Raw genomic sequence first — 144179 nt, 5'->3', positions numbered from 1 at the left:
AAACAATAAAACTCTTAGAAGAAAATATGGGACAAAAGCTTTCCAACATTGGACTTGGCAATGATTTCTTGGCTATGACACCAAAAGTGTAGGTAACACGGAAAAATGGACAAAGTAGATTTCATAAAAAATTTAAAATTCTGTGCATTACAAGACACTATTAACAGAGTAAAAAGGTAACCCACAGGATAGGAGAACATATTTGCAACTTTGATTACCTGATAAGTGATTCATATCCAAAATATATACAGAACTCCTACACTCAGCAAAAACCAAAAACCAGCCTGTTTCAAAAATGAGCAAAGGACTCAAATAACCATTTCTCCAACCCAAAGAAGATGTAAAAATGGTCAATGGACCCATGATAAGATGCTCGACATTACTAACACCATGATGTGAATGGGAAGTCATGAGGGTGGAGCCCTGTGGATGGAATTATTGCCCTTATGAAAGAGGCTCTAGAGCGCTCCCTCACTTCTTGGGCCGTGTGATGGCACAGCGAGAAGACTGTGGCCTAGAGAAGAGCCCTCACCACACTGGGCTGGCACCCTAGCATCTGACTTCCAGCCTCCAGAATGTGAGAAATAAATTCCTGTTGTTTATAAACTGCCCAGTCTGAGGTGTTTTGTTATGGCAACCTGAATGAACCAAGACACTGAACATTAGGGAAATGTAAATCAAAATTAGATACCACCTCATGCTCACTAGAATGACAACTATTAAAAAAAAAAAAAACCCTCAAAACAACAACAACAAAAAAAACAAAATAAAACAAAACAAAAAAAACAAGACCCCAGAGAACAAGTGTTGGTGAGGAAGTAGAGCTATTGGAACCTTTGTGCACTGTTGGTAGAAATGTAAAGTGGTGCAGCTGCTGTGGAAAACAGTATGGCGGTTCCTCAAAAAATTAAAAATAGAAGTACCATATGATCTGACAATTCCTCTTCTGGGTACATACCCAAAGAAATTGAAAACAGGGTCTTAAAGAGATATTTGACTACCCATGTTCACAGCAGCATTTTTCACAATAGCTAAAATGTGGAAGCACCCCGAGTGTTCATTGATAGATGAATAGATAAGCAAAATGTGGTATATACATACAATGGAATATGATTCAATTCTAGAAAGGAAGGAAATTCAGTAATATGGGTGGTAACATGGGTGAAACTGGAGGACATTATGCTAAGTGAAGTAAGCCAGCCACAGAAACACAAATACTATATGATCTCGCTTATCATGAGGTACTTAAAGTCGTCAAAATCCTAGTGACAGAAAGGAGAATGCTGGTTGCCAGAGGGTGGGACGAATAGGGAGTTGTTGGACGTGTATAGAGCTTCAGTTTTTATAAATGAAAAGAATTGTGAAGATGGAGGATAGTGATAGTTGCACAACATTAGCAATGCATTTAATACACTTAAAAATGGCTAAGGTGGTAAATTTAAATTAAATTCTATTTTTTTAAGATTTTATTTATTTATTAAGGAAAGAGAGACAGAGGGAGAGACACAGGCAGAGGGAGAAGCAGGCTTCATGCAGGGAGCCCGATGTGGGACTCAATCCCGGGACTCCAGGATCACGCCCTGAGCCAAAGGCAGACGCTCAACTGCTGAGCCACCCAGGTGTCCCAAATTAAATTCTATTTTTAACTGAAATTTAATGTTATGTGTATTTTTACCACAAAAATTTTTTTTCAAAAGAAAAAATACAAGACCATGTTCCTTCTGTGACCAAAACCCCCAATGACCTCTCCTTTCACTCAGTATAAAAGGGAAGTCCTTACAGAGGCCTTCAGGGCCCCCATAATGTGGCACTGCCATCTCAGTGACCTTAACTCCTATGCCCCTCCCACTGGTTCACTGTGCTTCAGCCTCTCTGGCTTTTCTGTAGTTCTTTGAACATGGTTAGCGGGCCTCTGCTCCAGGGCCTTTGAACTTGCACTCCCTGCCCAGAACCCTCTTCCTGCTGATATCTCTGCCGTGTGCTCCCTCCATTTTGTCAACTCTCTACTCATGGGTCATCTTATCAATGAGGACTTTCTGCCTCCTTTATAAGGATAACACCTCTCCACCAATTGCCTACCTCCCCATACACCCTTTACCTTGCCGTTTTTTTTTCTCCGTAACAACTACTACCGCTTGACAAGCTGTATATCTCACTTATTAATCTTGTTCATTGTTAATATTTCCCCTGAACTGTCAGCTCTAGGAAGGCAGGGTTCCTGCCTGACTCCTGCACTGCTGTCTTCCCAGAGCCCATCTCAAGCAGACATAGGTCTATAGGTCTAGTAAATATGTGTCCAATGAATGAATAAATGGGTTCAGTATACTCATCTGTAAAGAGGCAGGGACCTACAAGGGTTCTTGGAAACTGTAAGAGTCTATGAATGGTTGAGATTCACTGCACTGTGTCTTTCCTAGAAGAAAAAGCATTGCTGTCTTAACTACCTCAAAAACAACTGCTTGGGGTAAGCTTACTGGGTAATCCCATGGCCCCAACCCAAACTGGAGAATGAGACTTCCCGGGTCTTTCCCCCACTTCTGCATTGACGGACTCAAGTCCCTGCCTCCTAGCCAGCCCCTTCACCTGGTGCCTTAAACAGGAATGCTGTTTGTCCATGGTACCAGGGTGGACTCCTGGATCATCTGGGAAGAGGGCAGTAGGAATGCAAATGCTCATCTCCAGGAGGCTGGCTTTGCTGGTCACATGCAGCAGAATGAACGGCAAATTCTTTACAAGCAGAGCACAACCCCCCCTACCCCTTCCCCACTGAGGCTGGGATCCTTCCTTCCTGTGCACTGTGGCAAAGCTGCCCTAGCCATGGCATCTGGCAGCATTTCCCCGATTCCCTGGCTTTCTCTCTCCGTTGCCACAGAAATGGGCCCCTGGCACTCCAGAAAGACATATTTCAGGAGTGTTCACTCACACACCCGATTTCTCTCACAGAGGGCTGAAAATACACATGCATACACACGTATGCGTGCACACACACACACACATACATACACTGGCCTCTGTGCAGTCACAAAACTACCCCGTGACACCACAGGCATGGGGATGACTGTCACATGGCAGGTACTTAAGGCTCACGTGGACTGCTTATGTGGCTCATGTGCCAAGATGAAGGGGATAGAACCTCGATTCACAAATGTGATAATCTTTGCAAAAATCTCTCCCCCTCACCCCCTTGACTTCAGCTAAGAGGCAAAACCAGGGGAGGGGCCTTTTGCTTTAAAGCAAATCAAATCATTGTTCTCAGTCTTTTCAGTGGGAAGAAGACCAATACCTCGCTCTACTTAAGCACGGCTGTGATCACTTTTCCCTCACAGCGCCTGCACTTCATCATGCAGCTGTAAGGAGGGTATGTCATGCTTTCCAGGCTGTGAGGGCCCGCTTTGGACTCAGGTTCTTTTTGCTTCTCTTGATGTACCAGAGGGGCCTTCAAAGTTCTGGAAGGAGTGTTGTGTACTGGAGCAAGTGGAGCCATGGGGAAAATGGACAGTTTGGCATTTACAGATGAGATCTGTACATGTACGGACATATCCAATGTACAAGCGTCTATAGGCACATACAATGCATATATCTACAGAGATCAGTTTCACAAGTCACACACATATATACGTATATGTGTACCTATATGTATACATCCAGATACGTATACCCCAGCCCCACATATACTCCCCAGGCACAAATGGGCCCGTTTACAACTACCTTCTTCCGTGATACTTAACAAGCACCCATCTGCATATGTAGCACATCTACCTAACAGCATAGCCAAATGAGACCCTTCCTGTGATGATTTTACAGAGATCCCCCAAAATTGAAAATAAACAATAGGTGGCACTTCCCCACCCATTGCAAAGTGAAAAGGCACTCCACCTATGCAGAACTTACTAAGGTAGCAGGGTGGAGGGAACCTAGCTTTTCAACCCTGAGCCCCAAACCACTCAAGGGTGTAACGGCATTGATGTTGAAGAGATTGAGGGGAAAGGCATTCCTAGGAAAAATTGCTGGAATGCTCTGACATTTTCTCTTGGCCTCATGTATAGACAGGAGACGGGATTGCTTCCTTGTCATTTCAAGCCTATGGCTAGAGACCCAAGGAGAGCTTGGCCTATCTCTGGAGTTTGGGGGAATCCACTGGGCTGCTGTTTGCCCTTCATCTGAGTGGTCTACAGGCAAGAGGACTCTAGACTGAGAAGAAAGAGGAAAGAAAGGTTCTGAGCTGGGAATGGCCAGCACTCCAGTGTTTGCCAGGGCAGAGAATGCTTGAGTATTTTTCGTAGATATGTGGACCATGCAGGAGGGCGGCTGGAGACTTTACCTAAAAAGGCCACCTAGATGCAATGACCCCAATGATGAGTCTACAGTGGGTGAGGGAGCTGGTATTCCAGTCAACAGAAATAGTCCCTGCCTTACAGGAATTGCAGTTGGGAGACCTTCCCAATGACAAGGGTTTCTAAGAACCTACAGAGTACCCAGGAGAGAAAGAATCAGGTTTAAACCTCTGCCAAGGCCAGAGGAAACCAAAGCCAAGAACCGTGGGGGCCAAGGAGATCAGCTCTCCCCTGCCTTGCCCTCTATTTCACCTGAAGGAGCAAGAGGAAGCCTAGGCAGTGGCCTCCCCATCCCTAAGGAGGCCCCGATTGGGTGGGGAGACATGCCTTTACTTTAAATAAAATTTGGAGTTTCTTCAATTACCCAGCCTGGAAATTTTAATTATGGAAATGAGAGTATTCTTGGGACTATAAGTGTCTGGGGAGGATCTGTTATTATGTAAGATGAGTGACCAAAGAAATTATGGCCGAGTTTCCACCCCTCAAAGATTTCATCCAAAGTGGCAGAGAGAAAGGAGTCTAGCCAGCAGTTTATAAGGGCAGTCATAAGAAAAAATGAGATTCTCTGGCTGGTGTCTGAAACCTAAGGTATTATACTTTTCTACCAAGGGCTATACTTGCTACAGAGTCAACCTGATGAGGTTGACTGGCAATGAGCCTCTGTCCCAACCCACTCTCCCATTAACATGCATACCCTCTTTGTGACTCTGGGCAATACACTAACTTAATTTCTTTACCTAAACCATAACACACACACACACACACACACACACACACACACACACACACACAGACTCACAGGCCATTAACACCATGGATTTGCTGCAAATAAGCCATAGCCAAACTGGGAAAGAGGGCTTCAGCAACTACTACAAAAATACATACTCTTTTTCCTTTTAGACTCGTGGATAACATGTGAAAAAATAGCATGTTTGAGACCCCAGATGATGATGTCTTATTTTTCAACATTTTTAATCTTTGGCTAAAAAAGTTGCAGTGTGACCTTAGACCGTATGTTGGATTGAACCAGTAGAAATTGCAATGACCTACAAAACTATTTCATAAGCTTTGACCTAATATCATATCTTGTTGAGATTCTATATATAAAATGAGGATAATATCTCATACCCAGCAGGACTGTTGTGGAGATTAAATAAAGAACAAATACCAGGACCTAACCCCGTAGGTAAATCCACCAGTTTCCAGTTGTATCTTGGCCACAGATCAACAGGAATGAGGTACCCGGCTGCCTATAGCTTGTTGCTTGGTTTCCAGTGTGTCACCCTCCCTAGACTCTGGGGGGCCAAAGCCTTTTGAGCCCTTTGGTCCCATTCTCTCTTTCTACAAGGGCTCTTTCTCATTCTCTGAATTTTCATTTTTATAGCCTCAGTGTTTGAGATGTAACTCCTCTCTTTCTGAGAAAATCATTACTATTGTTTTTCTTGTTGTTCCTTGGCAGTTTTCCATGGCAGACGATGCTCCCATATTGTCTCTGTTACCCTTCGGTCCCCTCTTTTTTATTTGGTTTGTCCCAGGGGCTTTGTTTGGTTGTCTAGTAGCTTTGCTAGTGTTTGTATTTAATGGCTGGAAAGCTGTTTGGAAGCTCATCAGTAGAGGTTTGTTATTGGTGGGTTTCACTATTATGTGAAGAAGTAGTTAATTGGTTTTGTTCTTAGGGTCATCATCTTCCCTAGAATGGAGTCCTTCAATCTCCTGCCTGAGGGTTATTACTCTGGCACCTAGTACAGATCTCTGTATTCAGTGTGGAGACTTTCATTTAATATCCCTCTGTAAAATGAAGTCTTTGGCCCTATTCTTAGATGTGATCATGTCTCTCCAGCTCCACTTCAAAAAGGAATCCAGGCTTTGTTGTGTTAGAGGAGAGATATTTTTCTGGATTTAGTGGTTGAGGGAGAGAGTGGTAGTAATTCTGGTGGTATTGGTGATGACGGTGATGGTGGTGGTGACGATGGGTGATAATGGTGGTGGTGGTGGTGATGGTGATAATGATAATGATGTTAGTGGTGGTGATGATGATGTTGTTGGTGGTGGTGGTGATGATGGTGATGCTGGTGGGGGTAGAAGTGATAGTGGTGGTATTAATGGTTCTTGCTGTTTCCTGCTACTTCACTCATCCCTACTATTTTCAGCTCTACTCCTCATCCAACCTCCAAGCTACCCAGTGTCTCCAATTCCTGAGATGTTCTGGAGGCCTCTGGCTTTTCTCGTGTAGGCTTAGGTTAAAGCTTTCTCTAGTTGGCAAAGCCGGTTACTATTCATCCATCTGCTTTCATAAAATTAATTGACATATCTAAGCTTCTGTTCTTTTTGTTTTTGTAAACTTACATTTTTATATTCCTCTGTCATTTTAATGGCATTTGAGAAAGAAGCAGATATAAGTGGACAGATTTGATTTCCACTGCCCTTTTAAACACCTAAATTTTGCTTTTTTTTATCTTATTTTCTGCTTTTTTCCCCATTTTTAAAAATTGTCGACATGAAGAATTGAAAGCACATTGAACATTCCAAAATAGCTAAGAGCTATGAGCTTATCTCTACCCCATATAAGCTCAGACACCAGGGTCCTGGATTTCTCAGGGAATGAAAGAGACCTGAGCCACTTCAATTTTTCTTTTTTTTTGTATTTCTGAGTACATTTTTAAAAATGAAGACATGATGAAACAAAAGTTAGGAAAACAGATATTTTTTTAAATCATTGCATTTATCAAATTTATGGTTTCAATACTGAAAAAATTATAAAGCAACATAATTATGCTATTCACAAGATAATTACAGGATTTATTAAAATATTAATTCATAACACAGAGACAGAGTGGTACAGTAATGAGATTTGAGCTTAAAACAGTGTGATGAATATCTTCTTTGAATTCTACCTCAACTCAGAGAGAACATTACCCAACCAAATCTTACGGCCCCCACGGATATGGTGCCATGAGTATGCTGCCACTCTCCATGTGTCCCTGCCTCCCCCCAGCACACACACACCCCTGTGATGAGATGCATCCCAGAACATCAACTGTGCAGCCTTCCACTGGAGGCAGTAAGCAGAGTGGCAAAAGTTTTCCCTGCACAATGAGCCAGGTGGGTCAGGTGTGGGTAGCAGCACATCACATTGCAGTAGCCGCTTTGCTTTGACCATTAGGCACTGGCCCAGGACTTGCACATGACTGTCTCTCTGAAACTGAATGTCTCTTGGGCCTTGGTTGGTAACCAGGAAGAAATTAAGTGACCAACATGGCTTGTCTCCCTTTAAGATATTCAGGCTACTGAAACTCAGCTCTAGAGGGACTTGGAACCTCGGTGAATTCTTCTCTTTTCATCCAACCCTAACAGTTAAAGAAATTATATACAGAACAAGAAAAAAATTACCCACCATCTGACTACTCACCAGCCAAGCAGATCACCCATTTTCATTTTTCCTGTTTTCTTCCTATTTATCTACCTAGTCATAGGTTGATACACATGTATACACGCACATATCTTGAAATAAACAGACCACTGGGCTGAAAGTCAGGCAGAGCTAGGTTCAAATCCTGTCTCGCCTCCCGCTTCTTTACCAAATGCATGGCCTTGGGTGTGTGACCACCTCCCTGAGCTCATCTGTCATCTGTACAAATGGAATAACAATAGTATCAACACCATAAGATCACTTAAGGATAAAATCATGTGAAATAATATATGAGAAATGCCAGTCACAATGCCTGCTACATAGTAGGTGCTCAATAAACAGAAGCTAAGGTTATTGTCATTGATTCTTTAAGAATGTTGTTCAACAAACATTTATTAAGCATTTACTACGTGTCAGGCAGCAGGGAGAGAGAAAACAGAGAGCCTGCCCTCCAAAACTACATCATCCAGATCTAGATACGAACATGCCGACAGATAGTGAGTGTCCTGTGCCAGCACGTGAGCTAGCGAGGAGGCCAGACTGGAGCTGGACTAGGGAGATGGGAAGGAGACACCAGGCTAGGCAGGGCTTGGTTCATGCAGACTGTGGGGCTGCAGGGAAAACCTGCAGAGAGACAGGCTGGGGTTCTGCCTTTTTATACTGAACAGCAAATCACAAGCACTTTGGATGTTGCGACGTAATCTTCCCATCATTTGTAATGACTGCATAATATTACACTGCTTTGGGGGTCCTGTACTTTCCCTTCACCTCTCCCGTCATCTGGGCTTAAGGTCACCAATTTGGAGCTATTAGTGATATCACCACAATGAACACACACGTGACAGTTTTTCCTTTTGAGAATGACTTTCGTAGGATAAATTCTAGGTCAAAGGGTATGAACATTTTTTTTTTTTGAACATTTTTTAATAGCTCTCAGAACTCACTGCCAAGTTCTTGTCAAAGAGTTTGCACACTGGATATTAGCATAATTTTGTGCATTTTGTCAGAACAGACAAAATTGGTATACCACTGTTGTTTCCATTTTCATTTCTTTGCTGAGTTGTTTGGTGGAGGCAATTGAATTGAATGAATACCTAGGGCAGGCATAAGGGATGAGGAGTGCAGGAAATTGTGAGTGCAGGTTGGTTTTGGGACTCAGATTTGGGGGCTGGGATTTCTGCAAAGCCCAGCCTTGGTGAGGGGCAGGAGGAAAAGGAGGCTTCCAGCTGACACAATTGGATTTCTTAATTGCATTGTTTGTATTTCCCCTCTTTTCTGTGGCTGACTAAATGAATAATTAACATCATAATAATCACCACTGAATGTATGCAACAGGGAAAAAAAGTGTCATTTCTAATCCTGACTGCCTTTTCAGGAGGGTGGTAACTATTAGATAGGGACTCCTTATTCTTCTGAGCACTTCGAAAGGTTTGGAAAAGCAATCAAAACTAGGATAATATTTGTGGATCTTCCATTACTGATGGGAAAGGGGTTGCTGTTGTTGTCTGCCTGTACCTGTCTACCCCAATCCCAGGGAAGGGCAGGGTGAAGGCCACCTCATGGTAGAGAGGAGTAGACTTTTCTGAAGTCCTGGGCTGAAAGAGGTGAGGAAGGGGAGGCCAGTTCCTCCTGCTCCCTTGTGCGTGTTCTGCCGGAAAGAGAGGTGGTGGTGGCAGCAAGAGGCCAGAAGGACTGTGTGTCTGGTTTCTCCAGATCAAGAGGGTATGGTGGACATGTCCAGGTAGGACAGAGGATCCTGAGAACATGGGATGGGCAGAGGAGAAGGTGTGCTTGTGGCATGCTTCCCTGGACATGGTGAGCGGGCTGCACAGCAGGAGGAGCACTGCACAAGGCTGCGTCCAGCTGTGCAGCCCATGCAGGAGCGCATGGCTGGATAAGCGAGCCTGAGGCAGCAGGAGATGTGCCAGGTTTCTGTAAGTTCCCAGGGACCCCAGCAAGGAATGCTGACACACTGAGAAGGACTAGTGTGGGTGGACTTTGGAATCAGAGGTGAATGGCCAGGACCATTCACCCAGCAATGAGTGGGCACACAGTGCCCCAAAGGCCAGTTGAAGGCAGTCACCCACAGCAGGCAGCAGCCCAGGGACCAGACTAAACATCAGACAGCTCAGGCTGGTATAAGACTACCACTGATTGGGTGGCCTAAACAGCAGACATTTGTTTCCCACAGTTCTGGAGGCTGACACATCCAAGATCAGGGTGCCATTATGGTTGTGGTCTGATACACCCTGGTTTGCTATCTCTTTACTGTGTCCTACAGTGGGGACCCGAGAGAAAGAAAGAGCAAGCTCCCTTCCTTTTCTTACAAGGACACTGACCATCAACCATGGGGCTCCATCCTCATGACCTAATCACCATCCCACTCCATCTGTTAATACCATTCCCTTCGGAATAAGGGTTTCAACCCATGAATTTTTTTTTGGGGGGGGGGGAACAAACATGCAAGCCATAACAGAAGAGACAACTTGAGAGCCAGCAAGATGCCAGAGGGTTGTGTACTTTGAGGTGATCTTCCTTCCTTTGACATTCAAATGTCCTAAAATCTACTCAGCTAACTTAACAGCTTGTTGTAAGTTGAAGTTTTGTGAAAACCATAATGAAGCTCAATTTCCAATCCAGGTGGATGTGGAATAGCATAAGGCTGGAATGCAGAAGCAGGAGACCCTAAGGGTGGTGAGGGTGGGGCCACACAGAAATCTGGAAAATGAATGGGGAGAGGCTGTGGATTTTCAAGCCTGTGACACTGGGTTGCTCCAGCGGCAACTGCACAGGCTATGCACAGAACAAGGGCATCCAGCTTCGGCTTCAAGGGCAAATGGAGCTGAAATCCCAGACAAGCTGCCTTTTCCTAATATGCTTATAGTCCGACCCTTAGCAGGGTTGGGCTGGGTGGGGGAGACTGGAATATCTGGCCTGTTGCCTCTGGCCTCGATCAGGCTCAACCATTTATCACAGGATACCATACAAGTATGACCATTTCCTATGCACCCAATTCAGTAGAAATGTGTGTCTAGTACAAATCGAGATGTGCTATAAGTGTAAAGTGCATCCCAGATTTCAGAAACTTAAAACAAAAATAAGAAACTCCCTAATAGGTTGTTTTATATTGATTATATGCTGCAATGTTAATTTTTTGAATAGATTAAATATGCTGCCAAAATTACTTGCATTACTTTTTACTTTTTTCAAGGCCACTACTAGAAAATTCAAAATTACATATGTGGCTCCCATTGTATGTACGGACTGTGCTGCCCTAGGAAGAAAGTTAACATTTTGCAGAAAGAATAAATGGTTTTGTCTGTCTGCAAGGGTATTATATACATGTATGTGTGTGTCTGTGTTTAAGAGTGCAAGTATGTGTGTGTGCGTGTGTGTCTGTGTACATGTGCATGTGTGTGAGCATATCCATGTGTGTGTGAGTGTGAGTGAGTGTGTGTGTGGCCGAGCCATTGAAGGGAGGCAGAGCAGGCCCAGTGGTAGGCCAGGATTCAGCAATCCAGCAGCTGTTGGAGGCCTACTGATGAGGAGACTGAAATAGCAACTAGAAGCAGAGTGAGGGAGACACTGGGGCTCTCAAGATTCCCCGAAGGAAGGCCCGAGAAGCAGCACAGTGGCATATGAAAGAGGAGCCCGCCAGCTGTTGAATGGCCCTTGCTCACACCCCGTGTTTCCAGGCACAGACTAGCCTAAAGGTGAGGAGGACAGGCTTTGAAGCCAGATTGCTCAGTTCAATTCCTGGCTTCTCCACTAACTACCCATGTGACCTTGAGGAAGTCACTTAACTTTGCTGGGTCTCGGTTTATTCAGCTGTAAAGAGGGCATCTATTTATCATTTGGAACTTACCATCGGGTCATTATGATGCATTAATGTGTTCGTGGGTGTAAAGTGCTTCAAACAGGTCAACTGGGTCCGGCTTAGCCACAGCCTCCTCTCTCATTTTGCCAGGAGAGTGTGGTCTTATGATTAGATGAGCCTGGATCTTGTGCCCAGCTCAGGTGGACAGGCAGTTGGGTCCATCACCCCAAGACAGGAGAGAGGCAGGGAAGTGGGCCAGCAGATACACATGGCAGCTGTCTGGTCTCCTTCATCGCTGGGCTCTGTGACCTTGGGCAAGTGGCTCAATGAATCAGTAGCCCAACTTCCACATTTGTAAAAACTTCCTAGGGAAGTTAGAAGGATTACAGAGTCTCTGCCCCACCAAAGGTGGCCAGCAAATACTTTAAGGCAATATTGCTGTCATTGGCAACAAGGAGCTGACTTTCGGTCTGGGCTAGACAATGACCCAAATTGGGGAGCCGTCCTTTCTGACGATCAGATCACACACACCTCAAACTCTCAACTCAGTGCCAACAGGAAGGTCAGCTGGGACTTTTGGGCTGAGACCTGCTGGGTGGGCCCTGGCCTGTGTCTGTTTAATAAACATCCCCTAGCCTCCTGGAAGGTTCCCTTCACTTGCTACACAGTTTTGGTCCAACCTGTTCTCCTTTTGTAGCTGGGATTTTGTAAGAGGCCAAATTCCAGGCTGGGGCAGGATAAACAAGATTGCATGGCTAATGATTGGTGAGTTGGTCTGGAATGCAATTTACCACAGGTTGCAATGGAGGGCAGTTGGTCACCCCCTGGACAGTGTACAGGGAGGTTGTTAAAACAGGAAGGAGAGTCCACGCTCTGTAGGATGGCTGCTTGGCATTTTTCTCTACCCCTTTTTTAAGAAATGGAGACACCTGCTACCAACTGGCAATTCCCTGCCTCAACCTGATTTACAAAGCAATAAAAGCCTTACATTTGTCTAACATTTTGTATCTTACTCAATTCTGCTACTACTCCGGTTTTACAGGTGGTGAAACGAGCTCAGAGAGGAGAAGTAACTCGCACAAGGACACACAGCCAGCAAATGGCACAGCCAAGACTCGAAAATTTTCCACAAACCAAATGAGGCAAAAATAGTATTTGTGCTTGGTCTTCTGGAGCCAAGGCTAGCCCTTCCCTCCCTCTGGGTAGGGACACTTGAATTGAATGAAATCGGAGTGAGGGGAATGGGATGGTCTCCTGTTCTAATGTAGCTATCATTATGATGGAGAAAGATTTTTCTTTTTTCCTAGCTCAGAATTTTAGAGATCTGCTTTCTTGACCTCACACTGTTCCTCTCTGCTCAAATGGAACTCCAGTCTCTCCAACACCACTCTGATGCGCACCCCACTTCTAAAGGGATTGCATGGTCGCACAGCCGAAGGAAGAGATCCGAGTTCAGTTCCTGTTGTCTGACCTCAAGCAAGTCACTCGGTCTCTCTGGACCTCAGTTTTCTTCTCTGAAAAAGGGGCATGTAAAGTTGAGATGAGCTCTGAAAGCTCACCCATGCTTCTAAAGCTTCGTGGTTCTCTGCCTGCAGCTCTGGCACAGAAGAGCCAGGCCCAGGGCAATTTCTGACCCTTCTCTGCACCTTGGTGCCCTGTCCTGCTGGGGACATGTGCAAGTCTCCCCAGGCCTCCGTGGATGGCCCCAGCTGCCCTCTCCAGTTAGCTCAGCACAGCATTCGTGAGAACTGATGGTGGAGATAAAGATAGACATGCTGAAATGAGGCATGCGCTCTCTCTCTCTCTCTCTCTCTCTCTCTCTCTCTCCTTTTCTCTCTCTCTGCCCCACGCAGCCTTCCTCCCTCAAGGCAGCTGTGGACTGGCCTGGGGGAGGACTGGTTACCATTCCAGAAGGAGCAACATTCGGGGCGGGCAGGTTCCATGAGCTCATTCTTCTAATTGTTCTGGCTGGTTATTGTTTCTTCTGATTTATTTCCAATTAGCACCAGGGAGCCCAGCTTGGGTTTGACTCTGCCAGTTTCCCAGAGCCAGTTCTCAGCTATTTCTGGCTTGGACAGGCCCAAAGCCTTCCTGCTTCCATGCTAGCTGCCACTCGGGGAGGGTCTCCTGGGCACTTACGCCACGTTGCCACCCTGGCAACAGCACTTGTGAAACTGGTCTCATTGTCACCATTTTACAGAAGTGGAAACTGAGGCTCAGTGAAGCAAAGGTACTTGCCCAGGTTTCCACTGGCAGGAAGTGCTGAAGGTGAATGCTGTCTTAGAGACTGCCAAATGCACGTGCATTTCAGTACTACCATGCTCGCCACACTCTTCTACTGTGCCTAACGCGCTGCCCTGCCATTGCATTGCTTGAACTGCTTAGAAACAATTAATCCACAAATAAACCCTAGGCCTTGTCTTCCAATCAGAAACCCAGATTCTGTGACATTCCGGCTGTTTCTGAGCTAGCCGGGAGATCTCCTGGTCATATTAGGAATAAGCAAAGCCATTTGGGTTTTAATAACATGGTGAGAAAATGGTGTGACTTTAAAGTCTTTATTAGCCCTGGAATGCATTTTCCAAAGCAGGAATTAGCTGACACAGGCAGAGTGTCAGCTGGAAAAACAAGGTCTGGGTTAGGTGGCCCAGAAAAAAAACCTGCTTTGGTGCCCAGAGCCTCCCATTGATTTCAATTGCTGGTTAGCACAGGCCAGCAGAATAATTGTCCCATCGGTGAATGTGCCATTAGAAATGACCCCACACAGCTAATGGGGGTTTAATACTGGCTTGCTTGGTCCTTGGTATGGTTCCTGCTCTCATTTTTAGTAAGAAAATTACCTGTCTGTCATTCCCTTTAAACTTGCACAGTAATAATTAGCCAGGCCCCAAAGAGAAGCTGGTTACCCTTAACCTTGGCTGGATGAAGGCTCAGTGACCCATTAAAGTCTGTGAAGTCATTTGACTCTGGCTGGCTAGGGAGGTAATGTAGCAGATATTTGATAGAAAATGGTTATAATAACAACTCACATTTGTTCATCATTTCACAATCTTCAGAGCTCAGGGCCACTTTGGGGTCATGAGCAAGGATTCTCACCAAGGGGTCAGCAAACCATGGCCTACTGGCCAATTCGGCCCACCTCAGATTTTTGCAAATAAAGTGTTATTGGCATACTCTGTGCCCATTGATTTACACTGTACATGGCTGCTTTTGCATCAGAGACTGTATGGTCTGCGAAGCCTAAAATATTTACTATCTGACCCTTGACAGAAAGAGTTTGTTGACCTCTGCTCTAATTCACAAAAGCCAAGTTTGAATCCCGAATCAAACACTCACCAGCTGTGTGATCTTGGGCATATTGCTTTATCTCCATCCTCTGCTTCAGTTTCTTTGTTAATTAAAGGTAATAATAGTATCTGTGTTGTAGATGCTACCAGCCCTCACTGACTCCTTCAGTAACACCCACTCCCTTAAGCTTGGGCATGACCAGGGCACTTGCCTTGAGCGATGAAATGTAAGTGGAAGTGGGTGTGCATCTCTTCTAGACAGAAGCATTTAGAGCTGGTATGGGCTTCCTATGCTCTTTCTCAGCCACATTGACTGAAGCAACCATGTGGCCTGGGTTTACAACTACAAGATGGTCAGCTGGTTTCTTTTTTTTTTTTTTTTTCAGCTGGTTTCTTAAATGATTAAAATGGTTAGAGATCCCCTCCACTCGCAAAGGATGTTTGAGTGAGAAACACATTTTTGATGTTTAAACCAAGATCTTTGCATCACTTGTCACTTCAACAAATTCTAGCTTATGATAACTGACCCACTTTACAGTGTTTTTCTTAAAATTAGATGAACTAGGTGTGTAAGATCTTTAGAATAGTGGTTGACATATAGTAAGTACTCAGTGGATGTTAGCCAAAATTACTAGTATCATGGTGTCAGTTGTTATTAATAAAAATGTATACTATTTTCATAAATTATCTCATTTTCAAGCTCACAATGACTATGAGGTAGTGACTATTATCTTCACTTTTCTCTAGTAAGCATCTAATGGATACCTGTTTTATGGTAAGTAATATGCTAGACTCTAGGGTAGAGAAATAAATCAGAGAAGCTTTTGGCTCATAGAGGGAAGATCTGTCTAACTCAGACTTTGGAGTGGAAGTGGTATTATAGGAAGGCGTCACAGAGCTGAATCTTGGAAGGTAAGTGGAGGTTTACCAGATGGAGAAGGGAAGGAAAGGCATTCCAGACAGAGAGAACCAGCATATGCAATGACACAGAAGCTGAAATTATATGCTCTTTTGGGGCAAACATTGAGTGGATTGGTGTGTTAGACAGACAAAACTTTGATTAGGAATATAGCAGACAATGTAGCTTGGCCATGCAATAGACATTTGCAATCCATTTCTCCCTCACCAACTATACCACATGGAGAGAAGCAAGATAGAGGCTTTATCAGAATTCACCTTGCTAGAGATTACCGTGTGACACTGTGTCAACCAAAAAGATGTCAAGAGAAGGACTCCAGGGCAGGGGTAGGGGGCTGCAGATTAAAGCAAAGAAACCAACGAAGAGATCTCACTGTTATGTGTGAGTGTAATGTTCTGGAGTTATGGCAGCCATCTTGTGACAATAAGAAGAAGGACAGGAGAACTGGAGAGATGGAACCAATGAAGTACTGCTAAAGCAATCCTGGAAGGCACGTACTCCCAGATTTCTTGACAAGTAAACAATATGTCTTTGTCATTTAAGTGACTACTCATCTGTTAAAGTCCAAGGGGAATTTTGAGAAATGAGGCTGGAGACGTTAGCAGGGCCTAGATTAGGCAAGATTCCTAAAAGCAAAAGGGGCACATGAAGAATTCTGCGTAGGGAAGGGAAATTCAGGCTTATAGAGGGAAGGAAGTCACTTCTCAGGATCCCACTGCTGATAGGTGTCAGAGCTAGAATTTGCACAAAGATCTTCCAAGCCATAGACCAAGCCTCTTCCTGCGGCTGTGTAGGGCATTTTCCTTTTCAACTTGCTTGTGGCTTGTTTTGGCTCATCGATTATTTCTAACTGCACACTGGATGAATTGAGACTTTTCCAAAGCTTATTCCTAATTTGAGACTAGATCTGTGAATTTCATAAATAAGGAGACTTGAGAAGGTAAGAGAAGAAATCGCAGAAGGTGAGAAGTTAAAATAACTTAGGGCCCAATTGGCTTGGAAAAAGACTTACAAAGACCAGGACATGGGGGAAACTAGAAACAGGAAGGATGGCAGCAATCCTTCCACCATCTTGGTCTCATTGGCCGAGAAGTAAGTTACAGCCACAGCATGCTCTCTCAACTCTCCTTGGTTTACATCTCTCTGGCATACGTTGTTCTGACAGGCACCTATGAGACCCTGAGCTACTCAGAGCCAGCACAGTGCCTGAATCATCTGTGTCTCTCAGAGCCTGGCTTCATGTATGTCCCAGAGTGGGCACTTACCAGTACCTGCCTCACGTAAACTGAAACTTAAGTCAAAAATTAGGGGTGTCCTCATCTCTAAGGTGGCAGTATCAAAAGACAGTGTCACAGGTCATCCCCATTTTTTTCTCCCTCAGCCTCCTTGAGCCAGATGGGCTCAACTCACACATCAGATCCCTCTCCCTGCACCCCCAAAATCCGGCACCAAAGACCAGCTGAAATTCATTCTAGTTTAAGATGTAAGAAGGCCAGTTCTGAGACCCAAATGACCTGGCACTGCCACTTATTAGCATGACTTTGGGCGAATAATTTACCTTCTCTTTGTCTCAGTTCTCTCATCTGTATTAAGAAATGATTGATTTTATATACTTGTGAGGATGGAGTGAATTAATACCAGGAAATGCTGACAATAAGCACCTGATACATGTTCTTATTGTTATATTATGATTTTATTAGTTGTCACTGGTATTATCATGCTTTGAGGCAGCCCTCAGGACCCTGATCCTACGTAGACTCCACTCCAGCTTATGGTACACAAATCAAATCTTGGCTAGGGTATTTCTAGCTGCTGGCATCCATCCTGCCATTACCCACTCTAGATTTGGAATTAATCAGAACTAAGAGACCAGCGTTCCTCTCTGGATCCTGGCTTAGTCAGGCCCTCAGGCCCAGTGTCCCCTGTTGCCCCAGGTAGGATCAGCCCTGACCCCAGTTCCTGTCCCCTCCACCCCCGCCTCAGCCCTGCCCCAGTCTTGCCCCCTCCCACCAGCTCTGCACTCTCGAGGGTGAGGAAGGGGAAATGTGCCCTGGCGGCCCTGCCCCCCTGAGCCTTGTCTGTGTTTTCCCACCTTCACGCTTCAGTCACTGTCGTCCCTGACTCATCAGTTAGTTAACAAGCTCCAGAACGATTCCTCTTCCCTGTGGCACCTCATCAAATAGAGTGAGAGTGCGGGCTCCGTGGGGATAGTTCTGTGGGATAACTTTGCTTGTCCGTTTTTCTATGTGCCTGTCCTCCCTTTCTCATTGCTCCCAGAGCATCTCAAGGGCAAAGGCTCTGTCTCTTCCTTCTTTTGCAGTTGGTACAATATGGAGAGTTTTTCTTTTCACAGTGGGGAATCATGGGCCATCTGGCTGGCTTATTAGTTTTAACAGTAATAATAGTGGCTCACATTTACTGAGCACTTACTATAAGCCAGGCAGTCTAAAAGGCACTTTATGCGAATTAACTTGTAGAATGTTTGCAATAACCTTGGGAGGACAGTTGGGTTTTTGTTTTGTTTTGTTTTAATCACTGTTTTACAGATAAGCACATTGCAGCTCAGAGAATGACTCGCCCACATCAGGCAGCTAGTAAGTGCAAGGTAAGATCTGATACCAGCCTGTCTGACTCCAAGACTGTGTCCTCAATCTGCGCTTCTCAAACTTTTTGGGACATGCAAATCACTTGGAGACCTTATTAAAATGCAGGTCTGGGTCAGGACCTATAAGGTTCAGCATTTCTAAGAAGCTCTCACATGACGATATGACTGATTGGAGCACACATTTTAAGTAAGGAAGATCTAGATTAAATTATATTTCTTCCTACTTTGCTGGGTTGACTATAGGATGCTCACTTAAGTTTTTTCCTGGAAAGAATTTCCTAAAATAAGTCATGGGAAAAGTTCACAGTAGGAGTCCTGGGTGTGAATTCTAGCAGTTACTTTTTACCATGACCTTGGGCAACATCTACTCTTAGAAACTCCAGTTTCCTCATCTGCAGAATGAGGCTAAGTACCACTTGTTGGATGATTATGAAGGCTCAGATGTGATAATGCCCCTGAAAAAAGGGCTCTGTGGATGCTGTAGAAAGTATGGGTGTTAAAGTAATTTGCTATTAAAGTACTAGGAACCAAAATAATATTATTACTGTTAACAACTCCCAACTGAATGGGCCGTGGGTAGAGTCCTATGTCACTGTCATTCAAGTTATCACTCATTCCCCAAAATCTTTTTTTTTTTTTTTGCCATCTGACGATCAAGAGTAAAGGGATTCATCAGTGTTTTATTGCAGTAACTCACTGCCTCAGCATGTGAGTTTTATAGAACTTTCTGTGAAGGGTTTTATACCCATAAATCAATTCTTGCAAGCCCCTTCCATCTTTGGAATCATGGGTGAAAGAGGAAGAAAGCTTTGGTCCAAAAAACAAAATGAGATCACAAGGAGGGCTTGACTAAGCAGGAAAGCAGAGCAAAGCTGATGCCCAACAATGAATTTCCAGCCATGAGGTCCAGTGTGGAGAGCAATAGATGGGTGCCACAGGCATCGCTAATGTGACCAACTGACAGATGAGCAGAATTTTGGATCTTTCTCATTAGGTCCCTTAATTTATCCACTATAATACACTGGAGATGGTGGGTTAATGATGGCTACAAATTCTCTGCTGCTTCTTCTATTAAGAGTTGAAATCTAGCTCCTGTCCCCTTGAGTCTGAGCTGGGTTAGAGACTTGGTTTATATCAATAGAATACAGTAAAATGATATTCTGAGGCTTCCAAGACCATACCTTAAAAGGAAAACTGACAGCTTCTGTGTTCTCTCTCTTGGAAGCCAGCTGCTTTCAAGAAGCTTAGGCCAGACTACTGAGAGGTGAGAAGCCATGGTATGGGAAGAAGCCTTAAGGATGAAAGGCCGTCTTGGGTGTAGTAGCACCAGCTTTCTGGAGCAAAAGAACCATCCAGCTGAGCCCAGTTAACATCCCAAATTGTGAGAAATAATACATTATTGTTGTTTTAAGATTGATTGATTGATTGATTGATAGTAGAGAGAGAGACAGAAAGAAGGAGAGTGTGTGCGCCTGCATGAGCAGGGGGAGAGGCAGCAGGAGAGGGATAGGAGAGAAGCTGACTCTCTGCTAAGCCTGGAGCCCTACCTGGGGCCCTCATGACCCTGAAGTTATAACCTGAGCCGAAATCAAGAGTTGGCCATAGCTGCCTGAGCAACACAGGCACCCCACATTATTGTTGTTTTAAATCCTTACCTACATTTGGGGATGGCAAGTTACACAATTGATAACTAAAACACCAGACATTTCTTGAATCTCTTTTTTTCTAATTTTCCTTCAATTTATTCCTTCAAGTATTTCCCATATGTGAAGCCAGTAGCCCTTAGTGTAGCCCTGACATGAGCAGTGTTGTCATGGCTCAGAAATTTGTTAGAAATGCAGATTCCCAGCCCCACCTCAGATCTACTGCATCAGGAATTCTGAGGTGGGACCCAGCCACCTGGATTAACAAACCTGTGAGTTATTCTGACACAACACTCAAGTTACAGAACCGCTGGGCTAAGGCAAATGGTTCTCTACCCTAACTGTGTATCTTAATCACCTGGGGACTGAATATACACTGGCTTCAGAGAGTGCCCTGGACCTCTTGAATGAGGTAAGGCTCAGAGGTGTGTGACATGTAAAGAGTTTCATGCTGACTCTGCCACACAGCCATGTACCACAGAGGAATTAAAAATGTCTCTCATGAAGTTGGCCCCCTTAGACCAGGGCCTAATGCATAAATGCACAAATGACTTACCTGAAGCTTCGGTAAGAGGCAGATTCTGATTCAGTAGATCTGGGGTTAGGTCTGAGATATGCGTTTTCCTCATAAATTCCCAGCTGACATTGATGCTGCAAACCTCACCTAGAGTAGCAAAGCTCAGGGGAGTCACCATCACTGTTTCCCTCAAAGGGTAAATGGCTTAAAAAGCAGTTTTATATTACACAGCCACACACAGAAACCCACTCACAGCCTTCTATAAAAGCTTCAATCTGAGGTAGCTATCCCCACCACTGTGGGGGCAGTCTACTGCACAGACTATGAGCCCCTACAGAAGATGCTGTTTGAGCTTCACCCCAAAAGATGACAGATGACATTCTTTTTTTTCCCCAATTCCTTTTTATTGTGATAAATATATATAAGAAAAAATTGCCCATCTGAACCATTTTTAAATATACAGCTCACTGGTATTAGCTACATTCATAGTGTTGTACAGTCATCACTACCATCCATCTCCGTAATTCTTTCATTTTTGAAAGCTGAAACTCTATACCCATTAAATAATAATTCTCCATTCCTCTCCTCCCTGCCTCCTCACCAACCCGGGTCCTGGCAACCACTATTTTACTTTCTGTCTCTGATTTTGACTACTCAAAGTACCTCCTAGAAGTACAGTATATGTTCTTTGGTGACAGGCTGATCTCACCATCATATCCTCAAGTTTCATCCCCGTTGTAGCATATGCCAGAATGTCCTCCTGGTTGAATAATAGTCCATTGTATGTATATACCTCATTCTGTCTATCCATTCATCCATTGACTGGACACTTGGGGTACTTCCATGTTTTTGCTATCATAAATAATGCTGCTGTGAACACGGTGTACAAATATCGCCTTGATACCCTGCTTTGAATTCTTTTGGGTATGTACCCAGAAGTGGAATTGCTAGATCATATGGTAATTCTATTTTTAATTTTTGGAGGAACTGCCATACCATGTTCCACAGCAGCTGTCCCATTTTACATTCCCACCAACAGCACACAAGGATTCCAATTTCTTCACAACCTCACCAACACTTGTTATTTTTCTGGTTTTTTGATAGTAGCCATCCTAATGGGTGTAAGGCTGGAGAAGAGCATTCTAAGGCCATGGGAAGAGCCTTGTTAAGGAACCTCAGAAGAGCCACTCAGTATAGCCAGGCAGCACAAGTAAAGGGAAATAAAGCCAGAAGTGGTTTGTGGCTGGATTATGAATGACTTTGAAAATTAGGCTAAAAAATCTGAATCTTATCTCATGGGCCATGGGGAGACATGGAAGTTTCTTTAGCGGGCAGGTGACATCTCTGTAATCACAACCAGGTTCCCACAGAAGGTGGAAGGGCTGCCCTGATTGCCACCACACCCACAAGACTCATATGATGAGACAGAGCGACACCAGAAAGACTTGAGGGCTTGGTGTCAAATGCAACAGACCAATATTTTGAAACTGTGGTGGCTTGCCTCTCTTCAAAGAGAACGCTTCTCCATCAATTTGAGGACTTGTCTTAAGGGCGAGAAACAGCAAGGTTTCCACTCCCAGAGAGCATAGCTCTGCTCACATGTTCCAGTAAGTAATGTTCTCCTTGCCACGATGAACAGAAAAATGTGCCTGAAGGAATGAAAATCCCCACTGCCCTGCTACCCGTGGGCAGCCTCGGTTACTATGGAAAATCCCTGATTAAAGTCAGCAGACAAGTTTCCTAGCGAGCGACTATTATTAATAGGAGCTTCAGCCTTGTGCTGACATTCCAGATTGGGTTCTTTAATATGCCATTCCACAAGTCAGGTGATTAAACCCCTATGTTTTTTAAAAGCGAAGAGAATGCACCCACCTTCGCCAGACTGACTACCCTCTTTAATAACCCACGCGCTCCTGCTCAGTTAGCATGAGAACAAAACTGCGACCATGAAATTATTTTAACAAGACCATAAAAAAAACAATTTGTTTGAGTGATGTTTGGGGAGCGGGGGGGGGGGGAGCAGATCCCACCCTCTCTCTAAACTAATTAAACTGTACTATATGTCCTTGTATAGTTCCTGACATTTTTCTGGTTCACTCAGTTTGAATGGTTGCACAAGGATCGGCGCCAAGCTCCCAAATGGCTAACTCAAAACAAAAGCAGGGTCTCCAGAGTATTCTTGAGCATCCAGCAAATTGAGGGAAAGTTATTTTGGGTTAATCAATGTACTTCAGTTGCAATCACATCTTGCCTCATAGAAAAGACCGGAACAAAGAATCACTGTTTGAAATCCAATTCAAGATGAACTGGAAAGTGACATTGACCTTACTGCATTCATTTTATTTTTTATATTTTATGTTATATTTGATTTTCTATTCTGTTCTATTCTTAAAATTATACTCTGCTCTGGATGAAACTATTGACAATGGTCCCTCATTTCCTGTTCACTCAACACCACCCCCTGATAATTTATGTCTTTTCTACTCACACCAGCTATTACCGGAAGCTACTGGCAGTTTCCTTGAACATCTTTACAGGCAAGTGGTCTATTCTCAGCCTGTCTTAGGGACTAGACATTGATTAATGGCTGGGAACTTTGGTTTCTGGCAAGACAAGTCTTAGTTTAAGCTAGAGAGGCCTTTGGGTATTGGTCAGGCTCTCATCAAAGTTAAATTGAAAAGCATAATAAGTGTCTTAGATGCAACACAATTGGGGATGTGTTAGATATGAAACCCCCTTCTGAGGAATGAGCCTGAATATCATGCCCTTATACTCTTTCAAACTAATGTTTATCAACCCCTTTGCAGTTTAAAGAAAATATTCCCCTTTGAATAGCTCTTTAACACTGACAAGGCAATAAAATTTGTGGAGTATCAGCTCCCTTTAAATTCCAAAGAACTGTGAAGCACAGATAAAACATAATTTAATTCATTTCCAGTTAAGCAACATACAGCAAACACCTGCCATGTGTGAGATACTGATGGGGACTATCCTTTGGGTGAACAGGATGAAACTGATAGAGATGTTTCCTCATTTCAAGGAAACTAGACTGTCCGAATTTAAGAGGAGAATTGGTATGGTAAATGGTAGAGCTGCTCATGATAAGCTATAACATTTTCATAAACCTCTACAATATGCAAAATACATGCACATATGTGTATGTGTACACACAGCTACAAGACTGTTTATCTCCTGGCAATAGATGCTGATGGTCTCTAACTGCTCTCCTACTGGTTCATCCAAACCAGTGGGGGGAAAAATCAGCTGGAGTCACGGAGTTGCTCTAGAGGTGAAAACAACCAGGTAATCAGTAAGAAACTAAGGGCCTTTGGAGTCCAACAGAGATGTGAGTCCTGGCTGTGCCACTTATAACTCTAAGCTTGTCAAATGAGAGACACAATGCTCACCTCTTAGGGTTGTTGAGAGCATCTCCAAGATAAAATATCTTAAGCCAATGCATGGTACATAGCTGGCTCTCAATGGCTGTCATGTCCCTTCTCCTCTTGTGCAAGACTTGCTTTATCTGTCCCAAGTGTGCCTTCCTTGTGCGAGGTGATGGGCCATCCAAAGCTCTGCCATGCTGACCTTCCCAGGGTCCTCTAATCAGTGCTCTGTCTCCTGCCCCAGAGCTCCAGAAAGGGTGTTGTCTCACTCAGTGGAATAGCTGCCTGGCCTGTTTTTCTGAAGGAGGGGCTGCATGGAAGGGAAACTGCCAGGGAGAACAGCAACCCACATCAGGCTACTTCCTGTTTTGAAACCTAAGGACCTGCCTGTAATCAAGGATGAGGAGTAGAGGCTGGGGGCAGACAGTACCAGTACCCCAGGCATGAAGGGCTGTCTGTCACCTGGGGCTGGTATAACTGGTGGTGTGCTCTTGAGCCTGGTTCTGGTTTCCCCATACACCCTTCCTCTGTGGCATGCATTTCTTAGAAATCCAAGACCCAAGAAGGGCATTATTTGGTGCCCTGACCTGGTATGGGAAAGATAGCCCATTATTTGGTTTCTTTCTTTTTTTTAAAAAAAGACTTTATTTATTTATTCATGAAAGACACAGAGAGAGGGGCAGAGGCGTATATACAGAGAGAAGCAAACTCCGCGTTGAGGAGCCCGATGTGGGATTCGATCCCAGGATGCCGGGATCATGACCTGAGCCAAAGGCTGATGCTCAACCACTGAGCCACCCAGGTGCCCCCATTATTTGGTTTATACATGAATCCATGTCATATGTTACTCCATCTTTGCTTGTCTGGTGTTCTCCTTCCCTATCCACAGGGACAAGGAGCAGAAGAGCTATTAGTACAGTTGAGCGCCCTCAGTTCTCATGGCCCACAGCTTGTCAGAAGCACAATGCCTAAACTTCAGCTCTCCTACGGCAGTCACCACCGTCTGGTCAACCGCCATCATCTCTTGCTCAGATACCTGCAGTGGTCCTCTAATCACTACTTCCCATGCCTTCACCTCGCCTTCCCACAAGCTCCAGTCCTTGCAGTGGTATCAACCCTCAGAACAGAACTCTGACCCAAGTCCCACCAAGTGGAGTATGACATCCCCCTGGCCAGTGTGACTTGTTCAGGGATGGGCTGTGATCCAAGCCAGTGAGTAATTAAAACTCTCATCTATTAAGCACTTGCTGTGTGCCAGACATGGGACAAAACCCCTAACCAGCAACATCTCCCTTCTTGACCCTCAAAATAATCTTGTGGGATCAGAGCTATTATTATCAGAGTGGGTGAGAAGCTTGCTAAAGGAACACAATGAGGACACATCCAAAGAATTGAACTCAATTCTTCCAGACTCCAGAACCCACCCTTGTGCTTGAGTGTAAGCATGGACACAGAACACTCTGTAGATGTTTTCTCCAAACAATAGAATTTGTCATTTTAAGACTTTGTCTTCTAGTGAGACCAGCATTATGGTGCAATGCAATCAAAATGAAGAATAGGGTCCTGCAGCTCAGCCTGCCTGCCCAGGGTATGCCCCCCTCTCCTAGGCTCCTACCAGCAATATGAGGACAACATATTTTCTGCCTTGATGATATGGGCATTTTATTTTTTTCTGAATAAAATATCACCATGTTATAGCAATCTGGTGGATCTTGGTACATTTTGGTGGATTGATCAGTTTCTCTCTCTGAAACTGATGTGGATATTTTAGTGCATTCATCCTGGGATGAAGCAAGATTCTTCCTTTTTGGTTTAATGTGAAACAACATTGGCTTTGTGACCATTACTCACCCTCAGCGCAGACTCTCCCGAGAGAAGAGTCTCGTGCTTCAGAGCAGGAATCTGAGGTCAGAAGGACCAGGGTTTAAGAGTTCTCTGATCTCCAGCAAGGTACAGGAACTAGCTAAACCCATCAGCCCATGGAATGATAATCCTACCACTCAGGTCTGGTGGGGAACTGAGCTCATTTAGGTCACCTGCTTAGCATAGTGTGCAGGCATAAAATACAGGCATATAATAAAGACTCAGTTGACTGTAGCTGTTTTTATTCATTTCTCTACTGAGAAGAAGAGTGGATTTTTTAAACTTATGATTATTTGATTAATTAATTTATAACCTGAAGTCCAAACACATGTTGCTGATGAATTAGCAGCCCCATCCTTCTTCCTTCTTATGTCTCCCTTGCTTAATCAAAAACCATTTCTCAGGCGCCTAGGTAGCTCAGTCAGTTAAGCATCCGACTCTTGATTTCGACTCTTGATCTCAGGGTCGTGAGACTGAGCCCCAAGTCAGGCTCTGTGCTGGGTGTGAAGCCTGCTTAAGATTCTCTCTCTCTCTCCTTCTCCCTCTAACCCTCCACCTCCTCTCTAAAATTTTTTTTAAAAAAATATTTCATAAAATGATTGCTGAAACAACTGATTCCTATATTTTTCAATGGAAACATGCCCACGACATCCCTTAGTTGCTCTCTCTAAAAAACCTACATGAGGTTCTTCTCTTCCAGTTAGATGCCAGGGAAAATGTTTCTCCTGACATATTAGTATGCTTATTCCTTATATAATGTAAATAATGTAGCTGGTCATGTTTCCTTTTTGTTCTGGCCACTAGGAAGCTCAAAGGCAAATTTGTGACTCAACTTTGATAAAATCCCAGAATCCTCTGCTCGTTTATGTTATAACTGCCTTCCTGGTCTTGATCTATTAAATCTACTTTTCCCTAATCTTTATTTGATCTCTATTTATAGTTTTCTACTGTTTACTATTATATTATATTATTATACATACATAATATTTAGAAAGGGGTCAGTTATATATAGTCATTAGGATGATGATTTTTCAAAATATTAAACATTTTTAATCTGCCATAATCACATAATCTGGCAAACCTAGATGGTAATGAAGCAGATTGTGGGGGGAGAAGAAGGCGTGTGTGTGTGTGTCTAAGAAACAGAGAGGGAGAGACAGAAGCTTCTACCACAGCATATAAAACTCTAGAGTGGGCTTGAGTCCCTGGTGAGTTTGTCACCTAAGATAGTTGGTGAGCTTTATCTGCTATCTTCTGAGAAACCTGGGTGAATCATTTCTTTCTGGTCAGTACATTTGTCCCAGCCCTCTGGCCACTCCATGGACTCCAGAATGGGCACCTTTAATCTACTTTCTACTGGATTCCTGAGAGTTTTCTTTTTGTTTTAATTTAATATGAGCATGTGACTCACCTACTTATGCCTCTCATTGTTACCCACAAAGTAAACCTTAAAACTTCTTCATCTCCTGCAATCCCCTCATTTTCTTATTGAGAAGAATGAAAGCCAGAGAAGCAAAGGGATTTTCCTGAGGTCACACAGCCAATGAATAGCAGAGTGGGAACAAGAACTGAGGTTTCATTCCCCTGTCCATTCATTGCTACATGCATACATCTATTTATTCAAAAAATATTTCTGAAGACAAAGAGGCATCAGACATATTGCAGGCTCCAGAGACACAGCAGTGGGTGAGATCGACACAGTGCCTGATGTCTCTGGGTTCACACTCTAGAGGGGTAGATTTACACAGAAATGGACAGGTTGGGATGCCTGGGTGGCTCAGTGGTTGAGCATCTGCCTTCGGCTCAGGTTGTGATCCTGGAATCCTGGGATCGAGTCCCACATCGGGCTCCCTGCATGGAGCCTGCTTCTCCCTCTGTCCATGTCTCTGCATCTCTCCTTGTGTGTCTCTCATGAATAAATAAATAAAATCTTCAAAAAAAAAAAAAACCCAACTGGAGAGGTTGTGCTAAGTGGTGTACAGGCCACAGAAGGGCACCTTGCTAGATAGCCAGTGGGCCACTGAGGGGAGGTGGTGTGGTCAATGAGGGCTGCTCCAATAGGGACATTTGAACCAGCAGCCGGCCCAGGGAAACTCTGGCTCTGGGCATGTACATGAGTTCCTGAAGAGGACACTGGGAGAGGGTCCGAAGAAGGCAGCTGGCGAAGAGGTTGAAGAGGATGCAGGGCCATGGCAAGGCCTCCTGCTCAGCCATCACGGTGCTGGTCACAGAAGTTCATCACAGGCTCAGGTGCATGTTCCACCCAGAGGCCTTTGAAAAATCATGGAGGAGCAGGAGCAGGCCTTTCCTTCTATACCAACCCAACCACAGCTCACTCCTTCTCACTGGATCAGATTTACACTCAGCGGTATTTTTAGCCTTCTCTCTCGAGCTCAGTGAATGCACCCCACATGAAAGAGGAGACAAATTTATCTCTGTGGTTGAGAAATACTCACATGTGAGAGGCACGTGATAGCAGGAAAGAGCACAGGCTTTGGAATGAAGGGAAGTTAGGTTTGAACCTTAGCTCGGTTAGTGACCTGTCCTTCAGCAAAAGGACCTCACTTCTCTGCACACTTCTCAACCACTTCTCTTGGTTTCCCACCTGTAAACAGCATTAATAGGAACTAGTGTTTGTAGGACACTGAGGCTGAGCCAGGCATCAGGCATCCTTTATAAAGAGTAACTTGCTTCATCTTCTTATGAACCCTCTTCTTGCACTATTATCATCAAGCCCATTATAGTGATGGGGAAACTGAGACCCAAAAAGGATGACCTAGTATTCAAATCCAAGCATTCCTGTGTCTCACGTGTGATGCTGTTGCTGGATAGCCAGTGCACAAAAACCAGAGCACAGCCTGGGCCCTCACCGTATTTAATCAGTCTTCTGTTTACTCTGAGGAAGCAGATGGATAGTGTCACAACCAGATGCTCAATGGTTGCAAATGGGAGGCAAACCTCGTTGGCCGTGTTGCTCACCAGCATGCCTGACCCAACAGCTAGATTCCCAGGATATTCCTCCTGCTTTTCTGCCATGGAAAAATAAATGGGTTTAACTTCTTCCCACTCAACTACTGTCCCTCAGCAATAACACTCTCCTCTGGATTGGAATATTGTTCAAAGAGCACTGTGTCCCAGGCTGGACGTGCGCCTCCTCTAGGCTCCCATGGCACCACGTGCATCCCATATTTCAGCCCTTATAAAACCATCCAGTAAAAAAAAAAAAAAAAAAAAAAAAAAAAAAACATCCGGTAATTACCTCACTTGCCCAGGGCAAGAGCACAAATAGAGGCCCACATATCATATGTCTAAATATTAGAAGTTATAAATCAACCTAACAAACTGCTAAATAAAATATGTTCTATCCACATACCTTGACAAATATATATGCCTAGCAATCTGGAAGGCCAAGATAGAATTAGGACTCTCAGATGCCTCAGGATTTTGTGACTAAATCTGGTGACATAGAAAGGCTGGTTCCAGCCTTGGTCTCTGTCCTATACTAAGATGCGCCTCGGGCAGGGTGTTCCAGCCTCACATTTATATCGCATCATCCAATGCCTCTCCCCACTGACAGCTGCCCTTTGGCCTCCACTGGGCTTTGGGGTTTGCATAAGGGAGGCTAGTGCTCAGGCTTTAGGAGGACAAACCTGGGAAAGAAGTCTATGCAGATTCCAGAAATGGGCTTTTAGCCATCTGAGTACAACATCCGCGGACCCCAGTATGTATGCATGGAGCATGATCCAGAACAGTGTTATGTAATAGCAATACAGTCTGAGCCACAAATGCTAGTAGCCACAGTGGAATTTAAATTTTACTCACACTAGAGAACAAAAAAGTAAAAAGAGGTAATATTACCTTTAGCAATGTATTCACCTAATATTTTCAAAATACCATCATTTTAACATGTAATCAGTTACAAACAATTATTATATGAGAAATCTGACATTGTAGTACTATTCTGCTTTGACAGCACATCTCCACTGGGTCTAGCCGGCATCTATCCCACCTGCAGCACAGTAAGCGCTCCCTCCTGACAGAGAGAACCAGCATTTAGCAAGATCCCCAAGTGGTGGAAATGGACATGAAAGTTAACAGGCTGGCTTCTATAGAAGGCTCCCTGGCCTGCTGACTCTAACCAGAGAGGGCCAGAGCTGGACTGGGAGCAGGGCAGGGGTGCTTCCTAAGGGCGGTTTTGCCTCTCAATAGGAACACTCTTCCTATTGAGCCACGCTGCCTTCCCTGAGGCCCTCTCAATTGAGCAGAAAGGCAGAATAGTGTGAACAAGGAAAATGTGGAGGGCTTGGAGAATAAGAAATGGACAGATAGGAAGTCGGAGTGGAGACGACATCTGTTTAAAGGGAAAAAGATGAGAAAGAGCATTGTCACGGGGGGACAGTAGGCAGGTCTGGGGAAGGATGCTCTGAGGAGATTGTCTCTGCTGGGAGATAGTGGTAAATGAATAGTTTGTACTGGTTTCAAAGCATGACTACACGGGTGTTTAGGAAATGAGAGAGGTCCGAGGTCACCACATGGGAGGCTTCTGGAAAGATTTGTACAGGGAAATTCTTCTTCTTTCTTCTTCTTCTTCTTCTTCTTCTTCTTCTTCTTCTTCTTCTTCTTCTTCTTCTTCTTCTTCTTCTTCTCTTTTTTTGAAAGAGAGAGTAAGCAAGGAGAAGAAAGAGGTGGGGGAGAGAGAGAATCTCAAGCAGACTCCCCACTGAGCACAGAACCTGACATGGGGCTAGATCCCATGACCCCAAGAGCATGACCTGAGCTGAAATCAAGAGTCAGACGCTTAATCAACTGAGCCACCCAAGTGCCGTTGTGCAGGGAAATATTTGATCCCAAGCCCTTATACTGCAAAATCAGAGCTATGTCTCAACAGCTTAAATTTGCCAATGGTTTGAATTGACATTTTGTCCCAAAGGTAGAAACCAGTCCCATCATGCACTTTTCATGAAGGTTTCTGAAACATGCTGGAGGTGAGCAGTTCCATTAGAAGTTGCATAGTGGAAATGTCATTGTCTTTGCTCTTAGTATAATGGATATTTCTTGGAGAAATGCCTCCTGGGTGCATTTCAGACTTAGTTCAAGCTGGGCTTGTATCAGGTTGGAGTGGGAGGATAATACCTGGAGATGAAAATGAAAGACAATGAAAGAAACAAAGGTTTACCAAGCACTATGGTTTTGCTGGATATATAGAGTATCTCCATGAATGGCCAATTGCTTCTCTCGAGTAAGTGTCATTATATCTGTTGAGGGTTTTCATCAACAAGTAATAGGATGTGGCCCTAACAGTGGCTTAAAGAGTAATTCTCAAGATGTAGTTCACCAGCATCATCAGCATCATGGGTACTTGTCAGAAATACACATTCTTGGGCCTACTCCAAACCTACTGAATCAGAAACACGGGTAGAGGGCCAGCAATTTGTGTTTTAACATGCCCTCCAGGTGATTCCGATGCATGTTCACATTTGAGAAAGAATGGCTTACACCATAAGGACATTTACTATTTCTTAACGAAATGTCTGGGAGCAGACTCCACACTGCTAGGACTGTGGAGCAACATTTCTAGGATTCTCTTTACCTTTCTCCCATGGTCATAAAAAGGCTGCCATAGCTTTGAGCATCATGTACTGTACTTACCTTGTAGTGTCCCAAACAGGGAGGACTAGGTGATGGCAGAAAGTGGGCTCCTCTTCCTCAATACCTTCTCTTTTATCGGGGAAGAAAACACATCTCAGGAACCTCCTCAGCAGACTTCCCTTCTCAATCCACTGCCCAAACCTGGGTCTCATGCCTGACCCTAGGCAAATTATTGGCCAAGTGGGATAGTCTGACAAAGACTTAAGCTAGCACAGCTCATCCCCTTGAGCTTGCTACTGCTCCTTCAGTGCCTGAACCAAATCATTCTCTATTAGCCAGAACAAATCAGGGGTGGGGGTAGGGGATGCCTGCTTTCGAGTAACCACTGGTGTTTGTTACAATTCTTGTGCCCATTTCACAGACATGGAAAGTAAAATCTCAGGGAGCCACATACCTAGGAAATAGCGGAGCTGAGATTCAAACTCACTTTTTTTCTGACTCCCCCAAATTTCCGTAGCCTCATTCCACCTAGGGCTTTTTTTGTTTTGTTTTTAAGATTTATTTATTTATTTATTCATGATAGACACACAGAGAGAGAGGCAGAGACACAGGCAGAGGGAGAAGCAGGCTCCATGCTGGGAGCCCAACGCGGGACTCGATCCCGGGACTCCAGGATCGCGCCCCGGGCCAAAGGCAGACGCCAAACCGCTGAGCAACCCAGGGATCCCCTACCTAGGGCTTTATAATTACCCAGAGCCGGTAAGGCAAAAAAGATAGATTCTGGGACTTTCTGTAATGGCAACATTCAGATATGGATTATAATTCGGAACATATGATATCAGTAGAAGAGAGGTCACCAGCTGGATATCTGTGGGCCTGTGCTTTATTTGGCAAGCTATTTTTTAAATTTTTATATTCATGTTCAGTATTTAATACTGGGACACTTCACATTAAAATTCCAACTTCTAAAAAAAAAAATTCCAACTTCTAGGTGCATCTGAAGAAACGTGAAAAGCTCTTGCTACAGACCCAACATCTCCTCATGGCAAGAATCACTAGGAGCTGTGTGGCCTAATTTTTCTCATCTCCCACCACTCTCTGCCATCTTGCCACCGACCCAGTTCACCTTTTTGTATCACTTAACTTGCCCCACTTCGAATTTTGCACACTCTCCCACCCAGACCTGCCTCCATGGGGCCAATGTCTGCAATGCTGATGGTGAGGTCCAGCAGCATCTCTTCTTCACCCCAACCTCCCAATCTGCAGCCAAGAGTCCTTGGGGAAGGGCAGGAATGGGGCAGTGGGAGCTTTTGGAGGGAAATCTGAGTTTTCCCATGGAACCACCAGCACTGGAACACCATAAGACTATTCTGTGGGCTCTTTGGGCTGAGACATGGCTCTTTGGGCTGAGACATGGTCCCAAGAGGGAGGCATGGAGGACTCCCTGTCCCCAAGTGTATAGTATGGGAGTGGACCCCAAGATAGCAAGCAGCTGGGACAAGGGGTCTGAAATCAGGGTGGTAGGGACTAGCAGGGCTGCCTTACCTCCCAGAAGCTGGTTCCTGTTGAAACTCCCCAGTGTTCCTATGCAATGTCCTACTCCTTAGGGTCACCGTATGTCCTCTAGGATTTGTTTTAGTTATAAACATTACCTGGGGACTAATTGTCCTCTCACTTAAACCACTACCAGAGGAAATCATATATAAAACTTGGAGTCTATTTCTTTATTTTGGTTTTCAACTCTGAAATACAGTTAGTTTGCTTTTCCTTCAGTACACTTAGGAATATTTTTGGATAGTGTTGACCCAGGAGCACTCTGTTACAAAAGGAGAAGCCACAGCAATAATAAAAATGTTGATGATAATAGTGTAGCTAAGAAATGAGGTAATGCATGGGAAAAGCCCTAGCTCAGCTCTGTGTCAGCTCCGAGGACACAAATACTCAGGGAATTCTCCATCTGTCCAGTGGGACAGACAGATGGATAAACAGGCCATTACAATGGAATCTGATCAGGGTGGCTTCAGAAGTACACAGAGAGTATTCTCAGATCTGGGACGATCAGCACCTACCCTGAGATGGGAAAGCTTCTGGAGGAGGTGACAATTGAATCTTAGCATAAGAATCAGCCAAGCAAAGAAGAGGAGAGGATGATTAGGCAAAAGGAGGCGTGGGAGTGAAGGTCTAGAAATAGGTAAGAACACGGTGCTTGGTGGCACCTGCCTGTTCCTGGAACTCACAGGGAAGGGAGACAGGGGAGGAGCCTGGAGGAGTAAGGAGCAAGTCATGAGGTCTGTGGATTTCTCCTGGAAGAATGGAGATGCATTAAGGGTCTTAAGTATAAATGTGACCAATCATGCTTGTTGGAACAGTCACCCAGGCTTCAGATGTCCTGAGAGTGGAAAACAGAGGGCAGCAGACTTGAATCCAGCAACTGCTCAGTACTATTTTCCACGAAGGAAAGAATGTTGATATTTGCTGTCTCCAAGGTTCTCCATCTCTGTATTCCAAAGGCATGAAAGTGGAAGTTGCAGATGTAACTTGGGGCAAGGGATCTGAAATCAGGGTGGTAAGGACTTGGGGGTGGTCCAGCCTTGGGGGTTACACAGCTCACTTCTACGAATTCTATTCAACAAAGCAAACCACAGGCCAATCCAGGTTCTAAATAGATTCCACCTCTTCATGAGGGGAGAGGCAAAAATTAGGAGCCGAGCCATCTTTGTATGCACCATCCCTTGCTTATATATCCTCTTAAATCATCTATTATAGAATAGGATACATGATAGGCACTTAATAAATATTTTTTAAAAATTGACTGATTGGGCAGCCTGGGTGGCTCAGCGGTTTAGCGCCGCCTTCAGCCCAGTATGTGATCCTGGAGTCCCGGGATCGAGTCTCATGTGGGGATCCCTGCATGGAGCCTGCTTCTCCCTCTGCTTGTGTCTCTGCCTCTCTCTCTTTCTCTCTCTCTGTCTCATGAATAAATAAATAAAATCTTTAAAAAAATTGATCAATTGACTAAATCATTTACTTTTATGTGGGAATCACTGACCATAAAATAGATCAGTGTTCTTCTTGGAATAAGGGAGAAGGCAGCTCCATGGATTGAAGAGAGCCAGCCAAACTGCAGTCAGTCCTCGTCTGTCCTATGACCTTCGGAAAAGTTACTCAGTCTTTCTGGAACTCAGTATGCTCATCAGGAAAATGAGGATAATTATACCTACATATGACAGTCCCAATACCCACCTTACAAGATATGTCCAGGTCTCACTGGTCATGGGTTCTAGCCTCCAGAATAGCCTTGAGGTGATAGGACCCAGTGAAAGAAAAGATGGGTTTATCACAGAGAAACAGGCTTTATTTTGAGGAGGAAGAAAATTCTTGAGTTATTTTAGAGCACTTTCATCTGGAATAAATAGAACACCACCAGCAAAGAAGACATTGACCTTTTGATTTACAAAGATAGTTAACTGAAGAAAACCCATAACAAAAGGTTGCCTCTGGGGACCAGGAATTAGAAATGGAAGGGAAAGAAATGTTTTGCTGTTTACTTTTTTGGCATCATCTGAATATTTTTCTCCCATGCATGTATTCTTTATCTAGTAAAATAATTCAAATATGAGAAATTAAAACATTGTTGAAACAATGTCTTCCCTGTCACTATTACTTTGAGCACATAGTTGGTCATTAATATAATTCACAGCTTTAGAAAGTGCTAATTCCATTTTTCCTATATTGGGAAGTCTTAAAAAGAACAGAGTAGAACTCCCAGGGTCTTTCTTCTCTCTCTACCCTGACTCAGTTTCTCCCTAGACCCTCTTACTCTTGGAATATTTTTGCATTTGTTCATTAAATGCCTGCTCAGCCTGGAGACAGTTCAGGTGACGTCCCATCTTTGCCGCCCATGATGCACACTACACTCTCACGGCCTCCTCCTCTCCACACAACCTCATCAGCTGCTCCTGCTGCTGCTTGGTTGGCTTAATCGTTTGATTTGTGATATCCAGGCAGCCTAATGTCTGTGCTTCTTTTTTAAGCAAGATCATGATATGGAGCCAGTCAAGGAGGAAGAAGAAGCCTGAAAGAGGATGAGACAGAAGAAAGGGAGGAAGGAAGGAAGGAAGGAAGGAAGGAAGGAAGGAAGGAAGGAAGGAAGGAAGGAAGGAAATGCTGATTCTTGCCGTTGTGTAGAATGCCTCTCCACAGCCTCTCTTCCTCCAGACCTTTCTCCACTTGCCCCAAGCTTCTCTTGTCCCTCCACCCTGGCAAGCTTGTGCTCTTGCATAGTGCACAGACTGGCACAGATCAATAAATAACGCTCTGAAAGACAAAAAGAAGGATTTGTTTTTTAAGTCTACCACATTTCCCAGTCACTGCACATATATGTACACATCGAAGGCACCTGCAGGTGCTGTTAGGTCTATGAGATTGGCGATTAGTCCCACCATCCACTTCTCGGAGTTTCCACCACTGCCATGCCTGTCAGTACAAATGGGACCATGAACTGATGTGAGCTGATGTGTGAAAATATCACCTATGGTCATATAAATAAATAAAGAAAGTGTGGTCGCTTCAGCAGCACACATATCAAAATTGGAACAATAAAGAGAAGATTAGCATGGACCTTGCGCAAGGATGACATGCAAATTCATGAGGCATTCCATTTTTTGAAATAGGGCAGAGGATCATAGGGTAAAGGAGGGAAAACTGAATGGGAAGTAATCAGAAAGGGAAAAAAACCACGAGAGACTCTTAACTATAGGAAACAAACTAAGGGTTGAAGGAGGGGAGGTGGGTGGGGGGGATAGGGTAACTGGGTGACAGGCATTAAGGAGGGCACATGATGTGATGAATGCTGGGCATTATACGCAATTGATAAACCACTGAGCACTACATCTGAAACTAAGTATATATTTTATGTTGGCTAATTGAATTTAAATTAAAAAAATAAAAAAGAAAGAGGGAAAGGAAGAACAGAAGGAAGGAAGAAGGGAGGAACAGAGGAAGGAAGGGCTGCCCTCCCATGTTTACTGTAGCTCTTGATCTTTTTCTTTCCTTAAATCATTTTTGCCAGTCTCCAAGTGTGATTCCCAGCAAGTCATCCCCAGACTTAAGTGATAGCTCTTGCTGTTGGTTAAATTGTGTCCCTCAAAAAGATATGTTGAAGTCTTGACCCCCAGTACCTTGGAAAGTGACCCTATTTGGAAATAGGGCTGTTGACAGTGCAAATAGTTGAGGTCAAGCTCGAGTGGGCTGGCCCTTAATCTAATAAGACTTGATGCCTTACAAGAAGAGGAGACACACAGACACACAGGGTGAATGCCTGGTGAGTAGAGGCAGAGGCTGGAGTGATGCGGCAACAAGCCAAGGAAGGCCAGAGATTACTGCCAGCACCTGAATCTGGGAAGAGGCAAAGAAGGATCCTACCCAGAGTCTCAGAAGGAACACAGCCCTGCTGACACTGTAACTTCAGACATCTGACCTCCAGAACTGGGGGAGAGCACCTATCTGTTGTTTTAAGCACCCCGGGTACATATTATGTTATGGCAGTCCTAAGGAACTTAATCAACAGGGCTCCCCACAGCTGTCTTTGGATCCTCAGTAGGATAGGAGTCTCAGAAGGAACCCCATGATCGATTTCAATTGGGTCAACCAGAATGGAATTTTCGAAGTAAAACACACACACTCTCACTGGATTCTAAAAGAGGCCCACTCCCTTTTATCAAAAATGCAGAGACATTTGAAGATACAATGTGGCTTTCTTTTTCTTGTCCTCAACAAACAAACAAACAAATGAAGGAACAAGTTCTCAGGATAACAGGGCCAGGAGGGTGGAATGATGGAGAGTGGACAGAGGGGGAATGTGGAATCTCAGAACTGCTTCTTTGTTGTCAGCTGCATGCTCCTGACAGGCGGATCAGTTAGGGCCCTGGAAGGATGGCCATGCCCTGAATGTGGTTCTGATGGAGATCCATGGGAAAGGGCCATGTTGGAGAGGTAGGGGACAAACCAGGGATGGTAAGGCAACAAAGTGAAGCTGGAACCAGCCATCAGGCCCCAGAGGAAATGTGTTATTGGGAATGAAAGTCATGGAGACCTATAGCTCCTGGTAGACACACATCTAAGTGGGTAGGGATGAGGACGAAAGACATCAACCTTCTCTTCATTCTTTTTTTTCCCGACCCCCTCTTCATTCTGAACTTAGTTTTTCTTTTGTTTTATTTTTGTTTTTTTTTTTTTTCTCTGCTAAATGGCAATAAGACCACTGACCTGATAGGCCTATGAGAAGTTAACCTGAATTATAAGAGACCCAGTGTAATACTGGGCACAGAAGTGTGTCCTCAATAAACATCCTGTGAATAAACAATGAGGGATGGAATGAATGCTTTTATAAAGCACACACAATAATTTTCTTTTAGCAAAAAAAAAAAAAAAAAAAAGCCTCAAATGATAGACTTGGATAAATTATGCCTCCGCTCCATGTCATAAAAGTTACAGAGGGAATTGTATAGCATATCAGAGATAATTAACTCCAAGTTGAAACAGGGCTGCCAGAATTCAGGAAGGATTCCTCTCGTCAATCTTGCCCTAAAAAGGCACCGAGGCACATGCACAGGAAGGAAAATAGAAGCCAATTAATTCAAAACATTTGGTACCTTGTAGCCTCAAGAGATTTAGACAGGAGCACTTAGTGACCGTGACTGAAATAGCAAGTGCTCAGGCCACACGGCAGGTAGGACGGAGCTGACTTGGCCACCATCCGGAAGAGTCCACTTCTAGGGACTGTTGAATCAAAGGCAAAACGCAAGGTGGGGTTTCCTTAGGGCCAGTGGGTTTGGAAGGGGATTTGAAACCAAAGGCCCTTTCTCTGGGGAAAGAGATTGGAGTCTTTTTCCGGTTGCAAGGGAGAAAGAAGGGCACTGTTGGGCCTCTCCTGACGTGCTGAGTGGTGGGCTAGAGGCTCCTGCACGTGGCCTCTGTGGGTCCTCACAGCACCCAGGGGAGGCAAAAGAGGAGGCAGGCACAGGGAGGGCAGGGATCTTGGCCCAGGCCCCGTCACCGCTGAGTGGCCCTGTGTGAATCTAGGCGGTTTTCATTCTACGTCGTATAAGTCAAATGTGTCGGCTCTGCTTTTAAGGACTGGCAGAGCAGTGACTTATGAAAGGACCCTGGGCCCTAATGACACAGTTGAGCACTGCTGTATCCTCCGCGACTTGAGAGTCCCTTCTCAAGGGAAGTCGGAAGTGTTCTTATCACATTAGCCACCTTGCATTTGGTTTTTCTGAGAGTCATGTTGGTAATAACATCACATAAATCCCAAGAATTCCTTGGAAGGTAGAAGTTGCAGCTCCCATGGCAAAAATGATCTGGTCATAGGCAGTGGATGGAAGACATGGCAAGAGAACTGACATTTCCTTTCTTTCTCCGTGTCCCAAGACCTTTTCAATAAGTGGTCACTTCTCTTAGATGGAGACAGAGAGAACCAGGATCAGATCCCAGAGTTGCCGTTACCTCCAGGGTAACTTAGAGCATGTCATTTAAATTCTGTAAGCTGCAGTTTACCCATCTGCAGATTGGGGTGCTCAACCAGCCTTCTCTGGGATGTGTGTGTGTGTGTGTGTGTGTGTCTAAGGTCATTCAAGGCCTGATATAAGGGTTATAAAAATGTTAAAGCAGCTTGTCCTCCAAGTCCAAATTTGAGGGACTACCTAAATTGGGAATTTAAAAATTTGACTACTTGGGACCCCTGGGTAGCTCAGCGGTTGAGCATCTACCTTCAGCTCAGGGCACGATTCTGGGGTCCTGGGACCGAATTCGACATCGGGTTCCCCACAGGGAGCCTGTTTCTCCCTCTGCCTGTGTCTCTGCCTCTTTCTGTGTGTCTCTCATGAATAAATAAATAAAATCTTAAAAAAATTTTTTTTGACCTCTTACAAGCATGTAGCCCTGTCCTTAGCAAGATGCTTAACCTGAAGCACCGTTGTCTGCTTGCCTTGTTTGATGGGCTATCTATCCCAGCCCCTAGACATCTGCTGCCTGTGGCTGATCTATTAGCTGCCTCACCTGCCCCCAGAGCAGAGTGATCTGTCCTCTGCCTCCATCCAGGCCACCATAAAATATTCAAGCAGCCTGACAGCAGATAACTTACTTTGACTAGATTCTCCTAAGGTCGTGGGTTGGGTTACAGATGAGAAGTCTGACCAAGTAAGAGAAGTCAGAGGTCTAGAGGTGGGCTGCTTTCAAAATGAGGAATGATCACAAAGAAAGTAAATCACAACTCAGGATGCTGCTTTTTAAACAAATGCAAACTTAGAGAGCTAAAACTCGCTACAGGCTCCCTAAAGGAGTAGTGAAGCCTGAGAACCGATTCCAGACAGTGGAGGATTACAGTTTTCAAAGTCATAAAGATCTAGGTTCAACTGCAGTGTGGCCACTTTCTAGCTATATTCCTTTGGTAAATTACTGAATTTCACTTCGACTCAACTTTTTTATACATAAGTGGGGGAAAATAAGTCCTACCTTCCTTGAATATGATCAAGTATTTGGAGGGACCTGGTATATGCTTACATTATGCAAGTTCCCTCCTCTTTTCCAATCAGGAGTTTCTTTTTATCTAGGTCAGCTTTAGGAAGGAGTGACAGCCAGGCATCATCTGATGGATAGAGGGTGACCCCATGAAGGGTCATCTGACACTGGAACAAAATTCACTCTATCCAGGCATTTAGAATATACCCTGATTCCTAGGATTTCTTTGCCATTCACCTCATTCTCCCCAGAAAGGATCTGAGGTTGTTTACTATAAAGTGCATTTATATATACTACCATTAATAAAACAAGAGTAGGAATGATAACAGCTAATGTTTACAGAGTGTGTGCTATATACCAGGTGCTGAGTTAAGTGACTTGCCCACATTAATATTTTTTCAAAGATAAGGAAAAAAAAGCAACATCCTGACAAAAAGGTGGAGGCATATGTACTAAGCCTTGATGGGCCTTTCTGGCTTTAACATCAGCCCAACCACGCATTCTGGGTCACAGTTATAAAAGAAATGGTTTCAGTGGGAGCAAAACAAAAAAGGGGCTTTGGACTAGAGATCTTTAGAGTCACAATAATAAAAATAATTTTTCCTACAAGAGTCCAAGCAGTAAAGTTGTTTCTGTAGCTGAGAGTTCATAGCTCTAAGATCTAAATATCAGTAGCTTCAGAACGGTCAGATTAAGTGCCACCCCCCCCCCCTTATGGCCACCAGCTCTGACTTCAGTGCAAAGCATCTTACATATTTTTTTAAATCTTGTTTATCCTCTTTTCCAACCAATGTTATGATAAAGTCTCAAAGCCAATGTTAAGACTTCAAAGCCTTTTACCTATGGCTCCTTTGGTGCCCCAGGGGACCCTGTGAAGCCAGGTGCATACTATAAATAATCCACTGGGTTATATCCAGTTTGCCTAATGGACACTCACACTGCAGGAGCAAAGTCTGCAGTTGAGGGTCTGAGGTGTCTCTGAGCTCCCTAGCAGTCCCTTCCAAAAGGGAAACTCAGTGAAGTCCAGAGGGAGTGCTCTCTCCCTAAAGGGAGAAAGCACACATTTGGGAGGATTGTTGCTTTGGCTTGGTTCCTTAGAAGTAGAATATCACTTAATAGGCTTTGGGCTATAAGGTTGCTTCTTGCTTCTCTGGCTGTAGCTTCTGTAGGATAAATAAATGCAGGATCTGTCTTTCCTGGTCAGTGCAAAATGCTCTTAGGATCTGGCAGGCCCTAGGTCGCCCCTTGTCTCTGCTGCACTCCCAGAACATGCCAGACTCTGTCTACATGGAGCGTGTACACTCCATCTCCACAATCTCCATTCACACATTCCACTGACAACTCTCCTGTGAGGTAGACACAGTACAATCTCCATTGGACCGCAGAGGAAAAGGAGGCTTAGAGAGATAAGGTAAGCTGCCTGAGCTCACAGTCCACAAGCGGCAGAGCTCCAGCTAGACCCCAGGTCTCCATACCTCTAGAGGTATGATGATGTGCTGAATCACACATGGTGAGCAGGTCACAGAGCAGGACTCAAACTCGGGACTCCAGACTCCACGTCTAGTGCTCACTCCACAACACTGCACAACTTCTCAGCTTCCAGTCATCCTTTTAAGAAATATTTACTGCCCACTTCCCAGGCACCAGGAGCTATTGGAAGGCCTAAGGATACAGCTGTAAGACAGAGAAGATCTGTGTCCATGTGGGCTCACCGTCTAGTGGAGGAGACAGACTATAAATAAGGAAACCAATAGGTTGACAACATCATTCTGGTTGATATGAGCCTCACGGTAGAAATATTCAGGGGCTGAAGAGGGAAGAAGGGTTGGGGGTGTGGGGTCATTGATTTAAACAATGAGGGTCAGGAGAGGCTTCTCAGAGGAGGTGATGTTATCTGAGAGCTGCATGATAAGTAGGAGGCAGACACGGAAGACAGAACAAGATGAGTGAGAGCCTGGAGCTGTGAAGTTTCAGTGACAGGGACTGATACAAGGGTGGGGTGGCAGAGAAGGTCATGGATGAAGACACGAAGAGCATCGGGTGACGTGGAACAGAGGCTAGCCACAAGCCTTAAGGACATATGGAGGGTTGATATTTTCCTAAGAGCATTACAGAAGCACTGAAGGGTTTAGGCACAGGGGTGACAGGACCTGAGTTTGCTTTTAGAAATCCAAGAAAGATTACTCTTAGCTGCTGTGTGTGTGTGTGCGTGCGCGCGTGCGCCTGCACTTGTGCATTTGCACACATGCCCTGGGGGTGATGGTGGGGTTGCAACTGGGGGTCAGGGAAGTCAGCAAGATGCTGTTGTGGGGGCCCCAGCAGGCCTGAACTAGGGTAGTGGTGATGAGAGTAGAAGAAGAAAGCAGATTTGGGTCATGTTTGAAAACAAAGGCATCAAGGCCTGTGAATGGCTTGAAAGTGAGCAGTGGTAGGGGTCGGTGTTCAGAATGACTTTCAGGATCCAGGCTCCCTCGAGCATATCAGGTGAAGAATATGGCCATCTCTCCTTGGGGCTGCTGGCATAGGACTGTGAGGGCAAGACTTGAGGGGCAGATGGAGGGCCCTGCAACTGAGGCCTAAGTGTCAAGTCCCACCCTGTAGCAGCAGGAGCCTTTCCAGCAACAAGCAGATCCCTCTGCCCACAAAACAGGCAGATAACAAACTTCACTGTGCCTGGAGCCTTCCCGGGGGCGGGGGGGTGGTGGTGGTAGCAGACAGCCAGGCCCTGCTGCAGCAAGGGCACTGCACTCTCTAGATTGGGTTCCTGGAAAAACTGCTCAATTATTGATAAGGAGCCCTCCTGACATCACTGAAAGACGACAAGGCTCTCTCCTTGCTTAAGTAATGCCTCTCTGCCCAGATCTGAGTCCTCCAGCTCAGCAATGGGGAGACGGGGGAGGTGAAGAAGAGGATGCAACAGTTGAAACACAGCCGTGAGGAAAATACTCAGCATGTGATAATGAAGATGCTAATACTGTAATAATGAACATTTTCTGAACACTTGCTATGTGCTAGGCAGAGTTCCCAGAGACGAGACTCTTCTTGAGAACTCTAGGAGGGAAGTCCTATAATTATGCCCCTTTTACAGGTGAGAACACCGAGGCAAAAGGAGGTTAATCCAACTCATCCAGGTCATCCAGCTTAGCAATGGCAAAGCCAGGTTTAAATGCCAACAGCCTGGCTCCAGACTCCATGGAAACTCCTACTACCCTGAAATGTCTCCATGTGCTCTCCCAGGTAGGATGTTGGAGCTGGTAGCAGAGAAGGCTACTTTCCTTTCTTCATTTAAAATGAATTAGTTAGGGATGCCTGGGTGGCTCAGTGGTTGAGCAGCTGTCTTCAGCTCAGGTCATGATCCTGGAGTCCTGGAATTGAGTCCCACATCGGGCTCCCCGTGGGGAGCCTGCTTCTCCCTCTGCCTATGTCTCTGCCTCTCTCTCTATGTCTCTCATGAATGAATGAATGAATGAATGAATGAATAAATAAATAAATAAATAAATAAATAAATCTTTTTAAAAAAGGAACTAGAACAATGTGGGGAATATTTAATTAAATCCCTGTTAGGGGCTTATATTTACTACTTTACTTAGATTTACTAACCCTCCGTGAAATGAGGACTCTTGTCAAGCCTATTTTACAAATGAGAAAATGGAGGTTAAGAGAGAGAAGAGGTTTTACTAAGGCTGGGCAGCTAAGGAAGGACAGGCCTAAAATTCGAACCTTGGTTGTTTAATTCCAAAGGCAGTGACTTCTCTAACTGCACTATGCACACTCATATATGTAAACTGTATGTATAAGTTGCTCAAGTTCATTTAAAAGAATAGTACTGTTTCAGCATAGAGCACACATGCTGTGTACAGTGCATCCTGGTGTGACCGAGCATTGCTATGTCCTTAGAAAGCCTGGTGAAAGATCCATCTGAAGCTAAAATTCCAGCTGCTCCCATGTTTCTTCCTCTGAACTCAGATGTGTGCCTTTCTTTTCATGACCTTAGAAGAAAGGAAGTTAGACCTTAGGCCCATTTCTTTAATCTTCCACCAATTTACTGCTTTGAAATAGTCTGTTGTTTCCCTTTTATTTTGCCATCTTTGAATTTTTTTCAATATTCCTCCTTCTTTTTCTCCCTCCCTCCCTTCCTTTGTCATTTAACCAACATCTATTGAGCACTTACTCAGTGGCTGCGATGTTGCAGAAAGATCACTGGCAGTGGGGCAAAACAGGCCAGTATTCACTGCCCTTGATTGATTAGCTCTGTGGCTTTGGGCTGGTTCTTTCACCCCTCCAGCCTCAGCATCCTCATCTCTAAAATGGGCTAATCCTACAATGTACTCCACTCCATTTTACAATGTAAAATGAGCACTCCTCAGCATCCTCATCTCTAAAATGGGCTAATCCACAATGTACAAAGTACTCCAATGTACTTTTGTACTCTAGTGGTCACAAAATGAAGCATAGTCACAGCTGTGAAAGTGTCCCACAGGGAACTTGGCATGGGATGGGTGCTCAGTACATGTTGATGGACACTGAGACTTCGGGTATGAGAAGATGCTGAGGAGGAGCCACAGACTCCACCCTTGAAGATTCTCTGCCTAGAGAAGGAGATAGGGCAGAAACAAGGCAGGGAAATAAAGTATCCTGAGGATTAGCAGGAAGGAGACAGGCTTGTCATGAAAATGCCTTAGGTTCTACAGAACAGCCTGGAAACACATTCCTCTCTCTCTTTCTCTATTTCTCTCCTTCTCTGAGGGGTCAGAATGATGTTTTTCTAGGCCAGATCCGAAACTGCCCTGAATCCTCAGTAAAATAGGGCAGAAGGTATCGAGGTGATCCTACCTGTGATTGAGGCCAGCGGGCTTAGAAGCTTGAGAAAGCTCCCTTGGGCTGCTTGCATCTATAGGCAAGAGCCAGAAGTCCAGGTCTGCCCTGAGCCTGGCTCTGCCACTTCCTAAACATGTGACTTTGGACAACTGCCTTTCCACCCTAAAGCTTCAGGCCCATCACCTGTAAAATATTATTAACAACAGTTCCTGTCTTTAGGGCTGTTAGGAAGACAGAGAGAACTATACCCAAATCCAGGGCATATGGAGTATGTATAAGGACCAGCTTTTAACTTTCTTTCTCTTCCGGATAAGTGGGGACATGTTGGGGGCTCTTCTGAGACAGGTGGATTTTATTGGCCAATTAGAATTTTGGCAGCTCTAGAATACCTAAAAGTAAGCACTTGACAATTTTATGTTTTCTATGTTCAACAAAGGCAACACTTAGAAATAGGTGTGTTTTGAATTAATGGAAGCAAGCTACTTAGGAGACAAGTCTCTTGCATCCATAAGCCAAGTTTAGGGGCAGCACCCATCAGACTTGCTCTTGTACTCATATTGCAGGGTAGGTTTAAGGTAGACTTGATGGGAAGGATATCCAGGAGCACTTTTTCGGCTGCAGCCATCAAATTGCGGTGAGCCCTGCATAAGGGCCAGTACCCTCAATGATGTTCAGAACTTCACAATGTATACACACACACACACACAGATGCTCCACTAGACTCATTCATGCAGTCATCTCATGCACATGCATGACCAATCAAGGGACATCTTCTGAGGAGGAAAGGAAAGAGCATTCGACCAGGGAAGCAGACCTCTATTTAAATCCAGGCTCTCTCGGTGTCCATCGAAAGATGAATGGATAAAGACGATGTGGTCTATGTATACAATGGAATTTTACTCAGCCATTAGAAACGACAAATACCCACCATTTGCCTCGACGTGGATGGAACTGGAGGGTATTATGCTGAGTGAAATACATCAATCGGAGAAGGACAAACATTATATGTTCTCATTCATTTGGGGAATATAAATAATAGTGAAAGGGAATAGAGGGGAAGGGAGAAGAAATGGGTAGGAAATATCAGAAAGGGAGACAGAACATGGAAGACTCCTAACTCTGGGAAACGAACTAGGGGTGGTGGAAGGGGAGGAGGGCGGGGGGTGGGGGTGACTGGGTGGCGGGCACTGAGGGGGGCACTTGACGGGATGAGCACTGGGTGTTATTCTGTATGTTGGCAAATTGAACACCAATAAAAAATAAATTTATTATTTAAAAAAAATAAAATAAATCCAGGCTCTGCCTCTTTCATCTCTCTGAGCCTCAGTTTCCTCATTTGTAAAGATGGGGGTAATAGCTGGGGCTCTTGGGAATATTAGATTAGAGAACTGATATGAAAATGAGCCAACACAGTGCTTGGAAAGTAGAAGGGGCTTAATAAATGCTGGTCAAATTGGAATCTGTTGAGGACTACAGGGACACAAAGATTGGGCAAATTTTGAGGGGATCCTAAGGGATGTCAGCCTTGTGTCAGGTTCTGGGCATACAGAGATGAATAAAACATACCATCGTGGGGTTTTTGTTTTAGACAATGGGATGGATATACGATATACACAAACATTAGAAAAGAAATCACAAAAGAAGTCAAATTTATGCCAGTTGTAAAGGACATAAATGGGTTTACAGTCAGAGACACTCCTGAGCTTGCAGGGTTCTCTTTGGCTATTTCTGACTTTGAAGAGCATAGCCATAAAGAAAAATGAAATTCAATACTCCATTCAATTCAAACTGGTGAAGAGACCTCATCCAAGGTATAAGGCACAGAGGGTGATGTCAGGCTCCTGGCTCAGCCAGCACAAGTCTAGCCAAGCATGTGTGCCAACCATCCCATCCCACAATCCCAGAAGCAGGCCACCACTGAGATCCCAAACTTCTCTTTGCCTGCAAATCTCCAGCTCCAGGGAGGCAATGGCCTCTCAGTGGTTCCATTTGAGAAGCAGTGTTCCGGAAATCTCCCCTTTGTACATCCAGTCCCACACTCTACCTTCTTCCACCTTGCTCTGTGTCCTGGGAAGGCTGATCTAGGTGGATTGAATCAATGGAGTCCCCTTGCCCTCTGGTTCCTGCTTGGGCCCAAACAATGGGGAGCCTGAGTAGGCAACAGGAAGGAGGGAGGAGAGAAAGGTTCTTATTTATTTATTCCCCTGCCTCCACCTTGCTGTGGGTTGGTTGTGTCCCTCTACCAAAAGCCACAGCTCCTGCCAGGTGGGCCTCTCCACATAGGTCACCACTCTGTCCCCTTTCCTTTCAGGCCTAAGGGAGGTGACAGCACTCAGCTATTACCAGCCCCAGGGAACTGCACTATCCCTGTGGTTTCCCCACATCTTTGTAAATGGCTCCTTTATTAAACTCTTCTTGAATCACTAATTTAAGTGTGCCATCTGTTTCCTGCCAGCCCCTGACTGACACCTCTAGGTTCTCAGCTTTACTCTGTGCATATATTTTTCTGGACCAGTGGAAAATAAGGCTGGAAATTTGGCCATGACAAGGTTGTCCTTCCAAACCTTTGCCCATCCTGTTTGCTGTTCACTTTGGGCCAGTCACAAGAGTCATTTTCCTCCCAGTTCTAAGAAAAGGTGGTTTTCAGGCCTAATCTGAGCTCGGGAATCTCAGGTATATATGGAGACAGAATTCACATGAACCATGGGGGCATATTCACCTACCATAAATGGTGCTTCTCAGGATTAATTTGCAATTACACCCACTACGCCCTCAGGAGGACCCTGATACACACATTACATACTTATTTGGTTATGATGTTGGCTTGACTTTATTCCCTAATGATTCACACAGATAGTGTCCCAAACATCCTCTGCTCTGTAGTCATGTCATATATATCTGCAATGTGAAAAAATGTAGTTCACATTTCTTTGAATTCCTATTGGGTGCCAGGCACTTTAGGCCAGGTAGTAGAGAGTGGGATTGACACAGTGAATGGACATGCTTTCTCTACCCACTTGCTACTTATCCATTGACTAGCTTCTAACCTTGAGCCAGTTACTTACCACCCCTGTTAATGCCTCAGCCTCCCCATTGGTAAAATCCATATAATTGTCTCTATCTCTTAGAGTTGCTATGAGGATTAAAGTAGTAAGATGTATAAAGCACTTATACATGTTTATTATGATTATGTGCATGATCTCATCTAATCTTCATAATGGTCCTAGAGTATGTGATTGTCATGACTTTGCAGGTCTGTCTGACCCCAGAGCCTGGTTCTAGCACACTGTGTCTATGGAGACGATGTGGGGTGGCCCACCAGTGTGTTGTGTCGTGACTTTGTGCCAGGAACCATGCTAAGCTCTTACATACATTAGCCCAATTCAAACTTAAAATTATGCAACGAGGAAACTCTTATCAACCTTATTTTACAAGAGGAAACCAGGGTATCAAGGGTTAAGTTACAGGCGTAGGGTCATGCGAAGGATTTAGCTCTGGCAGGATAGAATCCTGGTATCTTCAACCCAGACATTCATGCCCTTAACCATGAGGAGAAGACAAAATGCCACGCTTTTCAATTTGTAAAACTTGGGGATCCTACAGAAGCCCCTCCGGGGTGTGGGATGGGGGGTGGTTTCTGCACTGTGAGCTCCATCCCAGTATAAACCAGGTCGGTGTCCTTAGCTGCAGCAGTGAGAAGCTAGCTTAGCGCTGAGGCTGGCAAATGCAGGATCTGATGTAATCTATTCCATTACTGAGTGTGCAGTAGCTCATGTTTAAAAAAAAAAAAAAAAAGGAAAAAGGAAAGAAAGAAGGAAAATGGGGCCCAGAAGCAGTCCAATTGAAACGCAGCAGCTGGCAATACCGAAGCTGATCACAGTGGCCATCCAACAGGAAGCAGAGGAGGACCCTAACTGTCCAGATCATCATAATTCCCTCCTGCATGACAATGAAAGACGAGGACACTCTGACAAGGCCCCCATTTGGACAGGCTCCCACAGGCAGGCTCAATGGTACAAAGCAGTGTCACTGCCTCAGAGGAGACCATGTGAGGGGACGAGAGCCCCAGTATACAGTTCCTCCTCTGGATGTGCTATCATCTCCAGCTCTGCCTCCACTTACTGCCTGCACAAGGGCAGGGGGAGACTGCCCAGTTTCCCCCCCGAAAGGCATTCACTCAGGGAGGAGAGAAGAACAAAAAAGCAACGGGGAACTAAGATCTAGCTTCATCCAACACAAAAGGGAGTGGGATAAAGGATAACATGCGTCCAATCTGGCATAAAAGAGATAGGGGATGAGGCTGATCAAGTGGGGACCCTCCTGAGAAAGACGATCAGTAGGACCTAACAGTAGGCAGCTGCCTTTATGTAGGGCTGAAATCTTGCTAGAACCAGCTCATCTGTAGGTTGAAATCTGGCTCAGATGGCTTCAGGGACAGACAGCCGGGGATTCCACACCTAGCCCAGTCTCCTGGCGGGGCTTCCAGCCACTAGCCTGTACTCTGTGACCCCGCCCCGGGCAATTTGACGGGGCTGAGAGAAGGTCAGCTGACCCCAGATAGACCAATCAGAATCTCATTGGGGGACCCTCCCCTTCTTCCCCAGGACAGGGCTTGTTTTGATGTGTCTTGTTCCCTTTTTTTCTCCCTATTTTGTGCACTGCCATATCCCAAATGTCTAAGTTAATGCCTGGCATGTAGTAGGTAATACTGTGTGTATCTTTAACTGAAACTGTCTCCTCGCTTCGAATCAGGATTCAGCTGACTCGTCTCTGCAGAGCTGGCACTAGGTGCCGGCCCTAACTTGGGATCTGAGGCAGCTACATTCTGCAAAATGGAGTGAGGAAAGTGCAGAGGGAAAAGGAGGAGTAAGAAAAAGAAACGAGAGGGATGGAGGCAGAGAGAGTCAGGAGAAGCGATGGGAACAAATGCCTCTATCTTCTTGGTGATGATTCCTTTTTGTTTTAAGCTAGCGTGAGTGGGTCTTGATATTTAAAACTAAATCATTCTAACCAAAACAGCATGTCTCCTTGGAGTCCCTCCCTAAAGGGATTGCTGAGAATTCCTGTGCACTCTTGAAGTATTTTTAGCTGAGTGCACTTGGAGGCATGAAGGACAACTTTAATCCTTCACCAAATACCTTGTCTGATCTGCCTACGGAGACATGGAGATGGGAAGGTGGTAGGGTAACTCTAGAGCCTGACTACCTGGTTCCCAATACTGACTCCTTCCCACCCATCCTGCAACCTATGGCAGGTTATCTAACTTTTCTGAACCTCAGTTTAGTCCTTTGTAAATGGGCGTGTTCATAGTATCTACCTGCATGGGTTATTTGAAAATATAAAGTGTTTTGCACAGTGCTTAGCACATGGTTAGTGCTGGGTAAGTAATAATGCATCCAATATATTGAACAAGCAGGATTCCTATAAAAGCAATTTTATTTTTGTTTATCATTTCCCATTATACCTATTCATGATGTGCAATCTATCCTTGCTCCAGAATGAGAATATGGTCAATTTCATGAGTTTCCAAATTACTGTTAGGTAATAAAAAGTCCTGTGATCACTTTAACTCAGGGACACTGCCTCAATTCTTTACTTACATCTTCTCCCCTCTCCCCCATAGGGCCTGCTGCCAGCATTTCTGCTCCTCCATTAGCTTGCTAACCTATTTTCTGGATCCTCCAAGGATCATGTGGGGCTAAAGAAGGAAAGTAATGGAGATAGGAAAGTTCTCAATTGTTTGTATACCATCAAAGCCTATTTGCACTTTCTGCAAATGTTTTAGGTTGACAGTTTCACACTCAGATTTTCTGGACATGTCCCTGTCTGACAACTGCTCACCTGCCATCATAGGACCATGTCCCCACCTTCCCTCCTCTGCTGCCATCAGCCACTGTAGCTTCCTCGAACATGTGTCAGACCCAGACCCGCCACATCCCCCACTGCAGGGCACACGAAGCAAGCTCTCTGAGACTCCCTGATAGACCAAGTCTAAGGATGAAGCACAAACTCCTTTTCCAAAGAACATCTCGCAAACTCTTCCCTAAACTTCATCAACCCGATCCCATTCTATCCTCCAAAGTGGTGAAGAGCCTTGAGAAGTGTGTGACCGGTGTTGGGGTTTTTCTTTTGTAAGTTCTTTACTTGGTTGTCCCTGCCCTGTTGCAACAATGCAGCAGCTGTTGTACCTTGGTGCCTCTGTCAAAACTCCCATTTTGATCTCCTGTTAATAATAAACTGACATGTGCATTTAACCTTTCCGTTCACAAGATGCGATAGGGTGCGTTGTCTCACTTTCTCACCACAACTCTATCAAGGTGGCAATTCTGCTCTCTCCATCTTACTGATGAGGAAATGTGAAGCATAGAGAGGTAGAAAAGCCTATCTGAGGTCACACAGTCAAGTTGGGAGGCAGAATTGCACTGTCTGCCTGACTCCTTTCCATAGCGGCCCATAGCTCCCCGAATGAGGAAGGTATAGAAGGGCTCTGTGCCCTTGCTCTGTGCTGCCTGGAACTTGGGCTGTAAGCCCCCCATGGCCCAGGGCATTCCTGATTCAAGGGATGTCCTAGAGGCCATCTCTGCAAGGCAGCAGCCTCCTCAGTGCAGAACTCAAACACAGACCGAGACTTCCTTGATGCGGATTGAGGCGGCCAGCCCTGTGACTGGCAGCTGGGTTCAGAGAACCAGCCAAAGAAAAGCGTCGCTTCCTTTGCACATAAAGCGCCCATTCTCAGCCACACACACTGGCACAGACACTCACAGACCAGAGCCTCAAAGGGCTGGACAATAAAACAGACACAGGCAAGAGCAAGAGATTTTTTTTCTTTCCAAATGCAAAACCCAGATAATACTCAACACATATACAATTTGCATAGGAGCTAAAATTTTTATAGGAAAGGCAGAGATTTTTTGTGCCAGAGTTTTGGGGGCAGATGGCTGGGGGAGGTGTTTATAAAGACAGCTTTATAGCCTGTGGCCACTTCCTCATGGTGATCAGCCCATGGGCTCAAAATACAGCAGCTCCCTTTTCCCCCAAGTTGCTCATCCTCTACACGGCTTCCTTTCTCCTCGGTCCTCTTTCCCATATTGATACTTTCTAGTGGCCCACCCTGGGCTAGCTACAGAGATGAGGGATAATCAAACCTGGCCTAGGGGCTCCAGGCAGGTAGGGAGACAGGAAAGGAAAAACCAACAATGAAAATCCAGGGTAATAAAGATGCAGATGAATGCAGAGCACTGTGGGGACCACAGAGTGGGGAGGAGGGAGGAAGGATCCAGGGGGTGTTCGAGGTATTTTATGATCGGTGCAGACAAGGCTGAGGGGTTGCCTAATGCATCAGAATAGATCCTGGCCTTTACACAGAATTGAGTGAATGTCAGCCTGTCGTGGACTGAGAGAGAGCTTCGTGGAGGCGGAGATGCTTGAGCTGAGTTGTAAGAGCATGTTCATTAGGCAGACAGACTGCAAAAGAGGGAACTGCAAGCCCAAGGAATAGTCAAGGCAGAGAAGCAGAAGGGAGAGTCTGGTGCGTGATTTGAACACAACAAAGCTCCTCAATGCAAGCCTATACTTCATTGGAGGCTCAATCAAAGGAATAGCGATCTGGTCCAGGAATGGAAACTAAACAGTCTAATTGTATGGCTCACATCTGATGAGCAAGTCAAGGAATTTTCAAGGGTGGTTTTTACAATATGCAATGCAGTATAAGCTTTTGGGATTTAATGCCCCAGTAAGATGCAAGTGTGCTATGTGCAGCCTCGCAGGCTAGAAATGGTCAGCTGGTCTTCAGGTTAAAGGCCCATTGCTTTTTGGTCATCCTTATGCCCCTTTGTCCTTGGACTGTCTGGAACCTTCTGATTCTCAGTGGCCCGAATACCTAGATTTTTGTCCAAAACTCAGCACAGGTTTTCCCAGATGTAGGAACACAATGAAAGTCTAATCAAGCCCACTCTGGTCTTGGGGATGCTAACCTCTGATTCTCAACTGCCCCAGTCTTTGTATAATGAACCTCTGGACCCCAGAAATGAAGGCTCCATGACAGAATTGGAAGGTCCTCTCCAGGACAAGAAGGAGTGTCAGTGCTGAGACCTTTTCTTTTCACAGTCTGAATGTCAAAACTCAATTGGGTACAACAGACATTGCTTGGATCCGTAATTCTAAAGTGGCCCAGCCTGACAGGCACCAAATAACATCCAAATTTTACCCCACACAGCGAGAAAGAAGGAAAAGCAAAATCAGGCTACTTCATCAGTTTTCTCTCATGAACGCATCTTATGAATATTTTGCTTTAAAAGACTAATGTGCTGAGGACTTGGGAAAATGTATTTGTATGCATTCATTAAGTCTCCAACTCAGAAACACATTCTGGGACTAATTATTTTTTAACTAACTAATCAGCATGTTTCATTCATAAATTGGGATTTATCAGTATAGCACAAGAAAGGAGAGAACATATTATTATTTTAATTTGGTTAATATGCAAAAACGCGCTGTGTTTGTAATGACCTGCTTTCACTGAATAGAGGCAGCCTGGAAACAGTAGCAGCTTCCTGTAATGAGGGTGCTGGCTCCCGGCCCCAGCTGTTCGCCACTAGACACTCTGTTTGCTCCCTGACCTATCAGGGCCTGTGTGTCTCCTGCAGGGAGGCAGGAGCGATTTCCTCACAAGGGGAAAAACAACGCCAGTGTGTTTGTTCTGCTGATAGAACCAGTTACACCCGCTTTGTTAGTGGGAAGAAAAAGCCTGGAGCACGAGGGTGGAGGGTAGTGGGAAGGAGTGTTCACTTCTGTTGGCTATAAAACACACACACACACACACACACACACACACAGGCACGCATGCACACATGCATGCATGCACACACACACACCCTGAACCTGTCAAGAATAGGGCCCAAATCCATTAATAAGAGAGAGATACCCCTGTAATCTAGCGATTCTTGTCTCCTCTCACCCTATTGTGCCTGCCATCCCCTGTGCTGTTTGTCTGTCATGCAAATAAATCCTGTTCTGAAGTCCCCTGATAAAGGGATTTATTTATCAGCCCGACCTGAGTATCCCATTTGTTCCTGCAAATGAGCGGCTCCTCATTGCTCCCACGCACCCTGATTTAGAGCCACAGGAACCGGGGCTGCAGGTTCACCCAGTTTATCAGGAGTCTGGACTATCTCCCCACCCCCTCCAACTGTCAGGTCCTGCTCTGAACCAGAATCATCTGGCCCCTCTGGCTTGCAGAATTGCTCCAGCCTAACACAGAAGTACAGTGTGGGGACGGGTGTGGGCAGAAGTCATCGCCGGCCTTTCGGTGACATACTGGAGCAGGGTCCAACTGCATTCTTTCTGTCCAGCCCTGGTGCCAGTCTGCCTCCGTCTCCGCCCGGGGACATCCTGATGTGGCACATTCTAGGCCAGGCGCTGCTTTTGTGTTTTAAAGAAGGACATTTCCTTTTCCATTTTTTTTTTTTTAATTTTCTCTCTAGGAGCTATTTTTAAATTATGAAAGAGATACACACACTCATTGTAGAAAGTTTAGGAAAAGCAAAAAACTGTCCATTAAAAAGCCTGTAATCCCACTACCAAGAGACAATCAGCACATACACTCCTAGCTGGGATGTTTCCTTGTGCCCCTTTGTACCTATGGCAGAACAGGCCCTCTCCATAAGAGAGAGCAGTCTGAGCTTCCTCTATTTGTGGAGCAACACTTTAAAGCAAGATGGGAAAAAATCGTGCTGTATTTTAAATGTTTACATGCAACAATCAGAGTCACATGATTGCTAAATGGCAAGAGTGTAACTGTGACTGTGTAACTATTCAGGATATCCCTGTGATTATTTATAAAGCTGCATTTAGAGATCATGTCAAAAGGCTAAATTTGAGACCAAAAGTGAACATGAGACCCAGTCAAATTGCTCTCCTGGGTGGCCCAGCCCACTCCCATGAGTCTTGTAGATGTGTGTTTGTGCTGGTATTATGTTAGAGATCACACTATCTTCACATTTCTGTATTCTGACTTAATAGTTACTTTGTTAACATTTTTACAAGTCAATAAAGACTCTTCTGCAACCAAGTTTTGATGGCTTCCCAACATCCCATATGCAAACTTACCACTTGAGCTTTTACCCATTATTGAACATTTCAGATGAATCCTTTTTTTCCCCCACTGCAATAAATAATACCACATTGAACATCTTTATATGAAAAGCTTTTGTGACTTCCCAGGTGACTTCCTTTGGATGGATTTCTAAAAAGAAAATGACTGAGTGACAGGGTAGGAACATTTTAGTGTCTTATTTCATCTTGCTCAATTTGTTCCCAAATTGGTGGTACTGATTTACCATGAAAGTTAGAACATTTTTATTGTTGTAATTAATCTTTGATTGCAGAAGTAATTCACAGAACATAGGGCCCTTGTTAAGGAAATAGAATTTCTGGGTCTTGGGCAATGCTCATTTTTGATAGACATTGCCAAATTATAGAGGGCTATTTATTTATTTATTTATTTATAAGATTTTACTTATTTGACAGAGAGAGAGAGCATACAAGCAGGGGGAGTGGGAGGCAGAGAAGCAGGCTCCCCACTGCGCAGGGACCCTTATGCTGTGATGCAGGGTCAGGGCTCGTTCCCGTCATGACCTGAACCCCAAGGCAGACAGACCCTTAACCAAATGAGCCACTCACGCACCCCTTGAGGGCATTTTAAATTACTTCTATTAGGGATAATTCTAGAATGCCTCGAATTTAGGCTTCATTATTGGGATGTAGATCTGAAATGTTCCATGAGGTGGGATGTCAGCCAAAGGTCTATTTACGTATTCATTCATTAGCCCCTCCATCTCTAGCCTCTGAGGACCCAGCATGGCCCTTCAATAGCTAGTACACAGTCATCGATGAATATGGGTTAGGTGCTCTCCTCCTCACCAGCCACACCCTCAAGGGGCCTCAACCTGACACCTGATTCCTTTCCACACCTGCCAACCCCTAGCTCAGCTTTCCAGACAGCGCTCAAATTTCCCCTCTTCTCCGAAGCCCTCCCTGGAGCTCAGGCTGAGTAAGGTAGCCTCTCTCCTGTGTCCCCACAGCACCCTTATTTACTGGCTTGTCATGCAATATGGAATTTAGTTATCTCTCCCCTATTGCCCTGGATAGTCTCGGGATCTTGAGGTAGCGCGCCTTGGGGCATCACCTGATGGACGTGTGTGGATGGGTGATTGAATCACAAGCACATATCCATGGCAGTGTGTCAGCTTTGAAAGGGAATGGGCCAAGTGTATGCAGCATTTTTCATACAGACCTTCACAGAAAAAGGTTGTAAACAATTAGATGGCTAATAGTTGACCTTTGATAGTGATCATGATGTTGATAAAAATGATGAACGATTGGGAAATAGAGCATATCATGAACTATCTCACACCCACAAATTTATAACCATGTCATTCACCTCTCTGGAAAGTGTTCATAATGCTCCTTGCTTCAATATTTCTTCATGAAATCAAGAAGTTTCTTAGGCAATTTATCTTTTAAAATGCATAGCAAGGATGACAAATGGCAGCAGGAAACCTGCTCAAATAGTTGGAATGTGGCAGCTCACCATCATCAATCTCTGGGTAGGGTCTCAACCATGAAAAGAAATTGATGAAAAAAGATTGGAAGTAAAGATATTGAAATGTGAATAATGGTGGCATCAGTGGAGTTAGGGCAACGTGTGAGGTTCTTTTTGCTTTTTTAAACCTTTTGGACTATTTCTCCATGTATATAAATTCATTTTAAATCTGAAAAATAGAAATCACCCCAAAAAAGATCTAGCAATAAATGGCATTGTAAAGAGAAAATTTAAAATAATTGTGACGTGTATACATAAATGACAGAAGAAAATAATTCCAACAGGATTAACCTGAGATATCAGCTCTCAGATTACCTAGTCACTCATTCAATATTCACTGGATACCCAGGAGGACTGTACTAGGGGCAGATTGGTGGGTGCCCCCCTCATGATGCTCACATCTAGTGAGAGCCACAAACTCAAGTATGAATGGGGGTCAGGTAGCAAAGAGAGAGAAGTGAAATCCACCCACTGGCCCAGTCCTAATATTTGCTAACATTTGCAGGCCTAGAGAAAGAAAGAGTATAAATGCAAGTCTGTCTACCATATGCCTAACTACTTTTAAGTTATAAATAGAACTAACAAATTGAAGTATGGTCTAGTCTCCTATTTTGACAAACACACCTTTATAATGGAACCTGGAAGGCCAAGTTCAAGGTTAGAATTCTCAGACTCCTTAGACTTCCTTACCTGAAAATGATGATATGGTCCTTAGCCCAAAGTTCCCCCCAATTACCCAAGCTTTCTCTTGGCCACCCCTAAGGCCGAGGGTATGTACTCTTGCAGTGGTATTCACCTTTAGAAGCACTATCTGAGAAAGAGGTTTCTGCAGGTTCTGGAAGCAGGCACAGGTCACATGGGAAGGCAATTCCAGGCACCAGCAGTGTGGTGTAAAAGAGGCAGTACAGGGGTTCCTTGGCTCCATAAACTCCTGGAAAAGGGTGCCTTTGGAGCGGAGCCAGAGTGGTGCCTCTAAGGCATGGGGCTAGAGGTGGGATGCCACTTGCCTGGTTCCTAAAGCAACATGATCAGCTGGATGGGCAGGGACTATAGTGAACTGAATAGTGAACACCCCATCTTACGAGAACAGCAACCGCTTAACTCCAGCCCCAAATTGCCATATGTAGGAATCCAGATGGCCACATCTTCCATTTAAAAAAAAAAAAGATACAAATCTGGGATTTCTTATGAAATTGCATAATCTCTACATGTTAACAAGTAATGACTTTTAAAAAAGCAAATTACTCAGCAGGCCCAATCTAAAATATCTGGGAACCACCTGTCTGTGACATCTATGGAAGGAAAGAAAATTAAAATTCCATTTATATGTCGCTTGACCACTATTTGGCTTTGAAAATGATATGCACCAATTCATTAGTGTCACTTAAGCCTATAAGTAAATAATGATGTCTCCATTGCTGTATATATGTTTGAATTTCATGCATCTTCTGTTCTCCAGCAGAAATCCAATTTACTTGGTACCTTCTAGTACTGATGAATATCCTTGTAACCCAGCAGGAAAGCCCTGATGTGTGGATTTGCACCTTTTGTTTTTGTGATGCCGACTTTCCTCATGTTTTCCTCTAGCTTGCCATAATAACCTGAGCACATACCCCTCATACTTCGCTTCGCATACACTGCTGTCTTTAGGTCTTTATGTCTGTCACTTTGAGAATTATCTCCATGTCTGTGGGGCCTACTGCAGAGCCTGTCACATGGTAGACACCTGATTTTGTTTGTTCTGAACTGAATTTGTTAGTGGTTGGTGCTCTATAATCACATATCTCCCCAGTCACAAATTAATCATAATCATAGCTGACAGTTCTTGGGCATTTGCTATAGGTTAGGTGCTATGGCGAGAGCTTTACATGTATTGCTTCATATTGTCCTCTCAAAGAACTGCTTGACAATTTTTATCCGCATTTTCCAGGTGCAGAAACTGAGGCTCGACAAACACATCTGCTCATGGGTCATTCAGCAAATGGCAAATGGCACTCTGGTAAATGGTAGAGATGGGATTTGATCCATTCCTGCCTCATTCAAAAGGTGTGTGTTCTTAATCAGTAAGGCAGTGCTTCCCTGAAAGTGCCACTGACAGTCTTTAAGATGCTTTCAGGTGGTACACAGAGGAACTTTGAATTGCTAGGCATTTGTTTGACTCTATCTGTATTTATTTCAGTGTATGTCAGGAAAAAAATAAATGGTAGCATCTGTTTATGACACGACATTGATTTCTCTATTTACATTAGTGATATAAAATTTTCCTTTTAAACTTATTTAGTTAAGTTTTAAAAGTTGAGTCCATTTACAAATAATGCTGGGTGAATAGTAAGATAGGTCATATAATAATACAGCAAAAAATCCTGTGTCTGAGTATATTAAAAAGACTAAAATTTGAAAAACTCTGCCTCATAAACCACCATACAGGGATTAAAAAGAAATACACATATTCAATGAAGTGAATGTTTAGACCCCCACCACGCACTTACAGATTTGTAAAACGTTGCTTAGAAAATGCATCCCAGATCTTGCCTAACGAGGGCTCCAACCAGCCTCTGAACTTCTAAATTTGAAGCATGTTTATTTCTTTTTCCTTTTTCTATTTTTGGAACTTAAATGGCCGAATGGATTAAAAAAATTGCCTCTAAATAAAAAATGAGCTAGGGGCCTGGAGCTCTCCTCTGCCTCATTTCAACTCTGAGCAAATGGTGAATTACAACACCCCTGGACATAGTGGTTTCTAACTGCCAAGCTGCCAGGCTTTTAAATAACAGCCACACAGAAGTGTGGCCATAATGCTACCTATTTCCCTTGCTAAATTATTTATGCATTTATTTTATTTTACTTGGGCTGTTGAACCTGAAGGTACTTTTGTGGGGGCCAGGTCATATCAAGAAACCCATTACTGAGGATCAACTCAGCTACATTAGAGACTGGCACATCCAACTGTATATGATATTGTTCATTAATATTATATAATTACTGCCTCTGCAGTTGTTTTTGGGTGGTGATAACCTTATATGTATGCCTGTGTGTGTGTGTGTGTGTGTGTGTGTGTGTGAATGCACTATCCAATGGCTTCAAGGCAATCCACTTCATTAAGAAGCTGTTTAACATTGAGGGTATATCAATACAGACTAGCTTAATGTAATCGTGGAATGGTACCTAAACTGACTCGGCCAAATGAAGCTATTACCATGTATAATGTGTTTTAGACAAGATTGAAGTGGTTTACTAAGTTTATAAACCACTTGCCAGGATTTACAGTGACTGATTTGCCAGAAGATCAGCAGTGTGGTAGAAGTGCTATGCCAATAGTAACTTGATGCATGCTAATAGGAGATTGCTGTTATTTTTCATAACACAATACAAAATGCAACAATAAAATCTAGAGTGCTCTTTGTAAGATTTTCCAAAGTACACTTCTTGTTATATTCAACCTAAAATTTATTACTTTGGAAAGTTGATTAATTCAACCTTAATTCAACAAACACCCAGTAAAGAAAGCCTACTATGTGCCAGCATTATGCCGAGACCCAGAGGATACAAAGGAGATAAGTTGCTGACCCAAAGGAGCAACTCTAGTGAGTGAGATCTAAACTACCATTTACATGATAGTCAATTATACGGCAAAGTGTCTCTGCCAACTTAGGAGAAGACACTCACCTTTGTTGGGAGGTTAAAGATGGCCAATGAGAATGCTTGAGTAGGAGCTCCCCTGGCAAACAAAGTAGTGTTCTTGGCAGACACATGTGGAAAGGCCTAAGGAAGTTGTGTGGGAAGCCTAAGAGACACTTTTTGACTTCTCCAAAAACTCTCCCTTTACCTTTGCTAGCAGAATCCTGGTTTTATGCTATGTTTCACATTTTGGAGGTTCTTTAGTCTTGGGGAAGGTGGGCCCAGGTCTGGTCTAGATTGTGGCATGTGACCCAACCAGGTTCTGACTAGGTTCTTCCTGACCGTAACAGGAAGTATGCCGAAGGGCCCTTGGGAAAGACTTACTCTCTTTGATCAGAGGAAAGCTCATGACTAGAAACTCAATTCTTTGAAGCCCTTGGTTTCTTGCCTCTGAGAGCCACAGTGTCATGACTGAGTCTGTGACAGACATCTTAAGGCTCTGAAGTAAAGGACAAGAACATCCAGAGATTCCAATCCAGAGCCCTGACATCATTGACCAGTGAGCACGAGCAACTACCCACCTCTAGACTCCTTGATGTGTGAGAAAAATAACCTTTTATTGGTTAGGTCATCCTTACTCATGCATTCTGTTACTTGTAGTAAATAGTATTCATGACTGATGGGAAGTTCAAGGAACCTCAAGTTTTTCAGGATGCTTGGAACAATGCTCTGGGAGAGTTGCCAGATGCTGAAATGTCATTCAGTCTGTCAGGTGCATAGGATGACATGTTAAGGAGCCTGACAGTGCTTTTCAGACAGTAGGTCCTTTTCCAGTGGGGTACACAAGATGATTGCAGGTGGCACCCTGACAAGGTAGTGCATACTTTTAAATCATGCTGTGAGAAATTTAGTTTCCTTTCCATTTTCTTTCAATCCCTCTAATTATGTAAAGAAGATCTTTAAAGATTGGGCTAGTAAGTCTTTAGCACCATTCTAACCTTATTAATCTTCCTTTTTTAAGAAAAAGGAAGAAGCCCTGAAAATCAGAGCCTTTGAAATGCATATAGGATCTAGAAGAAATTCATAGCATTATTTTGTTTTCCATATTTAAACATGACAATTACTTTTTGGTGATAGTAAATATAGTTGTTTTTCATTTTGAGTGGTAAATCACACTAACTTAAACAAGTTTTTAAGTTTTTTTTTAGAGGGTAAGCCAACTGACAGAAACATTAAATGTGTGACAGTGAAGGAGCTATACCAATATGGCAAAAATTGTGATACTGGAATGAAAATCACTGAAGTTTGAAGAATACAGTTGAGGGGCACCTGGGTCAGTTAAGTGTCTGACTCTTGTTTTTGGCTCAGGTAGTGATCCCAGGGTTGAGACTGAGCCCCATGTTGGGCCCAGCACGGTGTCTATTTGGGTTTCTCTCCCTTTCCGTCTGCTTCCCCTCTCAAAAACAAACAAACAAATCTTTTAAAAAAGGAAAAATATAGCTGAATACATCAGGAAGCTACTTAAAGTGTTTAAACAATGGAGTGATGTAAGTAGACTCCCCATTTAGAAAGATTCAGTGAGCAAGGCCAGGTATTAAGCCTGAAGACAGCATCTGCAAAAAAATTCAGGTGAGAAATGATTAGATATGAACCAAAGAGGGAGACAGAGAGAAGGAGGAGATGCTGAAGAGAGAAATGTCGAAAACCTGGGACCAACTATAAAAGGATGGAGGAGGAGGAGAAGAAGGAAGAGTTTAGGATGACTCCTACATTTGGCTTAGCCAATTGAGAGAATGAATCATAGCACAATTGAGTAAACCAGAGAAAAGGGGAGGAGGACTAAGGCTGGCCACAGTAAATCCGAAGTCCTTCTTAATCCCAGGTGGGGATGTTCTGTGGATCACTGGTTCTCAAAGCATGTTTATCAAACCAGTGGCATTGGCACCTAAAACTTGTTAGAAACATAGATTCTCGGTGCTACCCTATCCCTATTCAATCAAATTCTGGTTTGTTTTAACTTGTCCTTCAGGTAATTCTGGAGCATGCTAAAATTTGAGGACCACTAGGTAGAGGAGGAGCTCTGAGTCAAGATACCTGGGCAAAATAACTGAGTTATTTTAAATAAGGCCCTCCCCTGGACCTGTTTCCTCAACTGCAAAACAAGGGCACGGACTTGGCTATAAGACTCAGGCCAGTCACTAAACTTATCTAGGCCAAAGTGCCTCGCCCATCAGTATCCACCTCCCCTTTTCTTCATTGGTAATAGAATGTCACTTTTTAACTAGGTACATGAGTGTGAAATAAACACCACATGTGTTGTCCAAGTTGGGACCATATAGCCAAGTTCCCACCAGAGGGAGGAGAATGAAAGTGATGTTTATGTCTTCTGAAAAGTTTCCTCAAAGAGGAAGAGTCATGTCCTTCTTCATCTTCCTCCTTTCTTCATTTGAAAACACAGACGTGATGGCTGGAACTTGATCAACTGTCTTGGATCATAGGCAGAACTTATATTTTGAGGAGAGAAGCAATGGGAGAGAAGGAACCTGGCTCTGGTGGTTCTTGAAACCACCCCACCAGCCCTACATTGACTCTCCCAAACCTCTTTTATGTGAGAAAGGAACTTTTGTTTTGTTTTGTTTTAGCCATTCTTATTTTGGGTTTTCTTGCTCTTGCATTATTTTGAGAAAAATCTCTTGAACTTTAAAATTTCATGGGAAAATAGGATGAGAAAACATAATCAGAATATCTTTGGGAGGACAGGGCCTGGAAATCTGCATTTGATGGGCTCCTATAAGGACCGAAACACACTAAAGTGTGAGGTTGGATGCTTATGAATCCACTCTTCTAACTGTTCTTTAGAAATAAATATACTCTAAGAATAAGGAACCAGGAAATTTGGACATAAAAGAAAAGGAACATAGTAATTTTATAGATGCCTTTCTTTGAACCTTTATTGCTTAAAGGTTCTAAAGTGAAACTATTTAGATAGTAAAACTTCTGGCTGAAAGGAAATCATCAGACAAATTGAACCAGTGTTTGTGAGTTTACAGCTATGTTGGAGCTAGAATTTTGGTCTCTGACTCCTAGCTCTCTGACCTCTGGACCCTGAAGCATCTCTGCAAGCTCGAAAAGGCTATTCTTTTTCCAGTATCACACGTGAAAATCTTCCAAGCCTATCCACAAGGGTGTAAGATGGCAGCTGTTCAACAGCATGGCCAGGGTTTGGTGCAGGGAAGTGAAGTGTACCCAATCAAAACAGCAAGGAGTAATCTACGTCAGCAGCCTATCCACACAGGTGGCTGAGGCACTAAAGAACCCAAGTCATCCCATGTGATGCATGTCACAGTTTAGAAGGTCAGCCCCCTATTCCTGGTCACCAAAATCTTTGCCAGAATAAGACAATTTCAAGTGAAGCATGTCTGTGTCTTGGACTTTTCCAAGCCATTTATTCAGTAACAATGCATCGGAGGAACTGGCTTCACCAGTCCCACCAAAATGGCTTGTTAACTATGGACTCTATGTTAATGATAATACCTTAAATGGGAAAGCAGGAGGAAAACAGTGTTTAAAATGCAAAGGGTTTGTGCAGATTATAAAAGAACAAATAAGAAGGGAAATATAACCCAGCAAATTAACTGTAAAAAACCCACAAACACAGTAGTGTTTTCTAGGTAAATGTGCACACCTTTCAATATTAAAACAGGGTGAAGATCAGAGGTGGGGTTTAATACAACCTGCTTTCAAGACTTGGTTTTGTTTCTGTTCAGCTTGCCTTCTGGGAGTGAGCGTCCAGACACTTTTGGAAAAGAAGATACTCCAAAGGTAATTCCACTCATCTCTCTTCCTCTACCTTCATAGGACCTCCATTGGAATATTATTGTTACATTTTTAAAAATTTTGGTAAAAGATATATTCCACCCTACATTAGAAGGCTTATTAATGAAGCTAAGCAAAGTAACTGCTGAGTATTAATCTCTTAGGGACGGGACCATGGACCTGCCCAGACTTGTCTTCTCGCTACAGCTCACTACTCAGCAACACCAAGGACACTGTGTCCTTCAATTCCATCACAGAAAACTCCTGGGCCACCGACTCTAAACTATAAATGGACCAATTGCTTTAAATACTTCTGCAGGCAATGAGCATGTGCTCATGTATTTTATGGTAGTATCTTGTCGCTTTTTTGTATGGGTGTCATATTTCCATAAGGTGCCTCTGTTTTACTCAAATGAACTGAAGCAGGGTTGCCACACTGTCCAACTCCAGGGTGTGATATTCACATAATAGTCTGTGGTGCCCTATGTAGTTGTTTAGTGCACAACATGAGTGGCCTTGGGTGGCAGCCCTGGTTACTAAAGTCACCAGGCAGGCCCCTGGGGAGTTGGGTGTGTGCTGTTGGGAGAATGCTGACAAATGCATCAAGGGCAGTGGTGGAGGACATCAGAATTGGAATGGGGCAGAGTTCATTCTGTGTGATTATGAGATGAGATTTATATCACCTGCCAAGCTTTAAAAGAGGCTGGTGAAGGAGATATTAGAGCCATGCTTCCTGGGAGGCTTGGATTTGGGGTCTGACCCCAGAGGGGCCGGGCAATAGCCAGCAGGGTACTTGCATTCACTAGTCTACAAGTTCTCTGAAGGTGTGTCAACCTCTTGCTGGACAGGGAGGGAGGGTTTTTGTTTGTTTGTTTGTTTTGTTTTGTTGTTGTTTTTATCTGGTAGTACCTTAATGTTTGGACAGAGCTTGCCTTCTCCGCAACCTGAAAGGCTCCCAGTGAGAATGCTTCACGGAGTAGCTCTCTTCTGCCAGCAAAGCGTTCAAGCCAGCACTCATCTGCAACTGTAGATCCCTTTGGAGATCCTAAATGGAGCTGCTGAATTGTTGTCATGGTTACCCAGACTGGTTTCTGTGGCCAGAATGTTTTTAAGGAGGGCAGTCCCAAGCTGGGTATCCTGGGTTTCTGAGCTGACAACTAACCCAAAAGAATTGTTTTCTCCTTCCCTCTCCCATGCTCCTACTCCCTAACCAGCAGCCCGATGTCTATAGTGATCATCTTAGCTTCATTTCAGCCCAAACCTACTGCCCACATTTGACTTAGTCTTAAAAGATCAAGCTGACCTAGTAGCACCCTGACTGGGACTCGGGTGTGCCTCCTCCATCTACAAACCAACACAGGTTCCTGATTCAGTCATGTACACAGCTGCTTCTAGGCAAAAGACACTTGTGAAGTACAAGTTCTCTATGCTTCATATGGTAATAAGGAACTAATTTTTTTTTCAAAACCTCAGCCCAACACTTCACATGTAGTTTATATAATTTACCAACCCAGTGAGACAGGAAATATCATTCACATTTTATCTATGAGGAACTAGGGGCTCATAGAGGTAAAGCCCAGGGCAGTGCAACTAGGAAGTAGCAGGGGTAGGATTCAAATTACAATATTGGGTTTCAAAGATAGTCCCTTTTCTTCCGAGTCATGGCTGCCATTTTAGCCACTGAGAATTGGTAGCTGCAAAAGACTCAACCATACGCTGGGTACTGAACGTTCATTCATTCATTCATTCATTCACTCAACAAGCATGTTCCCAGTCTGCTTTGTACCAGACCCTATGCTGGCCATTATGGCTGGCCATTATGGCTACAAAGACAAATCAGATAAAACCTCTGCCCTTAAGAAACTAACTTACATCTAGCAGCAATTTGAAGAGAGGAATCTACAATATGTTAGAGAGAGGGGCAGTCAGGGAAACCATTCTGTTGGCAATGACACCTAACTGAACCAGCAAGTCTCAAGGTATGTCCAGTTGCAGGTATGTCCAACAGCAGAGTAAGACCCAGTCCCTACGCTCAAAGAACTCAGAGTACAGTTGCAGAGGTAAGATTCATGGTCGTGATGTGAGAAAAGAGAATAAAAACCACTTCTTAAGGCTCTAAATAGGTATTGTACATGGAACCGTTAGCAGATTGAGAGACTGAGGCAGAATAAGTTAGGGCCATTCAGGGAGGGCTGTAGAAATGAAACGGAAACCACCTTTGTTCCTAAGATTCTTCTTAAAAGTCTTTGGTCTCTCTTTGTTTTCCTACTCTGGCTCTACTGTGATTTCTTCTCTCTCTTCTTTTTTTTAAGATTTTATTTATTTATTCATGAGAGACAGGGTCACAGGCAGAGGCAGAAGCAGGCTCCATGCAGGGAGCCCCATGCGGGGAGCCCCATGCGGGAGTCGATCCTGGGTCTCGATCCTGGGTCTCCAGGATCACGCCCTGGGCTGAAGGCGGCGCTAAACCGCTGAGCCACTGGGGCTGCCCTTCTCTTCATTTTTCATTTCTTGTTTCCTACTAAAGGAAAACGTTCACGTCTGTAGAGCATGTGCTGAGAGCAAGGCATTACCCTAGTCCCTGATGGAGGTCGTAAGTGGGAATGTGCAAAGGTGAGCAAGACGCCCACCGGCGCGGCTAAGGAAGACCTGCCCATCCAAGTTTGAGAGATGAGAACTCCAAACAGCAGAAGAAATGAAATAATTCGGACTTGGAAAAGCGACTGTCATTCAAGGTTAACTTCACCATCGTTGGTTGGTTCATTTTTTCCAGCAGCCATCCCGCAATGCCTCCTCCAGGTCCTCTCCTCAGTGAGCCCAGGGCGGAGCACAGGTCTGGCCGACAGAAGCAGCCATTACCACAGCGTGATGAACGAGCATGAGAGACAGACACAGGACTCAGGAGCCATGGATGCACTTGAGAGAGAGTGGGTAGCTTTCGAACGGATTCCTAAAACGAAACAAATGAAGAAAGGAAAGGGCATGTCAAAACGTTTGGAGCAGCTTAGCGTGGGGCATTTGTTCGGAGATGAGGCGTTGAAGATGCACTGGCCAGAGAGCGGAAAGGCCTTGATTAGCAGACTAGGGGGTTTGGCCTCGTCCACAGAAAGAGATCTGAACAGGTGAGGACCACGATGAGATTTTCGTGTTGGCAATGTCCCTCTGGTACAGCCCGTGCGGTGGACCAGAACAGGACGGGGAAGAGGGCTCCACCACGTACGCTTACGGCAGCTCTATCTTTGTGCTTGAGAGGCTGCACCAGGCGGGCAACCAAGCCAGGCTGGGGGGTGGGGGCGGGGGCCTGGAAGGTGAAGGGAGAGTCCGCGCGGGGGATACAGCCAGCACAAGGACGTACGCAGTTCTAGGCACGGCACAGCGGCTGGGGAGACCCGCCTCCCCTTCCAGATCCCTCTGGGGCGGAGCTCGGGCCAAAGCACGTGACGCCTGGGGACCCACCTTTACTGTGGGCAGGCTTCCCGTTCATCCGTGGTTTCACCGGCCGCCACTTGGATCCCCAAGACTCTGACAGTTTTTCCCAGTGCTAGAGGGATCCCTTCTCTTCCGTGCATCCCTATCTGCAACTCCTGCAAAGCGTGGGGAACGGAGAGAAACTGCGAAGGAGTCCCTCTGCCCACACTAAAGATGGCCACCTGCCGCGCTCACTCTGGGTAGGGGAGCGGGTTCCAGGCACCAGGCCTCGCTGGGCGAGGCGCAGACGGAAGGGGCGTCTCTGGAGGTAAGTTTTCGACCTTCCTAGGAGGGAACCTGAGCCGGGGGCGTGGCCTAGTCTAAATCCTAACAGCTGATTGGTAGTTCGGCAGGTGGGCGGGGCGCCCTCGGTACCCTACCCCGCCCTCATCGAACCGGAAGTGTCTCTCGGTCTTTCCAGCTGGTTGTCATTTCACTCGGCTAGGTCCTGAGGAGAAGGACTCAGCCGCGGCTGCGGGACCCGGGCACCGGGAGGCGGTGGCGGCGGCGGCGGCGGCGGCGACAGCGGAGGAGGAAGAGGAGGAAGAAGGAGAGAAGAAGAGCCAGGCGGAGTCCGCAACGACAGCGGGGACTGCGGGACCAGGGTAAAGCGACGGCGGCGGCGGCGGCGGCGGCGACGGCCCAGCAACCGTGAGGAGAAACAAAAGCCTTCTAAATTATAGATTTCTCTAAAATCCGGGGGAAAAAAGAGAGAGCACAAAGGGGGGAGGCCCTTCTCTTTTAGAATAACTACACTAGTGGGTTTTCCCTTTTTTTCCTCTTTTTTTCCCCCTGCGGAGAATCGAACTGAGAGAACTGAACAAACCGCCCCTGGGTCCCATGAGGGAAAAAAACCCCGGAGCCGCAGAGAGGGGAAGAGGCCGAAACCGCAGGACCTTCCAGGTCGCCCCGTTGGCCCCCGCACCCCCGGGCCGCCAGCTCGCCCTCGCCCTCGCCCTCGCCCTCGCCGAGTCTCGCTAATCCTTCCTGATCGCGATCTCCGCCCCCCCCGCCCCCCCGCCAGAGGGAGAAACGGGTGTTTCCAGCACATTTCATGGGGGAGAGGAGGCCGGGGGGAGCCCAGGAACAGCGACCGCAGCAAGATCTGCACCCGAAGCCTCAGGAACAGCCCCAGAGGCCAAAACTGCACCCCGTGAAAGAGCAGAAACAGGACCAGGAACAGCAGAAACCTCCCTGCAATCATCTTTCCATTAGTCAATGCTGATTTCCTCTCCCGCAACCAGGAATTCACCTCCCACCCCAGATAACCTAATATAATCTATATATATAAATATATAATATATAATGTTCTTAAATTATTCCTGATTTTTTTTTTAACCAAGCTGCCAAGAAAAGAACGTATTCTCCTCTTAGCCCTATTCTAATTTTTATGTGAGTGAATCTAAACTGCTGAGGAAGACCATATGTGATTGTTAAATTATATATATATATATATATATATTTTTACTCCGCGCAATGCTTATTCTTCTACATCCATAGATGCTTGAGAAGCTGTGTTTTTGTCATTCATGTACATTTTCCTTTGGAAAAAGAAAGCGCCTATTTTACTAACCAAAGACTTGATTTTTACCCTCTTCGTTTTTATTCCCTCCTAGAAATAAGCCCAGTTGGATTCATGTCAATGTTTTAAGAGTTTTTTTTTGTTTGTTTGTTTGTTTTTTTAGTTTTTATTTTCTTTCAGAGACCAGAATTCCAAATCAGAACTATTTCAAGTGATAAGCTGCGATCTTTGAGCTAGCTATAAATAAGACATTTCAAACAAACGACTTAAATTTTGGGTAGAGGATACAAAGACGTGAGACATCAGGTTGTCATTTTTTATTGTAAGAATCTGATCCTAAAAATAATAAATGGGGGATTACGGGTTTGGAGTGCTAGTGCAAAGCAATACTGGGAATAAATCTGCTTTTCCAGTCAGATTCCATCCACATCTGCAGCCTCCACACCATCACCAAAATGCCACCCCCAGCCCTGCTGCTTTTATAAATAATAACACAGCTGCCAATGGCAGCAGTGCCGGGTCAGCTTGGCTCTTTCCTGCTCCAGCTACCCATAACATTCAGGATGAGATCTTGGGGTCGGAAAAAGCAAAAAGTCAGCAACAGGAACAGCAAGACCCTTTAGAAAAGCAGCAGCTCTCCCCCAGTCCAGGTCAGGAAGCTGGAATACTGCCTGAATCCGAGAAGGCAAAATCAGAAGAAAATCAAGGGGACAATTCTTCAGAAAATGGCAATGGGAAGGAGAAAATAAGAATTGAGTCACCAGTGTTGACAGGGTTTGATTATCAAGAAGCCACGGGGCTAGGTACTTCAACCCAACCCTTGACGTCTAGTGCATCGTCTCTTACTGGTTTCAGTAACTGGTCAGCAGCGATAGCACCTTCTTCCTCTACAATCATCAATGAAGATGCAAGTTTCTTTCACCAGGGAGGGGTCCCGGCTGCTTCAGCTAATAACGGTGCTCTGTTGTTTCAAAATTTTCCCCATCATGTCAGCCCTGGCTTTGGAGGCAGCTTCTCCCCTCAGATCGGGCCTCTCTCACAGCACCACCCTCATCACCCTCATTTCCAGCATCATCACAGCCAGCATCAGCAGCAGAGGAGGTCTCCTGCCAGTCCCCATCCCCCACCTTTCACACATAGAAATGCTGCTTTTAACCAGCTGCCTCATTTGGCGAATAATCTTAACAAACCCCCCTCTCCATGGAGCAGCTACCAGAGTCCCTCTCCTACACCGTCTTCTTCGTGGAGCCCGGGAGGTGGTGGATATGGTGGCTGGGGAGGTTCCCAAGGCCGAGATCACCGCAGAGGGCTGAATGGAGGAATAACGCCCCTGAACTCCATCTCGCCTTTGAAGAAAAATTTTGCAAGCAATCATATTCAGCTGCAGAAGTACGCTCGCCCCAGCTCTGCCTTTGCTCCTAAATCCTGGATGGAAGACAGCTTGAACAGGGCTGACAACATTTTTCCTTTTCCGGTAAGATTATGTTCCATGAATAGATTAAGATGAATAAGGAAATTGCGTGGTGTAATATCTGTTTAAGAGAGTTTGAATGGTCTATGTACATATCAGAACTCTTCTTAGCAAATGAGTTAATTACCAAATGTTATGGCAGGACAGGAGTATAATTTGGAACAAAATACTTAGCCGTTTTTTGATAAATTTCTAATTGTAATCGTCCCCATGATAATAGTATGAATTGGCATGATTCTGAAAACAGGTCGCTGGTGATGTCATAATTATTAACTATAACATCTTTTAAGCCTGACAAGATCATCAGGGCTGGTTTTTCCCTACTTTTTTAGGTGAGAAAAAATAATATATAGATATAAGTATATACTTCGTTGTGGAAACTGATGATCATTTTCTGCCCAGATGAAGTAACCGTATAACAAAAAAAAAATCATTTTTTTTTTCTTCACTGTAGGGTAGTGATTCGCTGAAAACCAACTATTGAATTATAGTTTTCTCACTGGTTACATTTTAAACCTGGAACCTCTTTGAACCTTGCAGTCTGAACAGTCTGAATTCATCAATTCAGCAATTCCTCTTAAACCTCTTTGCAAATTCCAGCCTGCCCTATGTCAGTAAGGACTGGTACAGAAATGATCTAAATGTTTTCTTCATCCCCATTTATTTTCAAATACCATGAAACTGTTGATCTCAGAGTGACTCTTTTATGATGCCTTTCATCCATTTGTTTATTTTCCAGTGTTAACACTAGGGGTGGAGATAAACCATTCCTAAAAATAGATCCAGGCAAAGATCACTTGTCTTTCTTGCCACCAGTGTATCCTTATTCTGCATGAGTCACATGGCTTGATGTTTTTGAATTAATAAACAGCTGGTCTAGTTGATAGATATAAAATAAAGGGAATTTCATAGTTAATTGAACATTAGACGCCCCACTGAGTTCATATACTTTGGGGGTATGATTGTTTATATGTGTTTAGGAAATTTATATGGGATAATAACCTAACATTGAATCAGTCCTCTCAATGACCCCCACAGGGTAAATTCTATTATCCCCATTTTGCAGATGAGAAAATTGAGTATCAGAAAGATGTAACTTGCCCAAAAGTACACAGCTGCTAAGAGTACAAACTCTAGGTTAAAAAAAAAAAAACAAGGATTAAAATATGTATCTGTATACATGTATACATGTATATATAATATATACACATGCACCACAGATAGAGGGTTATTTTAGAGCTCTTTCTGCAAGGGCTAAAATAGATTACAAACCAGTTTCAGTGTTCCCAAATACGATATCAGTACAAGCAGAATTATCTGTTTTGATTAATAATTTGTTTACTGTTAAGGCAAGTTTGCCAAGAGAAGCTTATTAAATGTCCAAGGAATTAAATGTCCCTTTCTTGAAGGATTCGGGCAGAATAGTTAGAATGTATCTTAAAGTATTTGATCAAGTTTAGTTTTAGATTTTTAAAAATAATTTTTGCCTAAATATCAAAAAAGCTGTTGGCTTTTGCTTTAAAAAGGGTTTTTACTCAAACTGAAAAGCAATTATCTTGCATTAGTGGGAAGGCTTTTAGACACTGGCAATTTCATGAAGTCTATTTTTTAAAAATCGCTTTTAATATTCTTTGGAACATAAATTTAAAGAAAAGTTAGTGCAAAGGTGACTTTTTTGAATTACTCATATGTTGCTAATTTTAAAATCTAAGATGACTTACCTGGATTAAGATTGGCTCAGAATTGAACACTTTTTTTTATTTTGCTACAGTACACTGACAGAATGAATTTCTATGACCTCATGGCTTATTTTCTGTTCTCAGTTTACTGGTTTTTGATAAAGGTTTGCTTTGGGAAAAACAAAAATTTCAGAAAATGAGTAAATTATACACATGCATATTATCAACATTTTGGGGGGCTGATGGAATGTGTTTACATGTGAAATCTTTTGGATCGGTTGGAGATTAAGCTGGTTTATGAAATAATAATAAAATCGACCAAGATTGATACTAAAAAATACTGCTAGAAACTATTCCTGTAGAACTGTTGTCTGTTATGCTGAGGATGGAAAAAGGATGAGTCAATATACCTGGCTCAAATATGGTAGGATTAGAAAGTAAATTGTTGATTTCTGCTCATCATCCCCCACCATTTTTAGGAAAGGGAAGAGGGTTCAGGAACCAAGACCAAGTGTGGGGGTAATTTGAAAGTCACAATAGGGTTTGGGTTTTGAAAAAAGATCATGAGAAGTTAGTAAACTGAGTACTGTATACTTACTTGAATGTAGTCCTGTGTGTGTGTTTTAACAATTACTCTTTTGAATTGTTTTTTGGCAAAAAAGAAACAATACAGTTTTGGGTTGGTATGAATTACTTGGTTAAAGTTGATATGAAAAACTTGGAACATTTATTTGACTGGGAGCCTCGAGCCCTAGGTTGTGCTCTTGGCCCTATCAGTATCAAAGCCTTTGGCGGCCTCAGTTTCTTCATAAAATTCGAGGGGTGACAGAGGTGATGCCTAATCTCCTTACGGTTCTGAGGTGAGCTACTGTGAAATCGAGATTGGTGCAATGACAACCATACTCTTTCCGAACTGCTGCCATCTTATTTAAATTTATTACCCTAAGCACTATTAATTTTAGGGAAGAAATTTTACAGATATTAGTAATTTAGTTTTTAATGGCTATTGTAAAGAATTCCTTAGGTGTTATAGAGAGATCTGGAAATATACCACGAAAATTACAGAATCCACCTTACATGGCTACATTATAATATTAATATTCAATTAAAGGCCAGCGTGGTTCTATTATGTTGAAAGGAATGAATTTACCTGATACGTAACTAACACTGGGCAATGTTTATTTTGAAATAAATCAGAATGTTTTTTTACATTTGTTTAATGCAAGTTTGGTTATATACAGTGAATTAAAATTAATGATAACATTTTTAGTTAGTGTTTTTGTCCAATCTTAACATTCTCTTTTACCTATGTTTGTGGAGCAAGAACAGAGATTTCAAACATGAAAAATCCTCTAAATAACTGATACGGCAAGGCATTACATTTTGGGACTTTTTTTATATCACAAAAAAATTAAGTCTTTTTCTAGTTTTCTTTCTTTTTTTTTTTTTTTTGCTTAGTTTTCATTATATGAACTCAAATGACATGCCTCAAATCCTGTTTTCACATACAACTAAATTAATATATATTGAATAATAGCTAACATGCGTATGATTTTTAAATGTTTTATATTTATTAACTCATTTAATTCATTCAATAATCCTATGAGGTGGAAATTATTATTACTATTTGTACACAAGATTTAGCTTTTTTTTTCTTCAGGATTTGGCTTTTTAACCAATATATTACATAGCCTCTTCACATAAACATAATACAAGTGTGTGGAAAGAGGGAGGGGGAATGCCTTCCAGAAGCAAGATGAGAGGAAACATTTTACAGTTTGAATGATTGATGTATGATCATCAAGAACTGATTGTAGATAAAGTTTTGAAAGTGGAAAATAACCGAAAATAATAGACAAAATAGAAAAAATAGACAATTTTTTTTTTGTCTATTTTTAGTGCATACTATATACCAGGCACTGAGCTAGGTACTTTCACATGTTATCTTACTTCCTATGAGGTTTGGTTCTATTGTCCCAATTTCAAAATGAAGAAACAAGGTCCATATTCATGTGACTAAAGGAATGATTTGACCCTTACATTAGGGAGAAAAAAAATCCTCTGTGTCCTGCCAAACATCCTGGAATTCCCATGTCCAAACCAAATAATATATTGGGGCACTTGCCAATAATTTTATTTGAATACAGCACTTCTTTGGAGGGTTGCCTAGATCTTCTGTCCTTACAGGAAAGTAAAGGAGAATTTGTATAGCATATATTCTGATAGTCTTTTATCTTCAGCTCGATTATGCTCATACCTCCACTAGTCACAAAGACCATCTTAAAACTTGATAGGGAGACATTTTGGGATTTAGAGCCCGTTTGCTCTTTAGACACAGTCACCATGGATTTGTTACATTGTCTTAAGCAGGCAAGTAATTCATGTCACTTTAATAACTCTACTTGTGTTGTCAGTTTATCGATCCTTAAAATTATATATGGCATCTTATATTTGAAAACAGAAAGTTACTGTATTGCTTCAGTTCTGAAAGTCATGGTGAATCATTACAATTGTCTATAAGTACAACCTTGTTACACTTTTTTGTTTTTTAATATAGTCCTGAGAGGGATCTTTGTAGGGGAAACATTTTCTTTGACTTTGTATTTATTTATTTTAGAAGAAGGGAAATGAATTTTTCTAACTATAAAGCATGAGTTGGATGGTTTTGGATCCAGCAGAATTGAGATACCGGAAAAACTTTGGGAAAAGCATACCAGACACAATTTTACACCTTTTTGTAGAAAGCCTTTTAACTAGGTTTAATTGCTTTTCTAATGGAATCAAAACTTGGGTGGAGTAGAGTTTTTTTATTATTTTTTGTTGTCTTCACAGAAGCCATGGAATATGATCAACACATTGTTCCACATCTTTCAGGAAAAACCTGTTTATAGCAAGCTGAGTGAATATGTTTGTTGCTAGTTACAACTAGAAAGATGCTCTTAGATCATGGGTTCATGCTTTTGAGAATAATCCTTGTTGGCGTTTGTGAGAAAGAAATGGAATAGTAGTCTTAAAGTTAATATATGCCTAGTTTAAATTTTATGGCCTATATTTATTATGTTATGACTTTATCTTGCTATAAGGAAAATAAGCTTGAAGATCCATGATCACATTTTTGAGCACTACATTGTACATCAGTTTCTGGTCCCATCACAGATAAGATAATGTGTATAATGTGTTTCTTTAAGGTAGGGAGCCCATAATATGAGCATTTGTTTTAATATTTCCTGACAAACTAATTTTATATTTAATTGTTCAAAGAAAATTATTCTTACAGAAATGAAAGTATATTTTTACCATGATAAAGTTATAGCAATATTTAATTGTTTTACCTAAAATTTAGTAACGATTCTCATCACATTTTGTATTATTGAAACAGGAGTTCCACTTTCAGATTTTCAGAAAATTCTTAGTAGATAGAATGATAAAGGTGTAGTCCTATTTTAAATCAGTTTCTGAAGGTGAAACTTGGCTAATTACTGAGAAAGTCTATTTTATGAGGCCAAGCATGTAGTAGCGTGAAGTATAGGCTCTGGATCCAAGCAGACTTAAGTTTGACTCTGCACTCTAATTAGCTGTGTGACCTTGAGCAAATCACTTAAATTCAGGAAGAAAACCTCATCAAGATAGTAATACCCAATAGTGAAGGGTTTTTGTGAGGTATCTTAAGTATGTGGCCATAGTAGGTAGCTTAAATTTTCTATAAATTTCAAGTATGGCCCTCTAAAATATGTAAAGTAATGAAATTAATTGCAAACACAATATCTATGAAAGATTTTGAACAGTCCTTTGTTTTGTTTATCATCTTCTATATACTTTACTTCTTAGATTACTCCTTTAGAATAAGCTAGATGCAACTTAGGACAGATAAAACATTTAGCAGAATTATCAGTTTTCTTGAGAAGTTTTATAATGTATATATCTAAACTTTCATTAGAATTGGCAGACTGTATTTTTCCGTATTTTGAAAGATTTTGCCTATGGTTATTTTAAGAAATTTAGAACATCTGATTGCTTTTGTATACATTAAAGAGACTATTTCAAAGAAGAATTTGTTTTTTTTTTTGTTTTTGGTTTTTTTTTGTTAAGAGATAGGAAAAGGTACTATAGATTTGAATTGGGTATATTTTAGTTATTATCCTGGAATTCAGTTTTATTTTTTATATTTTAATTATTTCATACATATTTATTGAGCACCTCGTATGTTATAGACTGGGGACAAGACTAGATAGCTCATAAAGTTATTTTGGTTTGATTTATAATGTATTTCTGATCTGTGCTAATCCCTGAATGATACTAAATATGCTTTTTTCCCCTCATCATAAACAAATTAGCAACTGATAGTTTCCTGTCATTTTAATCATGAGCTGTTTTAAACTTTAAGGCAAATTAACAGATCCAACTTTAACAGATCCACATTGTATACAAAAACAATGTGTAAATGGTGTTTTCAGACATTAATAGTCACATTTATAAATGTATTACTTGTATGCTTGTATGCAGTGTGTGCTTGTTTAATTTCCGTGGCAAAATGGTACCACAAGAGGCAAACTTTATCCTTTGGGTAGCAGAATTCAGGTCTCATTACATGTCAAGAAGGAAACTCCATCAGCCACTTAGAGGTCCTCTCCTCATGTCTGCAAACTGAATTATTAAAGTTCAAAGTCTTAATCTGTATAAGTACTTTTCATATTGTAGAGTATTTGGATTGGGCAATTTCTGTTTGCTGAATATTTACCAGAAGTATCCCAATCATTTTTTTATATATATCTAAACTAAGTTATAGTTAATATTTCAGTATTATACATTTTAAAGCCATATTTATATTTAAACATTATGTAATATACTTTTAATAGTAGTCCTTTCAGGTGTTTTTGAGGAATGCATCTAGTGCTAGTCAGTAAAATAGCTATTTTCATTTTACATCTGTAAGAACCTTTAAAAAACAAGTCAGCATAAGAATGTTGCTATTCAGAAAAATCTCCTAATTATAGTATGGAAGTCAGATCTGGGTTCTAAATATGGGGCTGCCACTTACTAACTATATGACCTACCTACCTAACTTTCCTGATCCTTCATTTTCTCATTTGTTTTTACTGGTCATCAAATAGAAATATTAATTCAAAATCTTGAAAATAGCATATATTTTTAAAATATGAAAGCCAGTATATATCTTGTGTGTGGCAGTTTGAGCTTAATTTTAAAGAAGAATTTCAGGCAGCCTGGGTGGATCAACAGTTTAGCCCTGCCTTCGGCCCAGGGCCTGATCCTGGAGACCGGGGATCGAGTCCCATGTCAGGCTCCTTGCATGGAGCCTGCTTTTCCCTCTGCCTGTGTCTCTGCCAATCTCAATCTCTCTTTCTCTCTGTGTCTCTCATGAATAAATAAATAAAATCTTTAAAATAAATGAATAAAGAATTTCATAAACTGAATTATAATTTGTAAGAATAAAGTCACTGTACTTAAATAATAGTGGGAATCAGGCTAGATGATGTCCTCGTTTTCTTAAACACTGGTAAAAAATTTAATGACCAATTTTTTTTTCTTCTTTTTTCCCCCTCTCTCTATTTTGGTAAAGTATTTTCCTTCATGTCTTTTAAATCTTTTATTAGGGAAAAATTTAAGCATATTGAATAATAGACAAAATAGTATAGCAAACCCCCATGTGCGTGTCATCTGGCTTCAACAGTGATCAACTCCTGGACAAACTCCTATCTTCTTCCTAACCCTCTCCTCTTTCATGTTATTTTAAAGCAGTTCCCAGATATCGTATCATCCCATTTGTAAATGCTTTAGTATGTGTCTCCAAAACATTAGGAATCTTTTTTTTCCCCACGTAAAAACAACAGCAACAAAATTTCCTAGTGGTTTTTTAAGAAAATATGGTGAGAAAACTGAAGCAAGGCCCACATTTCTGTTGCACCTGTGCAGCGTATTTCACCACTCAAGCTGGTACTAGTCTCTAAGGACATCAGTGCTAGCTGGCATCATCTCCTTCCTTCTGGGCAGACAAGGGTGCTGGTGGTCTTAGGCCATCAAATAAGAAGGGGGGGGAGGAGACATCCAAAAAGTGCCAAAACATCAATTGGGGACCAGAAATCTGGGAAGAGATTGTTTATAGTTTTTCTTTTTCCAGCTTATTCTTATCTTTACTCCAGGTTTAGGCTTCCATGGACTTTTGTGGAAAGGATCTCTAAAAAGAGAGAGAATAGAACAGGACTGGGAGATCTTTGTTGTATTTTTGTCTGTTTTTGTTTTTAAAGAAGAATTTAGAGGTTTGAGGCCTTTTGCTGACCTTTGGACTGCATCAAACTTTTTTACATCTCACTTTCAACCTACAAAGGTTTGGTATTTTCAGTGGCCCATATCCTGGGAATACATGACCAAGGCAAGCATGTTCCTTCTCCTCATGATGTGTACAGTCTGGTGACATCTTTGTACCTGAGTGTTTAGAAGTGCCTTCTGCTCAGGAAACTCTTGAGAGCTAAAGTTGTGGGGGTGGGAGTGTGAGGGCCCAGAAAGAAGACTATCACTGGGCATAGTGGGCATAGGCTGCTTTTTTTTTTTTTTTTTTTTGACATTGCTCTCAAGACTCACAAGAGATTTTATGGGTTATAGGACACAAGCAAGCCTCAGTTTAGGAATAAAGATTGTGCATCTGTTGACCATTTTCTTTGCTGACTCTGGACCCTGATCAGGCCCAGCAGACATGAAACAGAGGAACTCTGACGGCCAGTAAGCAGCCAAAGACAGAGGAAGGGCCAGAAGGGTCTAAATGACTTCATTCCTTAGGGTTGAGTTTTAGTAATATTTGCCTATTTTCCTGAAACTAGTGACTTCTTGACCTCAGTAGCTGATTAAGTAGGAGGAATATTTTTTCTATTTCATTTTGTTATGAAAATGGGCTACAGGAAATAGCATAGAACAGCTGAATTATTCAGATATAACAATATCTAATTTAATATATTAATTTCAGGCTCTTGCCATTTTACCAGAGAGAGAAGCAGCAGAGGGAATGCTTATTAAATGGGTCTACTAACTGCTGGGCATTTTGTACAATCTGCCAGATACCTTACTTCATTTCTCCTCACCAGTTTTATAAGGGAGGGTTATTATCCTTATGTTGCTGATGAAACCAAGGTTCAGAGATTCTGCACTGTCAAGATCACTTGTCTAGTAAGTGGTAATTTAAACTTAGATTGTGGAGACACTTGGGTGGCTCAGCAGTTGAACATCTGCCTTAGGCTCAGGGTGTGATCTCAGAGTTGTAGGATCAAGTCCCACACTGGGCTCCCTGTGAGGAGCCTGCTTCTCCCTCTACCTATGTCTCTGCCTCTCTCTGTGTGTCTTTCATGAATAAAAAAGAAAAAAAAAACTCAGGTCGTGGAACAGAAAAAAAAATACACACACACACACATATATATATATTAGTTTTTAGAAAGAGTACATGAGAGTCAACCTGGGGGATGGGGCAGAGGGAGAGGGAGAGAATCTTTAGGCTGCACACTCAGTGCAGAGCCCGACATGGGGCTTGATCTCATGACCCTGAGATCATAACTTAAGCTGATAGATATCAAGAGTTGGATGCTTAACTGACTGAGCCACCCAGGTGTCCCTTGGAATAGAATAGATTTTAATTATTGCTCTCTGCCAGGCAAGGTGAGAATGCACAAAATAGTCAAGAGAAGAACGAGTCTGTTGATCCAGGCACTGACTAATCAAGTCTGGAATGGCAGTTTTTTAAATTCAGTTAAGTGGTGACAAGAAATGTGTATCATTTCAAGGATTTCTAATGCTCAAAATCAGTATGGTTTATTTAATGAAGGTGGAGTTAAAGAAAATTTTCTCAAAGGCTTTCTGGAGAGAGCTATTTAATCCATTCACATGGGAGTGAATGGACCTGTTGATCCAATCAGAGTAGTACACCAAAGACATTCATTTATTTATAGGTTCTTATAGGGAGCATTTGGTATCCTACAGTCTGTAAGATTCTGCCTTCATTGTTAAGCCATCATAATGAGAAAGTACTGATTGAAGACATAACATGTTAAGAAATACAAGATGCTGAACTGAATGTGTTTTTTTCTACTTTAGATAATTACCTCTTGGACTTTAACCTCTGACCCTTGTTCTCAGCATTCAGGCCCTCTATATATGAAGGACTTCATACCTGCCAGGTGTTTTTTTATACATTGAAATTTCTAGGTCATGACAAGAATGAATGACTTATTTAAATGAACCACTTTTCTGAGCTTCTGCTCTGAAGTCAGACTCCTCCACTTACTGTGTGACTTTGAGAGCAATTAGCTAACTTCTCTTTGCCCAAAATGGGAATGATAATTACATACACTTTACATGGTGGTTGTGCGGAACTAATGTCTGTAAATCATGCATAATTCACATAAGATGTACAACAGTGAACCAGGAGAAACATGTTAGCCACTTTAATAATGGTGGTGATGATGATGACAGTCTTAGAGTATGCTACACATATGCTGCAATGTGTGGCTATGGAGAGATGAGTGACCCTCATGGTCCACTGGGGGCATAACTGTAAGGGGATTTGTCAACATCATATGAAATGGCAGCATCCGGAGGGGATGGAGAAAAAAGGACTTGTGCCTGCACAGGGATGCAAAGGTCATCCGGAAGTGGAATCTTGAAAGTTGACTATGTAGTCAATTTTTGATGCCTGTGGGCTTAAATATTTAATCCAAGAAGAACATTTACATTTTGGCACATCTCAGATTAAAACACCCATAGTACCTTTGATTAATTATGGGCTCGTTGGCATTTCAAACTTCCTATTTATTTTGGCAGCTGACATACTGGCATAGACTTTCCTTTCAAACCAAAATATTTTCTTTTCCCTTCTTCACTAGGGAAAGTTTAAGCCAGAAAGAGAATCTTCATTGACTGATGCAGACACATAGCTGTCTGAGAAGTGATGATTACAGTAATGTCTGTCTTTATAGGGAGCGAGTGAGTAAAGGGAGTAGCTGACTTCTGACATTGGTACTTAATAATGTGGTAATATTTGATTAAGTACTTTTTGTGTTTTAGACCCAGTCCAGTGATGTGAAAACATACTAACTCAAGTATAAAAAGACAAGACCAATAATAGAGTGGTCATGGTGGTTGATTTGTTGAAATTGAACTTGTGATCTTTTTCCAAGTTAGGTATCTGAGAGCTTCAAGAGGGCTTTGTTTTGGGTTCTGTGAGTAGAGGCTACCTCTTCACATGGAAACCTTAAAATGGTTGATGTAGAATATTTTTTTAAAAGATTTTATTTATTTATTCATTAGAGACACAGGGAGAGGCAGAGACACAGGCAGAGGGAGAAGCAGGCTCCAGCGGGGATCCCAGTGTGGGGCTCAGTCCTGGGACTCTGGAATCACCCCTTGAGCCAAAGGCAGATGCTCAACCACTGAGTCACCGAGGCGTCCCTGATATAGAATATTTAAGCTGGACTGTATTATGGCCAGTCAGCTACAAATCACAATGCCAAGTATCTAAGGAAATTAACCTGTTGAATATACTTGCTTAGCTCAGTGCTTTTCAAAGTGTGGTCCCTGGCTTCACTTAGAAACTTATTAGAAATGTGAATTCTTGGACCCTACCCAGACCTCCTGAATGAGACACTTTGTGGATAATCTATGATTTGACAAGACCTCCAGATGATCCTGACAGGCTCCCAAGTAAGAGAAATAGTGGCTTGGAGTAGCCATCTGGATGGATATTTAAGAAAAAAAGCGACGGATAATGATTTAGGTTTGTGGTATAATTGCAGTCTACAGTTGTTTTTTCTGCTGGCAATAAACCAACAGGTTCACATATTTCTTTTGGCTATTTCTGGAATATTATGAAAAGTCAGGTCATCAGTTATTTGCTGATGTCCTATTTTCCCATGGAAGTCAGGATTACTTTGGTGTAAATTAAAAGGATGGGTTCTGATTTTTGAAATACTAATTTGTTTTATCGGAACATTATTTTTTATCAGCTTTGATTTCCATATTGACTTGTATGGTTTTTCCTTTGGAAATTGTCCTGTGAAGTAGAGATGACAGAAACCAAAGCCAACCAGTAACTGACATGCAACTCAATATTTTCAATACAACAATCAAGATAATAAAATGAGGTCTAAGTATGGTAATCAAGTTTGCTTTGCTGAGCCTTGAAGATAATTGGTGCTCTTCTATTTTCATTCATGATGGTTTAGCTTACATGTTGTAGAGTCAGAAGGCCTGGGTTCAAATTCTACCCCTCCACTTACTTTGCATTGATAGAGTTACTTAATCACTCTCAACTTGTTTCTTCATCTGTGAAATGGGATAATTTTACTGAACATAGCTAATTGTGTAGGATTTTTGTGAGGAATAAATAAGATCATGCATATCAAGCATTAGAAGTTGATAAATGTTAGCTGCTGATTTTGTGATTATTATTATTACTGTTACTACCATTTTGTACTTCTGTGGTTGGCAGTAGATAATCTAGAAAGGCATTTGTGGTAGCTTTCTAATTTGTGCACCACATCTTTTTTGTCACCTCAATAGGAAGAAGGAAGATAAGGCTTCTTATCTTTTCAGTACCTCTGATATCATTCCTGTATTATTCTTACACATACATTTTGTGTATTTTTGATTTATTGAGAAATATCTGAGTGACTACTATTTGCTAGGCACTTGCACGTTCCTGCTCCCAGGACCTTTAATAGCAGAGTGTCTTATTTATTCAAATGTATGTCTTAATTAGTGTGGTCCTTTGACTTCCATGTTCATTACTTTACCCAAGGAATTATCGCCTGCTTTGGAAGGAGACTTAGGCTTGAATCCCACCTAGCTGCTGAACTATCCAGTAACCTGTCTGTGCAGTAATTATGAAATTTCCCTTAATCTTAGTTTTAATTATTAAAACAGGAATAATGTCATCTAATTTATAAGGAGGTTTGAGGGTGAATTAAGATAGTATGAATAAAGTACCTAAAATAATGTCAGGTACTTATTAGATAGTCAATGAAAGATAGTTCTATTTTTCTACCTTTAGACTGTCAGGAGAAACTGATGATGGTGGGTTGAAGCACATTTGTTTGCTGATATTTTTTTGTTTTGTAATGGATTCTCTGCCCTATTATCTGAAATCAGGCCATCCTACTTCAACAAATCATTTTAAGTAATTTTTTTTATTTAAAAAGCTTATTATTTTGCATTATGTATAGCATAAGAAGATATAGCAACTGTCCTTCTAATACTCTCAGAGTTCATTTTCATATTACCTATGATTGGCCCTTACCTTTTTTGTGGGCACAAAGTGATGAGCTTTCATTAGTCATTCTCATTTATGTTTTGCTTTCTGCCATAATCATCACTATAATTTAAACTAAATCTTGGGAAAGCATAAGCTGAGGGTATTGGAAAGCTAGAATACAAATATATTTTAGAGCTACGAAAAGGACATTATAGATTCAATCAAACTCTTTCCCTTTTCAGATCAGCAAAGAGGTTTAGAAGATGAAAGTACCCAAGCTCACATGACACACCACTGGTGGAGTTGGGGCTTCCTAGTATCTAATGCTCATTCTACCAATTTATGCTGATGCTCATATTTTGGTTGTCAGCTCAAGTTCAATCCAAAGAGTTGTCACTTAGCAAGGTTTCTATTTTATAGTTAGTTTACGTTCTGGAAAACAGATCCAAGAAAATAGAGGAATGATTATGATAGTTGGCCCAATTAGCAATCAAAAAGGATAAAATCAAAGAATGAAATAGGGACATCCAAACCCTCCTGATTTGCCAGTTTATTTATTGGGTAGGAAAACCAGCATCATTTGTGCTGCTGTTCTTATTCCTTGGATTTATTTATTTTTGCCTACTCCTCCACCTACTTCCTAGTGGCACACTTATATTTTAGTTTTTTGTTTTCGTTTTTAATTAGAGGTTAAAATTGGATGGAAAAGATCAGTGAGAGGGAGTAAATCAAGAAGGATAAACTTTAGATCCTCTCTGAGAAGAGAATGTTTACTTGACAAAATATTTGGCTTTTGAACTCTTTGAATTGCCAAAGCACCATAAGAAATAAAATGTTATACAAATGTCATCATTTATAATAATTATAATAAGGTTGGACTGTGGTGATAAATACCTATTAGGTCAGGGTTGGCAAGAATGTGGTAACTGTGCCATTGGGTCCTGTACCTTGCACTTAAATCATCAGCAGTCTATCCAGACACTGTTCCCTTCTGAATCTGTACAGAGCCTGAAAATCCTTCCGAACACATTGCATCTGAGAGTTGATACCAGTTGATCAGAGTTTGTATATTGGTATTGATTTGTCACTCTTGTATTAAATCATGACAAAGGAAAAAAAAATCATGACAAAGGAAAGTTAGTATAAGTGTAAAAAGGATGAAGGGTTTGTTTTTAATCCCCATAAAGCATTACTTGAAAATTTAAAAATTTAAAAATTTCACTTAGGATTTTGATATTAGTGTATTCTAACAAATAGAAGTCAGGCAAAAATCTTTATGTTTCAGGCAATATGTGGGGGCAGGTGGGTTACAAAGTGGCTTTGCTGAATTCCAGTACCACATATAGAAACTTATAGGTAAAAAGGATGCTTCTTTACTTAATAGAAACAGCTGTCATAAACCAAAACACACTGTGTAATATTCTTTATCAACTGCTTCTTTTCAGTGATCTTGTTATTTGGCGATTGGCAAAATTCAAGTTCTGGAAATTCGCAAGGTTGCTTACTTTAGTTGCATTAAAAAAAAAAAAAAAAGCTGAATACTCCCATCCCACTACCCATTACAGTTATTTTGGCAAATGAAAACCTGCAATTCTACAGCAGGAAAGGGAAAATGTAAAAAACCTTAAGGAAGTAGAAGGGAAGAAATATTTTAAATATTTAAAAATTACTTGAAGGAATTCATTTATTCGTTGCTTTCGCAAACGTGTGCTTTCTACCTGTCACTTTCTGCGTGAGGCACAGTGATAACAGAAGTGTAGGACAAGGCTTCTCAATCTGTTTCACCTCGTGACACACATAGAAAACATAATACTGAAGCAGAAGTCACCTGCTAGGAAGTTCCTGTGGGCTTAGGAGATGAGTATCATGGCATACTGTCATCCTTTGGAGTTGTGCACATTGGGAACATTTGATGTAAGACATAACTTCCTTCCTTTGGGAAACTGGCTGAAGACATAGGCAAGTTACTAGACACTGAGAATTATTGCCTCCAAGATTGGTTTTGTATTGGAGATAGCAGAGACAGTGGCTGGCCTGGTTATGGGTGTGGTTCATAGATTTCAGAACAGAGGACAAATCTAGTAACTGTAGAATGAGATAGTGGAATTTTATATTATTCTTTTTCAAATTATGCCTCACATCCACTTTGCTTCCAAAAGAAAATGAAGTATGAATTTTGATTTAATTCAGTGCTTAAGATGAGGAAGGATAAAAAACAGAATGGTGTTTCCCTTTTTGTGAATTAGAAATTCTAATTCTGGGCATGTGTCCTCCTGCTTCTCTATTGACCATGTTGAGTAGATGAAGATGAGGAGGAAAGACTTAGGAACAAAAGTGGGAAAGATGTTCTGGAAGGAGTTGTACTATATTAAGGTACCTGCTTCCGATCCCCGTCTTCCTTCTCTCTGCACACCCATCACCCCGCTGCCCCCCCAAAAAAAACCCCTGTAATACTCTCTGTTTTAAATATGGATTATATATAAATATAACTGTCCTTGCATTCCTGAAGTTGCAGACGTAAAAAAAAAAATGGTACCATAAAACAATTCAGTGAACATTCGGAGTATCCACATGGTGGGGTAGGGTTAGGAGAAGTGATCCCTATTTCAGAGAAATAAGACAAGTAGCATTATAGAAGGACAGAGGAGAGAAATGTCAGGTCAATAAAAAAATGCTCTCTAATGGAGAATGTGCCCTATCAGCCTTAAGGTTCTAAAAGTTAGCTGAGGGGGTGGGGAAGTGAGATTCAACAAGTTAAAAAAAAAGAGTGGGGAATAATATCAGGTGAATTCCTTAAAAAGCCCAGAGCTTTGAGTTATAAGTAACGTAAGAGAAACTAAAGCTGGAAAGAAGGTTATAGAATCCTGCATGTCAAATTCCTGTGGGAGCCCCCTTTTCTTTAGTATTCTTGCAGTTGTGTCTATGTGTGTACCAGTTTTATTCTTCAAGTGGGTCAGAAACCTGTATTACTGCTTCCTTTCAGAGTTTAATTTTAAAATGTTTTCATCTCCTACTTTTCACTTATCAAGCTACACTTTAATTTTTGTTGTTTCTAGTACTTTTCCTCCAGAAGAATGCTGGAGCCGTTGGGTCATTGTATATTTTAAGATTCTTCACCCACTCTTGAAATGCATTTTGTTAAACCAGGGTTTAGACCAACAGTGTTGACACCCTGTCTCCCTTTAATTTTAATGGCAACGAAATCAAGACCACTTTGCCACTTAGTGGTCTTACGGACCTTGGATAACTATTTTCACGCTTTGGCTTAAAAAATAATTACAGCTATTCTGAATAACTATTCTGAATATAGCTATTCAGTAGCAGTATCTACTGAATGCCAGCCTAGTATATAACTGCCAGAGCAAGTTTGGGAAGTTTTACCATGTTACTACAATCTTAAGTGGCAGATAAAGATTATGAATTTTATTTTACATTTGCTTCATGTTGTTGACTATATGGAAATTGGTTTTAGTTGCCTCTGTTTTATTAGTAAAAATTATACTTTTATTGAAATAATTATTAGAAATCAAATCCCTCTTTGCTGAGCCCTGGCTACTTTTATGATTTTGATGTTTTGTAAGTGTTAAAAGTAAAATGCAATAATAATGTACCTTATACAGAGAGGGAGTAAAATTGTCCCGTTTTGATCTGTGTCCCATTGAATGTAGCCTATTGTCTCCTTTTATAATTAAAAGTTTTTTTAAAAGTGGTTTGTGGCTGTTGTGTTTACAGGATCGCCCCAGGACGTTTGATATGCATTCACTGGAGAGTTCACTCATCGACATTATGAGAGCTGAAAATGATTCCATTAAAGGTAATTTTAAAAGTCTCACTATTTGATTTTAGTGAAGTTAAAAATTTGTATTATCTATGTAATCTCATGAGCAATATGGCAAATATGGTTTCATATTTTGTATGTAGTCAGTTCCATCAACTTTATACATGTACCTCTCATTAAAAATTCAAATATGTTTGATGGGCCATCATAATACCAATTAAGAGAACTATAAGAGTACTACTCAATGAGGTGGGCAGTAAACTGGAAAGACATGAACCTACAACTAATTTTTTTATGTCTGAGGCAAAAAATGCTCAGTGCCTCAAATCTGTACGTCTCACCCATGACAGTGACTATACATTGGTAAGAGTTCAAATGTTGATAGAGTTTTTGGACTACTTTTAAAAAATTGTCAAGGGTTTCAAAGTTGAGATGAAGTTTTTTCTTTTGAAATATTTTTTATGGAGCATGTAAAAAAAAAATAATGCTACTTGGATTCTGATTTCAATTCTATTACTAACTAGCTGAGTTATCTTGAATAAGACATTTCATTTTGACCAGGTCTCAATTTCTAAACTTTGTTATAAGGGACTTATACTGGGGAGCTTTCTTTTTCTTTGCTCGCTTTTTAAAAGAAATTTGGAATAGTTGATATATTTGGTCATCCCACTTGTTTGTTCATTCATTCATTCATTCATTCATTCCATGCTTAGGGTCCTGCTTTGTGCCAGATGTGGCTTTGCACTAGGGTCAAAGGTGGCAAGACAGACTTACTTTAAGTGGTGACCAGCCTGGTCTGGTTTTCCCTTGAGTTTGGTTTATTACATTACTAATGCAGTGAAACTTTTAAGTATTTTTCAGCAGACCAACAATGGTAACTTTTTTAATGAGGAGAGCTCTTTGAGGTCTGGAGAGATGAAAAATAATATGTGAAAAATATGCATCCAGCTGTTGAGATAACTTTGGAAGAAGAATATTTTTTTTTAAGATTTATTTATTCATGAGAGACAGAGACAGGGACAGAGACGTAGTCAGAGGGAGAAGCAGGCTCCCCGCAGGGAGACCAATGTGGGACTCGATCCTGGATCCCAGAATCATGCCCTGAGCTGAAGGCAGATGCTCAACCTCTGAGCCACCCAGGTGTCCCTGAAATAAGAATATTTTGAAGATCTCTACTGAACTCCCCATGAATTCTGTTGGGTGACTCTAATCTAGATACACACTCTGTTTCTGAGGAAAGATGATCTCATTCAGAGTCAGCTTTATTTTTGCCATTTCTTAGCACTCTGACTTTGGGTAGTGTTTCAGCCTCTTTGACCTTTCTTTTTGTTTTCTCATCAGAAAAATGAGGAGATTCTTAAGGCCCTTTTAGCACCAGAAAAACTGCACACTCTTAAAAAGTAGCTAAAGGAGAAATTTGGTATGGTTTTTAGATTGTACCAATGTCAGTTTCCTGGTTTGTATTATAGCTACGTAAGATGTCACCACTTGAAAGACTGGGTAAAGGGTATATGGGATCCCTCTGTGCTGTTTTTTGCAACTTTCTGTGAATCTGCAATTACTTAAAAGATAAATACAGAAAAAGGAGTAAAGGTAGAGGACATTTGTTTATTCTTAATGTATTGGATTCCTTTGGCAGCTTTCTTTTTTGGGGGAGAGAGCCTCTTATGTACTTGATACTAGGAATAATAAATAATTAGAACTCATTTTCATGATAAGCACCTATTTTTATTTTATTTTTTATTTTATTTCATGATAAGGGCCTTTCAGAGAAAACAGTTTAAAAACAATATCAGATATAAACCATTTATTATGTAATGCTTCTAAGGAACAAGCCTCTAACTAGTACTTAAGTTAAATGTAAGAGTTTTACACATTATTCTAATAAGATTAACAGTAGTATTTCCTTGATTTATCAGATACAGCTAGATGTCTCTTGGGTTTATTATTATTTCTTCTCCTAGTTTTCTAAATTACTGTGTAAAGTTCTGCTTTTATTCTGTATTCCCTTTTTAATTTCTTCTACCAACTTTTACTTAAATCAATTTTCTTTTAGCTAATTTTGTAGGGATAATGAAAAGTTAAGTCTGATGACAGAAAACATTAAATCTGATTTGCCTAGTCTGGGAACATAAAAGTTTTATAAAATAGTTATTTATAAAAGGAAGTGTGTGGCAGAGTGGAAAGGCCATGGGTTTCGGAGTCAGGTAGATCTGGATTTAAATTGCCATTCTGGGATGCCTGGGGTGGCTCAGTGGTTGAGCACCTGCCTTTGGCTCAGGGCATGATCCCCCAGTCCCAGGATCGAGTCCCACGTTGGGCTCCCTGCATGGAACCTGTTTCTCCGAACTCTGCCTGTGTCTCTGCCTCTCTCTCTGTGTGTATCCCTTGAATGAATAAATAAATAAAATATTTTTTAAAAAATCGCCATTCTGCCACTACAGTTTGTGGTGGTTGTGAGGATCAAATGATAGGATATATCTATGAACTGCAGCATACTGTGTAGCTTATAGAAAACACTTAGTAAACGGCATAGATTATTACTAAATATCTATTAAGTCTATTTTCATGGTTATCAAATGAGAAAGTTAGTTTCGATATAAACTTAAGTGCCAAAGTGACTTAAGTATATTAAATGAAGTTTGTCCATTTTTTTTCCTTCAAAGAGCAGTAAAGAATTCATAGATGAATTCATGGGCCTAAAATGCCAGATTATAGTTATGCTTGATTTCTTTGTAAACCGAGATGATGAACTTTTTATCACCTAGTCTATCACTATCAAAATGTAGTTTGGCTCAAGGGAATACTTCATTAATTGTCAAACTCTCCTTTGCTTTAGATAGCTATTAGGAAAGCTGTGCTTGATTTTGACAGTGATTCTATTGTGAGATTTTGTTTAAAGATGATAGCAAAAGTTGAATATCTTAAAAACAACATGTTGTCCTTTTAAAATATGAAACCTGCTAAATCATTTTGAAGATAAAAGCCCTTCCATGTGCTCTACTATTTTAGAAATGAAGAAAACAGAAAATGGACATGGATTCTGTAAGATTAGTAGAAAAATGCCTCTCAGAAAAATATTATAAGAATGCAATTAAAATAATTTGAGAACTATTTTAAAAAGAGCCCATGATAGGGAGGCAAATTTTATATTTGGGCTTATTTTATCTTAAAAATAATTTCATAATGTATATTATGAATGACTTCATTTATTTTTATCCTTCATTTGCAGTTCCTTATAGAAATGTGGTTTGTTGTATGTGTTCAAATAATAAAGCCTAGAGTTGGTACCAGAACTACAAGTCAAATGGATTGATACAGCTATTAATACTATAGCTGTATTAATCCTACAAACAAAACTGAATTTTGCTTTTCCTTTTGAGCCAAAAAAAAAAAAAAATCTCACTTAATGTAGTGCAGTTTAAAATTTTATTTTCACAGTCAACAGACAAAATGTTTAATATACCTAGGAACCTTCAAATATAGGTTTTGAGTTTCTTTATGAATGTATTATTAGATTCCAACTGGCTTGTTGAAAACCTTTCATTTTTTAAAAACATTTTAACAAACATGCAAAAGGAGTACCTAGGCTTCATTTCATAATTTATATTAGTTTTGTTTACAGTTTAAATAGTTTCTCTAAGAATTTTAAGGCTACTATAATTTTCTCTATGTACAGAGAATTAGCTTTTTGGGTGGAAAAAGGTCCTCCCACTGCCTTATCTCCATGTCCTTTCTCTGATCAGCCGGCATGTCTGTATGTTATTTTTATTCACGAAATTGTACATTGCCTTCTCCATAACCAATGCCTGTAGCAGTCCACAGAAGCTCTTCCCCAGAGACCGATTTCATTTTCTTTACTGCACACCCTGTCTCATAAGCTAAGAGCGTAAGCTACAGATAGATTTTGAATTTTGATATCCCAGGTGGCACCTTGCTCATTGCTGCAAAATTATTAGGTTTATCAAATATTTTCTTCACCTGGACAGAATAATCTTTTACTATTGTAGATAGTCAGCTGATCATTTGGGAAATATTGTATCTTACTGTATTTGTGCCTTTGCTTGACTGTGAAATTGGTACTTACTATTTAGAAATGGAGCAGCATGAAATACATTAAAACCACATGCAAGTACATCTGTTTTCAGCCTTCTGAAGCATAGGTTGGACACAGTGAAATAAAGATTCATGAAATTATATTCTGTATATAGTAGGAAAGACCTCTGAAAATTAAGGAGCCTTTTTTTTCTTTTTGTGTGTGGAGGAAATAAAAATATAGATATAAACCAAGAAGTAGCAGTTATGGAGTGGAAGCAGAGGGAGACCACACTGGAATAAAGAGGGGAAAAAAGTACTTGAAAATTATCAGATTATCAGATGGAGCTGAACAGTCCACAGTTTGATAATAGTTGTTGAAATGTATTTTCAATCCTATATATGAAAACAATTTAGTATCCAGTTTGCTTCATTTCACTAGAAAGCCAAATGAGACAGCAAAATTATTGAGAGAAAAAAGGCAATCTATAAATTGTCAAAACATTGTAATTGTTCGTCAGATATTAACTAAATTATGAGTCAGAATATCATTTTTCCTCAGGATTGTGAAATTGGAATCTTTTTGTCTTTATACTGTTATAGAATGTATCTTGCTTCCAGTTTTTGGAAAAGGGAACTCAACATATCCACCCAACCCCTCTGAGTTTCAGGCATTTTAAATACTTGATTTGAATGTAAGCAATAATGATTGCATTCCCAGAAATGCAGGTTGTTTCAAGTGCCAGTGTTTTACATATCCCATGGTGCCCAAGAAACCTATTGCATATGGAGAGTAAGTAGTGGAAGTATGTTATACAGTTAGACATTGCTGCCACACTTGCTTCATGCATTCATTTAATAAGAATTTATTTTAAGAGCTGGATCTGCTCCAAAGATACTATGTATTTAATTCCTAACTGCGTAGGGTATTGTGACCCTGTGTTTTAATATTTTTGATATATGTTTTCTTTCTTTACTACACATTAAATTGGGGGGCCCTTCCCCCACTAGTTTCATTGCTGTGGGTTTGTTTGAAACAAATGCTTAAATGAGTAGGCAAGCGTTGATTCCATCTGTGCCTCTTTTCTTTGTTGCTAAGCAAAAGAATTTATAATGATCTTTCTAGAAGAAAATCATGAAACTCTGCTGAAAGTTTAGTACACAAGGCCTGTTTCATTTATTTTGTATGAGTTTTTTTTTTATGTCACTGTAAGAGAATGACCGTTGGGATAATTTAAATTCTTTATCTTTACTGTAGGGGGAGGAGAAAGTTAGTGCTACTTAAAAAAAAAAAAAAAAAAAAAAAAAAACATAAAAAATAACCAGGAAATCTTTAATTTTCCTTTGGTGCACATTTTTTTTTTAATATTCCTATGTTCCAAATTGCAGCCACGTAGTTCTCTATTTTAAAGAACAGATGTTGCAGATACACGTTTTAGAGCATATACAGCATACCAACTTTATGTGGCCTGAGATAGCTCCAAAAACTTTCTACAAGAGTTACTGAAAATAGGACTAAATTTAATATCGCTATAGATTTGAATTTTGGAGTAACTAAAATTATAAAAACAAAAGGCGCTTTTATTAAAATAAGTTCTGTTGCTGTAATATTAAAATGATTTATTTCAAACGGTTATGAGTATTGTTTCTTACAGTATTTAACCTTTTTCTGGTTGAATCAGTTTGCCTCTGGTAATCTGAGAAAAGACTTCTATATCTTACTCTGCACCCCACACCTCCATCACTTTTGTCAAAGACTAGATGGACATTTTCCTTTAAGGAAGATATAACGGAGCATGATATACAGTACCATAAAGAAGAAATGGATAATGCAAACCAGCTAATTTTACTTGTGATTCTTAATCAAATTTCACCCTTCAAGTAAATTACTATTACTTGGTTGTCAGATGCCTTCTTGTGACTTGCGGGATCTTTAAATATTACCCATCTTGAAGCTTCAGAGTCCACCAGGCAGCTGCTAGGAGAGCCCTGCAGGAGCCTTCCTGAACTCAGCTAGTTCCTTCTTGCTCTGTTTGGATGATACCAAGTAACTCAAAGCAACATGGCAGGGGAGTGGCCGAGGCCTCCAGAGAATAAAAAATTGCCTTCTAAAAGTTTCATGAGTAATGGAGTAAGGTATATAGCAAATATAAAGAAAATAAGACAGTTTAAACTCGGCTACAATGGACTTCCTGTGTGGCCATTTAGAAAAGAAGTAGTTTCTTCTCCTTTTGCACTCTCCCTTTCATGGCTGCTGAAATGGAACATCCTAAACAGTCTTTCTCTTTTGCTTGGCTTAGTTGGGCGGCAGGATGGGACCTGGGCTTCTGTGTTGAGGTAACTACTTTTGTGAGCAAGGAGAGGATGAAGTAATGGGGCATGATTTTCTTTGTATTATCGATACAGGCTGTATTCTTAATTTTGAACAGCCTTTCTGGTTTCCTACTGGTCAGGATATGTTGGATTCCTCACACAGCACTGTGTAGGCAGAGCTTTCAAAGGTGTGGATTTTGAATAGTGTGCGCTTTTTCAGATGGGGATTGCTGTTGCTCTTGGTTTGGTTTGGTTTGGTTTGGTTTTCAGCGGGAGAGGGGAATGCCTGGGAGAACAAAATGTGTGTGAACATCGATGTGCTCATAGTGTTGGATTGAAGTCCTCATCCTAGCCTCTGAATTGAAACCAGCTCAATTCATATTAAATACTCCTTGTACGGTGTCCAGATCCTTCTCTGCCTAATTTATTGACTTAACATAGACTGGTAAGTAGAAAGTAGTGATCCTTTGCCCTCTGCTCTCCACACATTCGTGGTAGAATATTGACCCTTGTTTTTATTTGTTCTGAAAAATCATGTAAGCAGTTGTCACAAAGGGGGAGTTTGTCTGATGTCATCTGTGATGTTGGGTCCATAATTACTACAGCAGGCCTCTTAATTCTGAACATGGAACACAGAGGCTTATTTTGAGCCCATGAAAACGGAGTAGTCCTCTTAAAACATTGTTAATCTCTGATTTTACCTGGGTGAGAGGTAAGGGTAAAGGGGATGGGGGGAGTAAGTGAGAGTGAACTTTTTATGAGACTAGAAGGTTCAAGATCCTAAACATTTCTTTGAAAGAGGCTTTTAACTTAATAACTTGTTTTTTTTTTCCCTTTACAAATTGTGTTAAGGCTTACATATCTTATGCCTGTTGTGATTTAATTTTGTTGGATACACATTCAGAGCAGGGACTGGTGAAAGGAATAAACTACATGTGATAGTTAACACTTAGAAATAACAAAATAATAACTTAGAAAGCAAGAAGCAGTCGGGTAGCAACTGTTTTGATACAGCTTGGTCCTCAACCAATTAGAGGACCCTTTTTTAATTCTCAAGAAACCAACAATAAGTGCAAGTCTTAATTCTGAAGAGCAGCCATGATTAATTGAAGTATAAAGAACTTAAAAAAAAGTTAACAAGTGCTTTTCCATAACATTCCCTTTCATGGTGTTGTGTACAACTTACTAAGTATGGATATTACAATATATGGACAGAAATTAATGTTTTCCATTCAGAAATGAAATCAGAATGACATTTAAGTAGTGGAGTTTTCAGACTTTGTCTCCAGTTTGTCAGTGTTAAATATTAGGAACCTCCCCACACTATAAAAATCAGAAAAGGAGGTCTAGAGTATTTAGAGAGATCCATTTTGTTTCTGCTCTAATAGTGTATGTGCACCTTTTGGTACTGTCACTTATTATTTTTCTGTTTTCCCCTTCTGTATTATAAAATTCTATGGAGCGGTAACTTGCTCTCTCATTTCGTGGCAGGTACTAAACCAGCCCTGTATACCAATACTTGTATAATGAAAGCTCTTTTGATAGTGAAGTAATACAATAGTGAGCTGTCTGTGAAGGTCTTAAGACTTTCCTTGATCTTGTTATATAATCCTTGAATGTTATTTGCTGACTTTGGGGAAGGGAAGCAATGCCATCTGATTCATAGCTGTCATAAAAATATCCAAGATTCTCTTTGCACACAGTTTAGTAACAGGAAGGACAGCACAGTTGCACAATTGTGCCACAAAATTATTTCTTCCTTGATATGCATGGAATTTCTACCTGAATATGTATGCAGTAGATTTATTTATCACCTTTGTATGTCTCATACAGTGAATTTCTCTACCCCACTGCTCTTTATTTTTTCCCCTCACGTTGCCACTGTCCTCACTACTAAAGTTAAGGGTGGAAAAGAGAGAAAACTCAGTGAATTTGTTGTTTAGCAGTAAAAAACTTGCCAAAGGAATACTTTTTAACTAATTTTGAACTATTACTACTTTTTAAAATCAGGTATTGAGATGGCTAGTCTGCCTCTGGGTTTTATTATTTTGTCTAATTGACTGATTCTGAATTCAGTCCCACGCCAGTGCACTCTGTTCTAAAAGCAAGGCTTTGTTTTATTCCGGGTATTACCTGGTAACCAGTCAATTAAGAACATTAGTGGAACTCTGAAGGGAAAGCAGTTCTATAATCTCTTTGGAATCCAGTTGGGCTGATGCCAGTTGCTATACATTGGGAAAGAGAAGGAGGAATCAACCAATTAGAGGACCCTTTTTTAATTCTCAAGAAACCAACAATAAGTGCAAGTCTTAATTCTGAAGAGCAGCCATGATTAATTGAAGTATAAAGAACTTAAAAAAAAAAACTAACTTCTACTGCCTCTAATATTCCAAAGAATAAGTGCCTGATATGGTTAATTAAATACAGATATTTAAATTAGCTACTCAGTCTCTTTGTTGTAAATGATTCAGTAGTTGTTAGATTATAACAGACTTTCCCAAATTGTAAGAAGTGAAAAGAGAAGTTTAGAATTGCGTTTGAACTTGGCTCTGCCGTTAGCAGTTATATGGTCTTAGGTCCATCGCTTCTCTCTAGATCTTGGTTTCCTCACCTAAGAATGGAAGGATTGAACGTAATGACCTTTACATTGATAGTAGCAATTCCATACAATCTTTCTGACATGGTATTCCACAGTGACAAAATTGAGGGTTTTTGTAGTTTAATGACTAAAAGTAGTGTATAAATTTCATGTGAATTTGGGTGTGGCAGTGTTTAATATTGAGTAGTTATAGAAAGGGTATACCAGAAACCAATCATATGTAGTCCGTTGAATGAAGGCTTTGTTTTTATTTTTAGACTGCATCTTTTCTTTTTTGAGATAGGCCTAAAAATATTATGTTTAAGAAGCAGTTGCTTAAACTTGGCCTCATGGAATGTTTCTGTTTTCAGGTTGTGGGCTACAGGCCTCTTCATCCATAGGAATTATTTGATAGGGCCTATGAATCCATTAGGACTAAGTATTCCAGTTAGGTGATATGTCATTTACATGTGCAGGATTATCTTTCAAAGTCATGTGCAAGCTGATGCGCAATTAAAATACATTTAAAAGTGTTGCCAAATTCACAGTAGCCTTGTACTATTAAGGTTGTTTGTTGTTGTTTTATTTGTAGTATTCACTGGAGTGAGGTGGGGGCCTCAGCATGGCATGGAGGCTCTCTGTAATATTTTGATTGAAGTCGGTCTTAATAATTACAGAGTTTATGAAACACTGCTTTAGAGATGTTCTGCTTTAAATTGCCATTAGAATGTACCCCATTACCAACAAGAATCTAGCATAAGAAGGAATTTAGTAGAGAAGATGGTGAGGATGAAGATAGAGGAGGGAGGAGGTAATTTGCCCTATCCTAGATGATGATGATGATGATGATGATGATGATGATGATTATCATCTCCACCAAATCGCATTTTTGAACTTTGTCTCTGACATCTACAACCGTCTATTTGCCCTATGAGGCAGGGCTAGGAGTGTGGGCTGTTTAGGTTGCATCTGCCATGATGCTAGGGTGCAAGGGGAGCCATATGACAAAAGGAATGCCCTCTGGGGTTGGATATTAGGGGGAGACTGCCTTCTTTAAGTCACATAGTTTGGAAGTATCTAACATTTTAGCTTCTGCTTATATTCTAGTTCCACAAATATTTGAGCACACTCTATATACCAGGTAGTAGTAGATCAGAGGGCACATCTGATGCCAGTCTACATTTCTCTTTTTTGAGATAGACTTGGACATTCTGTATGGAAAGCAGTGTTAACAACTAGTTCCAAGTGAAAGAACACTTCCTTCTGATACTTCTCTGACTTTTACTCTGTGCCCCTTCTGAGATTTATATAACTTAAATCCTTACAATAACCTTTTATGTGAGTTTTGTGATCTTCATTTTTTCAGTTGGAGAAATTGAAGTTCAGAGAGACACAACAGCTTCAGTAGTCACTCAACTAATTGGTACCTAGAGGATCAAGATAGGAACACACAGCTTCTGACTCCTGGTTCAGTCGTTTGGATATTTATTGTGTGGCATTTAAGAAGGAAACAAACATAAAGAGAATTTAAACAGTTTCTTTTTTTAGTATGCTTTAGGCAGAGAGTATGCATTAAAGTTTCCTAATTTCTACTTAGGAGAGTGGGTATAGAATTTAAGATCTGGATTTTATCATGATCTTCTGTAAAAGATTCAGATCTGACATCTGCTGGTTTCTTATTAAAAGGTACATTATTGGGAGTGGAAGTCAAAATAGAATCACTGAGGGAACTTTTCCAAACTGGCTTATTGTTTTCCCTGATTCTGATTCACCAGGTTTGTCATGAGACTTAAGCATGTGTATTCTCCAAGTGATTCAAATACACTACTCTCTTGCCCTACCCCCGTCTTCACTCCTTTTGTGAACCACTGTGATATAAAGTCCTAGCCATGGGAAGCAGTTCATAGCAAACACATATCAAGAATCAACCATGTGCCTGGCACTATTTTAGGCTGTTGAGATATATCAGGGAATAAAAACATTCTCTGACCTCGTGCACCTTATCCTTCAAATAATTAGCAGATATCTCTGAATGGCTTGTTTATTACTTAGTTTTGAAGGCTAAAAAGTAAGAGGAAGAGTCCATGCCTTGAATATTGATAGGGAAAAATAGAAACTGGGCCTTCTGAGAAATAACAAAAGGTGAAATTACAGCAGGTATGAAATTCAAGCATATTTTTCGTTAAGGTTCAGTAAACTCATCAGAATTTGTATTAAATAAGTGATTAGAATTGATGATAAGAATGTATGCAGAAAGCCAAATAATGACTTTGCTGATTGCTTTTGGGGGGTTGGACTTCAGTAACCAGTTTTAAGGACAGATTATTACTCTTCTCTAAAGTTCTCAATCTTTTGCCAGCGACTTGGCATATGGTCCCTAGTCATTTCATGTTTGCACGGATCTTTTATGTTCATGTCAGTACAGAGAGCCATTTCTCAAAATCATTTTTACCTTGGGCCCCGATCTATAATTCTTTATGTTTATTCACTGGTTCTTTTAAAATGTGTCTCTTGTAACAGATGCCTTTTTAAGTCAACCTTTTTTTGCAAGGTAGGAGAATTTTAATTTACTGCCTTGACTTTTCCAGATTACTTAAAACTTTTCTACTACCTGTTGGTCTGTTTTATCATTTTTCTTTACATTATACTATCCTTTTAACTGGCTTTTGTCAGTTTAAATTTGGGTGAAAACTATGCCTCCTTTTTAAACTTGAAAAATTATCATTAATCAGTGGTATCATAACATCCTCTTAAGGCAAGTTATCTTGTTGCTCTGTCCTCTAAATGTAGCATCCAGAGTCAGAAGGCCTCTGGCAGGGATAAAAATAGCCTTCCTGCTTGCTGGCTTGTTGTTGGTTTACTGGCAGTAGGAAATCTTTTGAATTCCTTAATTGGGTCAGCTCTTTGCTAGTTCTATCTAGCCATTCCCTTCTGCCTGACATTCTTAGATGCTTTTACATTTTGCAACTTTGTACCTACCGTGAGTTGCAGTCAAAGCCATCCTTCTCTTATATGAAACCTCCTATAATCTATAGAAACTTACACATTGACTTTTCCTTTATCTTATGGATAATTTTTTTTTTTTTTTGGTCACTATTACAGTCTCAGATCACAATTGAAAAAGTAAATTTGAGCCATTGATACAAAAGGAAGACCTCCTTGGTTTTTTTTAAGAAGAATGTTTTTCAGTTGAATTTTCAGTTTTCATTTCCTAAAATACTTCTGCTACTTTGCCAGTTTAGCTATTATAAAAGTAAGGAGTTTGATTTTTTTTTTTCTTCTTTCTTGCCTCTTCCTAAGAAGAATGACATCCATTTGTAACCAAGAACACCACCAGCAAACTCTCATTTCTTTGAAGGTGAAAAATCCCCCAGATGGCCACTCCCTTCTCCCAAGTTTTCAGTTTGGATCTTATTTGGCTAAAACGAATCCTTCCTTTTTCTTTCACAAGTGGAAAATCGTTGGTTATCTCTGGCATATAGTCTGAGAGGGGAAGAGTTTTAATATTAAATAAAGCACCTATTCTATACTGGGGGGTTTTTCTGAGCATTCCGCAAAAAATTGTCTCATGAATTTCTCAACAACAGCCTTGTGAAGTAAATGGAAGTATTTGTTTTACCGAGGTTCATGGAAGCTAAGTAATTTGACCTAGTTCACAAGATGGGATTAATCTGACTCTCTACCCTTTCCACTGTGTAGTCCGTGGCAGAGAGACTACCCGTTGCCGGCTTTGCCTCATTCATTCATTCAACAGCTGTTTATTGAACATCTCTGCTCCAAACTCTACGATGCAAGACCCAAAATTTGTCCTTAAATATTTTGTTGCCATAGAGAAAGATTTTAGAAATAGATAATTTAAATATAGAATAATAATTGTAGAGAGTGTTGTATGGAGCTCATGAGGTCATCTGAACCAGAGAGCAGGTGGTTTAGGGCAGGGAGGACTTTCTATAGGATGTGAGGCCAAGATAGAAGTTACCTGGGCAGAAAGATGGTGACTTGAGTGGTGAGACATTGGGAACAGAGAGAGGAGGGCATTCCAGACAGAGGAGTGATCACATAAGTAAAAGTTAATGGGCTAGTAGTTCTGAGTATATCTGGAGTACCTAATGTGGAAAGGAAAATGGTGTTGTGGAGAGATGAACCTGGAGAGAGAGGCAAGAGAAGTCAAGAATTTTTAATAATCCCTGGCTTTTAAAAAACTGAAAGCTACCATCTTTCCCAGAGAGGGGTTTTGTTTAGCCTAAAATGTGTTTGTGTTTGTATGATTTAAATGGCTCTTTGGATGGGTGAGGGGCAAGATTATCCAGCTGATGCCATTTGCAACCAGCTTATTTGTGATATTGCATGGAAACATCTTTACTGAAGTTGGTTGTATCACAGATAGGTAAAATAAGGTACTGATTTTGATTTGGGGAGTTATTTCTAGGTCAATAGAATAAATTATTAAAAATAATTCTTGTTATATCATTAAGTGATAGGATATATTGGACACATTTTATTAGTTCATATTGATATGTTTTCTGCATCTGTGTAAGTATAAGCTTGGTATTCAGAAACAATTTATTACACATTTCTTGAGCCTTGTGCTGCGTGGTCTAGGTCCCCACAGCGCCATCTTGCTGCAAGTCTCAGACAGTGTTGGTAAAAATAGCAACTGCAGAAAGGCAGGTGAAGCAGCACGCTTACTTTACACAATTATTTGTAGCAGTATAGCTTTGACTTACTTAAATGTGAACTAAAGAAAATTAGCACGGGTAGAAGCAGGAGGAACACTTCTTACAAAACAACAACAAATATATGTTTATGTATTTATGTGTGTGGTGTGTGTAAATCTTTGCTCTGCCTTAGAAATTGGTCTAAGCCCCATACTTATTATCCTTTTGCTGTTAGAAATTTTTAATGGTGTCTACTGAAAACCCTTTCCTTTTATTTGGAGTATCCAAGCTTTCATAGTGTAAGTCAATAAAAAAATTAACTTAGAATTTCACATTACTTGTCACTTAATAGGACTGCATGCTATATTTTGGATTACCCTGCAGTAATCCCATATCATCCTTCCTTAGCCTACACACATCACCAACAATGCTTGTATGACTGAAAAAGAGAAGGTTATAGCATGAAATCTAATAACACTGTAGAACATTTGATATATTTTAGTGTTTGTATATTTGAAATAGCATTTATTATATCATTTCCTGCTGAATCATCAGTAACAATAATATCTGGGTTGTGTTTTAGAAAATAACTTTCTCCAATTTTAAAAGTAATACATACATTTATATACTCTAATGTATTAGAATATTTCCTTCTAGTCCTCCTTTCTTTCATCTCATTGACTAGGTTACTTTAGTTCGTCTTAAAAGAATATGATAGTACATACTGTTCTTTTGGGCACTTACTCCTCCAAGCAGTTCCTAGTCTGGTTGGTAAACATTGGTTCTCCAACTTGCAGATGCTTGGCATAGAATTGCCTAGTTGAAGTACAGATCTTTTCTGGGCTGTAGAATTTGGTAGTGTAGTTCCCCAGAGTCACACTGTATCAGTTGCCTATATTTGGTGAGGTTGAGTCATATCACCAAATATGGTCTATGCCTTCTGCATGATGTATGCCAGGCTTCTGGCTCCAAATGCCACAACTGGCCTCCAGAGACAACTACTTTCCTGTCATAAGATTAGGACTGCTGATCAGGCAGTATTTCTTTATATTTATAACACAATCAATGCCAAGAGCTTTCAAAGATTGAATTTTATCCACCAAATAGTGTTCACTTGCCTGAAATCCCAAGGCTCTCCATCTCCCTTGAGAAATTCAATTCTAGATATTGCCAAAATCTGGGTTATATTTATAGGTAGATGAGTTATCAAAAAAAAAAAAAAAACACCACAAACACTGGATTATATTCAGATTCAGATAGCTCATTTATTTTTATTTTACTTCATTTTTATTAATTTGAAATGCTAGTGTTTTAAGTTAAGTGGAATGAACCCATTGAATGCTTACCTGCTATCAAACAGGAAACTCAAGGTACCTTAGTAAAAAAAAAAAAAAAAAAAAAAAAGCTCTTCTTAAAGGGTGCTATTCCCTAAGAAGGTTGGCTGTTGCAACATAGCTAGAAAGAAAAGTTAGTGAATTAATCTAAAAACAGGGTTGCCTTTTCTGGAAAGTTGCCCTGGAAAGGGATGAATCAAAGAAAAAAAAACTTGAAAAATACCCTACACTGGCAACAAAGGAAAATGGCACTATCTCAGATAAGAGAGGGGACTGTCCGTGATCTAGCTGTGGAATAGAAAATGCAGAAATGCCTGTGTAAATTGGCATCCATAGGACAGAGAGGATCTCAGAGCAGAAATGAAGGGTGTACAAGGAAAATGAAAAGATGTACAGGACAATGAAAAGAAGACTTGAAAGTCCCATGGTGTTTTTAATGAAAGTTTATGGAAGATTTCCAGAAAGGAAGTGATAATGTGTTATACAGAATCGATGTCATGAATGGATGACTCTACATATTTTAATTTTAGAAAAAATTTACAGAAAGATAGGACAGGCAGGTTAAGAAAGCATTATGAAGTTGAAAAAAAGGTTTTTGACAAATGTCATTCCTTATATTTTTAAAATTGAAATAGAAGGCATTACTGACTGGTTAACAAACTGTCACAAGCATATTTGTTACTCAGAGGCCAAAATTGATTGGAGCCTGACAGGATTCATATCACAAGACAAGATTAGAAAATTAAAAACAAGTATCACTTTCAGAGTTAAACTATGAACTTTGCCAATGATTCTTCAGTGCCCTATTGTCTTAGCTGAAGGGTAGAATTACTGCATTCAGAAGTCTGAAAAGCAGAAAAAGTATCAAAGGTCACGTACCTTGGCAGTAGAGGGTGGGATCTCTTCAGGAGCTGTGCATTGAGGCAAACAAACTCTGGGAAGTGAGTTAAAGGACATTTTTGTGCCTGTCAAGTTGAAATATTCTTATCTCTCTCTCCTTAAAAGAGGTACCCAAAAGGTGAGTTTTTGATAAGGTGGAACTTGATTTTAAACTGGGCCAGCCAGGTTGATAATTTATTTTTTGGATTCTCATTGTTGATTATCCCTTCTTGGCATCAAATGAGAGGCCATTTAGTTCATATGGAACAGTTCTGATTTCAGTTGAAATGTTAGCATTAAAAAAATTAGAATATCTTCTTCGAAATAAAAAAATTTCCTCTTTGTTTAATATAAGTACTTTGTGTGTTGACCTATATCAACTTTGACTTTGTGTGTTGACCTAACTTAAGAAATGTTTTATGGTTAATAAAAAATGGTATGTGTGATACTTCTGTTATTTACTAGAGGATTTTTACAGCTATAAAATGTATACAAGTGTTCCATTACAGAAAATCAGCTGCTACTTTGAGTTAACTGATGCAGAAACACTACTCACTCCCTCTTAACTTTTCTAACAGTTAAGATCATGTTCTTTTTCCAGTATCTCCAGTCTGTGCTTTTTAAAAAATGTGCTTGTGACAGATCATATGATCCAGGTTTATAGTTAAAAGCAGCTCAGATGAGATTCACTGGATTTGGATACTTGGCTGTGTATATTAGCCTTAAATAATTGAACCAATTTTTAGGAAGGAATTGAAATATTAACATTAATTTTTTATTTTCCCCATCTCCATCCCTAGCTTCTCTCTAAATAGGAACAAGCTGAAATTGAAGTGAACTAATTAACAATTTAGTGGCCCATGTATTTGGTTTTAAATTGTAGGAAAATTGTTAAGTTCAGATTTTGTTTTGTATTAGACCCCCAAGTTTTGGATATGGGTTAATTAAAGCTATTAGCAATGGCATGAGTTCATTTCTTTAAGAGACTAATTCAAAGAAGCAGAATTTTGGAAAATTGAAAGATAGTTGAGGCCTAAAGTTCCTTTCTGAGGAGCTATAAGTATATGGCTGGTGGATTGATAAGACCGCATATTAACTCTGGTTCTCCTAGTATTCAGTAGAACTAGATGGAGCCTTCCTGGTGCTTGGAAGGCCTGCCCCAGCCTTAAGGCATGGGAGAATCTCTGTTTCCAGAGCTTTTTCCATAGCTTTGGAGAGTCTCTTGTGATTGTGTGGGGTTCGAGTTTAGACTGCTGTTTCCTAATGGAATGTCTGTAATTATGAATCAATTTTAAATTCTCACACTACTCTCTGATTTACAGAGTACTGCCTATGGTAGATAGTTAACAATCACATTCTCCTATTCGCTTTTTAGATGAGCAAGACCTATAGAGGGTTTTCCATCATGTTTATTAAGGTGGGTGTAGATGGGCATGTAGAATATGAAGACTTAAAAAAATATATTACCCTAATTTTTTTTTTTTTTTTTATAACTTACAGCATAGAACTAGGCATATGGTATGGTACTCAGAAGTAGGTACAGGGTATGTAGTCTAGATACCTTAACTAAATATATAGAAACTCTTCCAAAATGGAAATGTAATTCCTGATAAAGGGAGAAATCCCAGTGCTATTCCCCCCACCACCCTTATTTGTGGCTACCAATTTGGAAGACATTGCATCCTCCAAAAATTTTAGTACCATCACAAATTCTTTTTGATGGACATCTTGGGTGTCCATTTTAGGTTTAAAACTAGATTTTGAACCACTTCAACATAAGAAGGAAATGAATTCAGCAATTTTTGAGTATCTGCTGTGCTCTGGGCATTGTTCTATGTGCTTTGATATTTTCTGTCACATATAAGTACAATGATGTTTTCCTTTACTTTCTGTTACTTTTCCTCCAAAGTAAGAATTTAAACCCATCAGTCTGTACCTGTAGGCATAAGTTTGGCACTTTTGTTACAAATTATATGGAGAAATCTTCTTGCTAGTTATGTACTTTAAAAATAAAAATAAAAAACTACATACATGAAAACACTTTTACATTTATGGGGCAAAAAACTTATTTTGAGTTTATATTAGAATATAATGTTATAAAGAAAATTACTTTGTATGGGAGTTTGGAAGTTAGAGACCAAATAGTTAAATATAAAGGATATTTTATTTTCCCCACTTTCAAACTTGCCCTTTTTAGATGTTTGTGAACATGCTGATTGATATGTCCTCTGACTCATTGTGTTCATTAGCACAGCAAAGTTTTATCCCGCAAGAAAGCTTTTTAAAAGTACCTTAGCTATTAAAGCTATTAATTCAGCTTTGTTACTGAATACATTTAAACCATCTATGAAAAAAATAATTTAGTAACGGCCTTCTTTTACCTTCAGGTCGTCTAAACTATTCATATCCAGGATCCGATAGCTCTCTGCTTATTAATGGTAAGTGATAATTGATTTACCTTAGTGAAGTTCACAGAACTGAAACAAGTTAGTCCTAGATGAGAAAATATAGTAGGTATGCTTTGACAAGTGGAAAAAATGACATTAGTTTGTTCTGTAATGATAATTGCAAGTTACTATTAATTTATTAGTGTATAATGAATAATTATTTTTCCTCCAAATTGTGGCAGTAATTTTTTTAAACTTTGAAAACTGACTATTCTCTGTCTTGAAATTAATGACAGAATAAATGAGAATCCCATAGTGATACATAAAAAATGGTTTAATCTACCATTAGATTCTATAGAGTGACCTTTGAAATGTCAACATGAAAACCATTTCCATGTAGTTAGAAAAATGTTCCAGGAGAAAGGGAGGGTAATCAGAAATCTGAAACCAGAAAAAGCAGCCTGAGACCACAGGGCTTGACATTGTAAAGGACAAGGTCATTCACTGTTTGTTGTCTAATGAGAACAAGAAAAATGAAGTTTTATTGGCCTTTACAGTGCCTTTGGTAAATTTTCCCTTCTGGTTCTAAATATTACCAGTGTGCTGTTGAGTTCCCTTTTATGTGCATAAGCTGTAGCAGACTAAATTTCACAAGGAAAGGACATTTCCTCAAAGAAGGAATTAAAGACTCAAAAAGTGTGTTTTGTATAACTATAGTTTAATTGGGTAGAATACAGAAGTCTTACTTCTTTTCTACTCATATGCTATTGAATATGTATTTTAAATGTGTGTGTTCATAATGCCTTTCATCTGTCAAAGCTCATTTTAAGTCCACCACCTCTGAGAAGTGTTCTTGACTAAGTAGCTATATTCTCATCATTCCAAAAACAAAATGAAACCAAAACAAACAAATAAGCTTTGTACTCTTTGTCTATGGTATGTTGTGAATGGAGGATTAAAAATTATTTTTATGACTGGAATACTTTTGGTTAGTATTTGCAATTAGTATTCTGTAGAACATAGGATTGTTGAGCCAGGAAAAGTTAAAAGAAAATTTGATTTATGACAGTTGCCATGGATGCATCAGATCCTCTGGAGACTATATATACAGTTTATAAAAGCCTCACTTACTTATTCATCAGACTTTGGTCTTTTCATGCTACAGCAATCAGAAATAATGCCAAAATATAATATTTCAGCATAAATGTGGGTAGACGAAAACCAAACCCAGTGGTGATAATGGCATCAAGATAAGAGGGAATAATATAAGGGTTGCCATTATAGCAGGATTTTAGCTTTTCCTGTGGAACGAGTTCCAGAGTCTGTGTGCTGGAAATGGCAGTGAACCCAAGATTTGAGATACTGATGTGTGATCTTAGGCAAAGTGGTCAACTCTTCTTTGTCTCAATTTCCTCATGCAATTGCTAAATTAGATCAGTTGCCCCTGGAGTCCATCTTTGTTAAGGTGAGACTCTCTAAAGGGTTTTCCTTAAAGCTAAATTCACTTCATTGTTTCAGAGTCTGTTAATTGTGAGATTGCCTCCTCTACCCCTGCCATCAATATTCTTTCTTTTATGAATAAATTATTTTTTGTCACCCTTATTTGGCAAAGAAAAAATAAAGGTAATCCCCCCCCCCCCGAGTAATTGTTTTAAAACTTTACTAGTCCATAGACTCTAGAAAGGGACTGGATGGTTTTTGTAGTCATGTACATGGAAGTTGTGTTTATTAGAAAGGTATACTGGCTGAGGTTGATATTGTCTCAAACTGAAAGATAGGAAGATAAAGAACAAAGAGATGTAAAAGAGAGAGAACTTGCTGATTCCTTAAGCATAATCCCAGAGTGGGATTATGACTTCCATGGTCTCAGATCTAATGTTCATCTCAGAGGGTCCTAGAACTTGATTTTATCATATTTGATCAAGTGTTAGTCCTTAACAACCCACCAGCTAGGACCAGATGCCAAGAATAAAGCTAGGTAGACCAGATGCTGGAAGTAACTGACAAGAGTCATTTTCTCTTTGATAGCAAAGTCCAGATTATAGCAGATTAGTTTAAAATCATGAAATAAAGCAAAGTCACTTTGGTGTGGGTGAAAGCATTGCCCATTCTCTTCAGTCAAATTTATGAAACCTCTATGGTGGATTGCTTCTATAGATAATTAATCTTATTTGTGTGTTGATTTTTTTAGTGACTTTGCTGGCAATTTAGTTCATGTTTTGGGGGTGCCCATCTTGTAAATCTAATGTAAAGCATTAGTTGTATTGAATGAAGATAAACTTTGGACTTACAAATACTACCCATTGCACAGAATTGTGATGAAGATGAAATACATGTAAATCACTTTGCATAGACTGTTACACAGTTAAAATAATTGGAATGGTTAGGAATATTTGTGGCTAGGAATATTAGTACTAAAAATTTATAAGGAAAAACAAAAAATTGATTAAGATGAGTGTAAAAACTGTCTATAGTTGAACATGCATTCTTTGATTATTAAAATAGCATAAAACTTACAATATTCATTTTTAAATGCAGTCCCTTTATATCTTATGTCCATGCAATCTTTTATTAAAACTGAAGATAAAAGCCTAGTACATTGTGTTGCTTTACATTCATTATTCAATTTTAAGACTTTAGGGAACTATAAGGAGCTATTCTTCCCTGTCCACCATAAATAATCTATTCAGGCTTAAAAACCTTTAGAAAGGTGATTATATATATAGTCTACTTTGTCTCAACTGTAACTTCCAGAGCTTTTTCTTCCAAGCCACTGTTTAGTTGAAAGTCATTCTTTCGTGTTTAGAGTAAAATATGTAAGAACTATTTACTTTCTTTTTCAATGAACATCTGAATTTCAACTATGATTTTTATTGTATAACTTGTTTTGAAATTTTCAAGCAATCTCAGAGCTTTTTGGAAAAGAAGTAGTTTAAATCCTGTATAAATAAAAAGAAAAAAAATTCAGAGTAGTCTCCCAGCTTCAGCAGTTTATATTGGAGTAATGTTGGGATTTGCATGTTCAGAGATAAAAAGAGCTTACTCATCTAGTGGATCAAATTACTTTTTTCCCCCTTGGCCATGCTCAAATCATCAGTTTCATACTATGCAGTGCCCTTCATATACCACTCATGACTTTTAAAGGACACTGCCAATATAATTCAACAAATAATAACTGATAACTGTGCTAAGAATGTTGTGGTGCACATTCTGGGGAATTATTCAATCTATTGCTGTTACTATTTTTTTTTAAGGGACATTCTTGGATTTTAAGTATGAAAAAACAAACTTTGTAGCTACTTTCTGTATGCCATATAAGTTTGCTAGAACTGCCTTAACAAGTGCTACAGACTGGTGGCTTAAACAAAAATTTACTTCCTCTGAGGTTCTGGTTCTAGAGGCTAGAAGTTCAAAATCAAAGTGCCAGGAAAGTTACTTTCTTCTGAAGCCTCTCTCCTTGGCTTGTAGATGGTTGTCTTCTCTCTGTGTTCATGTGATTTTCCCTCTGCGAGTGAAGGGTGTCCTAATCTCTTAAGGACATCAGTCATATTGGATTAGGGCCTACCTCAATGACCTCATTTAACCTTAATTACCTCTTCAAAGACCCTGTTGCCAAATACAGTTCTACTCTGAGGTTCTGGAGATTAGGACTCTAGCATATGAATTTTGAGGAGGGAACACAATTCATCCCAGCACAGATACCTTTTCCTAGTAAGTTTTATGTAATAGGAATATAGTTAGAACATCTATTTTTATGGTTTTGAAAAGCAAGCCTTAAACTGTGACTCAGTTTCTCAGCCACGTCAGAAAGGAGTGCTAAACTTGGGCTAGACTTACCTTGGATTCCTCTGGTATGTCTTGGTGTAGCTTTGAGACAGACCTCAGACTGAAAGATTAGTTTTCCCTTTCCCCATCTTGAAAATTTATTTTGCCTGAGAAAACTAACATGTAATGGCCACCACCTCTGTATAAAAGTGCTTGTGCATGGTACTTTTTCCCCCAACCTCCCATTCCACTGGTTTAGCCCATAGGATTAACTGCTTAAAAAAATGAAACTTCTGGCTGGGAAAGTTATAGAATAACAGCAAAATATGTTAGGTTTTAACAGATTCATATATGTATTTCCTTTTCTCTGTGGAAGTTTTTCACTTGGAAGCATCCACTAAAATATTTGCTTGTCCCAAAGGAGGAGATTAGTAAGAGAACTTTAAAAAAAAAAAAAAATGGTTAGCATAGAGCAACTCTTGATTATAGTTCTTTGGAATGAAAGGAGGAAGATTGCCTGCTTAAGGTTTAGTGGCGGGGTGGCAGAGGATGGGGTAAAACAGAAACCTATGAAAGAGGGGAGGGTATAATTTACCCAGGAGAAATGTAGATTATAGTCACTCACTGAAAATGTATATAATGTGGTTCTAGTTGCTACAGTTCAGAGCATGTTGAGAGATACCATCGTGAAAAAGATAATATGAAAACATACTGTAAACTCTAAAGTGCCCTGCAATTGTTAGCCTTGGAATAGTAATGAAAAGCTGAGAGTAATTATTGAAGACCAACCTCAGAATATAGATACATGAGTTTATTCTTGCAAAAGGCAAAAATTTGCTGCTTACTGAACATCTCACTGTGTGGTCATCATGTATACATAGGGTATCTTTTGTTATTCTCTCATCAGCTCTCCATTTTTATAAAAAACTGAGGATTAGGAGATATAGAGAAACTAGAGTCCCATTCTCTGCCCTACTATAAGAGACCTCTTTACAAATCTTTGTCTCATCTTTATTGTATCTTATTGCAGTTATTTGAATATTGTATCGAGTATAAACACAAGCCAATGTGACATGAAATTCTAACCATTAAGCATATATTTAAGCATACATTTAAAATAATTTTGTGACAATGAGTCAATCTGTTACATTAGGAATTGATTTAACAAAAAAAAACAAAAAATAAATAAATAAAAAAAAGGAATTGATTTAACAAATTTATTACTGATGTATTAAATCAATCCCCAATTATTATAAAATCATTCTTTGCATCTTTGTTGAATTGTATGCCCTGGTCTTTATGATTATCTGCTTTTTGGTTCTATCATTTTTATTCTTTTGTTAACACATTAATTCCTTTTAGCTTCCAGCCTTTGATTTCTATCATTTTAAATGATTGATTTATTTGACTAATTCCTCCACATACTTTTTTTTTTTTTTTTTAGTCCTACTGGAAAAGTCAGTTATTTGATAACATTTTTTAATCTGAGCCCTCGCCCCTTGTTTTTTTCTGAATAGAATTGCGATCTGGTTTCTCTACTTGGGGGGCAATAAGAGGTAAGTGGAGGGCCTGAGGTGGGACAGAGGAGCCTGAGTATGATCAGTCTTTCATTGCCTGCTGAAAGCTAGTAATGTCTTATCCCTCATCTTTTTTTTACAAAGATAATTAACTCTTCTCATGTAGGAAAGTATGGTTTTCTTTAATACATCATCTGTTTGTTTTTAACATTAAGTACCAAGAAGAAAATCAAAAAGGGTCCATGAACAAGTATAGTAATATAGTTAATAAATGTAAATAGTACAGAAAGGGATAAATCAAGAAGTGAATTCCTTCTTTCCTTCCCCATGCCAGTTTTTGTCTCTAAGGTTCTTGTGGTGGTTTTTAGAAAAAAGATTTATGCATATTCCCACATACCTATTTATGTTTTCTTTATTTTTAAATGTACACAAAAAGAATCATACAATACACACATAGGAAACTCATGGAAACTACATCTTAGAGAGCTTTAGATACCAGCTCAGGAATATGTGCTAGTCTTAAAATGGCTACATCCTAGGTGTTTACTTCTTACAATTGTATCCCTGTTATGTGTACTTTTTCCTTTTTTACTATAAAAATGAGAAAAAGATACTTTTAAGAAACAAATATTTTCATTTCCATAATGAAATATATAGATATAGATCTAATGTATAGATCTGAAAAGTCTTTCTGTATCTTCTTTGCAAATCTAGCATCCCAGAGTAGTGGAATGTTTTACTAGAGGGAATTTAATGATGAACATTGGACATTTGTAAGCAATCCTGTAAAGACATTTTGGAAATAAAGTGCTTGCAATAGATCTAACAACAACGTGTATCCAGAAATTATAAAAATTTATAGTAGAATGTTTCCAGCCCATTTAGAACATTCTTAAGTCATATTAGTACTGAGCATGAAGTTATTGAGGACTTTATAGGTAAAAACGAATAAATAAAAATAAAAAGATAAATCTATAAATAGTAGTCATTTTAAATCCTATGGGTACTAGACGGTTTGTATTCAATAACAACATGCATTTTAAAAATCTTTTTAACAGTGTACTCTTTGGTAATTAAAGGAAAAATCTGGGCAGAGTTTATTTCAGCCAACTTAGCTAGAAGTTTTCCAAAATGTAGATTCTTTAAACATATTTAAAGTGAATTCTTTTTTTTTTTTTTAACCTGCCGCTTCCTTGGATGTTTGAGAACCATCAAATAATATGCAACATTCAATAATCATGAGATTGGAAATCTGTCTGTTTTCCTCAGTAAAGCTGTAAAGATCTGTGTTACAAATATGGCATCATAATGATCTTGAGCCAAGTATAATTTGAAATAGTTTGGAAAAAGGTGCTTAGTACATCTTTGACATGTAGGATGAAGCGGCACCATTTACCATTTTGTTACTGTCTGGGTTCTAGTTACATAGGTATGTTCATGTAATGGGAAATTCATTGAGTTCTGTACTTATGCTTTGTATACTTTTCTGTATACATGTCATGTCAAAATCTACATTAAAAGTTATAGTTATTACGGGCATTATAATAAGTAGAAATAAAAAAACGCTAATTTTCTGTGTTCCAGAATATCATTTTTTAAAATTTTTTGGTTCAAATTTATATTAATTTTTCTTTCTGATTTGGAAGTTTTTATGGTTGTAAGCATTGTACACCTGTAACTTATTTTCTGTTAATGTGGGAAAACATTTCTAGGTAGTGTTAGGATTTTAACCATGAATTCTTTTATATTAACTAGCTTACTTTTGTGGTACAAGGTCAGAATTTGAAAATACACGTTTAAAGATTTTGAGATTTATTTGATTTTTGTCTTTAATCTGTAGCACTTATTGTTCCTAAACCTATATTTATTTTTAATAAATGGAAACTATGAGAGTTTTATATTAATTTTGTAGCTTTTAAAAGTCGATTCTTTTCAAATACCTATTTTCTTAGAAATCTAAGTAACATCCATCAACTTTTTTAAGATTGACAGAATCAAGATTTTCAAGTCCTTCATTTTCCCAAACTTCCTTGTTATTGAAGCAGTCATAAGAATAGAATGTTCTTAAGCATCTGTTTTTATAAAATTTTTGTCTTTCTGGGGATCCCTGGGTGGCGCAGCAGTTTAGCGCCTGCCTTTGGCCCAGGGCGTGATCCTCGAGACCTGGGATCGAATCCCACGTCGGGCTCCCGGTGCATGGAGCCTGCTTCTCCCTCTGCCTATGTCTTTGCCCCCTCTCTCTCTCTCTCTCTCTCTCTCTCTCTCTCTCTGTGACTATCATAAATAAAAAAATTAAAAAAAATTAAAAAAGAATTCTGTAAAAAAAATTTTTTTTGTCTTTCTGGCCTATGTCAGGTTGACTGAGAAAATACCATTCCCACTCCAAATTTAAGACCTCTATTAAAGTGAAATCCTAGCCGAGAGAGATTTTTGTGTAGATCCATTTATTCAAGTACATTGGTGAAAATCAGTGTACCTAGTAATGGGAGAAATGTATTTTGGTATGAGACAATTTTATTTTGGAAAATACATACATTACTTGTAAGTTGTAAGTCAATTGTAACATGTTGAATATTAATCTGGTGGGCTAAGAATTAAAACCCTGGCCAGTCTGTATAATGACTTTTTTTTTTTTTTAAGATTTTATTTATTCATGAGAGGGACAGAGAGAGGCAGAGACATAGGCAGAGGGAGAAGCAGGTTGCCCTCAGGAGGCCCGATGTGGGACCTCCGGGATTGTGCCCAGAACTGAAGGCAGACACTAAACCACTGAGCCACCCAGGCGTCCTGTATAATGACTTCTTAAAGGCTATACCTTTAAACTCAGGAATCTATCCCATCTTCTTGTTTGAACACCTCTCTAAGCCAAGCCCTCACTTGTTCCATATGCTTCTGTACTATGCACCTTTCCCTGAACATTATACGGCATCCCTATTTGCTGCATTGCTCTTTGTTTTTTTCTTAAGATTTCAAATGCCATCCCATCTCCTTCTCAAATGCAACACCCCCATCTCTCATTCTTTGATCAGAGACAGTTGCTTCTCTTCCTTTGTTCTGGTTGCACCTAATACATAACTACAATAGCAATAGGCATGCTGCATTGTCATTATTTGCTTATGTGGCTCTCTGGCATTTAAGGTTGCTAGTTCCGTGTAGTCCGGGCCATGTCCTGTTTATCCATGGTCCCTAGCAAGAACTGGCATTTAAGCAATGTTTGTTGATTAGGATTGAGGTATTTGGACAAGCTGGGCTTAATAAGTGCCAGTTTGTTTCAGGGAAGACATTTTCTCAAAAGGTTCTTGATTTAAAGTTTGTACTGCCATTTCCTAAGTATTCAAGGAAATACGTATAAGTATGTTATATACTTATCTTCTTAGCTGTAACCTACTTGGCAATAAAATGCCAAACCTTTTACTTTTCAGCATTTGGGACATGGTAGAAAATTTGACAAGGGACAAGAAACTTCCTTTAGCTAAAAGGTGATTTAAAAATTGCCTAAAGATTCATTTGTTATGATTTTCTTTATTAGAGGTTAATCATAAAAACATCATGTAAAATTGCTATTTATCTTTTAGTGGTGAAAAAGTCATGAGTTAAATATTGAACTATTTATTGAATTGCTAGTTAGAGGAAATTCTGGGAGAATTTAAGAGCAGTATGGTAGGAGTTGGTTTAGATCCTGTTAGGTAATGTTACATATTATCTTAGTTTCATACTAGTTTGGATCCTGGGTGACAGTTACAGCCAACAGCTTCTCTTACCACAAGTAAAATTCAATATAGCTTTACAGTGTCCTTGAAGAATTAAAAAAAAAAAAAGCATGCATTAAGTTGACCTCTCACTATCCAGATTCCTTGTTTTTGAGACATTTACGAGGAAATGAGGAACATAGCCAATTTTTTTTTCTTTTCTTTTTTTTTTTTTTTAGTTTCAAAAGCTGGTAGATAAAATCACAGTTGATTCTTTTGACAATGTTTGAAAGGTTTTTTTTTTTTTCTTTTTTTTTTTCTCATTTGACATGCAGCAAGGACATATGGGCGAAGGAGAGGTAACATTATTGTTTCTAACTTTTGAATGTACCAGTTGTATTTCGAGAGGTCCCAAGTTTGCTCAGTTTCTTATTACCTTTGTGGGGAAGGAGGGGAGGGGGGAAATGCAACATAGCTTTGATTCATACATACTTTATATGTCATAGTTAACATTATGGACTTTGTAATTTGAAGGAGTCAGAATGGTAGGATTTGGATTCAAATCAATAATGTTCCTGTATTATAAACTCAACTTCTTTATATCTGAAGATTTATTTCACCTTTTTCTTTTCTGAAAGGAATTTCTTAGAAAAAAATTAAGGATCTTAAAAAGGAAAATACAATGTGACTAGTTTCAAAATACCTGATTACATTGGAAGCTCAATTATATTTGAATACCTATGTCTACTTTTTTCTACTAAGTCAGCATGATACATTTGGTTTAAAATGAGATTAGCTAAATCAATGACTGATCCTATAAATTTCAAACATTGGGAGAAAAAGCTCTAGAAATTTTAGGAATTTTAAAGAATCATTTCCTAGAGGTGCCTGAATAAATCTTATTTTTGTCACCTGTGATAGCTTTGCCTTTTTACAAGCAGGTAAGTTAGTCAAATAGCTCAACTTTAAAATGCAAGTGACTTTTAAACATTATTTAGGAAATAACTTCCAATTTTGTAGTCATTTAAAAAAAATTTTATATAACTCTTGAGCTGTAGTTTTGTAGGGTAAATTCATTACAAATATACCATTATTACTTGTGTTTAGTTAGGAAAGTTGAAAGGAAGACAAGTGTGACAACAAAAGAATATTGGAATGTTTCAGTAAAGGAAGAGCACTGAAGCTATGATTCTGTAGGATCCATTAACAAACTCCTTATGTAATACTTAGAAGTAAATTGGCAACCTGAAAAGTGACAAAACAGTGCTTGAGAGATTCTAGTTTTTTGTAGCTCTGTGTTTAGCTTATGATTTACAAAGTTCATATTTTGTTGTCAGGTAAACATGGGAATAATGTTAACCACATTGGCATCTCTGGTCTTTTCTGCTTGTATATTCTGTATGATAGGATTTTCAAACAGCAAACATAATGACAAATTTTTAGAATTAGATAGCACCTGTGGCAGCTGGTAATTACTTAACTAAAAGAAAATAAATCTTTAGCTTGCCTCAAAATCTTAAATTCTGTAAGACTAGACAGTGAAGTTGGATAATAGCATTAATGGGTTTTGATTATATCCCATTAAGGTAAACCAAGATGAATGCTCACTTTAAAAATCAACTTGTTCATTTTAAGGACAGTCTTAGAGGCAATTGTGTAGGCTATATTATTTGTGTTTTAAAAAAATTTAAGTGACCTAGCATCTGGTAGTTGAATTTAATATTTAGTGTACATGTCTAGGCTGCCCATGGCCATGGGGCCTCACCAAGGTAGAGCAGTCTACTGCCAGCTGCATTCAAAAGAGTACTCCCTCCTCCTGTACTTCCGTTTCACTCACTGAAATTTCTGGATCCCAGGGGGATAGTTGAGCAGCCTTCTATTTAACCATGTACTTTCTCTCTGACTCCACTGAGACTTTCAAGTGATGGGAATTCAAGAGCATATCTAAGTAATTTGTTATTCAGTGAGAAAAATAAAAGCTGTTTTATTGAATCTACCGTTTGTCTTGTTTATTGGTGTAAGATCAGCTGTGGCAAGGAACATTTGCTGTTAGCTTTTTTCCTGCTTTCTATTCCAGGTCAGTCTTCACTGTTTCCAATGGAAGATGGATTCTTGGATGATGGCCGTGGGGATCAACCTCTTCATAGCGGCCTGGGTTCACCTCACTGCTTCACTCACCAGAATGGAGAGAGAGTGGAACGATATTCTCGCAAGGTGTTTGTGGGCGGATTACCTCCTGACATCGATGAAGGTATATTTACAAAGAACTGTTACTTGCACAGTGCCTGGACTGTGGCACATAGTAGGTAACTCATAGACAGTGGTTCCTGTTATTATAATGACAGTCTTATCTGGCTCCAGGTGTTCAGTTTTGATTGCATTGTTCTCTTGTCCGATCTTGCTGTCATAGCATATAAGAATAGTTTATAAAGGAAAAGGAGCAGGACTTTGGGAACCAGCTGTAACAAACAATTGGACTCAATGAAAAGAATAACTGTCTTTAGGAAACTGTCTCAGGAGTCTGTTGTGGGCACACGTACCACTTACTATGTTTTTGTCTGTGTGTGTTGCCTTGGTCAGATTCAACTATGTGTTTTCCTGTTTGTTTCTTAACTGCCCCAAAAATGTAGTTAATAGAAAAATTTAAAATCTTTGATTAAGGATGAACTTTTGAAAAATGAAAGGGAATCTTAAGAGTTTTTTCATTTTCTGAGTATTTTTTTACTTGTTAAATATTTACAGGTTTTTAAAAATGCCATGCACCATTCTTAGGCTTGTTTACAGGATAACCAAGGTAGAAAGTCCTTGTTTTAATAGAGTTTCAGTTCTAGTAGGGGAAGGCAGACAAAAAGTGTGTGATTGTGCAAGAAAATACTGAAAAGAAAATAGTGTGATACTGTGATATTCAGGGTATCTTAGGTGGTTAAGAAAAGCCTCTTTTTTTTTTTTTTTTAAGTAGACTCCATGCCAAGTATGGAGCCCAATGTGGGCTTTAACTCACAATTCTGAGATCAAGACTTGAGCTGATATCAAGAGTTGGACGTCTAACTGACTGAGCCACCTATGCACCCTAAGGAAATCTTCTTTAAGGAAGTGATATTTGAGCTGAGACTTGAATTAGGAGCCAGCCAAAGGTTTAGAGGACTGTTGCTCAGCAATATTTTCTTCATCTGTGGGTCTAAGTGACCCTATTCAAGTTCAGACTAAAATTCAAGTAGCAGACCATATAGCAACCCATATATCCTTGATGGTGGTTGTTATTGCTTTCCTAATCTCTTGTGTCTTGGTTACCTGAATGGGAATGGCAATAAACCAACTCATGTTATGGAGAATAGAATAGTTTTCTATAAAAATCTATAAGGTCTAATAATAGGGTTTAATAACTTCTCATTTAAACCGAGATTAAATGTGTTGAGTCACTTCATTTTCCTTAAGATGGTCAATTTTTGGGAGATTGAAGCAAAAAAAGTATTCAAAAAGCCGAAGATTGAAATAAACACTGTTCTCTTTTGTTTTGTTTGACCTATGAGAAATTGTCTTGGGGGGAAACTGTGTTAGGATTTCAGATTAGATTGAATCAGTCTTCATCCTGTTCTCAGAGGGCCTAGTTTTCCAAAGTGTTCATCCTGGGTTGACCATGTGGTCACAATATTGGCCTCTCTAGTAAGCTCCTGGGTGTGGCCTGCTGTTTTCTTTGCTAGAATCTTCATTTTCCTTAGTACTGTGGATTCTATGTTTTCCGACCCTTGGAAGTCCGGTGTTTAGCCCAGATGGTATTTAATGAATGCATTATATGCTTATGTAACAGAGAGTGAAGAGAAGACTGAATTTTATCAGACCTTGCCTAGGTTAAACTCCTTCTCTGGCCCAAATAGTCTATATCTTCTTGGAAAATTACTGAGCAATCTTATATGTGCAGTTTCTAAAATTCTTAGGAGCATAAGTAAATGTGACCAATCTGGCAAAGGAGATTGTTTAAACTGAGCAAAATCAATGGGAATTATGATAATCATCAAGCATATTGATAAGTCAGTAGCAATTTAAGTAGGCAGACCTATCTACTGTAATATATATTCCTGGAGAACATTGTGTTCTGTAGAATTATACACTAAAAGTTATAAGGTTCCTGGGGAAATAGGGTTAAAAGCAAATAATTCAGAACCTAATGAACTTTGTACCTGAAGCACTAACAAAAATAAAATTATTACCTTAGAAATGACTTGGACAATTCAGGCAAGTAGCTCGGTGTGGTTAGAGGCTGCCTCAAGGAATACTGAAAAGACACAAAACCAACAGAGCAGAAATGCTGGCTTGCAGGTTTGGAAGCAGTGCAGATGTAACCGGACCTCTGAGCACCTGAGAAAGTACACACTCCCTGGAGATGAGAGCCCTGAAAGATTGGGAGTGTGTTTCTCTATCAAGCGAGCCAAGTTGCTGTGCTCATTTTTCATTTTCTAAGAGAGTAGGAGGGCTCCTGCCTTCCTATCAGGCAAACTAGAGGCTTTTTCTTTTCCTGATGAAAATTGTAATTCTGCTCCCACTATGCTAGTTCACCTTGCTCAGGAATAAATCTTTTGCAAACTGGTACAACTTCCAGGTTATAGTGATTCCATTCCTCTATTTACCAGTCTTTCTTACATGAGCAAAATGGTACTGCAGAAACAGGTAGCAGAGCAGAGCAGACTATTGTTTCACAGTCCTAGAGAAGAGGAAAACAGTTCTACCAGCTTGGAATTTGAACACATCCCCCGTCTCTTCTTTTCCTCTATCCTGCCCTCCTCCCAGGTCTTACCTATACATGCTTACCTACTCTTTCTGGCAGTTCTTTGGAAATTTATTTTCCTATAGTCTATTCATGAATCTGGTCCTGAGGAGATGGTATAAGCTGAGAGTCATCCTACAGAATGAATGGTCTCTAAACTTTTAACACTGTCAAAGATATAAAAGATAGGAAAGAATGAGAAGTTGTTCCAAAACTGAAGAATACTGATAACCTAGGAACAGGACATTTAAATGTATCATGTGTCCTGGATAGGATCCTGGGTCAGAAAGAGGAAAAGAGATACTATTGGGATACTTTGAAATTGGATGGAGTCTGTGAATTGGGTACTAACATTGTATGAATATTGATTTCCTGATAGGGAGGGTTATATGGTGGTATATGAGGCAATGGCCTTGCTTTGAGCAGGTGCCAATGGTTGTATTTTTATAGTAATGGTTAGGGAATCTAGATGAAGGGGATACAGGAGTTCTTTGTACTGTTCTTGTAAATAGTAGATTTGAAACTTTTTTTCTAAACTCCTCCCCCCAAATGATTATAAAAATATTTAAATTTACTTTTTTGCTTTGCTTTGTTTTTCATTAGATGAGATCACAGCTAGTTTTCGTCGCTTTGGCCCTTTGATTGTGGATTGGCCTCATAAAGCAGAGAGCAAATCCTATTTTCCTCCTAAAGGTAATTCTTAAGATTCAATATACAAATAAAGTGTATCCCTATGCTTTTTCATGTGTAGCCTTTTCATAAATGTTTACCTTCACTGTAAAATTTTCCATTGTTAAAACTTTTATTTTCCCAAATACATCTTTAATATTTATACCTAATACATACTTTTAGTTCAAATTTAATTTTACTTTAAAAAGATGTTTAAGATCTCAAACTTGGGGTTGGAAGATTCAAGTTTTAATTTTTATTACTCTTTTTCCCTTCCTTAGTTTCAGCTTATACTTCCTTTCCGATGAAGAATTAAAAAAAAAAAATAGGGAACAAATAAGTTTTTTCCCCCTTTTTATCAGGTTATGCATTCCTGCTCTTTCAAGATGAAAGCTCTGTTCAGGCTCTGATTGATGCATGTATTGAAGAAGATGGAAAACTCTACCTGTGTGTGTCAAGTCCCACTATCAAAGATAAGCCAGTGAGTGCTGTCTAACATAAAAATAGCTTCTTGTTTCTACCTTTATCTCTGCTTTGTTTGAAAACCCACAGACATCTTGATGTATCTGTTAATGGACATGTTTATAAGTAGAATGCTGTTGTTGTCAGCCTTCTAATGTTGATACTCTATGCTATTTACACACATTATTTTGATATTGAATTCTTTCATTAATTAAAATATTAGTAAGTCTTTACCATTATATGACTTTACTTGATAATGCCATTGATAAAGATAAAGTAGCTGAATTTCCTCTGAATAATAGAACTCAAAAATCACAGATATATTTGTCTGTCTCGTTTCTCTCTTTGATCAAGATTTTACCTAGTACTATCCTTAACTTTTTGCATATGGTACTCTCCCAAAGTAAAGTGAATTATATATATTCATAAATGTACATGGCATACTGTTTTATCTTTTTGAAAAAGTTTTTTTTTTTAATCATAAAATAAGTCTTTAGGCATAGTAGCAACTGGCCTGTTTTGACAAATCTGGCAAATCAATTCTTTATTATCACTCAGCCAGATCTAGAAATGGGGACAGTTCAGAATGGAGGTGCCTGTTGGTTCAGCTCAAGCAATAATTAATGGAGCTCCTCTCCGTGTCTTGGGATTGTCTAGGTCAGGAACACTTTTCCCAGGGTTCGCATGGCCTAGATTCTTTATTCTTGACTTATGTTCCCTCACAGTCCCCATAGGTATTTGATTTTGGAACCTCTAGCCTAGGACTTTGTTGATGTGCATAGTGGGAATACCCTACTATGAACACATCCATAGCCTTTGGTATGGGCATCTGTAGAAGTTAATAAATGCAAACAATTATGGTGAGGTACACAGTTCTTCGTTGACTAAAGCAATGGACACACCGAAGTGTTTTATCATAAGTTTACTGCAAATATCAACATTTTTACCTTGAAATGCTTTTTGAAATAATGTAACAGATTTGTTAGTAACAGGGGTAGTTTGCATTTGTAGGATTGAGCACACAATCCTAGTTTACTTATTAGTATTGTATCTTGATCAATATCAAATACTATGCTAACTTAATATTATGTGGCTATTGGGGGATTGGGTAGGATAGGATAAATTTACTTCCTCATAAATTGTCTGCATTAAGAATGGGACATTTCGGTTTGTCTGCTCCCTAGGTACAGATTCGGCCTTGGAATCTCAGTGACAGTGACTTTGTAATGGATGGTTCACAGCCTCTTGACCCACGAAAAACTATATTTGTTGGTGGTGTTCCTCGACCATTACGAGCTGGTATGATTAAACAAACAAAAATACCCCTTTTACCCTTTAGCATAAGAAATACCTTGAAAAGGTTTATAGGAAAAATTATCCACAAGTGTTTGAATTAATGTTCAAGAGCGAGAGTTCTAGAATCAAAGTATCTGGATTCGAATTCATGTACTCTGCTCCCAGTAAATCATTGAGTGATGTTGGACAAATTGTTTTCCCTAATTTTCAATTTCCTCATCAGTCAAATGGAGTAATTAGGTGTATCTTCTTCATATAAAGTTTTTCTGAGGATTAAATGGGGGGAAAAGTGGTGCCAAGTACTTCCTGTGGTGTTAGTGAGCCTCACTCTCATCATCTGAAAAAACCAAGAGTAGATTATGTTAAGAATTTCAGGGTTCGTTTCCCATGCCCTCATTTGCTTACCAGCTATTTACTGAGCTCCAAAATATAGTAGGGTTCTCAGCAGTGCATCGTGTTTGTAGTACTTCTAGAAGAGTTCATCCCCAACTTCAAGTAATTTGAGGTTTATTGGTATAAATTAGATAAAGAACATAGAATGAACAAGAATGCAGTTTCAAAATTATAACATTTCATGGAGAACATGATATATTCATTATTTTAGGTTTTTATAGAAAAAAAAATGGTGAACAGCTAGACTGTAGGGAAAGGTAATAAGGATTTGATGGAGACAGTCTAGAAGGACCTCCACACAGTCCACCAGTCAGTTTTCTAGTGGTCACATGGTTGTTTATATTAAGCAATACATTATTAACTGTAAATACATGGTAGCAGCATGGTATAGAGCAGATAGCCCAGGGTGTAAAGCCCAGCACTGTCACTTAACCAACTGTGCCTTGATTTCCCTGGGAAATTACCACCTACTTCCTTCCAAGGGTTGTTGTGAAGTTAAAAAGACAACATATATGAAGCACCCAGGAGAGCCCTGCTCCTTACTTAAAAGAATAAAGATTAATGATTGGTTTAGTAATTATTATAAGGATGTGAGCTCAGAATACAGATGAACTGCTTTAGATGAACCCTTTTGTGAGCTAGGTGGATTTTCCTGTTTCCAAATACCCTCTTTGCTCTTTTATTTAGTGGAGCTTGCCATGATAATGGATCGTCTCTATGGAGGTGTGTGCTATGCTGGGATTGATACTGACCCTGAGCTGAAATACCCAAAAGGAGCTGGGCGAGTCGCATTCTCTAATCAACAGAGTTACATAGCTGCTATCAGTGCCCGCTTTGTTCAGCTGCAGCATGGAGAGATAGATAAACGGGTAAGTCCTAGATTATATTCTGGGAAGTTCTAGAAATGGTCCTCTCAGTAGGTAATTACCAAGATTGGGATGGGGGGATTTTATATGACAGTAAAATTGGCAGCTGATGATTATGCCTCTAGGACCAAGTGGGTGTATCCTTTTAAATACACCTAAGGATTCCTATGAATTTTTTCTGTCCCTTAGTGTTTTGAGTAGCCTAACCAGAAAGCTGTATCAATTTACTCAGGGCAATTTAATCTCCTAAGCTATCACCTCCATTCATTCATTTATTCAGTTAGTCAATCATTCAGTAAATATCATTACATCAAGTACCAAGCATCAATGCCCCTGAGATCTCCTGACCTTTTTTTAAATCATGAATACTGCAGTAATTTTCCAGTGCACTGTTTTCCACTGCCCTGTATAACAAACAACTGAATAAATTCACTTGTAGGACTGCATATCTTAGAAATACTTCGTTATAACAAATTAAGTGGAAGAAAGCATAATCTTTTTATTTGTAGTATATTCTGTCACCTAAAATTAGGTAGTAATTAGCATTATTTTCAGCATTTTAAATTCTTCTTTGTTGGCTTAGCTTCTGAAATAAAAAGCTGGAGAAAACCTCAGAGATAGTATTCTCCTGTTTTCTAAGGTACTGTATTTGAAACTGTTCCGTTATCCATTTTATTTCTTTGAAATCACAGATTTATCCGTTATTTTTGTGTTTCATGCATTTAAACAATTGTTTTAGCGCCTAGGACAAGAAGTTCCCTGTCCTCAGGAGTGTATGTTCTGATAGATGTATCTTATACTGATACTACTCAAAGTATGGCCTAGATATAACCTGCCAGAAGCAAACAGTTAGTTACTAGTTTGTGGCGAGATAGGAATTTACACCAGAATGTGAATCAGCTACATTAGTAAGCATAATGTTTAGTTCAGCTTTTTTTTCCCCTCCTCATAGAAAGACCCTCTTAATCAAAGAAGCAATGCGTTGATTTGTATTCTGGTGTCAGCTCCTTATTTCATGGGAGACTGGCGCTTTCATTAGGGCTGACTTAGATATCAACACTCCGAGGCATTGTGCTCAAAAAAGTCCTTATTGATTGATTGTATTGTGCTATTCTCAATTCATTATGTAGAAACTATCAAGCCAGTAGAGGTTTACACTTATTGCGTATGTTTCATTTTATGTGTATGCTACTTCAGTGTCAGAATAAAATAAAAGATTATGGTGGAAATCATACTCTGTTGTGAATTTATAGAATTTATAAAAATAAAGGTATAGACTATTATAAACACACAGGAAGAGGGCAACACAAGTTGCAGTATACATTAACAAGCCCACTTGTTTTTTTTGTTCATGCTAAAAAATATATCCATGTAAGCAGTGTCTTCTGCCTTGCTGCTTCATCCCAACACAGGTGTCAGAGGTGTAAGGTTAGTCATTGGAAATGCAGACTTCATTCGTATTCCTCTGCAATCGAGTTCTTTGGCCAGTGTTCTTGCTACTCCATAGATGTTATGGAATGGCCTCAGGGCCAGAAGGCTAATGCTGTAGTTTTGTCTGCTCTTCCTGTCTTCATGTCAATCGTTGTCTTTTGTTCACGGCTAACCTTTGTCAGGATTCCTTGTCAGAACTGGATAGCACCAGTGGTAGCGATAGCCTGGTATAAGGAAATTTAACCATGAATCTCTCCAGGACTAAAAATAACCAACTCTTTTCTCACTGGTGAATTAATAGCCAGGTTATTTTTAAGGCTTGAGAGACTCAAATGACAGGTTAGCCTATTGAACATTGGAACAGACCCAGTTTCATAAATTCGCCTCTGACTTTTAGACTGAAGTCAGCCATTCTTACTGACAAAGAACAAAGCAAGGTTTTAGATTGTGAGTTATATGGCTGCGTCTTATTTTCTCCCAGTTCTGCATTTGTGATTATAACCCAAGATGTGTACACTGTAAATAGAAACCATGACCCAGGCTTTATTACAACTTAGAAGCTTATGACGCAGATGCCAGGCATTTTCTCTCTGATGTGAATATTGAAGTGCTATTTTGTGGAACTGGGAAGCTCTTAGTTGGTTTTGTTTAAATGATAATTCTACACATGACAAAAATCCAGATCCACTAATTAAAGTGACAGTTTGTGTCTATAAATACTCTCCTGTGGGTTTAATCTCAGAATGTTCTAAACAGTTGGCTTCCTTTTTTTCATTTTTGGTGGAATCCTTTTTTCCTTTGAAAAGTGGCTATTTAATAAGACAGAAATGTAAAATGACGGGTATAAAAGTCTTACCAGGTTCTTAAAAGATGGGCTATCTTAATCTCAGTCAAAGAATTATTGACTCTTACTTTTGGGTGCCCTGGCACAGATTCCCTGGCAGTGGATGGAAATGTACACACCATAGTCAGCATTGCCTGTGCCATTTGAGGAAAGATGTAAACTCGTTTCTTTTATTTTTGATTGCAGGTGGAAGTTAAGCCATATGTCTTGGATGATCAGCTGTGTGATGAATGTCAGGGGGCCCGTTGTGGGGGAAAATTTGCTCCATTTTTCTGTGCTAATGTTACCTGTCTGCAGTATTACTGTGAATATTGCTGGGCTGCTATTCATTCTCGTGCTGGCAGGGAATTCCACAAGCCCCTGGTGAAGGAAGGCGGTGACCGTCCTCGACATATTTCATTCCGCTGGAACTAAAGGGGAACTACAGTGCTCATTTTCAGGCCTCAGAATAAGTGCACTCTTCTGTTAATTCTGACCCCTTCCTCAACCTCTTCATGCTGGCATGTCCTTTTGTAGCAGCCCGTCACTTAACAATAGTATAATGAGAAAAATGACCTATAATATAGGTGTTTTGTAGATTCTTGTGTCAATGAAAACAATATGTACGAACTCCTTTTTCGTATTGCCATCGTGTTGCACGGAAGTTTTGTTCTCTTGTTTTGCTGGAGACCAAGAGGATCCAAACTTCCTGTAACATTTTCTTAGAGGAGAAAGAGAAATATTAAAAGAGAAATGAAACAATAGAGTATTTTGGGTTTTTAATTAAATTATTGTTAATAATATAACATATAAGAATACTTTTATTAAAATGAACCATGCACCAATAACACTATCAGTTTGTCCTGACACAGTTTCCCCCCAGAGAAATGCTTTTGCCTTTTCCTTTCTTTCCTTCTTTTTGCCCCTCTTTTTCCTATCCCGCCCTTTTTTATTCATTTAACAGCAGTGGAGGAAGTTAACAATTATTAACAGGAAAGAGCATGTGAAAGCAAACACAAATGCATGAGCAAGATTGAAGCAGCATTAGAACAAATCATAAGGGTTTAGAGGCCGAATAGAATTTCATGACGCCTCGGAGTTACCACCACATCAGAAAAAAAAAGTAAAGTAGGCAGAGCTAGGTTTATTTTCTTTTCAACCATTTTTAAAACTTTAGAATGTAAAAATTGGGTAAATTTACTACTGAGGGGAGTGCACTTATTTATTTTTAAACTTTCTTATCTGGTCACAGCCCCAGGAAACCTACCAAAGCTAGAATTAACGACAACTGGTGGGAAAACTAGCATTTCCTCTCCTGAAGAACAAATGTATAAATTTTATTTTTGATGTTATATATAAATTCTATATCCTAATTTACTAACACTCATCAGGTGTCAGCCTTTGCTCTCCATTTTGACGGTAAAAAACAAGACAAAACAGAACGGATCTAGAGATACCTCAAGGATATCATTTCTGATTTTGTGTTATAGTACAATTGTAGCCAAAACTGGAAAACAAAACCAATATACAAATTGGCCGCTGATTGGCTTATGTTTAGATTTAAAGTTACTTTGGGTATCCTGTAATTTAGTTGTAACATAGAAAATGAAAAAAAAAAAAAAGTAAAAAAAAAAGTAGTTGCAAAGTGTTTTGCACTGTTGAACTAAGTAACTGTGTAAATCTGTGCAAAGGTACGTATGTTTATCTTACTCTTCCTATAAAAATAACATTACCTTTTCAGAACTTAGCATGGGACATAGTCAGTGTTTGAAGTGCCAACTTCATCAAGTAATGCATGCTTTATTATAAATAAAATTCTAGCTTTGAAAGGCGTTATTATGTGTTGAACAGTATGCTTCAGGGGTAAATTTAAAATAGTCTCTTGAAGCCCTGGTCATGGAAGTAACTTTTATGTTAATTGACATTCTCTTATCAAATGCTCTATCCACCATTAAAAGGATCATTACCAGTGTGCAAAACATTAAAAAAAAAAAATCTAATGGCAATCTTCTAGTTGTGCTACCTAACAGTACCATCTTGGATCCTTCAAAACCAAAGACTTGCCCCAGCACTACGGTGGAACCACCTGGCTGATGACCCCTATTGATTATCGTTAGGAAAAGCAGTCATTTATTTTTAACACAGGCTTTAATGAACTATATACCTGTTAAGTTCCAAAGGTCAAAATGGAGGCATATGCTGTCTAATGGTCAAACGTAGAAAGGGAGCTGCTTTTAAAGAATTCCCTGCAAATATTGAAAGCAGTCATGCGAATGGAGGGTGCTCTTGTGTAGCTGGTCAGGGACTTTTTTTTCTTTTCTCCTGAACTACATAATTCTAATCGAAATGTTCATTTGCCTCTTTTTATTCTTTTAAATGCTTGTAGGTGGCTTGGGGTGTGCTATTGTGCTGTTCCTACTCAGTAAACAGGTGTGATGAGTTAACAAGAAATAACACTGTTTGAGAACTAGCTTTGAATAATAATTTTTCCCTTTGTACATGACCTGCTGAATTTCGGTACAGTGTTTTTGTAGCTAACTTATTTTGTCATGCACATAATGTATATTTGTTATGCACTACTTTTGTATATCTTGTTTTTCCAACAGTGAACATTTTTAGGCACACTTTTCACTGACGGGATATCTCTTTATGCAATACCTCAATTTTTCATATTGCAAAGAGTAGCTTTTTGTACTTTTATTACTGAGAGATCTTCATATACTTCATTTTTTAATATAAATAATTTTAATAAATTTTATTTTCTTATATTCTGCTTTTTATACATTTCAGTGCTCTGCATACATTTTAAATTATGAATGTTGTGCACTGGCAATGCTATTTTAGAGTCTGCAGAGAAGAGAAAGCATGTTGCTTAAACATCCTTCCCCAGCACCAGCTATTGGTGTACCTATAATTTAAGAAATAGTCTATGTAAAGTCACAAATTAATGAAAAAGATTCGCATGAAAATGACAGATAACACTGTAGTTCCTAAAAAGAAAAAAAAATTAAATTCATAAGCATAGGGTAGAAATTTAAAATAACAAAATTGTCTACAGCTTCTTACTAAGTTTTTAAAATGATTCATAAAGCAGACATTCTTGGTGAATGTTTAGCCATTTTTAATATTAATAAATTGATGTTAAGTGTTTGATTCAGAGATGTCTGCTCTTTTAATTATATATAAAGAAAAAAATAGCCTGCCGCGGGACAGGTGTGTAATGTTAGTATGCATGACTAATGTAAGAAATTGTTATTCTACTAATATTTACTTGTGATTGTGTGACAAGCGTGTTTACAGATTATTTGGTTACACTTCAATTTACAGGGCATAAACAATTATTATCTATTACTCTGAACTTTATTGATTACATGTCCTTCAGATTACATGGGATTGTAGTTGGGAGTTACCATGTAACTCAAAACATAATTAACATGTAATTAGTTTACAGATTTTAGGGTATCACTTCAATTTACCAAGCATGTAGTTCTAGCGCACTAGCATGGCACCAGCCATGTACTTACAATGTAGTTACAGAGTAATTACATGGTTATTTTTGCAATGTAAAATAAAGTGTTTCTGATTATTTTCTATGTAAAGGAACCCTTTCCCTTCCCCTTCTGGTCCCCACGCTTTGGTATAATATATATACTTCTCCATACACAGACCTCTGCAGAATGCAAAATAAAACTTGCAGTGAATGAATTTAGCATTTTATGAGAGTGCTGTTGGAAAGACTTGATAATTCACCCCTTTTGTTTTGAAGAGTTGAATCTTCTGTTAAAAGGTGATTTAAAACTTGAATGTGATGAATTGTGGCAAGTTAACTTCAAGTTATGTGCAATACTTATTTCAAACTTTTGAAAGATCTTTGCAGTGTAATTCTTTGTTTTTAATTGCAGACATTTAAAAATGTCATTTTCTACTGTTAAGAGTAATCCTCTTTCTTGCTGGTGTTTCTAAAGAAAAGAATCAGAAATCAATCTTTCTACTAATGTAAATTTGAGATTATTTTTAAAAATGGAATAAAAGAGGTTTTGGTCATTTGCTTTATTTTATTATCTTATTTTAAAGCTACTGTGATTGATAGCATTGTAAGAATTGGGACAATATTGTATTCAACTGTTTTATTTTTTATATTTTTAAAATTTAAAGTATAATTAGTTTTTATAATTTTCATCAGATTTTTGTTATATTTTTTGGAAGTGAAACTTTTAGCAAGTGGGTGTCTAGTTTTTACTAATCCCTAATGTTTTTTTTTTTTTTCCAGTGTATTGCTCATATTATCAGAAGGAAAAGTTATTTAAGTATGTCAGTTAATTGTACTACTTGGCTGAATTTCCATATAGTTTTTACTGTGTATGGGGAGGTTGTAGTATTTATTATAGCATTTTAAATAAGGGTAATTCATTTTTTATTAAAGTCATTTTCACGTTAAGTTCCTATTTTTGTATGTTCTACTCTTAAGTTATATAACACAGTTCCTTTTTTAAAAGAGTTCATTTGTTGAAGTGCTAGTGGAAAATTAATGTTATTAAATAGTTTGCAAATGACTATTTATACCAGTATGCATATAATTTTTAAATATTTGTAATGTGAGATGTTGAATGAATAAAACTTTTAACTCAGCTTTCTTTTAATATACTTATTTATTGGTAACATAAGTAGATTATGCTTCCATGATTAGGAATGTTATTTAAAAAATATTAGGTATTATAATCTTGGGCCAAGGCAGAACAAACTAATAGGAAAAGATGTCCAGTCATGTACTAGTGGCAAGTGTGTGTTTCTCATGTAAGTTTGTAAATATTGGTGGTTTGTTGTCTTTGATCTGCACTGTTTGTTCACATACTGCCCTGCAGAGCCCCCCTCCCCCTTTTTTTCCCTTTCTGTAGCCTTCAGTGTGTGTGTGAGGCCTTAGCCAAGATCGCACTTAAGGCCAAATATCCAGTAAAATCAAGGGAATGTGTGTTTTCATAATGAAGGTCACCATCTGGGAGATTTAGTTTATGGTCTTTGCTAACGAAGAGCCTTGATTTTTGGCCACTTGTACAAGAGGATCGTGGTTAACAAGTCTTGACTTGACTTTCAACGCCTGGTTTCTCCTGAGATCCTAACATCACAAGATAGGGCCTCTGGGGTAATAATCTCTATAGCATGTGAGTTGAAAGTCTTATCTTTGCTTTGGTCCATTAATCATGTGGGCTACTGAGAACTGTAATGTATTAATATTTACATTTTTAAACTGCATTTTCAGACTTTTAAGGATTTCTTATGATATAAAATATGATGCCAAGAATATTCTGTTTTGTCAAACTTAGTTTCTGTTCTTTCTCACCGTGAGTATAGTATTCTTAAGCCTAGAAGAAGCAGTTCTCCTCCTGAGATAAATGAGCTGAAGAGATCTTAAATGGTCTTTCCTGATACGTAGCTTTTCCAGCTCTAGGGGGGCACCTGCAGGGCTGAACCAGTAGCTCATGGGATCTCCCAGGAATACCGGTTCACAGAAGCTTCAATTGACAATAGCCAAAACTCCTGTTCAGAGTTCAGTGAAGGGCCCCTAAGGAAGCCCCAGGGACAGTGGAGATGTAGGTGGCATTTGGTTGCTACCTTCTACAACATCCCTTGGCATTCTGGGTTGGCATTTTTAAAGAAAAAAAAGTGAGTAGATTGTGTTTCTTTATATTAGAAATATTTATTTTAGGCAAGTGCATATCAACTGTAAGTGATGTGACAACTAAATCTTGAAATAATCTTGATGTAACAACTCAATCTTGAAATAATACGTAGGTGCAATACTTTCATATTTTAAATCCCAAAACAGTGAATCTGAAGAGGGTGTGAAAGGCTATTTGGGCTGTGTTTCCTTATTCACTAGTAGTTCACCCAAACTTGCCAAAAAAGGAAAGTTCCCTACCCCATTCTTAACCATTCTTAACAATTAACTATTTCATAACCCCTTTTGGTAATGGTTTTTGTATCCACACCCAGTTCAAAAGCAAAATAATTTTTTCAGGGAATTTTTTTTTAAGTTTGATAAATACTCCTTTAATGTCTGATCAGAAGTCATGGGGAAAGTAAATTCCTGATTTTAAAAATTAAGCAACTGTGAAGATGTCGATGAAATAAAAACATTTAAAGGGCAAGTCTTTTCTGAAGTATGTAATGACAGAATGATAAACAAGAACCTCAATATTTGTTTTGCAAATCGTGATCATCAGAGCACTAAGGTAGTCCTTACTACAAGAAACAGACAAAATGTAAAGTTCTGTCATTAAATAAACTTAGAAAATAAGGTATTCTGTTGCATGGAAAATCAGAATATGCAGTTAGCTCGTGAAGGCTTTGAGAAGTTTTACAGTGAAGAAACCTATTTTGCTTTGTTTAAAGTGTCTCCCCCAACCAACACCAAATTTCTTTGCCTAGTCTCTGTTTACAGACAACATGGGATCCCACAGCACATACTTGGAATACATTGTTCTACATTTTAGTATGTTTACTGGTATCAGGAAGTCAATCTCGTTTTTTTGTTGTTGTTGTTGTTCTGCAAAGGGCCGTTGGTCCTATCCCTCCCTACTCATACCTAGGGCTGTTGCCATTGTTCACATTTAACTTTACGGGGTTTCGACACGGTTGCCTGGCTTCTAACCCCGGCACCATTTCCAGTTTCGCTCCTTAATTCCTCTCCCTCTACTCCCAGTTCCGGAAGAGAGAAATTGCTTTGCAGAATGAACCATCACCTTCCTTGCAAAGCTATTTTGATTATGCCACTCCCTGGCTCAGATCAGCCCTTACTGCTCATGAGGGCCACCACAAGTACTACTTCAGACAGGCAGCTTGTCTGAATCTGCCCTTCATGACATGCTATCTTTCTGATAATTTATATCATTTCCCTCCTTTGAAAAATTTCCCTTGCAAGTGTCCCCCTGCACCCCTGCCAGTACTCTGAGAACAGGACCACAGGCTTTGAGTAAACTCTAAGAATTCAGAAAATGAACATTTGTGGCCTACAATGAACTCTTCAGCAGTACCAATCCAGTCTCTCTTATTAGAGAACATTTTGTTTTGGCATGCCTGAATCTTGTTGGGATATTTTAAGTTCGAATCTTTTTCTAGTCAAAAATTGGGTGTCATTGTTGACTGGCTGGAAAAAGTGTCTTACTGTGATTCAGTGTGCTGACCAGAGTTGGAAAAGTACAGTTTGTCTTGAGGAAGTTAAAAATGAACAGTGGCGTCCACATGCAGTGCATGTGCAAGCCACCAGTGTTTTCTATTGGGTATAATCTGATTAAGTGTCAGTGAAAAACTGCTGGTGGGTAGATGGGGGGTGGAGGGTGGTGAATCAGTGAATACAAATGCCAAAAGCTAAGCTTGAGCTTTCTTTATCCTTTTCATTGGAGTTCTATTTCAGTAAGCAGGGCTTTGATACCATAAAAATGTCAATGTGATTAAGCAAATGTCACCATTTAAAGAGATTATTTTCAACTCCTCTCCCACCTCCCTTCAACACCAAAAGAGAGAGAAAAGAAACAAATTACCCAGGAACGACCCTTCCACCACGGCCCCACCACAGAACTCACTAAGGACAACACAGGACATTTAAAATTTGTTCTGAGATGAGTTATCCAGGATAAGAACTGGTGGTAATAAAAATTGTGAAACTGTCTGAAAGGTTTTCAGTAGGGTCCAGTACGGACCTGAGCCTCCTTTTTTGAATGAATGGAGACATCATTCACCTCTCACATTTGAGAGGGAAAATGAAGCAACCCCTTGTGTGTTTAACTGCTGGCTTGAAGATTTGATTCCAAAGACTTGCCACAGGGGTGGGGAATGGCCTCATCTGTCAGGTGATTCTCAGCTCTCCTGACTCAGCAATGATGAAATGGTTTGCTTCTGGAAGAGGAAACCAAGGATTGCTGACCATCTTGGTAGGTCAGGCACTTACATACACAGCATAGATAGCACCCCCGTTGAAGTACTGAACAGAATACAGAACTATCTCCAGGAAAAGGTGGGTGATTTGCAAGGTTACACAGCCTGAATGTGGTAAAGGCTGGATTCAGTGCCCATCTACCAAATCCCACATTCTTTCCCTATAAACCTCACTGCCAAGGGAATAGCAATGGATGGAATTTTTTCAGTTGGTTTTTTTTTTTTAAAGATTTTTATTTATTCATGAGAGACGCAGAGAGGCAGAGACACAGGCAGAGGGAGAAGCAGGCTCCATGCAGGGAGCCCGACATGGGACTCGATCCTGGGCCTCCAGGATCATGCCCTGGGCTGAAGGCAGGTGCTTAACCACTGAGCCACCCAGGCGTGCATTTGTTTGTTTGTTTATTTTATTTATTGAAAAAGAGCTAGAGAGAGATAGCCCAAGCAGGGGGGTAGGGAGAAGGGGCAAAGAAGAAGAGTTAGTGCTGTGAACCCCTAAATTCCAGAACCACAAGGAGTCTGGGAGTAAAAATAGCAATAATTACAAGTAGCACTGATGCCATGCTTACCAAGTGCCAGGCATCTTGCTTGCTCTAAGTGTTTCCTCTTTTCAAAGTCCCACAACTTCACGAGATAGGTACTGTTCACGTGGTCACTTCAGGTGGCTAATGTTCAGAAAAGTTAACTAATCCAACCTGCAAAGCCAGGATTCAAACTCAGACACACAGATTCCAGGTCCTGTTTTCACCTCACCCCTTTTGAGTTTCCAGCCAGCCAAAGGAATTTCATAAATATTTTACCAATAAGTTATACTGAAAGGATATCATTTTACAAATCCATCAAAAAATCATTGCCTTTTATCTTTCAAGGATGTCTTTAACAATACTGTGATACCTATTTTTTGTGGTGGTTATGTCATCTCCTAAATTGAGAGAACTAAGGAGTGGCCCAACCAACCAAATCACATGGGTGCCAAGAAAGGATAGCTATCTAGCCAGACAGATGAGTGGATGGATGGGTGGGTGGGTAAGTAGGTAGGTAGGCAGACAGACTGACAGATTTACATATTATATATATGTCTATACATCCATTTTTGTTTTTTTTGTTTTTTTTTTTTTTATTCAAGGAAAATCCCACCCAGGAGAAAGGGTTTTATTTCTTCCTATAGAACTATAATTGAACATGTTCTAAATATAGAATTCAAGCCTTCCCTCATGTATCTCCTTCTTTGAGACTCTGCAAAGTCTCTGTAATCTGGCAAAAATAGTCCTGAAATCCAGAAGAGCAGAGAGAGGCTTTCTTACTGATGAATTTTCCTGGTGAATTTTAAAACAGCACTTGAAATTTTGCTTTTTGGACTGAGATGTCAGAATCATTAAAATGGATTTATACAGAGAATATATATATTTATACATATTTCCTGATTTTATATATACATATATATACATATAAATATACATGTATATAAACATATATTCAAATAAAAAGAGAGAAGTGTTTGCCATTTTTAGAGCACTGGAGCTCTGGAATGCACAGCTTTGATCATTGCTGCAGCCTGAACAGCTGTTCCTGAACAGATGTGATGCTGTAGAGCCTAGAAGAACCAACTTAGAATGTTTGAACATAGATTTGCAGCAAAATGCCTTTCTTTCTGAGGGAGACATTAAGGCTGCAGCCAAATACAGTCGTCAGCAACTTCCTTTTTCTTTGCCACCCAAAGAATTCAAATGGAACAAAGACCAACACAACATTCTAAAATGGGAAGAGATACAAATGGGGATTCAGATTTGCTCTCCTGAAGTGTCCCACTTAAGTCAGAATCATCCCTGCCCTGAGGGGTGGGTGGCCCAGGGCCGGGAAGAGGGTGGGTGAAGGTGGGGGGAATGGGAAGGACAGGAAGACAAGGGAAGTGGAATTCAGTTACCAAATACAGTTTTGTGCAAGAAGTCAGTGGCACCTCCCTCCACACACAGAGCCAGCTTCTCTTCTCATTTCCAGGATATGGACATTTTGCAGTGATGGCAATAATCACCCATGATGGCAGAAAACTGGAATCTTCCTTGGCTTTCATTACACTTATTTTATAGTACTTTCCCTCTTTGAGTTCATACAAAGAGCGCAGCTCCGTGACCTTCCAAAGCGAGGTCTGTTCCTGTCTGAATTTTTCTGATAGCAGTTAGTGCCCTCAGTATGTTAACTATTATTATTAGCATCCCAGTGATTTTTGTTGCTGTTACTATCTATACACTTACAAAGTGCTGGTCCCTGTGCAGGGCTGGGGCAGGAGCGGGTGGCTGGCAGGCAGGAACCCTCGGCTGCCACCATCCCACATTTTCGTTCTGTGTCTCCTCCGGGTCCTGCCCCAGCCAGCCAGCAAGAGTTGCCATGGTGACGGAGAAAGCGTGGAGGCTCCAGGCCACGTGCCTACCTGCCCGCTGGCACCCAGTTCTTGCTGACTCCTTTGCGTGTTGGGAAGAGGATTCCTCCCACGGTGGGGAACCATACACTGCAGCGGAGGGTCAGGAGTCTGTGCTACTAATCTGAACACAAACTCCCAGAGACTATGCCTGGAAGCCTGGTATTCTGGAGAGTTTTGGAGGAACTGAGAATCTTTCTCTTTAGGGAAAGGAGCAGGAAAAGAGTGGTAGGAGCTGGAAATTAGGCCTGGAGTCTGTCAACTGACAGTTGTTATACTGCCTTGGAAGAAATAGGATTTTTAGTTTCTCACCTACTTCCCCTCTGCCCTTGTAAATGGCAAAACGTAGGCAAATGTGGACCAAGGCATGGCATGGGGTAGGAGAGGTGACTTGGATTTTGAAGTTAGGCTAAGGTGGGTTCATAACCCCGAGACAGGGGCCACAGAAGTTAGGGATATGGTTTTGGGGTGAGACCCCAGGATTTCCTCCCATTGCCACCTCTGAGTGAGTGAATTTGGCCACATTACGTAACCTCTAAATATCTCTAGTCTCACCAGTCAGAAGGGGCAAAAAATAATACCTCCATCATCAGGTTGGGGTAAGGCTTCAATGAGGCAATTGTAAAAAAAGCACTTAATAAACATTTGAGACTGTCATCATCACCATTGTGGGCCTAGATCTGGCCACTGTGGGCCACAGCTACCTGAGGGAAGTCCCCTCCCTTCTTGGAGGTAGTACACTCGCCCGTCTATATGGAAGGGACAGGGAGACCCTCTTCCCAGGACTGTGGTAAGAAAAGTCAGGGGAATGCCCTGTGGCTTGTCTCACCTCAGCAGGGCCTCCCTGCTGTCACCTGGCCGCCACACCACCCCTCCCGCACCCCCGCTGTGCCATGCTTTCTTCTCCCGTTAACTGGAGGGAAACCTGCCTTTGCCTTTGCCTTGCCAGACCCTTCCAACATCTCAGGACCCTGGAGATAAACCTGAATCTGTTCTCCCAATCTCCTAGGTCCTGTGGGATCTAGCCCCACCCCCATCCCCACCTCCTCCTTGCTGTGCACTCCAGCCTCTCTGTGGCCCTCTCTCTGTTCCTCTGACACAAGGACCCTCTCTTGGGGCAGGGTCTTCTCCTCAGTTATTTCAACAATGAGAAATTATCTGCCTACCCCACTCCCCTGTCTTCCTGACTTTCTGCTTGAGCTCAACTCCCCTTTCACCCTGCAGGACTTAGCCTAGACATCACCTCTGAGAAGAACTTCCTCTGTCTTTCTTTCGAAAGTCCCATCACCCCGACCCCCATCACACTTTATTATCAGAAGCACTCCTTCTGATTAGGACTCCTTACACTGTGTAATTAGCATTATATATAATTTGTTTACCCGATTTTGCTGGGCGGGGGAGATAAATACAGTCTGAGGCATATTTGTGTCCTCAGGACCAGCCATGTGCCTTGTACATCACAAGTGCTTAATAAATGTTTACTGAATGAGTGACTCACAGGATCTGGACATTAGTTCCCTTTTCTTACCTGTTCTCAAAACAGCCACTAAAGGATCTGTGCTTCAGAAGGGGGTGGGGGTGGTGACAGCAAAAGGGCCCAGAGACTCAGGTATTTCACAAGTAAAGTAGAGATTGGAATGCCAGATAAAGGTAGCTCAGAGCTTGGCAATGCTCATGGGTACCAGGTTCATCTGGGGATGTTGTTCCAATGAAGGTTCAAATCAGCACAGAGGGGGGCCTGAGACTCTGCTTTTCTCACAAGCTCTCAGGTCAGACCAAGCAGAGGACAAGAATTCAGTCCCCGAGAAAGCTTTGGATTTTTAAACTGTGGAGTACCAAGGACAAGGTGAGCGTAGTGGCTGGGAGAGCAGACCTGGGCTGTGTTATGGGTGCACCTCTTGTGCTGGAAGCTGCTGGGACCCAAGACCCAGGGGCGGGGGTCGGGGCCAGAGCAGGCCAGCCAGATGGGGTGAGAGGCTTGGAATCTAGAATGTGCCTTAATCCCAGGGAGAGAATTCTATCCAGGAGTTTGCTCATTCATTTATCCACTCATTTCTCCAGCAAATCTCTGCACATTATTTTTATCCTGAGCGTATGTTGGGGACAGGACAGGTAGTCTCTGTGCTCTTGACATTAACATCCTGGAAACAAAGACCCGAATTTGAGACCGGAAGGGTGTGTGTGTGTGCGTGTGTGTGTGTGTGTGTGTGTGTGTGTGGTATTTGGGTGAGTCATTTCAGCTTTTGAGCCTGGTGAAATGTGATGCCCATTCTGAACATAGGGAGCTGCTGGGAGGTTCTCAGGTGATAGCCCCTTACAAAGATAAAGTGTTATTATTATGCACAGAACTGCTCATCTGAATTGCGAACTTGCTTCCTTCAGCCAAAGGTGGAAATCTGCAAAGGAGAATCACAGAGAGGGGTTTTCTTGTTCATTCTGTCATTCTTCCAAGTGTTTGCACTGTTCTAGGCTCTGGGGATATTGTGGGGACAAAGCCAGTGAAGTCTCTGTCCTGTTGGCATTTATAGTCAGAAGGGGAAATCAAATAATCAACAAGAAAACACATATATAAACAAGAAAATGTTCTGAGTGTTAGGAGGAAAATAAAACTGGATAATTAGGTGGAGACTAGAAATGGGGCTACTTTAATTGGGAGGTTTGAGAAGGCACTTGGGACAGGTGAGATTTCAGCTGAGACGTGAGAAACCAGAAAAACAAGCCATGGTGAAATCTGAGGGAAAAGTACTCTGGGCAGAGGGAATATCACATGCAGGAGTCCCGAGGCAAGACCAAGCTTGGCGAATTTAAGAAAGGAAGAGCAGTGTGGCTGGACACAGTGACAAGGGGATGAGGTCATGACATGAACTCAGAGAGGTCAAAGGGCCAGAGAAGAGAGAGCCCTGTTAGCCATGGTGGAGGCTTTGGGTTTTTTAAAATTAGATGTAGAGCCACTGAAAAGTAGTGCAGGGGAACTGATTTAGGATCACTCCGGTGATGGTGTGGAGGATAGTTTGTAGGGGAGCAAGAGTGGAAGCAGAACAATTTAGGAGGGCTGGCAGTGTGTTTGTGAGCGAGGACGTGATGGTGGTGTAGACCAGGGTGACAGCAGAAGAGAGAGGGTGGACACAGTAGGGCTACAGGTTGGATGACAGGTACATGAGAATGGCTTGTGTTTTGGCAAAACCCCACAAACTGCTATTTTTGGAGGAGACACGATTTACCATGCAGTAGTTATCCCACTCCCTTAGAACACTTCAGCAAAAGCAAAACCTTCACAGAACCAGAAGGAAACATGGCAGTTCTAATGCTATCTAGACACACAGAAGCTTCAAAAGGAGCCTATCGATGACAAAGGGAAATTTTCACCCTGTTCCCCTCCCTGTCCTCCAAGGTCTCATTGAAATTCTTTTGCTTGTTTGAAAGGGCACAAGAGATCCTGCTTTAACAAGTAATGAGTGGCACTTAGACGCCTTGAGCAGGCTCTAATTCTGATTAAGCATTATTTTAATTCGGAGGGGTTGTATGGAAGGAAGATGAAATAGATGGATGACACAGACAATTTAATTAATCTTAGAGATGGGGGTTAATAACCAGGGGCCGAGGCGTGTGTTGCGCATGAGTATGTGTGAGAGTGTGTTGAGCTGTGGTGGTGAGGCAGCAGAGGAGGGAGGGAATGCTTGATTCCCCTGTATCAGGAATAGAGAAGTTTCTCTGTGTTCCCCACAGGGCAGGGTTCTCCCATCCATTCAATCCCAACAAAGTCAGTGTTAAGCTAGGTCCCCTGGGTTCCCAGGTTCTCTCATTTAGAAAGGGCCAAAAAACAGAGTGAACTGACATTAGCTCGAGGTTAAACAGTGGCCATAGAGATCCACCGACAGGTGTGAGAATTGAACCATCATTCACCTTTACACAGGGTACCATTATCACATCCTCTACCTGTAAGACAAAGAATCCAGTCTTAAAAAGGAACACCTGTAATTTCTTGAGAAACACATAATTCTGTTAAATTGTATTGGAGGGAAATTAAAGTTTTATTTGTGTAATGTAGGCATTCTTAAATATATCATAATTTCTTAATGTTTAGAAATGTACCTCCCCTCTTGCTTCCTTCCACCTGAAATGGAATTGGCCAGGGCCCCTTTCTTTCTCAAGAAGTCCTGGGGTTAGCTTTTTGAAAGTTGGGGCTGGCTTAGCAGCAAAGACCATTCCAGGTCCCCCACCCTTTCTACTCCCAGGAACAAGGGGGAAGCTGCAGAAAGGACTTGTCAGAACCAGTGGAAGTGAAGCAACGGCACTTCAGGCACAGATGAGGTGAGAAGGCCCATTTCCCAGCGTCATTTGTGGCTGCCTCCCTGGGAGACCATATGTCCCCATCCACAGGCCAGCCAAGTGAAATTCATGACTAGGAATATGCATCCGTTGGTTTTTCTCTCAGCTTCTGCAGCTGTTTGTGGAGGGGTGAGGGTGGGAGGAGCAAATCATCTCTTTTGTGGGCTGAGATGACATTTTATATAATTGCTCCTGGTCTTTCTATGCTGTGCACTCCCCAAGCAGGCCCCCACTACCCCGCATCGGCAGCCAGGGCCACTCACGCCATGGGGCATACAGATTGGAAATGCATCTTCTCCAAGTATTATTCTCAGAAAGCTCAAATGAAATAGTCTTAGTTTGAATTCAGGCTAATAACTCTTGGTAAAAATAAAAATTGAAAAAAAAAAATAAATAAAAATTGAGTTGTTTTTCTTTTAAGGGGGGGGAGAGATTCTTTTTTATTTGGGAGCTGTGACTGCCACCTGGTGGATGATGTTAGCTGAACAACTTCTGTTCGCCTTTTCTAATGGGTCTAGTTATTAATTTACTTATTTCTTCATAAGTACAAGTGAGTGTGGAAAGCCTGTGTGTGTCAGGCACTGTATTAAGTGCCTAGGGACATGCTGTGGGAACAAAAGGGTCAAGGTTCTCGCTTTCATGTAGCAATTGTTGGGGTTGTGGTGTGACAATCAAGAAGTAAGCCACTAAATTAGAAAAATACTTTCAGAATGCCGTGAAGGCAATGTGTGAGGAAGGGACTGGGGACAGGGAGAGAAAGACTCAGGGCGGTTGCTCTCAGGAGGGTTCTTGGAGCTGAGATCTGAACCCTGAGAAGGTTCTGGCTTTGTGAACTCCTTTCACCTGCCAGGCTTTCCTGACATCCCACTGGTTGTCTTGTCAGCAGCCATCCTCACAGACTGCTTAGTGGAGCACTGATGAGCCCCAGGGGGCAGGGGCAGTGAGAGTGAAATCTGTTTGCTCCATTTGGGTGGGCCCAAATATGCTCACAAGGTACTGCAGACTTCTTTTATGAAAAAAAAAAAAAAAGATTTTATTTATTTGAGAGAGAAAAAGCAGGAGCAGAAGGAGGGACAGAGAGGAGCAGGCTCCTCCCGGAGCAGGGAGCCCCAACTCGGGGCTTGATTCCAGGACCCTGGGACCATGACCTGAGCAGAAGGCAGACGCTTAACTAACAAAGCCACCCAGGTGCCCCAAGAGGTACAGTAGCTTTGGTCTTATCTGTTCCCTGCATTTGACCCATCTCTGTTGTGGCCAGAGGGCACTACTTTGTACCATATCTACTGTCTCTCCTGCCAAGAAAATAATCAAACACTGGATTAAAAAGGAAAAATAAATCTGTTCAAAAGGATTAAAGAGCTATTGAGGTGAGAGGACTTTGAGGGGTCAAGATTCCAGGGACGAGTAAGGAAAGCACCAAGGTGACTCTACACCATAACTTTCCCTCACCAGATGCTGCCCAGTTTATGAGTGGTAGCTAGCATTCAGTGTCACCCAAGGAGGCCTTAGGTAATGCCCTAGACTTTAAGTTGGGACACCTGAGAAGCTTTATTCTAAGGAGTAAGACTAAATAAGGTATATACCAGACTTTATAAAGACTGAAGCTGAGCTGTAAGTCAACTCAAAACTCCCTTACCTTAACTGCCTGCCAGAAAAAAAAAAAAAAAAAAAAGACAGTATCATCCAGGCTCCCAAATAATCTACAGTTTTAATATTGTAATACTATGTAATATTTTTGATATTGTATAATATCTGCCATGCAAAAATTTCCCAGCACACCAGGATTCAAAAGTCAAATAATAAAAAAACATAAAAAAGAAAAAAGTTGTAGCAGTTATCCTAAAGGGATTGAAAATAACTCTGATAAATATGTTCTAGAAAATATTCCAAAGAAATTCTGAAGCTCAGTTTTCATTTCATTCCAGAAATGGAAAACATGACTGAAATTTAGAGCTCAGTAGCAGATTGATTAGTACTGTAAAGAGGATTAATAGACTTCTCCACAGAGCAGTAGAAAATAACCAGATGAAGCAACAAGAGAAACAAGGAGGGAAACTACAGGAAAGAGCAAAAGAGTTATATGGAGCAAGGTAAAAAGATTGAACATGTGTAGTGGGGTCTCAGGAAAAAAAAAAAAAAGGAAATAATGAAGCAGAAGTAATAGTGGAAGAAATAATGGCCTAGAATTGACCAAACTGATAAATAATATCAAATCACATATTTAAGAAGCATTATGCAGCCCAACCAGGAAAAATGGAAAGAACATCATACTGAGTCATTTCATGATAAAACTGCTAAAAAGTGAGGACAAAAAGAAAATCTGAAAAACAGGCAGAGGGAAAAGCTGTGTTACTTTTAAAGGGGCAGTTATATGACTGACAGTGACTTCTCAAAAGAAATAGAAATAGTAAAACAGAATTTCTTCAAAATGCTGAAAGAAAATAGTTGACAGCCTTAAATTTGATACCCAGCAAAAAATTCTTTAAAAATCATTAGAAAAAGCTGTATCAGATAAACAGATTCTTAGTGAACTCATCACCAGTTACAGCCACACTACTATAAAATGTAAAGGTTGTCCTATAGGTAGAGGGAAGATAATCCCATTTGGAAAAACAAATATGTAGGAATGAATACAAACACAATGGAAATGGTAAATATATAAAAAATCAGTAAATCAAAATGAATAATGACCAGGGTATAAAGCAATATTAATGTCTGATGGTGTTTAAAATACATTGTAAAATCACCAAAAAAAAAAAAAAATCTATAATGCTGCTTACAACAGTCATTATAAACACAAGATTGAAGAAAGGTTGAAAGTAAAATAATGAAAAAGATATACCATGAAACACTAATCATCAAAATATATACCAACAAGCGTCATTAGAGACAAAGAGGAACACTTCATAAAAATAAAAGCGTCAAATTACCAGAAGATATAACAATTTTAAATGTGTAGGCACCTAATAGCAGTTAAAGACATACTAAGCACATATTGACAGAACTAAAAGAACAAATAAAAAAAAAAATTCCTCCATAGGGTGATTTTCAGCACACCTCTATCAGTAACTGATAGAACAGTCTGACCTAATTTAACTGACAGTATAAAATAGATAAAAAGAAAACAAGGATACATTGATTAAGAAACCTAGATAAGACACTTCACAAATTTGATCAAATTTGCATATATAATATGAGCACTAGACCCAACAATACACTACAGAATACACATACTTTTCAACTGCACACAGTTCCCCAAAGTAGACCACATGCTGTGTTCTAATGCAAGTCTCAGAAAATTTCAAAGGACTGAAATCATTCAAGGTATGGTCACTGACTACTATGGAATTAAGCTAAAAATAAATAACAAAAAAACTGAAAAGCTTCCAAATCTTTGGACATGAAACAATATATTTATACATAATTCATATGCCTAAAAAATTACAATTAAAATGTCTTGAATAATGAATAGGAATACGAAACTTGTGGCATGCAGCTAAAGCTAGGCTCAGAGGAAAATGTATATAGCTTTACGTGCCTGCATTAGGAAAAGAGTCTCAACATCCATGATTTAAATATCCATCTCAGGATGTTACAAAAACAATTAGGGAACATTAGCAGGAATTGACAAAGTCAAAATTTGATTCTTTGAACAGAGTAATAAAATTGATAACCTATTGATGAGATCAAATCAGATAAAAAGAGTATATAAATTATCAATATCCTGAATGAAAAGGGGGATATTGTGATGCTCCTATAAACCTTAAAAAGATAGTGAAGGAATATTTGAACAATTTTTGCTACTGAGTTTTAGAATATAGAAGGATTGGACAAATCCTGGAAGAACCCACTTTACTAAACTGACCCAAAAAGAAATAGAAAATCTGAATAATCCTATAACTACTAAAGACCTTTTCACAAAGAACACCATACCTAGATGTCTTAATTAATAAATTCTACCAAATACATAAGAGGTTGTAAGCCATTCTCTCTCACACAGACGTTAAAAGTCTAAGGAAAAGATTAAAAAATCAAATTTAGGGGTCCCTGGGTGGCGCAGCGGTTTGGCGCCTGCCTTTGGCCCAGGGCTCGATCCTGGAGACCCGGGATCGAATCCCATGTCGGGCTCCCGGTGCATGGAGCCTGCTTCTCCCTCTGCCTGTGTCTCTGCCTCTCTCTCTCTCTGTGTGTGACTATCATAAAAAAAAAAAAATCAAATTTAGAGGTATATCAATCATATAGTATGATAATATATCACAAGCAAGTAGGATTTATCCCAGATTAGAGGGTTGGTTTAACACTGGAATTCGATCAATGCGATTCATCACATTTATACAATAAGGGAGTAAAATTACATAATCATCTCAATAGAGTTCGTAGACAGAATAAAAGGTGAATCACAGATGAGAAAAAAAATTGCAATACATACAAGTAACAAATACCTAATATACAGAATATATTAAAAACTCCTCTTAATGATTGAGAACAGAATGAAAACCCCACATGGAAACAAAGAAAGCAAAGGGATTGGGCCTGGGTGAGAACATGGGGTGCTTCTGCACTGCACCATTTCTTAACCTGGGTGGATATTACATGGATATATTTAGTGTGTGAAAATTCATCGATCTGTATACTGATGATTGGTACAGTTTTCTGCACATATTTATAATTCAATTAAAAAGATTCATTTTAAGAAACTATGTCTCTGTCCTGCCTGTTACTCTGGGGAAGTCACT

General features: G+C 40.4%; 1 protein-coding gene, 1 long non-coding RNA gene and 1 other non-coding gene across 8 annotated transcripts; 2 read left to right on the top strand and 1 right to left on the bottom strand.

Annotated features, from left to right (window-relative positions):
- The first annotated feature begins 35926 nt into the window (after positions 1-35926).
- Positions 35927-36033, top strand: LOC140632758 (U6 spliceosomal RNA). Its single transcript, XR_012030450.1, has one exon. It is a non-coding gene; the product is annotated as a U6 spliceosomal RNA (small nuclear RNA).
- Positions 36034-66044: 30011 nt separating this feature from the next.
- On the bottom strand, positions 66045-67609 carry LOC140632244 (uncharacterized). The gene is made up of 2 exons (XR_012029755.1): positions 67200-67609; positions 66045-66693 (listed from the first exon to the last, which is right to left on the bottom strand). It is a non-coding gene; the product is annotated as an uncharacterized lncRNA (long non-coding RNA).
- A 4-nt stretch (positions 67610-67613) lies between these two features.
- On the top strand, positions 67614-129395 carry CPEB4 (cytoplasmic polyadenylation element binding protein 4). Of its 6 annotated transcripts, XM_072824108.1 has the most exons (11): positions 67614-70207; positions 86864-86945; positions 105094-105144; positions 110376-110414; positions 114400-114423; positions 116142-116315; positions 119430-119519; positions 119858-119976; positions 121142-121256; positions 122334-122515; positions 124974-129395. In XM_072824108.1, exons 1-11 carry the CDS (start codon positions 69083-69085, stop codon positions 125199-125201), a joined length of 2229 nt encoding a protein of 742 aa, XP_072680209.1. In that variant the 5' UTR covers positions 67614-69082; the 3' UTR covers positions 125202-129395. The 6 variants fall into 6 exon arrangements, with proteins under 6 accessions (XP_072680209.1, XP_072680211.1, XP_072680210.1 ...); XM_072824110.1 differs by lacking the exon at positions 110376-110414; XM_072824109.1 differs by lacking the exon at positions 114400-114423.
- Positions 129396-144179: the final 14784 nt, after the last annotated feature.

This window comes from Canis lupus, chromosome 4 (assembly GCF_048164855.1).
Source record: "Canis lupus baileyi chromosome 4, mCanLup2.hap1, whole genome shotgun sequence".
NCBI classification, from domain to species: domain Eukaryota; kingdom Metazoa; phylum Chordata; class Mammalia; order Carnivora; family Canidae; genus Canis; species Canis lupus.
The sequence above is the reverse complement of the archived record's forward strand: the minus strand, read 5'-3'. Positions and strand labels throughout refer to the sequence as shown.

Excerpts from the sequence above, each read along its gene's own strand:
- CPEB4 (XM_072824108.1), top strand. The coding sequence starts at position 69,083 with ATGGGGGATTACGGGTTTGGAGTGCTAGTGCAAAGCAATACTGGGAAT. Across the intron at positions 105,145-110,375 it reads TAGCTCTCTGCTTATTAATG|AATTGCGATCTGGTTTCTCT; the intron begins GTAAGTGATAAT and ends TTTTCTGAATAG. Across the intron at positions 110,415-114,399 it reads TACTTGGGGGGCAATAAGAG|CAAGGACATATGGGCGAAGG; the intron begins GTAAGTGGAGGG and ends TTTGACATGCAG.